This window comes from Triticum urartu, chromosome 7A (genome assembly GCF_056163025.1).
Source record: "Triticum urartu cultivar PI428250 chromosome 7A, HENAU_Tu73, whole genome shotgun sequence".
Lineage (NCBI taxonomy): Eukaryota > Viridiplantae > Streptophyta > Magnoliopsida > Poales > Poaceae > Triticum > Triticum urartu.
The window spans coordinates 557,236,813-557,380,991 of record NC_141879.1 but is presented as its reverse complement, the minus strand read 5'-3'; the positions used below and the strand labels follow the sequence as shown (position 1 = coordinate 557,380,991).

The following is a 144,179-nucleotide window of genomic DNA, read 5'->3' as shown; positions in this document are numbered from 1 at the left end:
CCTCGTCTAGTGGTGGGGGTGGCTTATATAGAGTGCGCCACCTCCCACCTCCTATGTTACAAAGTGGGGGCGTTAATGCCATAACTCAGCCTACTACTAAGATGATGCTTCATGTGCCTTGTCAACTGCTGGTCTTCACATATCCGAGTGAGATCAGGAGTTCCGAGTGGAATGAGTTGGTCGAGTGGAGTGCTATACTCCGAGTGGTTGTTGTCGTCTGAGTGACTTGATGGTCATCCGAGTGGATAGTATGTCTGTATGAAATTTATCTGGACCCACATGATGTGTGGACCTCATGCTTTATGATATTTTGACCCTTCATGGGCCTACCTGTTATGTGTATCCCCAACATGAGCCCCCAAATCGATTGCGATTTTGCAGAACGAGTTTGTTAAAGACACAATTTGGCCTGAGTGATTACGGAAATACTCGGTACCTGTCATCGTGCTTTCAGACAACCAAGGTTTGAACAAAATCTCAATGGATTCTGGTACTGTGCTTCCCGACTGATCTGGGGTAAGTGCCCGCGAGGAGCAACTTGGTGACATTCGATCATCTCTCGGAAGAGGTTAACTTGTGATCAGAGCATGGATGTGTCATTAAATCCGGGCAACAAGATTGACGCATGGACTGTTCTCTCGGAGAGATGCCATTCTTATCCCGAAGGAACGTCAATACGAGTCGGTTCTAGATCCAAACTTCTGAGTTTCATGCTTTGAGTCCTAGAAGAAGGCTCAAAACAGGTCCACGGAGGAGCGTTAAACTCACCTTATAGCAATTTTTTGGTAGCCGACGGGAGCCTTAGAACTTGTTTGTTTGTTGTTCTCCACTCGGACCGGTCAGCCGTACCGAGTGGAGATTACTCCAGTGGGGGCACGCTGAGTGCACCCACTGGGTGTAGTCCCCGAGACCGCCGTCGACTGCGGGCAGTCGGCGGGGGTCTGAGAGAACTAAAAATCTTCTTAGCTGGTACTGATAGAACTTGTTCCTCCCTGACTCGAAGGTCGAGTAGTACTTGAGGATCTGGTACTGGTCTAGCTTGCCCTTCTTCGACTCAGAGATCGAGTAGCACTTGAGTCATCCGGAGATGGTCTTGCATCGAGCAAAATGTTTCTTTCTGAGTTCTCTTCCAGTGGGGGCACGCTGAGTGCACTCACTGGGTGTAGTCCTCGAGCCTCTATCGGACAAGATGTTTCGGGCAGAGGGTTTAAGTCTCTTGGTAAACCTCCACGCAGTCGACACGGTAAATATCTTTTAGACTGAAATTGAGGCAATCGGATGCATCTTCGGATGCTTGACATGGTAAATAAGCTCAGCCTGGAGCTGAGTCAGTCGGACTGATCTTCGTGCACTCGACATGGAATAAATTTAGCCTGGAACTCGGTCAAGCGGGTGAATCTTTGTGCTCTCGGCATGGTGAATGAATTCGGTTTTGGAACTGCTGACTGTAGAAAAAAGCTGGCCACTCCAGGGAGTAATTGTTCCAGTAGTACTTCTTTTATTGATCGTTAGATTTTGCGTGGTATTTGTAAGAGTACATTGTATCTGTAGAGGAGCTTCATTTTCACCCTTTTGCATGAAAGGGGTATTTGTCCGAGTGGACGTGCTTCCTGACTGATCGGAGCATGTTGACTGCAAGGAAAAACTTGGTGGCACTTGTATGTCTCCCAGAGGAGATAGACTAGTGATCTGACATGGACGTGCCATGAAACCCGACTGAAGAGGCTAGTGCGTGGGCTGACTCTCCAGAGAGAGACCACCCATTATCCCGTGGGAACACCAGCACATGCCATCTCCGAGTCCAAGTTTGTGAAACTGACGCCTTGAAGCCTAGGATAGGGCCAAGTATATCCGTAGAGGAGCGTTGCTTTCACCCTTTTGCAATCTTGGAGATGACTTTAGGTAATGATTTGGGAGGTCGTCCAAGTGGACAGTACTACCCTTACGGATTTTCGGCAGGCCGAGCATGTATGGTCAGAAAGATATTCCTGATGTGATCAATGGGTTGATTGAATGGGCGTAACCCCTGAGGCCGGTATGGCCAACGGCTGTGCGTAGCCCCCCGAGTGATGCTCGAAAGAGGCAATTAGCTTGTTACAGAGTGTGATATGAGGTTTGATCATAAGAGTGACTTGGTCGTTCCCGTGTTGGGGGTGTAGAGGTAGAGTGACAAAGCGCGGGGCGGCCGAGTGGTGATGAGGTGACCAACCAATGGCGACGCACGGGGCAGTCGAGTGGTTATGAGGTGACCAACCGAGTGGCGATGTGCGAGGCGGCCGAGTGGTGAAGACGTGCACAACCGAGAGGCGACGCTCGGAGCGGCCGAGTGGTGAAGACGTGCACAACCGAGTGGCGCGGTGCGGCACAGCCGAGTGAGGATGCGCGAGCTGGCCGAATGATGAAGACGTGCACAACCGAGTGGTGCGGTGCGGGATGGCCGAGTGAGGATGCGCAAGGTGGCCGAATGATGAAGACATGCACAACTGAGTGGCAACGCGTGGGGCGGCCGAGTGGTGAAGACGTGCACAACCGAGAGGCAACGCACGGGGCGGCCGAGTGGTGAAGACGTGCACAACCGAGTGGCGCGGTGCGGGACGGCCGAGTGAGGATGCGCGAGGTGGCCGAGTGAAGAACTACATGTCCAGCCAAGTGGTGATGCGCGGGGCGGCCAAGTGGTGAAGACGTGCACAACCAAGTGGCGCGGTGCGGGACAACCGAGTGAGGATGCGCGAGGTGGCCGAGTGAGGATGCACGAGGTGGCCGAATGATGAAGACGTGCACAACCAAGTGGTGCGGTGCGGGATGGCCGAGTGAGGATGCGCGAGGTGGCCGAATGATGAAGACATGCACAACTGAGTGGCAACGCGTGGGGCGGCCGAGTGGTGAAGACGTGCACAACCGAGAGGCAACACACGGGACGGCCGAGTGGTGAAGACGTGCACAACCGAGTGGCGCGGTGCGGGACGACCGAGTGAGGATGCGCGAGGTGGCCGAGTGAGGATGCGCGAGGTGGCCGAGTGAAGGACTACGTGTCCAGCCAAGTGGTGATGCGCTGGGCGGCCAAGTGGTGAAGACGTGCACAACCGAGTGGCGCGGTGCGGGACGGCCGAGTGAGGATGCGCAACGTGGCCGAGTGAGGATGCGCGAGGCGGCCAAGTGGTGAAGACGTGTACAACCGAGTGGCGCGGTGCGGGACGGCCGAGTGAGGATGCGCGAGGTGGCCGAGTGAAGGACTACGTGTCCAGCCAAGTGGCTGAAATGGCCGTCGAAGGAGTTAGCCCGATGCTTTCGAAGCTAATGTAGCGACAAGGTCGGTGTAGTGTGGTTGCGACACAACAAGACCAGCGCGACAACTGAGTCTCAGTAAGAATGAAGATGGCGTGCAGAGCGTCTGTGTGATTATAAAACTTGTCAAAGTGGTGGATCGAATGCACTTGTTGAATTGAAGGATCTGACTGGTGATGAAGTACTCGACTACTCAGGAGAGTGTCATTCCAAATGAGATGCAGCCCTCGAGTGTGGCGTAGCCTCCGAGCGTACTACAGTCTTCGATAACGGAGATGTCGGAATACGAGAAATATAGTTTTGAATGGATGATTTGCAATTCATCGAGTCAGACTCGGGTAAAGATGAGGGGAAGCTTCGACTGATGCTCGAAAGAGGCAAACTCGCAAAAGAGTGAAGTGTGAAGTCTAGTCATAAAAGGGACTTATCTGTCTCATGCCTGACGAGGTCTATATCATTGATACGATGAAGAGGATTCCACAGAGGTGAAGAGGATTCCACAGAGGGGTTGGCCGGATGCGCTTGAAGTCAACAGAGTGACAAGGTCGGTGCTGTGGTGCGCTAGGACCGGTACGGTGGCCGAGTCCAAGCAGCGATGAAGTTGGCGCATAGGGTCGTCGACTGATCGCGTAACTTGTGTAAAAAAGGCACAAGCCAACGAAATAAATTTGGTGTGTGCTCAAATGATTTGTGTGAATAACACCCATAGACACCCGCTGGGAGTGCAAGGGGCTTGCTGGTTAACCAGCAAGAGTCTGAAAGAGCAAAGGATCCATTCGAACTTGTCGAAGCGATGGATCCGACTGAACTTATTGGAATATTGGCTCAAACAAAACGGAAGAGTAGTGTTTCGACTAAGTTGCAGCCCCGGAGGACCGATGCAAACTCAAAATGAAGAACGACACATGGTGTTCGTGAATGATGTATGCGAAAAAATGGAAGTTGGACTCGGGAGTCACATAACCAGTACTAAGCAAGTATGTGAAAATAAGGAGCCGAGCGTAGAGGTACACTCGGTGGCGTGGCCTCCGAGTGAATGTGATGTGTGAATTACGGGACACTCGGGAAGACGGAAATAACAGAATATAAAATGACTTAGCTGTCTGAAGGCGCGCGAGTGGCCAAGTGGTGACGAGGCGATGGTGACAGTCGACCTTCGTCTCGGTGTCCTTGCGGATAGGGATGGAGCGCTCATTATACTTGTGATGCAGCTCCTTGAGTTAGAGGTTTGCTCTTGTCTCAGTCGGATTTTGGCTACCTAGGCGAGTCCTTGGACTGCAGCTAAGCCTCCGAGTGGGAGGCTTGCTCTCCACTCGGTAGGATTTCAAACACTTTGGCGAGTACTGGACTGCAGCTAAGCCCCCGAGTGGGAGGCTTGCTCTCCACTCGGTAGGATTTTTTTTAAAACTTAGGCGAGTACTGGACTACAGCTAAGCCCCCGAGTGGGAGGTTTGCTCTCCACTTGGTAGGATTTTTCAAACTTAGGCGAGTACTGGACTACAGCTAAGCCCCCGAGTGGGAGGTTTGCTCTCCACTCGGTAGGATTTTTTCAAACTTAGGCGAGTACTGGACTGCAGCTAAGCCCCCAAGTGGGAGGTTTGCTCTCCACTCGGTAGGATTTTTCGAACTTAGGCGAAACAGATTCGTAGCTAAGCCCCCGAGTGAGAGGCTGACTCATCACTCGGTAGGATTTCTTGAACTTAGGCGAAAAAGATTTGCAGCTAAGTCACCCACTGGGGGGATGCCGAGTGGTGATGAGGTGACCAACCAAGTGGCGACGCGCGGGGCGGCCGAGTGGTGATGAGGTGACCAACCGATGGCGACGCGCGGGGCGGCCGAATAGTGATGAGGTGACCAACCGATGGCAACGCGCGGGGCGGCCGAATGGTGATGAGATGACCAACCGATGGCGATGCGCGAGGCGGCCGAGTGGTTATGACCTGACCAACCGATGGCGACGTGCGGAGTGGCCGAGTGGTTATGAGGTGACCAACCAATGGCGACGCACGGGGCGGCCGAGTGGTGATGAGGTGACCAACCGATTGGCAACGCGCGGAGCGGCCGAGTGGTTATGAGGTGACCAACCGATGGCGACGCACGGGGCGACCGAGTGGTGATGAGGTGACCAACTAATTGGCGACGCGCGGGGCGGCCGAGTGGTGATGAGGTGACCAACCACTGGTGACACACGGAGCGGCCGAGTGGTTATGAGGTGACCAACCGAGTGGCGACGCGCGGGGCCGCCGAGTGGTGATGAGGTGACCAACCGATGGCGAAGCACGGGACGGCCGAGTGGTTATGATGTGACCAACCGAGTGGCGACGCGCGGGGCGGCCTAGTGGTGATGAGGTGACCAATCGATGGCGACGCACGGGACGGCCGAGTGGTTATGAGGTAACCAACCGAGTGGCGACGCGCAGGGCGGCCGAGTGGTGATGAGGAGACCAACCGATGGTGACGCACGGGACGGCCGAGTGGTTATGAGGTGACCAACCGAGTGACGACGCGCGGGGCGGCTGAGTGGTGATGAGGTGACCAACTGATGGTGACGCACGGGACGGCCGAGTGGTTATGAGGTGACCAACCGATTGCGGCGATGCGCGGAGCGTCCGGTGATGTAGACGCGTGCCGCGGAGTGGCGGCGAGAGAGGCGTCTGAGTGACTTAGACGCGTCCCGTGGAGTGACGATGCGCGGAGCGTCCGATGATGTAGACGCGTGTCGTGGAGTGACGACGAGCGGGGCGTCCTAGTGACTTAGACGCGTGCCGCGGAGTGACGGCGAGCGAGAAATCTGAGTGAAGTAGACGCGTCCCGCGGAGTGGCGAGGCGCGGGGCGTCCGAGTGAAGTAGACGCGTCCCGCGGAGTGGCGAGGCGCGGGATGTCCGAGTGATTAAGACACGTCCCGCGGAGTGGCAGCGAGCGTGGCATTCGGGTGATGTAGACGCGTCCCGCGGAGTAGCGACGCGCGAGGTGTCCGAGTTATTAAGACGCGTCCCGTGGAGTGACGGCGAGCGTGGCATTCGAGTGATGTAGACGCGTCCCGCGAAGTAGCGATGCGCGGGGTGTCCGAGTAAAATAGACCCGGCCTGCGGAGTGGCGATGCACGGGACGTTCGAAAGAAATAGATGCTTTTCGCGGAGTGGCGATGCACGGGGTGTCTGAGTGGTGTTGACGCATCCCGCGGTGCGGCGACGCACGGGGCGGCCAAGTGATATAGATACGTGTCACGGAGTGACGATGTACGGGTCGTTCAAGTGATGTAGACGCATCCCGCGGCGCGGCGATAGGCGAGGCGTTGAGTGACGACGCGTGTGACCAAGTGATGCTGGCGCGACCAGTTGAGCGACGATCTGTGTGTCATCCTGTTATTCGTCTGAGCGAAATGTCCGCTCGAGTGAACTGCTGTCGGTGGACGACGACGGGACAAGTGACCCTGCAAGTTAGTAACAAGTATAGCTACGAATATTTGTTTGATGCACCAGCATTTTTCTGCACGTTAGTAACGGCATGCATGCATGCACTAATTAACCAGCGCTGAAGCAACGCACTTATGGCCGCACTAATTAACGGTAAATGATGTTGTAAATCCTCACCAATTGGCCGTTTAATGAGGCGATTATACCTGGACAAAGCGGAGCCAGCGGGGTTCCCTATTGGTGGGAGCCGTCCTTCCATTTCCTTTCCTGCATGGTGCATGCGGTTAAGGCTGGCCTTAGGCTAGTCATAGTGGGGAATAATATATATTAATATCATGCATATGATACTAGTGTATAATATTACATCCATAGCGCATAGTATCATAAAGTAATATCATACGTAGTTTTATTTATTGCCATGCATGACACATAGTAGCATAACATTTATTATGTTACGGTATCTATCTATGTTACTATGACCCTCTCTCTCTATAGTAACATAACTAGTATCATATACTTGAGACTCGCAAACATGTTTATCTGGCAAGAAATTAAAGAAGAGAAAGAGGGTCATAGTAACATAGGTAGATACCGTAACATAATAAATGTTATGCTACTATATATCATACATGCCAATTAATGAGACCACATATGATACTACTTTATGATACTATACACCAGTATCATATGCATGATACTAATATATGTTACTCCCCATTATGACTAGCCTAATAATCGAGGAGAGAGAAGGAGCTGCCCGATTGATTTTGCCGGAGAAAGAAACTGCCCGAGCGGAGGTGGGTGCGGCCGGCTGCCATCGGAGTAACCTTGCCTCCGTGGAGGCGGCTGCAGGTCCAGGCTCAATGGTATGAGTTCTCGACCCTGTTGCCGAGGCAACGACCTTTGGCATGGACTCCACAACCGCACCGGCACCGACGGCCTCTGCTAGTGTCGTCGTCGAGCCGCCCGTGTGTTGTGTCGGGCAGTTGATGGTGGAGGGGGACGCCGCTGCCCGCAATGTGTCGAGCAGTCGACATGGGAGGTAGCGGCCACCGCGTGTCCGTGCCGGTGCGCCGCGCTGAGCAATCGACTGTGGAGGGAGATGTCGGAGGGTGGAGCCTTGGTGCCTCTGCGCCGCCGCCGTGCAGCTGATGCCTCATCACTCGGCAAGCCGATCCATTTTGGATGACGCAGCTACAACGGGCTGCGCTGGGCTGCTGTGGAGTGGTCGTCTTCCATGACACGGAGAGGCCGGCTGAACGTCATCGTTGCGGATGCTGCGGAGGAGAACCTGTCCACGTGAGGTGACTGCCTGAACCGGCGTCTGTTGCCTTTTTGATTCTTGTACACGCTTGAATCGATCGGCATGAGTGCACGAACGTGTGGACATGCAAAAGAAATAGAAACCAATCAGCAGGTCATCGATTGATCGTTAGATCGTAAACGGATAGAACTCAGAAGAGAGAAGACTCCTGATCCATCCGTTAGTGATCCGTCGGGTGAAGATGTATCTTTTCCCTTCCTTTTTGTGATGCTTCAATTACTCGCTGCGGAGACAAACAATATGAACTGTAAGAACGGGAAACTAGACATAGATGAATAAATAAAAAACCATCTGCATCATGGCTTGATAGACGCCATGCCCCACGGTGGGCGCCAACTGTCGTAGGAACGATTCCGACAATAATAAGGTATAGGGTAACGGAGCATGATCTATCGAGATGCATATGGGTGACACGGTGGTTTTAGCGAGTTCGGATCTCTCACGGTGGAGATAACAACCCTACGTCTCGTGCTCCGGAGAGGTTTTGTTTTATCTGAGTATGTATCCGGAGATTACAATATGTGTTTGAGAGAGAGAGGGGAGAGCGGGTCTCCATGCCTGAGCTATGTCCTGAGACTAATGGTTAGAAAGAGAGAGAGAGGTGGCAGAAAAGAGCCCCCTCGTCTAGTGGTGGGGGTGGCTTATATAGAGTGTGCCACCTCCCACCTCCTATGTTACAAAGTGGGGGCGTTAATGCCATAACTCATCCTACCATTAAGATGATGCTTCGTGTGCCTTGTCAACTGCTGGTCTTCGCATATCCGAGTGAGATCAGGAGTTCCGAGTGGAATGAGTTGGTCGAGTGGAGTGCTATGCTCCGAGTGGTTGTTGTCCTCCGAGTGACTTGATGGTCATCCGAGTGGATAGTATGTCTGTATAAAATTTATCTGGACCCACATGCTATGTGGACCCCATGCTTTATGATATTTTGACCGTTCATGGGCCTACATGTTATGTGTATCCCCAACACCCCCAATGACTAGCCCAACTCAGTTGTCGCTGTTTAACCCTCGCAGTGATCCGAAGCACATGACACCTGATTTTGTGAGATGACAAGAAACCTTTTTTAGATTTCTCACCAGAACTACAGCCATGTACAACACAGCCTGCACGATATGTAGACGATAGCCAATCCAGGCATGTCTGTTGGAGTCTAGTCACATGCATGGACGAACTGATCTTCCGTGTCTTGCAGGGATCGCCAAGGTACCGACATATGTACTTCTATTAACTCACCCCCGACTTGCGGGGCCGGGGAGTGTGCCTATGGTCGGTTCTCAATTGCGGTCCCACATGTGTGTGCAAACGCAATATGACGTGCGTTCCATTCGGAGAGCGGCGTGCCACACCGACCGGCCGCCTGGGGTGCGACACGAAAGCGACAGGCGTGCTGTATACTCCGTACATATGTATCGCCGTTTTCTTGAGGCTTTGCTCCATGGCGCAATCCATGGATACAAAATTAGTATACTGTACTACTCCCTCCATTCCTAAATATTTGTCTTTCTAGATATTTTAACAAGTGACCACATATGGAGCAAAATGAGTGAATCTACACTCTAAAATATGTCTACATACATCCGTGTGTGGTAGTCCATTTGAAATGTCTAGAAAGAAAAATATTTAGGAACGGAGGAAGTATTTAAAAGTCGAGGGCGAGGCTTTTCCCACGCGGTAGGCGGGGCAGTTCCGCCTAGTTGGTTCGAAAGAGACGCGAGAAGATGAGGGAGTAGGCTGCTGCAAACGTAGGGCTGTGTGATTTGACAGTGAGTTACTGCTAGACAGGTGGGGCCCGGTGATTTGACTTTCCATTATCATTTTAACTACGGCGCTACGACCGGCTTGAGTCTCCCGATTCCTGACCACCTCCATATAGGTGCCTCTCCCGATGCTCCACCATGTAGAGGCTGGCTCTTGCTTGAGAGCCCACTCCTCCACTTTTTCCTTGCCTCTTTCCCCCACATATGCAAAAATGCCATGTAAAGTGAGCTTATAACCCACTATTGTACTTGATCCTATAGGTGCTAAGCCTGCCACATAGGCATAAAGTCTGATGTGGCAAGTTAATTAAGAAGAGAGAGACTAGTTTGGTGACCCCAGGAAGAAACGGTGATAAGCGTGTGTACCTAGATGAAGCGGACTTAGCAACAAAAAACTAAGCACCTATGCATTGGGGACTTGAGTTTCTAAGCCATTTAATGCCCATAGCACCTCATCTAAGCACCATTTCATTGGAAGAGGTCACTCCTTGGCAAATGCAATAAATACTACGAAGAAAGAGATAGAGAGAAGTAAACAAAAAATACTCTCATAGCCAACCTTACACCTAACCTTGTTGTATGTGTGACTAAGTGATGACTATGTATGACATGCCAATATCAGATAGCCTAACGCATCGTGTTAAATCTCCAAGGGCGCGACCACGCGAGCAAGGCGACGGTTGTGGTAGGCGCGACCATGATACGGGCTGCTGGCAGCCCTTGGATCTAAGATCGAACGATCGCATGCTAAGTTGCTGAAAATTTGCAGAATAACCCTCCAGGATAGGATATTCACCCATAGGTCTAGAATCACGCCATGCAACCGTTTGATCTCAGGTCCAAGGGCTCTCGGAAGCCCGTATCATGAGAGAATGGAAAGCTTCATATCACCTGTAATTTTCCCGACGCTTGACATGACATCGAAAGCCATTTAATTGGGCGTCGAGTAGACATGACATCTAATTGGGCCCCCATAGTACTGTAAATGAATCCATTTATCCACCAGGTAAGACACTACCCTGCCATTCGCACGTGACCCCACTCGACAATTTTACAATCAATAAACCGCTCCTAGTCGTCCTTTCCTTTCACATTATGGCAGTTCCACTAATCCTAACCCTCCTCCCAAATACATGGCGTCCCAAATCTCTATGATCGGCGGTGAGTACAAGGTTAGAACCATCACCGGTGATGAGTTCGACGTCATCTACACCCGTTCTTCCGCAACGGTGAAAGAATGCCTTGCTCGCTTCAAACGCATGTTCGAAAACTCAAATGATGAGTGGTTCGCTGGGCTAGATGTTGAGTACACCACAGTCCTGGGAAGCGAGAAGAAACTAAAGGAGGCAGAGAAGAAGAAGCCCGCTGTGATCCAGGTTTGCGTGCATGACTTATGCTTGGTCTATCACATATGCCATGCCGACGTTGAGTGCGAGGAATTTAAGAACTTCCTCAAGGGCCGCCAAGTCAAATTCGTTACTGTAGACTTTAGGAACGACAAGGAAATCCTGGGTCGGATAGGCCTCGTTGTAGGCGACCCCTTCGACCTCCAGAAGGAAGGGATGGTGCCCTCCCTTGATCAGCCTTTAATGCTGACCCTAACAGGAGCCATGGTTCATTCTATGTACGGTGAACTGAAGAAATCTCCGCACACGTTTCATCGTGCATGGCAGTGGACTGTACTAGATATAGACCACATCCACTACGCTGCAATGGATGACTACCTTTGTTTCAATATCTACAAGGGTTGATGAAGAGCAAGAGCCAAGTGTGCGGTTCAAGCAAAGAAGTATCACCCAAGAGGAAGAGGGACAAGGACGAAGTCGAGGACGTGGACGAGGACTCCGAGTAAGATGGCAGTGTCGTTGCTCATGGTGGTTCTAACGTAGTGTCTACCAGATTAGTTGCTTAGTTTAATTTCTGGTGTGCTTAGTTTTATTTGAGGGGTGTGTTGTGCTGAGCCCCCAGCAGAACTATGTTATATTTCTTCTTGTTATATTTCGTACATTTCATCTTTTAGTTGGTATAGTACTACCACTCGTTTCTTGACATTATATACGTACAATATGTATGGCCAACATCATATAGCCAGCAGTTTAGTTGTCAAAGAATTTCAGGGTGCTTAGTTTTGTCAAAGAATTCCAGGGTGCTTAGTTTTATTTGAGGGGTGTGTTGTGCTAGACACCATTAACTTATCATTGTGATAATTGGCTTATTTTTGTCATGTAACATGGTCAATGGGTTTGACGTGAAAATAACAATGTCTAATGGCATTTTTGAGCAAACATCTAACTTAACGATGGCATTTTTAGATATCTACTTGCATTTTTGAGCAGGCATCTCACTGATCGATGGCATTTTTGCTGTCCGATTTGGAAGGCGCACACATTAACAATCAACAAAGTCATTTTGGAACAAGTGCTGCCACGTTACAATCGGAAACACAAGTATTATTGAAACCGTGGGCGTTCTATTTACCATTTACGTGCCACCACGCGTCCCTTTTTTTTATTAGCTAGGAGGCGTCGTGTAGGGTAGCTATTTGAGTACGGGAGGCGTGCGATCACACCCCTGCGCGTGCTTATCGGGAGGAGAGCCCTTTGACCTCCATCTGCCGTCCACCTCTCTCCCAAGGTCTCCATTAATGGTGCCCGAGCCTCTGTTTAATGGTGTGGCAATGTCTCGTTCGACTGAGATTTAAGAGAGAAAAAAGGAAATCTAAAAAGGAAATTTTGCACGGATCTTGATGTAAGATTCGACGGACCTATATAGCATCTACTGCGACTTATAGCAAGACTGATGAATATATATAAGGACGACGAGAGTGGATAATAATTGTCTTACATAATTAGGAAGATAATTGAAAAAAGCCACATGCGGCTACGGCCGAAATACACAACGGCAAAAGAAGAAGGAAGACGCATACAACTATCTGGCTTGCTGATCTCTACTTTCTTTATGCGATGTAGGTCGTGGAGAATAGTTCTCGCGGCGGGCGGTGATCTCTTTCATCAGTTTCATGTCCATAATACATTGCTTGGCAGCATCCATGGATTCCTCCACCAGCCTGTTGTGCTTGATGCGGAGCATGGCATTCCCATCCATAAGTTTCTTGATGATGACGTCCGTCCTCTGCAACACGGCAACGGTCTCCTCCTCCTGCTTCGCCCTTCCGGCGATCTTCACCCTCAGCAGGTCGCGCTCGCCCCGGAGCTTCGCATTGCCCTCCCCCAGTTGCCGGATGACGCCGGTAACCTCATCCTGCATCCTCGCCCAGCCAGAGATCTGATCCATCTGACTATGGACTATCGCATGCATGCGCCTATAAGAGTCCTCGCCTGCCCGTGAGAAATTTTCCCAGGCCGCTGCGGCGCAGCGGGACCTCCCTGCTACTTCGGCGACACGGCGGGACATCTCTGCTGCTTCTGCGGCATGGTCGGACCAATCTGCTACATCGACGGCACGGCGGGACCTCCATGCTGCTTCGGCGGCGCGGCGGGGCCTCTGTGCTGCTACTGCTGCGCGGCTGGACATGTTGGCTGCTTTCGCGCCGAGGCGGGACATCTCTCGTGCTTCCTCTTCCATGCTCACCTCTCCCTGGTGGAAATCTCTCGACCCAGAACTCACGCTGGCTATGGCTTGATTGACTTGATTGTTTTTTGTGGATGAGGAGTTGAGGAGGAATGTGCAGTCATCTTAGCATAGTAGTATTTATAACCGAATAGGAGTACTACTAATACGCTCCTAAATGGGAAACCGTTTAGGTTGTGATCGGTGTGAACAGGTTTGCAATTAAATATAGCATGGTAGTAGTAGTAATTTGGAATGTGACGAGATGCACTCAAAATTTATTGACGGTTCTAGTTTCGAAGTGTGGCACTATTCCCGGATGGCGTAACGTCGGCACGTTTTCTCGGCCGTGGTGTAGCATATGCCATGGTACTAGTTCTTTTTCTACTGCTGTGTACATGCAAAAACTGGCACCGTCGGATACATATCTTACGCTTGGCGTTCGACAGGAATAGCCTCGTGGCGAGCTATAGACTAGTCTTTTTTCAGACGCATTGCACCTATCTCTCGGGACTTCTCACATGCACCATCACTGCTCCCTAGGTCGATGCCACCCACATACAGTTGTACTCTCTCACACACGCACGCACTCGTCTTCTCTCTCACACGCATCTGTAGCTACGAATTGTACTATTCTCAACCATCTGATTGGCTCTATCATAGGTTTCACGTTGGTCCTTGGCCTTGAGATTGAGATGTTTTAAACGCAGAGGCTAAGATGGAGGCGCGAGGTTTTGGTTAATGTGTGGGCCGCACACGGCACCAAAACGACACGAGCTTCGTCTGCCTGGTGCGCATGCGGTCGGGTGAGTTGTCCAAGTATAGACACAACCATGCCCTCATTGGTTTCCGCACCTCGACTTTAGCTGGTCATAGTGGAGAGTAACATAGACCAGTTACTAGTCTATGTTACTAATACCTTCATAGTGGGTAGTGTCATATAGTATATGCATAATTTGGCGACGAGCGCTCTCTATATGTACCACCTTTTTTCTTTAATTACATCTTGTTAGTTTTGCTCCATGGCGCTATCCATCGATACTACTACTATACAAATGTATACACTTTTTAAAAGGCTAGAGGGCGGGGCAGTCTAGCTTGGTCCTTTTCACGAGAGGCGAGGGCCTTTGTGATTTGACAGCTCATTACTGCTGGAAGGCTGGGCCTTGTGATTTGACTACTCGTATAAATGTGCTGACGACCTGAGGAGGAGCAAAGAACCGTGCGGTATACTCAAGTTTTCCACTTGAATATGACGGAGGAGCACGAAACACGGCAGCCCAGTGCCATATCCTCAACTCTCTACTCTTATTATATATTACTAGCAAGAGGCATTGTTCTATTGGCGATAAAGAATGATCTAATTTGCTAGTCATCTCATTTTTAGCATTGTTCTATTCATGCCTCACAGAGAAGGTGACACGTGCGGCCAAACACCCGAAGCAAAATAAGAAACACAGGAGCAAAAGAAGGAGGATTATCACCACCAAAAAACAAGGAAGACGCACACAAAAGTCTGGGGCACTGCTCCCACTACATGAAGGGTTGCTGGCCGCGGAGTCGTAACTGCTTCTTCATCGCCTCCACGACCTCCATCTCCTTGCGCATCTCCTCCGCCATCTTCATCATTGTGTCCATGACACGGGATTTCTCGACGTGATCCTTCATCATCTGTTCCACGGCCGCATTACGTACCTTGATAGCAGCCGGGTGCTCGATGCGGAGCTTCGCCAACTCCTCCTTCTGTTCCATGACGAGGGCCTGCAACATCTTCATCGAGGAACTACTATTCTCATGCAGCTTCTTCCAGTCGACGTTCTCCTCCTTCAGCAGGTCGAGCTCGTGGCAGAGCTTCGCCTTGTCCTCCTGAAGTTGCAGGATTTCGTTGGTCGCCTTCTTCTCCGAGGCAATGCTCTTCTTCAGCAGCATCACCAAGCCGGTGGTCAACTCCCCCTACTCATTGAGCTCAGCGGGCATGTCATCGAGGCTCTCCTTCAGCAGCTCCACCAAGCCGTGGATGAACTCCTTCTGCTTATTGAGGTGCTTATTGAACTGATCGGGCATGCCGTCGAGGGATAACGACTCCAGCGCCGCATGTTCGCCTCCGCGTCTAGGGCACTCCTGGGAGCCATCGCCTGCCCATGAGAGATCTTTCGAGGTCTTTGCGTGGCGGCGATCCCTCTTTTTTTTCCGCAGCCTTGGTTGCCGCTCCCTTGTTACGAGTAGTTCTCGACCTAGAGCTCTGCACACCGGCCATGGCAAGGACGGACGAACAAGGAGGACTTATGAGGAGAAAGGTAGAGTAATTTTCGGTTAGGTAGTTCCCCTTTTTATAACCTAAGTACTAGCACTAGTACTAAAACCTGCATAGTGGGAACACATTCAGGTTTGGTACGTACTGGTAGGTGTGAGCAGGCTTGCACATAATTGTAGCACTAGTACTGTCGAATGTGATGGGAACAAGGTAAAGATTAATTGATGGTTTTTGGTTTCGAGGCCCGAAACGGCTCACGATGAGTTTAGTGGAACATAAATTTCAAGTAGAATACACTACTCAGATGCGTAAATATTATGTTACTATCAAAAATTGGCACAAAATACGAAGGAAACCAATGGAAGTACTACTAGCAACCCATGATTTAACTACTCGCATGCGCGCAGTGGAGTAGTAATGTCTTTCTTCCGCCCTCACGTCCACTCAATTTGCATGCGCTATATTAATTGACCATCAATGAAGTGACGGACTTTACACGCGTCAAATTATCACATGGGGTGGATCTTGGTACAAAATTGCATCCGCCCGTGTACCCGCGTGTGCGTGCGAGGGAATAAGTGCGTGCGTGGCGTGCGTGCACATCTTCACTTCATGCATGTACCGCCAGTGCGGCTCAGGGAGGATGAGTACATTCTTCTGGAACCAACAACACGTCATTGTGATCAAACCACACAAGGATGTCGCAACAACGCCTCCACATGTGCCACATGGCTTCATGAACTATAAGAGAGACACTGTGTAGCGTGCCATTGTGTTTTGCACATACTCGAAGTACTAGTAAGGTACACGTGCATTGCACGTGTCAGATTTCGCAACCAAATTACGAATAAATACCACATTGTAGCATGTAAGCTTTGATTCATATATGTCTGATGTAGACCTTCGTTTAATTCTTATAGTTCATCTCATTCAAAATCAATTGGTTTTTATAAAAACCTAGGGCCTCTTTGATTCGTAGGATTTCCAAAACGCGAGAATAGGAAGAACATGGGATTAGAGTGGAATGTCGTCTTGAATCCTACAGGATGGTACGAGTGTTTGATTGTGCATAGAAAAAACGCAGAATTCTTTCAAAGAGGTTTGAGTGGATGGGATGTTTCCTATGAAATCTAGTGCAAATGAATCATATGGAACATTCCTATGGTTTACAATCCTACGAATCAAAAAACCAAGATAGGAAAAATTCCTAAGGATTAGAATCCTCCAAAATTCCTTCGAGAATCCTTTGAATCGAAGAAGCCCTTAATCTATTTTATGATTCATGGAATTGTGCGTTGTAAAGCATAAAGTAAAAAACAAATAATGGCAATTCAACTAGAAAAAAAGTTTGGGTAGTTATGATATGGAAGATTCTAGAACAAAGGAGAACCACTGTTGTTTTGAGATTTGTGCATTATGCTTAAGTTCAACCATGGAGTCTGCTAGATTGTACATGTGGCAAAATCCGGTGGGGGGCTAGAAGATGGTGCGAGGGGTCGAGTGGAGGGAGACTATGAAGGAGTGCACAACTGCGAGATCGATATTTAGAGAGAGGGGGCGAGAACGTGCGCTGTTGCGCGCAGTGGAGGAGCCATGAAAAATGTCCCATGAGCTAGGGGGCAAGCATTGCTAATCCTTTAGGAGGAGGGCCAATTCATCAACTTAAACCATTTTTACCAGCAATTGTCTAATGATCACATTCATATTAGCCTCAATATATAGTGATGTTAGGGGCAAGGCCCTTGCCGCCCCGTGTCTTCGCCATTGTGCGCGCGTCTGAGAGATGAAGCGGAAGGCATGGATGATGAGAGGGGGGCGTTGGATATATAATTAATGTGGGTGTATTAGATATATATGTAATCCTATATATAGAGGTATAGATTGATCGATATGGACGTGGGAAAGAGGGTGAGACCTCACTAGATATATAGATTGATCGGTTTATGTGGAAAACTATGAAAGACCTAGCTATACACACACACACACACACATAGAGGAACATCGATCGTTGCGCATGCACGTGAGAGATAAAGAATGCCCGATATGATGGAGAGGGGGATGTGTGTGTGTGTGCCTTCATGGGAGACCGACCTGAAGAAAAAGATTGCATGTGTGCGATGGATAATGCCGACTAGTAGTGTGTGTGCATGCATGCACGAGAGAAAGTTAGTGGTATAATTATAAAGAGAAGATCAATGTGTGGGTGTAAAAGACTAGGTGAGGTCACAATCAATGTAAAGTTGAATTCAAATATTTGAATAAGAGATCATGATGTTTGAAACCCATGCATGCATGAATATAACGGAGATCTGCGCGGTGTGGTTTGGAAACGAGCATGTTGCAATGTATACACATTGAACAAGGTCAGATTGGTTTGACTTTGAGATACCGATGGAAGACATCGTTTGGCCACATTGCATCCGTGCATGGACACACTATTCTAATTGGAGATGATGGGTGGCTTTCGCATCACATATCTATATCCATACCCCTATATATATATTATATTTTTTATTTTTTATATAGTGTGCGGATAACTTTAACTTTGAAAGATGGTCATTGGATGAGGCCAATCCGATGGTGCAGAGCTGGCAAATTTGAGCACTACTGGCCGTTGGATATCATCTAGATTCCAACAGATTTTGCCACATGTACAATCTAGAAGACTCTATGGTTGAACTTAAGCATAATGCACAAACCTCAAAACACAAGCACTTCTTCTTTGTTCTAGAATCTTCCGTATCAGAATTGCCCAAATGTTTTTCTACATATTTTTTTACTTTATGCCTTACAACGCATAATTCCATGAATCTTAAAATAGATTAGCTTTCTTATAAAAACTAGATGATTTTGAATGAAATGAACTATAAGAATTAAACGAACATCTACATCATGCATATATGACTCAAAGCTTACATGCTATAATGTGGTATTTATTCATAATTTGGATGCCAAATCTCATGCATGCAATGCACATGTACCTTACTAGTCTAAATGGTGTCTGTGTGTGTGTTGTGCGTGTTAAACACATTGTACATAGTATATCATACTAGTCTAAATTGTCTTTTTTTGGGTACACGTTAAGCTTGTTCTCCCGAAATTTCAAGCCGCGCCTTGTTATGCCGAAATTTCAAGCTAGCGTCTCTATCTATCGTGTTGCGAAACTCCCGCCTCTTCAACCCGCGCCTTGTTAGCCCGGGATATTTAAGATATATCTTTGTCTCGTTGTGCTCCGACAACTCCCTCCATCTCAACCCGCGCCTTGCTATTCCAAAATTACAACGCGCGCGAAAACTCCCACCTCCTGTGAATCCCGACACATGAAATGCCCGTGATACCCCTGAACTGAAAGAACTGCCTCAAATCGGTGGGGGTACTTTCGTAACTCACCCCACATTTCGGACAAGCGCGTCCCTAAGCCATGGTTCCCCACTCCCATCCCATCTGCCCACCCATTCGTACACCGAGGCCGGCAAAACCCGCGAAGCCCCACACCCTCGTCCGTCCGCCACCCAGCCGGAGCCTCTTCCCCGACGACGTCGTCCACAGCAACACCTCGACGTCCCTCATCCACCGTACCGGATGAGAATCCGTCGTCGATCTAGTTGTCCCGCCGGTTCAGCCACCCCGTCCTCCACATCCAAGGAGCGGCCCCGATGTTCCCCTCGTCTTTCGCGCCACCTCCATTCCCACACCGCCGTCTTCACCTGCACCACCGGAAGAGCATCATCATCACCGTTTCCTCGGATGAAGCTGCGGCCTAATCGGCGCCACCAAAGAGGTTGTACATTAATCATCGCATTTTCTTCTTGATTCGATCTCACGGTGCTGCCAGCGCTCGGTCCCGAGCCGACACGATGCGGCTCCATCCACGGCGGCGTCGCCGGCCACTTCCTCCACGGTGTCGCTCCCTCGGCGGCGACGTCCACATCAGTAGGAGCTGCTGCTGCTTTAGCTCTCGATCGCGCTGCTGCTCCGCTCTCGCTCTCGGTCCCCTGCGTGGTCTGCTCTTGCTCTTGCTTGCGACGCTGCTCCGATTTAGCTACACTTCAGTCAACTGAATCGACTTTTGGGTCAGTCGATTTTCAGGGGGTGGGAGGGCTCGCTGGAGTTAAGGAAGAACCAGACGCAGTGGGGAGGGGGGCTCACCGGTCACCGGAGAGGTACCCCACTATCTATCTTAGGGTTGAGGGTGGGGGCTATGGTGGGGAGGTGGCGCGGGGATCGTCGGAGAAAAAGCTCGGCACAGGGGGGGTACAGGGATGGCCGGAGCGGCGGTGGGGAGTGTTTTCAGGGAGGGCGGGGCGGCGCACTGCCGGCCGCGGGCGGCGGGGGCGGCTGTTTGACCGGTGGTGGCTGGCGGTTCAGGGGGGTGGAGGTTGAAGATGAACTGCAGGCCCTTGATTTCGTATCCAACGGCTGCAAAATCGACTAACCAGAGATGAAAAAGTCAGTCGACTAACTTGTAGCCTCACCTCTAGTGCGTTCAGTTTTGATAGTAAAATTCAGTTACGACAGCAAAATTCAGTTTTGATAGTTAAGTTCAGTTTTGACAGTTAAATTCAGTTTTGACAGTTAAGTTCAGAGATGATCGGCTAATGTATACATCTAACACTTTGTGGTTATGTATTTTACGTCATCTATTGGAGATGCTATTAGAATTCCACTCAGGTTAACGTTGTCTCTCTTGTCCTGCTTCAGCCTCGACGTCGTACAACTCACCGGAGCTGCTCCAACGACGAAACCCTCCATCACAGCGGAGCAGTACCTCGGGCTCCATATCCAGACGCCTAAGATCTTCTTCCCCTCCTCCGACAGCCAAGTCAGCCGAAGCATCCTCACCGGCCAACCCAATCACGCTGAGATCGACATGGCTTCGCCAAAGAGGTTGTGCACTTCTTGTGGTTTGACTTAATCTCACCATGCTTCTTTGCATCTTGTGATCTTCCAATTCTTGTGAACCAAACACCCAGATTGGCAGAAATCTTGTGTTTTTTAATTCTCTATTTTGCACGTGCATTCCTATCCTATTCCTGTCTATTTCCTATCCCTGCATTGTTAGAATCCTCAAATTCAAACAAGCCATTACAAAATTACTTCTGTTACAGATATGTGTCAAAGAAAACCTTGTGTGGTTTGTCCTGCTCCTGCGGTGCTGTGTTCCACCCCAGCTCAGCTGCTCCAATGACGGAAGGGTTCACCACAGCAAGGATCCGCTCTCCAGACTGTCTTTCGCCGCCTCAGATCTTCTTCCCCGCCGCCGGCAGCCACGACAACTGCATTACCATCATCAACTAAGCAGATGACCTTGAGGACTACACAGGTCCACAAGAGAGGTCGCACTCTTCCGTGTCTGCTTACGTTATGCATCGCTTAATATGATGACATGCTACTTTATCATCGTGTTCACCTATTAGACTCCGACTCAGGTCCAAACTTATGCTGAAACTTGAGTTTTTAAATGGTTGTGGGGTACATATTGGGGCAGCAATCAGTACTATCTTTCTACTATCTGGTTAATCTCGGGTGTCTACTATGAGTTTCATGTTGGGTGCAAACAAACATTAAAGGAGCCATTATCTGTATTTTTTAACTAAAGCTATTATCTGCCTGCTATCATTTGTTTTGGGTCTATCCACAGTTTGCTACCATCACTCTGGATTTGTGCATGCACTCCCTACATAATCTCACTATGTTTTATTCCTATGCATGTCAGTTATTGTACACAATGGAACTGAACATGTAGAGAAAAAGAGAAGAGCCTTGTGTGGCAATAAAATTTCATGCAGACGTCGCTCCATGGTGGGCACAAAGGCAGCCCCCTCCACCCATTTCAGATCGTAATCAAGAGGAAGATAGCTGTTCTGAGGGGGATTCAGAAGTAGAAGACCACTCCTATTTACCCCATGAGGTCTTCTCTCTAACTTGACATGCTGATGTTGGTAATATCATGCATATGGTTCCTTGCATTGCTTACTGTATACATTAAAGATGTCATCTGCTTAGTTTAGACATGCTTTGTGTCAATGCCATCTGTTTAGTTTCTTTATCGTATATGTGAATCATGCAATGCCATCTTGTTTAGCCAGGCATCATATATGTGAATTTTGCAATGCCACCCTGGTTAGCCAGTCATCTTATCTGTGAATTATATCATGACATCATTTTTTTATTACGTGTTAAATTTGTCAATAATTTTAGTAAATTCAATTACTCTTCCTGTGCATCAGCCATTCTGCACGGTCGTGGAAAATCTGGAGTGGAAACAAGGTCTTCAGAGCAGACAATGCTATCTGACGAAGCGCGTGTCTTGCTGGTTACAGATAGCTCCTCAGAGGAGGATTCAGAGACAGATGACCAATCCTATTCCCCCCCCCTCGAGGTGCATGCTCTAACTTGGTAGGGTTATGATGCTCATATCGTGCGTATGGTATCTTCCATTGCTATGTCATTTGCTTAGTTTAGACATGCTTTGTGTGAATGCCACCTGTTTAGTGTCTAATTACCATATATGTGAATTATGCAATGTCATCTTGTTGCAAGACATTATATATGTGAATTATGCAATGCTATCTTGTTGCAAGGCATTATATATGTGAATTATGCAATGCCATGCTGTTTAGCCAAGCGTCATATATGTGAATTATATCATGCCGTCCTTTTTTTGTATTTCTCATTGCTTTTGTTGACAATGTTTGTATATTCAACTGCTCTTCCTGTGCATCAGCCATTTGAATTGGTGATGGAGAAACCAGGAGTGAAAACAAGGTCTTCAGAGCAGACAATGCTACTTGGTGAAGCAGATATGTTACTGGTTATAGATAGCTCTTCAGAGGAGGATTCAGAGGCAGATGACCAGTCCTATTATCCCCCTGAGGTGTATTCTCAAACTTGGCAGGGTTATATTACTCATATCGTGCATATGTTGCATTGCAATGCTTAGTTTTTACATCATATACACAATATTGAATGCCATCTCCTTAGTTGACACACCATATATGCGATTGCCCTCTACTCACTTCCTTAGTATATAAATCATATATTTGAATTATATCATGCCATGATGTTTACATAGACAGCATGTATCTGAATTATGGCATGCCAACCCATTTTCTAAAGACATAATATAGTTATATCATCTCATCTTGTTCACATAGTCATCATATTTGTAATTATGTCATTCTATCCGTTAATTATATCATGCCATCATGTTTCCATCGACGGCATGTTTGTGATTTATGGCATGCCAACCACTTTAATAGACACATCGTATAGTTATATCATGTCATCATGTTTACATAGTCATCATATTTTGAAGTATGCCATTCTATCCTGTTTAGTTAGCCATCATACATGTGAAATTGTGTCATGCTATCCTGTTTAATTAGCCATCATATATGTGAAATTATGTCCTGCTATTCTGTTTGGTTAGACAACATAAATGTGAATTATTTCATGCCCTGTTTTCTTCCCTACTATCCATTGCACCTGTCTATATTACAATGTTTGTACATTCAATTATTTTTCTTGTTTATCACCCATTTCAATTGGAGGGGGTGATGGCAGTATCTGTGGGAGTAAAAACACGGTCTTCAGAAAAGATCGTGCTACCTGTCGATGGAGATAGAACCACGGTTGTACTTGCCCAAGAACCAGCCCCACCACACATAACCCGGACTCACGCAGATTGTACCCATACCCAGTTGGACAGAGAACCAGCTACACTCCTTCTAACCCCAACCCCAGCAGAGAGTAACCCAGTTCCCGTTGACACAGCACCGTCTCCACCACAGAGCACCCAAACATGAGCAGTTAGTAAGGCAACTGCAGTGCCCAAAGCACGAGGACCACCACTCTGAACCCCAAGTCAACGCTTAAAGCAGAAGAAGAAATGTTCTCAGGTCAGGTTCTGTAGCTATGATTCATACTACTTTGCTCTTGCATCACTTTATTTACTCATACCAACTAATTTCAAATTTGAAGGATGCAATTGAAACTCCAATGGCGCAACAGGTATGTTTTAAACCTGTTTCTTTAACGTGTTTGCTGTTGTAACTTGCTCTATGTTGATTTCAGTTTCAATTGAATAAACAGTTATATTCTCATGCCATGCACCTTACACGTGTTGTTATTGTTGTGTAGTTTCCCACACTTATATTCTGTCTAAGCTGCTTTGTCTTAAATAGATATGATTCGAACTGTATCTATCTTGATTTGGCAACATAAACTAGAATGATATAGACCATACAGTGACCATACTACATAGATATATGTTTGTTTCATGCTGTTATCCTGTTCACCTTACTACTGAACTGGTTTACCAAAATGAGTTTCATATACTACATTGTAAACCTGTGATGTGTTTGTTTGTTTCTCTTTTAGAATGCGGATAAAATATTGGAGAAGAGTACCCCGTTATGCAATGGTACAGGAAGTAATGCAGATAAGGTTCAAGATAGTGAGACATCCCTGTTGGTCTCCAAGAAAGCTCATAAAAACTATATTGAAGACACTGAGACAACCCCAAAGTCCTGTCTTGATGTAGTGTTCGAGTTAGTGGCTACTACTGTTGGCACCAGCTCTTCGAACTCGCTGCCTGAATCAGTTCGGCTTCTTGAGTCTCAACTTCAAGTTGAAAGACATCAATCAGATGTTATGCGATAGGAAGCCGAAGGACTGAGGAAGTCCCTACAGAATTCAGATGCATACTTTCTGGTGCAACAGCAAGTGCTGGAGGATTTAAGCGCCAAACAAGAGAAAGTTAATAAGCTTGCTAAGCATCTTGCCAGCATTATGGGTACCCAGGATATTGTTTCTTGAGCTCTTCTAAAGTGGTTTCAGTTCTGGACTTGTTTTGCTGCGGCGTTTATATGTTGCTTTGTTCCCTATATTTGCACTGGTGGCGAACTTTGATGCCCAGTGGATGTAATATGTGTAATAGTCGTGATAGCCTAGCGTAAGTTGCTTGCCTATTTATTTCCTTATTGTCTTGTTTATTTGTTTTCTTGTAGTCAGTCCAGTTCTTTTTCCGCGGTTTGCTAGTGGCCGCAATAGCCTATTTTTAAAAACTAGGCCACATTAACCATGGGCTACATATTTACTGTAGTTAACATGGGCCTCCTACGGACCGTAGAAACAATGGGCCTTCTAAGGGCCGTAGAAACAATGGGCCCTCTACGGGGCGTAGAAACAATGGGCCTTATACGGACCGTAGACACAATAGGCCTTCTATGGGATGTATCATCAATAGGCCTTCTACGGGCCGTGTGATCGGTTGGCCAAACATGGGCCAATAACAGACCACATTATGGCCGTAAATGGGCTAGAGTTGAAATCATCCGTTCATGGGCCGACCATAACGGGCCGTCGTTAATCGGCCGTATTTGATGACGCTATGAAAACGGCCCAACGTATTAACGGGCCACAAACGGGCCGACTGTAACCACGGGCTGAATTTCGCCCACAAGCAGAAAATGATAGTAATGGGCCGAAAGTAAACGAATGTTGGAAATGAGCCCAAGAATAAATGGGCCCTGAGAAGGCCGAAAGATAACATGGGTTGGAAACGGCCCAACGGAATAATGGGCCGTTAATGGGTATAAAGTGATACATTGTTCATTAGGGCCAGTTTTACCACGGGCCATTAATGGGTCGAGGGTTACTAAGGGCCTCATATGGGCCGAAAGATGTCATGGGCCGGAATTTAAAACGGGCTGGAATTATATTGGATGGCCCAGATGATGCTACTGGGCCTAATTCAGATAGGCCGTAAACGGGCCCTGGGTTAGCGTGCTGTAAATGGGCTATATGCGAATAGGCCATTAACAGGCTTGCCATGGGCTGGCCCGCCACCTTTTGACCAAGTCAAACAGGCCGGCCTTTTCACAAGAATGGGCCTCTGTTGGGCTGTGCCACGTGTCGATGTATCATAGGCGCTTTGGGTCCAATGAGTGGATGACATCTGTCCCAAAGGCGAGCCGACATGTGTTCCCTCCAGCCAATGATGATTTTACATGTGGAAAATCCCCATTGGACGGGCCTGTTAACGGGTTATCGGATCCAAAAACGGACCCAATAGCTTAACGATGTTACGTTACGGTGGATGCCACGTGTCGATCACCCTTGACGAAAGCACTTCTGTGACGCGCGATTTATCGTCATGGAAGTGGCTGTGACGCGCGATTTATCGTCATGGAAGTGGACACTTCCGTGATGATAATTTTGGTAATGTCATGGAACACTTCTACGATAGCACATGTATGACTATCTTGATTATGTCATAAATTTGTCATGGATGTACATGCATGACAGAAAACGTGACCTATTACGACTGATACGTCTCCAACGTATCTATAATTTTTGATTGCTCCATGCTATATTATCTACTGTTTTGGACATTATTGGGATTTATTATCCACTTTTATTATTTTTGGGACTGACCTACTAACCGGAGGCCCAGCCCAGAATTGATGTTTTTTTTGCCTATTTTAGGGTTTCGAAGAAAAGAAATATCAAATGGAGTCCAAACGGAATGAAACCTTCGAGAACGTGATTTTCTCAACGAACAAGACCCAGGAGACTTGGACCCCACGTCAAGACACAAGAGAGGAGGTCACGGCGTAGGGGAGCGCGCCTACCCCCCCCAGGCGCGCCCTCCACCCTCGTGGCCCCCCTGTTGCTCCACTGACGTACTCCTTCCTCCTATATATACCTATGTACCCCCAAATGACCAGGTACGGAGCCAAAACACTAATTCCACCACCGCAACTTTGTATCAACAAGATCCCATCTTGGGGCCTGTTCCGGAGCTCTGCCGGAGGAGGCATCGATCATGGAGGGCTTCTACATCATCACCATAGCCCCTCCGATGAAGTGTGAGTAGTTCACCTCAGACCTACGGGTCCATAGTTATTAGCTAGATGGCTTCTTCTCTCTTTTTGGATCTCAATACAATGTTCTCCCCCTCTCTTGTGGAGATCTATTTGATGTAATCTTCTTTTTGCGGTGTCTTTGTTGAGAATGATGAATTGTGGGTTTATGATCAAGTCTATCTATGAACAATATTCGAATCTTCTCTGAATTCTTTTATGTATGATTGGTTATCTTTGCAAGTCTCTTCGAATTATCAGTTTGGTTTGGCCTACTAGATTGATCTTTTTTGCAATGGGAGAAGTGCTTAGCTTTGGGTTCAATCTTGCGGTGTCCTTTCCCAGTGACAGTAGGGGCAACAAGGCATGTATTGTATTGTTGCCATCAAGGATAACAAGATGGGGTTTTCATCATATTGCATGAGTTTATCCCTCTACATCATGTCATCTTGCTTAAGGCGTTACTCTGTTTTCATTAACTTAATACTCTAGATGCATGCTGGATAGCGGTCGATGAGTGGAGTAATAGTAGTAGATGTAGGCAGGAGTCGGTCTACTTGTCTCGGACATGATGCCTATATACATGATCATGCCTAGATATTCCCATAACTATGCTCAATTCTTTCAATTGCTCAACAGTAATTCGTTCACCCACCGTAGAATACCTATGCTCTTGAGAGAAGCCACTAGTGAAACCTATGGCCCCCGGGTCTATCTTAATCATATTAATCTTCCAATACTTAGTAATTTCCTTTGCTTTTATTTTACTTTGCATCTTTATCATAAAAATATCAAAAATATTATCTTATCATATTTATCAGATCTCACTCTCGTAAGTGGCCGTGTAGGGATTGACAACCCCTTATCACGTTGGTTGCGAGGATTTATTTGTTTTGTGTAGGTACGAGGGACTCGGGCATAGCCTCTTACTGGATTGATACCTTGGTTCTCAAAAACTGAGGGAAATACTTATGCTACTTTGCTACATCATCCCTTCCTCTTCGGGGAAAAGCAACGCAGTGCTCAGGAGGTAGCAAGAAGGATTTCTGGCGCCGTTGCCGGGGAGTCTACGCAAAAGTCAATATACCAAGTACCCATCACAATCCCTATCTCCCGCATTACATTATTTGCCATTTGCCTCTCGTTTTCCTCTCCCCCGCTTCACCCTTGCCGTTTTATTCGCCCTCTCTCCCTATCCTCCCTCTATATTTGCCTCTTTTTGCCCCTTGCATCTTCTTCCGTTATGTCTTCAATTGGGGAAATTATTGTCAATATGGACAATAATAATATCATGAAAAATTCTGATGCTCCTGCTAAAGAACCACCCATCTTACATACAAAAAAATTCCGTGTTGGTAGTGGTAATTTATTGGAAAAGGAGTTATTCAAGATTTCTTTACTTGTGCTAGTGCTTTACCTTCTATGGATAGTTCTATCCTTCATAGAACTAGTAGTCTTGCGGACGCTATTTCCATGCTTGTAGTTTAACTTGAAAGACAATTCATGCACATGCACCCTTGCATACAAAGGATTTTCCTAGAATTTTCTAATCTTGAGCATTCTTCTGTTAAGCGTGTCGCTACTATCTTTTTGGCTCATGAGTTTAGATTCATAATAAAAGAGGCCAAAGAAATCTTTGCGCATTATAGGGTGGACGCTTGTCGTCCTCCCATAGAATCCATCCTGTTTGATCAAGAAGAAATAATGCGTTTTCAATCTCTAGACTATGTTGCCTTCAATGAAAATCTTAGAAAAAGGGTTCCTACCAATGTTTTAGTTGATAGAATTTCTGAACTTAATGATGATTTGGCTATACTAAATAATGAACTAGGATATTCTCTTGAATATAGGCTCACAAAGTTCTGTCAAAAGAATGCTTATAATGATGAATTGGTTGTGCAATACGAAGGACCAAAGGAGGAACCTATACCTCCCAAGGTTGATGTTGGGGACTTTTGCCCCATTAAATTTAGCCCTTTTGATTACTTTTTCTTGCCTCAAATAAAACTTGCTGCCGAACATAGAGAATATGAAATGAGTTTTAATGATCTATCTTACTATTATGGCAACACCTAGATCTATCCTTGCTTGTTATGCCTAGCTAGGGGCGTTAAACGATAGCGCTTGTTGGGAGGCAACCCAATTTTATTTTTATTCCTTGCTTTTTGCTCCTGTTTAGTAATTAATAATTTATTTAGCCTCTGTTTAGGTTGTGTTTTTTGTGTTTAATTAGTGTTCGTGCCAAGTAGAACCGTTGGGAAGACATGGGGAAAGTCTTGTTAATCTTGCTGTAGAAAACAGAAACTTTAGCGCTCACAAGAACTACTGCCATTTTTATTTGGAAAGTGATATTTAGTTAATTATTTTTGAATATGATTAATAGATAAATTATTCACGTCCAGCAATTTATTTTAGAATTTTTAGGGTTCCAGATCTTGCGCTAGCTTCAGATTACTACAGACTGTTCTGTTTTTGACAGATTCTGTTTTTCGTGTGTTGTTTGCTTATTTTGATGAATCTATGGCTAGTAAAATAGTTTATAAACCATAGAGAAGTTGGAATACAGTAGGTTTAACACCAATGTAAATAAAGAATGAGTTCATTACAGTACCTTGAAGTGGTCATTTGTTTTCTTTCGCTAACAGAGCTCACGAGATTTTCTACTTTGAGTTTTGTGTTGTGAAGTTTTCAAGTTTTGGGTAAAGATTTGATGGATTATGGAACAAGGAGTGGAAAGATACTAAGCTTGGGGATTCCCATGGCACCCCCAAGATAATATAAGGACACCTAAAAGCCAAAGATTGGGGATGCCCTGGAAGGCATCCCCTCTTTTCGTCTACTTCTATCGGTAACTTTACTTGGAGCTATATTTTTATTCACCACATGATATGTGTTTTGCTTGGAGCGTCTTGTATTATTTGAGTCTTTATTTGTTAGTTTACCACAATCATACTTGCTGTACACACCTTTTGAGAGAGCCATACATGATTTGAAATTTGTTAGAATACTCTATGTGCTTCGCTTATATCTTTTGAGTTATATAGTTTTGCTCTAGTACTTCACTTATATATCTTAGAGCACGGTGGTGGATTTGTTTTATAGAAACTATTGATCTCTCATGCTTCACTTAGATTATTTTGAGAGTCTTAAATGGCATGGCAATTTGCTCAAATAATCCTGATATGATAGGTGTTCAAGATGATTTATTTTTTCTTATGAGTGTTTTGAATACTAAGAGAAGTTTGATGCTTGATGATTGTTTTGAGATATGGAGGTAATAATATCAAAGTCATGCTAGTTGAGTAGTTGTGAATTTGATAAATGCTTGTGTTGAAGTTTGCAAGTCCCGTAGCATGCACGTATGGTAAACGTTGTGTAACAAATTCAAAACATGGGGTGTTCTTTGATTGTCTTCCTTATGAGTGGCGGTCGGGGACAAGCGATGGTCTTTTCCTACCAATCTATCCCCCTAGGAGCATGCGCGTAGTGCCGAGGTTTTTGATGACTTGTAGATTTTTGCAATAAGTATGTGAGTTCTTTATGACTAATGTTGAGTCCATGGATTATACGCACTCTCACCCTTCCATCATTGCTAGCCTCTTCGGTACCATGCATTGCCCTTTCTCACATTGAGAGTTGGTGCAAACTTCGCCGATGCATCCAAACCCCGTGATTTGATACGCTCTTTCACACATAAACCTCCTTATATCTTCCTCAAAACAGCCGCCATACCTACCTATTATGGCATTTCCATAGCCATTCCGAGATATATTGCCATGCAACTTTCCACCATTCCGTTCATCATGACACATTCATCATTGTCATATTGCGTAGCATGATCATGTAGTTGACATAGTATTTGTGGCAAAGCCACCGTTCATAATTCTTTCATACATGTCACTCTTGGTTCATTGCATATCCCGGTACACCGCCGGAGGCATTCATATAGAGTCATATCTTGTTCTAAGTATCGAGTTGTAATCATTGAGTTGTAAATAAATAAAAGTGTGATGATGATCATTCATAGAGCATTGTCCCAAAAAAAGAAAGGCCAAATAAAAAAGGAAGGCCAAATAAAAAAATATAATATAAAAAGAAGGGACAATGCTACTATCCTTTTTCCACACTTGTGCTTCAAAGTAGCACCATAATCTTCATGATAGAGAGTATTTTGTCTTGTCACTTTCATATACTAGTGGGAATTTTTCATTATAGAACTTGGCTTGTATATTCCAACAATGGGCCTCCTCAAGTGCCCTAGGTCTTCGTGAGAAAGCAAGTTGGATGCACACCCACTTAGTTTCTTTTGTTGAGCTTTCTTGCATTTATAGCTCTAGTGCATCCGTTGCATGGAAATCCCTACTCCTTGCATTAACATCAATCGATGGGCATCTCCATAGCCTGTTGATTAGCTCGTTGATGTGAGACTATCTCCTTTTTTGTATTCTCCACATAACCCCCATCATCATATTCTATTCCACCCATAGTGCTATATCCATGGCTCGCGCTCATGTATTGCGTGAAAGTTTATAGGTTTGAGATTACTAAAGTATGAAACAATTGCTTGGCTTGTCATCGGGGTTGTGCATGATGAGAGCATTCTTGTGTGACGAAAATGGAGCATGACTAAACTATATGATTTTGTAGGGATGAACTTTCTTTGGCCATGTTATTCTGAGAGGACATAATTGCTTAGTTAGTATGCTCGAAGTATTATTATTTTTTATATCAATATGAACCTTTGTCTTGAATCTGGATGCCTGATACGTCTCCAACGTATCTATAATTTTTGATTGCTACATGCTATATTATCTACTGTTTTGGACATTATTGGGCTTTATTATCCACTTTTATATTATTTTTAGGACTAACCTACTAACCGGAGGCCCAGCCCAGAATTGCTGTTTTTTTTGCCTATTTTAGGGTTTCGAAGAAAAGGAATATCAAACAGAGTCCAAACGGAATGAAACCTTCGGGAACGTGATTTTCTCAATGAACAAGACCCAGGAGACTTGGACCCCACGTCAAGACACAAGAGAGGAGGCCACGACGTAGGGGGCGCGCCTACCCCCCCTCCCAGGCGCGCCCTCCACCCTCGTGGCCCCCCTGTTGCTCCACTGACGTACTCCTTCCTCCTATATATACCTACGTACCCCCAAATGACCAGGTACGGAGCCAAAACACTAATTCCACCGCCGCAACTTTCTGTATCAACAAGATCCCATCTTGGGGCCTGTTCCGGAGCTCTGCCGGAGGAGGCATCGATCATGGAGGGCTTCTACATCATCACCATAGCCCCTCCGATGAAGTGTGAGTAGTTCACCTCAGACCTACGGGTCCATAGTTATTAGCTAGATGGCTTCTTCTCTCTTTTTGGATCTCAATACAATGTTCTCCCCCTCTCTTGTGGAGATCTATTCGATGTAATCTTCTTTTTGCGGTGTCTTTGTTGAGAATGATGAATTGTGGGTTTATGATCAAGTCTATCTATGAACAATATTCGAATCTTCTCTGAATTCTTTTATGTATGATTGGTTATCTTTGCAAGTCTCTTCGAATTATCAGTTTGATTTGGCCTACTAGATTGATCTTTTTTGCAATGGGAGAAGTGCTTAGCTTTGGGTTCAATCTTGCGGTGTCCTTTCCCAGTGACAGTAGGGGCAACAAGGCATGTATTGTATTGTTGCCATCAAGGATAACAAGATGGGGTTTTCATCATATTGCATGAGTTTATCCCTCTACATCATGTCATCTTGCTTAAGGCGTTACTCTGTTTTCATTAACTTAATACTCTAGATGCATGCTGGATAGCGGTCGATGAGTGGAGTAATAGTAGTAGATGTAGGCAGGAGTCGGTCTACTTGTCTCGGACGTGATGCCTATATACATGATCATGCCTAGATATTCTCATAACTATGCTCAATTCTTTCAATTGCTCAACAGTAATTCGTTCACCCACCGTAGAATACCTATGCTCTTGAGAGAAGCCACTAGTGAAACCTATGGCCCCCGGGTCTATCTTAATCATATTAATCTTCCAATACTTAGTAATTTCCTTTGCTTTTATTTTACTTTGCATCTTTATCATAAAAATGCCAAAAATATTATCTTATCATATTTATCAGATCTCACTCTCGTAAGTGGCCGTGTAGGGATTGACAACCCCTTATCGCATTGGTTGCGAGGATTTATTTGTTTTGTGCAGGTACGAGGGACTCGCACGTAGCCTCCTACTGGATTGATACCTTGGTTCTCAAAAACTGAGGGAAATACTTACGCTACTTTGCTGCATCATCCCTTCCTCTTTGGGGAAAACCAACGCAGTGCTCAAGAGGTAGCAATGACAAACACGTATCATCACGGAAGTGTATTTTTTGTAGTGTAAATTAAATGATATAGCCACCCTGTCTAATCATGATGAGAAAACTCGCTATTACTTTATCCTTAAGTTGTTTCCGTTCTCATTAAAGGGTGATGCTAAAACATGGTTTAATTCTCTTGATCCTGGTTGTGTGCGTAGTCCCTAGGATACGATTTATTACTTCTCTGCTAAGTATTTCCCCGCTCATAAGAAATAAGTTGCCTTAAGGGAAATATATAATTTGTGCAACTTGAAGAAGAGAGTCTCCCACAAGCTTGGGGGAGGCTTCTCCAATTACTTAATGCTTTGCCTGATCATGCTCTCAAGAAAAATGAAATACTTGATATCTTTTATAATGGACTAACTGATGCTTCCAGAGACCACCTGGATAGTTGTGTTGGTTGTGTTTTCAGGGAAAGAACTGTTGATCAAGTTGAATTGCTATTGAATAATATGTTGTGTAATGAAAATGATTGAACACTTCCTGAACCAACTCCTAAGCCAACTCTGAAGAAAAGGGGTATTCTATTTCTCAGTCCTGGAGATATGCAAGAGGCAAAGAAATCTATGAAAGAAAAGGGTATTAAAGTTGAGGATGTTAAGAATTTACCGCCTATTGAAGAAATACATGGTCTCGATAACCCGACACAGGTAGTGAAGGTAAATTCTCTCTATAGATTTGATGAAGGTGATATTCCTCGTTATAAGTCTGCTAGCCAATGCTTAGATGAGTTTGATAATTTTATTGTTAAACAAGAAAACTTCAATGCTTATGTTGGTAGACAATTGAAACGCAATGCTGATATGCTTGAACACTTGAGCGATTATATGTCTAGAGTTAAAGGTGAACTTAAACTTATTAGTAAACATGCTTCTATGGTTACCACTCAAGTAGAACAAGTACTTAAGGCTCAGAATGATTTGCTCGGTGAATTAAATAATAAGAAAAATGATAATGATGTTAGAGTTATGAATAGAGGGGGTAAAATGACTCAGGAACCTTTGTATCCTGAGGGCCATCCTAAGAGAATTGAGCAAGATTCTCAGAGAACTAATGTTGATGCACCTAGTCCTTCTAAGAAGAAGAAAAAGAAAAATGATAGGAATTTGCATGCTTCTAGTGAACCTGTTATTGACACACCTGAGAATCCCAATGATATTTCTATTTCTGATGCTGAAACACAATCTGGTAATGAACATGAACCTAGTGATAATGTTAATGATGATGTTCATGTTGATGCTCAACCTAGCAATAACAATGATGTAGAGATTGAACCTGTTGTTGATCTTGATAACCCACAATCAAAGAATCAACGTTATGATAAGAGAGACTTTGTTCCTAGGAAGCACGGTAAAGAAAGAGAACCATGGGTTCAGAAACCCATGCCTTTTCCTCCTAAACCATCCAAGAAAAAGGATGATGAGGATTTTTAGCGCTTTGCTGAAATGATTAGACCTATCTTTTTGCGTATGTGTTTGACTGATATGCTTAAAATGAACCCTTATGCTAAGTACATGAAGGATAGTTAATAAAACAAAGATACCGGAAGCTGAAATTTCCACCATGCCTGCTAATTACACTTTTAAGGGTGGAATACCAAAGAAACTTGGAGATCCAGGAGTACCAACTATACCATGCTCCATTAAAAGAAACTATGTTAAAACTGCTTTATGTGATCTCGGAGCCGGTGTTAGTGTTATGCCTCTCTCTTTATATCGTAGACTTGATTTGAATAAGTTGACACCTACTAAGATATCTTTGCAAATGGCCGATAAATCAACTGCTATACCTGTTGGTATTTGTGAGGATGTGCCTGTTGTGGTTGCAAACGTTACTATTTTAACAGACTTTGTTATTCTTGATATTCCTGAGGATGATAGTATGTCGATTATCCTTGGTAGACCCTTTTTGAATACTGCTGGGGCTGTTATTGATTGCAACAAAGGCAATTTCACTTTTCATGTTAATGGTAATGAGCATATGGTACACTTTTCGAGGAAACAACCTCAAGTCCACAGTATCAAATCTATTGGAATAACTTCAACGATTACTATTGGAGGTTTTGAATTTCCTCTTCCTACTGTCAAGAAGAAATACAATATTCTTATTGTTGGGGACGTGCATATCCCCATTGAGGTAACCTAGTGTATTCGAAATTTCTCCGGTTTCATGCGATTCGGAATGAGTTTGTTAGCAAGACTTGATCAACCTTGTTAGTGTATTCCTTTTGATGAGCATGAGATGGATGAAGTTAGAAAGTACAACCTTCTGTGCCCTTCTTTTACTTTCTATTATTTATCTTAAATAAAGTAAAAATAGTATTTTCCATCTGTTTTCTGAATTATCCTTGCAATAAAAAATACCCCAAAAATAAAAGTTCTCCAATTGCCCTGAAAATGAAATATGATTTTTTTCCAAAATATTTAAGAATTATTGGCACTGAGAACACATCAGGGGGACCCACCGTGTGCCCACGAGGGTGGAGGGCGCGCCCTACCCCCTGTGTGCGCCCCCCTGCCTCGTGGACCCCACGTGGGTCCCCTCCACTTATTCTTGCACCCACACACTTCGTCTTCCTCCAGAAAAAATCATCCACCAGCTCAAACCCGTGTTCTAGCTCATCTTGCTGCCATTTTCGATCTCCTTGCTCAAAGCTCCATTCACAAAACTGCTTTGGGGGATTGTTCTTCGGTATGTGAATCCTCCAATGGTCCAATTAGTTTTTGTTCTGGTGCTTTATTTATTGCAAAGTTTTGCTGCTTAGGTGACCCTGTTCTTGAGCTTGCATGTCAAATTTATGTGGTCAAAAGTAGTTTTAATGCATGATATGACCTCTAGGCACTTGTAGGAGTAGTTGCTATCAATTTTATTGAGTTTGGTTCACTTTTATTTTAAGTTACTAAAAATTTCAGAAATTTTCAGAAAAAGATGAAGAGATTCTTGAGGGGCTCATCGAGCCGAAGCTCTAAGTATAAGCAAAGTGAAGAAAATAAGAAGCCCAAGTATAATCTCCCTCGCACTGCGGAGGTTCGTGTAACACCCACGATGCGGCTATATCTCCCATGTGTGGGAGCACGACTTAGAGGCATAACCGCATAGTAGGCATGTCGCAAGAGGGGTAATCTTTACACATCCCATGTACTGAATAAGAAAGGGATAAAGAGTTGGCTTACAATCGCCACTTCACACAATACATAAATATAGCATTACATCATCCAGAATACAATCAAGGTCCGACTATAGAACCAACATAAATAAAGACAACCCCAAATGCTAGATCCCCGATCGCCCCAACTGGGCTCCACTACTGATCAACAGGAAACGAAACAACACAACGAACACGATCTTCATCGAGCTCCCACTTGAGCTCAGTTGTGTCACCTGCACTGGTATCATCGGCACCTGCAACTGTTTGGAAGTATCTGTGAGCCACAAGGACTCAGCAATCTCACACCCTCGCGATCAAAACTATTTAAGCTTAAGGGTAGGAAAGGTAGTGAGGTGGAGCTACAGCAAGCACTAGCATATATGGTGGCTAACTTACGCAAAAGAGAGCGAGAAGAGAAGCAAAGCACGGTCGAGAAGCTAATAATGATCTAGAAGTATTTCCTGAGGCTACTTACGTTCAAGCATAACACGAGACCGTGTTCTCTTCCCGGACTCCGTCGAAAAGAGACCATCACGGCTACAGACGCAGTTGATTCATTTTAATTAAGTTAAGTGTCAAGTTCTCTACAATCGGACATTAACAAATTCCCATCTGCCCATAACCGCGGGCACGGCTTTAGAAAGTTCAAACCCTGCAGGGGTGTCCCAACTTAGCCCATCACAAGCTCTCACGATCAACGAAGGATATTCCTTCTCCCAAGAAGACCCGATCAGACTCAGAATCCCGGTTACAAGCCATTTCGACAATGGTAAAACAAGACTAGCAATGCCGCCCGGATGTGCCGACAAATCCCGATAGGAGCTGCACATATCTCGTTCTCAGGGCACACCGGATGAGCCAAACGTCGGGTTGGCATAGACCCTAGTTGCCCAGGGGGCGCCGGACATTGCTCAGGTTGGACCAACACTTAGAGAAGTACTGGCCCGGGGGGTTAAATAAAGATGACCCTTGAGTCTGCAGAACCCAAGGGAAGGTGATAGGTTGTTAGGCAAATGGTAAAACCAAGGTTGGGCCTTACTGGAGGAGTTTTATTCAAAGCGAACTGTCAAGGGGTTCCCATAACACTCAACCGCGTAAGGAATGCAAAATCAAGGAACATAACACCGGTATGACGGAAACTAGGGCGGCAAGAGTGGAACAAAACACCAGGCATAAGGCCGAGCCTTCCACCCTTTACCAAGTATATGGATGCATTAAAGTAAATAAGATACAATAATGATATCCCAACAATATCCATGTTCCAACATGGAACAAACTTCAACTTCACCTACAACTAGCAACGCTATAAGAGGGGCTGAGCAGAAGCAGTAACATAGCCAAAAAGGATCAGAAGGTATGATGGCACCCATGTAAACATAGCAAGTTTCGTTAAGAGATTCAGACTTAACAAAAAACTAAGCATGGCAAAAACAGAATTATGAAGGCCTCTTTGTGAGCTCGATTCACTCACCACAAGGCATTGCATGACAAGAAAAGCATAGCATCAGCAAGAAGACATGTTTATTAAGCTAACCAAGTAAAGATAAAGTTATAGCATGCTTGGATCAACTACAACATCCATGGCAAAATTGATTAACATGTAAACAATCTGCCAGGAACATTTTATAGCAAAAGTAGAGCAAGATTAAGTCATGCTAGGGCACTCCATAATTGCAAACAGGGGCATGGATGGATAGAGCACAACCATATGTCCAAATCATCCTTACTGAAGATACTCAAACAAAGCATGGATCTCACTGTAGCAACATGAATACATGGCATAAAAATAACAGCAGAGCAATGACTTAGTGAAATTCTAAGTCTCTGAAATCAGCAATATCACGAGAGCTATTTTGCATGCTTGTGCTAGTCACCACAAAGATCACAAAAATACATGGCATACACCCCTATAAAGATGGCATGGCATAGATCAAAATACATGTAGAGCTCATGCCCATATGCAGCACACAACAATTGTAGCAAAAATGACAAATCATCATACTTTGATAAGAATCGGCACCTAACAATTTATAGCACTCTTGCATTAATGATTTGGGCATCAAGATGGACTCAAACAAGCATGGCACAATGGAACAAGATGAATAGAAACTCATGATGAACATTTTGATATAACATATGCATCAATCAGAGCTACGGTCATGAAGTTATGAAGCAATGAACAGGGCATAAAACTTAACAGGGAAAAGACTTAGAGGAATTTCAACCTCCGAGAACTTGGACGTGGTGATGCGGGATGGAGTGGATCCAGGACGGAGCAGGCCGTTTGGAAGGAGGGGCTAGTGGATTTGGTCCAGGCGGGTATCCGGGACACGGTCGCCGGATCTGGACGATGGCGGGGCGAGGCGGCGCTCTCCGGCGAGGTATGGCGGCGCCGGTGGCGAGGTTCGCCGGCGGGAGGAGCGGGGTGCGTCGGCGAGGCGCGCGGCGGGGACGGGCGGCGCGGCGGCGGCACGGAGCATCGGAGCGGCGCCGGCGAGGCGCAGTCCGGCAAGGAGGTCGCCGGCGATGGCGCGAAGGCGGAGGGCGGCGGAGCAAGGCCGGTGGCCTCGGGCACGGGATGCGGGCGGCGGGGTCGGGCCGCACGTGGGCTCGGCGGGCCGCGGTCACGGGGACGACGGCGGAGGACAAGTGGCACGATGTGATTGGTCCGACGCGGCGGCTGGACATGTCCAGACGGTGGAAGATTTCTCCGGTGGCGCGAGGTGGAAGGAGGTTAGGGTTTCATCCGCGAAATTTCGGAGGAGATCATATATATATATATAGGTACGGGAAGGTAGGAATGTCCAAATGAGGTGTAGTTTTCGACCACGCGATCGTGATCAAACGGCCGAGAGGATGGAGGGGGTTTGGATGGGTTATTGGGCCACTTTATAGGGGTGTTGGGCTGCAACACACACGAGGCCTTTATGGTTCCTCGGTTAACCGTTGGAGTATCAAACGGACTCCAAATGGCACGAAACTTGACAGGAGGTCTACCGGTGGTGTACCAAGGCCGCTTGGCAAATCTCTGTCCATTCCTATAAAGTTTAACACCCGCTCACGAAAAGAGACAAAAGGGGGCGTCGGAGGACATAGTAGTGTCGGATTGCAAAACAGACAACGGGGGAAATGCTCCGATGCATGAGACAAACACGTATGCAAATGAGATGCACATGATGATATGATATGAAATGCATGACATGGACAAAATACAAAATGAAGACAAAACCCAACCACGAGGGAATCTCATAACTTAGAGCCGAAAATGGCAATAGTCGGGGTATAAATATGGTAAGTTACATCGTGGATGTTACAGTTCGGCCATGTGAATGGCCTTGTGATGAGTTCTTGAGAGAAGCCGTTATTTATGAAGATTTTTATTATTTGGATGAGAATGCAGGCCTCACCGACTTCCTCCACGACCAGCGTGAACAGTATCTCTTACTCACCAATATTTTTGTGCAAAATTTTCATTTCCATGTTAGGAGATCGTCACCTTCGGTGGAATTTTATTTATATGATGAGCATAAGGAGATGTCACTTTATGATTTTTGTCAGGATTGTAGGATACTCTTTGAGGGCAGCATAGGGGAAGCACATTGTAATGATGTGGAGGGATTTATTGATATGATTGTTGTAGGGGAAACGAGGAAAGTTTTCGATGCAAGAATCACTAACACACATTTTCCTGTTCTACATTACTTTGCAATATTTGCTAGTAGGTGCTTAATTGGTCGCGGGAACTATGAAAATCTTAGTGCCCCTGATATTGTTATTTTGCGCCATGCTTTGTTTCGTGATACCACTTTCAGTTTAGGCGCTATTGTTGCTAAACGGTTAAATATGAACCGTACAAAGGCTCCCGTCTTGGGAGGCATCTTCGCCTCGCGCCTTGTTGCACACTTTAACATACCTATTATGCATTATGAGAAAGAGGAAAAGTTGCTGCCTCATATTTTTCTAGATTATAAGAGCATGGTAGCACATAATTTTATTGTTAAGAATAAGAAGAAGATGCTTAACTATAGACTGATATTTGATAAGAATCACTTTGAGACTATTACCTTGCCTGCTCCCCCTTTATTCAACATATTTTCAGGCATGTACCTTGTTTTGCCGGAGGCCGTTCAGGCATACCAGAGCCTGACATCAGCTCCAGAGCCGGAGCCACTATCTGATCCTCACTGTCAGTCTGTTTATTAGTGGGATCCGGAGGAGGTCGCCAACCAGTGGCACCCCGAAGACCCTCCTCAATACACCGGAGATGGCAATTTTGATCCATGGGCATAGACCAACTTAGGCCAAAAGCCTAAGCTTTGGGGAGTACGTATTTCTCACCGACATTACATTCATGTTCACACACTCATGCCAGTTGTCGGTGCTCATACTTTTTCATTGTATCATCCATGCTAGTTTATTTTATTTTTAAGCTTTCTTTTTGTGTGTTTGAAAAACCTTAAGAAAAACCAAAAAAAATAGTTGTAGCTTTTAGCTAGTTTACTTTCCATGCCTGTAGTAGTAATTAAAAAGAAAACCGAAAAAGATTTCTCGTTCTTCTTTTGCTTGTTGGGAGCTTTCCCGTGTAAATAGTTTTATTTCCTTTCTTTTCCTTGGGGGTCGAGAGGAGAAGACCATGATGAAAATGTTGAGTGGCTCTCATATGCATTATTGTTGATCTAACAAAGAGTCCGTATTACCTTGTCTTCTTCCTTGAATTGAATGCTTGCAGATTCTAGCTTAGTCCAATGCACGTGCACTATTATTATTATCCACACTATTCGGTTGTGCAAGTGAAATGCAATAATGACGATATATGATGGACTGATTGAGATGAGAGAAGCTGGTATGAACTCGACCTCTCTTGTTTTTGTAAATATGATTAGTTCATCGTTCCTGATTCAACCTATTATGTATGAAACACATTTGCAATGACAATTAGAGATTATAGTTGCTCATGCCATGTTTAATTTGCTAGGAGTTTATAATGGTTTACCTTGCGTGCCAACATGCTATTAAAATGGTTGTGATGTGGTATGATAGGTGGTATCCTCCTTTGAACAATTCGAGTGGCTTGACTTGGCACATGTTCACGCATGTAGTTGAAACAAAATCAACATAGCCTCTACGATATTTATGTTCATGGTGAATTATATCCCACTCATGCTTGCATTCAGTGTTGATGCATGTTCATGACTGTTGGCGCTCTCTAGCTGGTCGCTTCCCAGTCTCTTTCTAGCCTTCACTTGTACTAAGCGGGAATACTGCTTGTGCATCCAACTCCATAAACCCCAAAAGTTCTTCCATATGAGTCCACCATACCTTCCTATATGCGGTATCTACCTGCCATTCCAAGTAAATTTGTATGTGCCAAACTCTAAACCTTCAAATTAAAATTCTGTTTTTGTATGCTTGAATAGCTCATGTATCAACTAGGGTTGTCTGTATCTTCCATGCTAGGCGGGTTATTCTCAAGAGGAGTGTACTCCGCTCCTCACTCACGAGGAAATGGCTGGTCACCGGGATGCCCAGTCCCATGCTCAAATCAAATCAAAATAATTGCAAACAAAACTCCCTCGGGATTGTTGTTAGTTGGAGGCACCCGTTGTTTCGGGCAAGCCATGGATTGATGCTTGTTGGTGGTGGGGGAGTATAAACATTACCATTCTGCTTTGGAGCCTATAATGTGTGTAGCATGGAAGATATCGAGATCTCTCGGTTGTTATGTTGACAATGAAAGTATACCGCTCAAAATATTATTCATATCTATTTCAAAATCGAGCTCTGGCACCTCTACAAATCCATGCTTCCCTCTGCGAAGGGACTATCTATTTACTTTTATGTTGAGTCATCATCGTCTTATTAAAAATCACCAGTTGGAGAGCACCGCTGTCATTTGCATGTATTATTATTAGTTTACATTGAGTATGACTGTGACTGGATCTCTTTTACCATGAATTACAATTTCCAGTCAGCCCTTGATCTTCAGGGGTGCTCTGCATTTATGTTTTGCGGTCTCAGAAAGGGCTAGCGAGATACCATCTTGTTATATCATATTATGATTGTTTTGAGAAAGTGTTGTCATCCGAGATTTATTATTATTGCTCGCTAGTTGATTATGCCATTGATATGAGTAAACATGAGACCTAAATGTTATTGTGAATATGGTTAGTTCATAATCTTTGCTGAAAACTTGAATGCTGGCTTTACATATTTACAACAAGAAGAGCAAACAGAGTTTGTAAAAGTTTTTCTTTATCACTTTCAGTTTATCAACTGAATTGCTTGAGGATAAGCAAAGGTTTAATCTTGGTGAAGTTGATATGACTCCGTCGTATCTACTTTTCCAAACACTTTTGCCCTTGTTTTGGACTCTAACTTGCATGATTTGCATGGAACTAACCCGTACTGATGTTGTTTTCAGCAGAATTGCCATGGTGTTATTTTTGTGCAGAAATAAAATATCTTGGAATGACCAGAAAATCAACGGAGAATATTTTTGGAATATATTAAAAATACTGGCGAAAGAATCAAGGCCAGGGGGCCCACACCCTATCCACAAGGGTGGGGGCGCCCCTTACGCCCCTGGGCGCGCCCCCTGCCTCGTGCGCCCCCTAGTGCTCCACCGACCTCAACTCCAACTCCATATATTCACGTTCGGGGAGAAAAAAACCAGAGAGAAGGATTCATCGCGTTTTACGATACGGAGCCATCGCCAAGCCCTAATCTCTCTCGGGAGGGCTGATCTGGAGTCCGTTCGGGGCTTCGGAGAGGGGAATCCGTCGCCATCGTCATCATCAACCTTCCTCCATCACCAATTTCATGATGCTCACCGCCGTGCGTGAGTAATTCCATCGTAGGCTTGCTGGTCGGTGATGGGTTGGATGAGATTTATCATGTAATCGAGTTAGTTTTGTTAGGGTTTGATCCCTAGTATCCATTATGTTCTGAGATTGATGTTGCTATGACTTTTCTATGCTTAATGCTTGTCACTAGGGACCGAGTGCCATGATTTCATATCTGAACCTATTATGTTTTCATGAATATATGTGAGTTCTTGATCCTATCTTGCAAGTCTATAGTCACCTATTATGTGTTATGATCCGTTCACCCCGAAGTGACAATAATCGGGATACTTACCGGTGATGACCGTAGTTTGAGGAGTTCATGTATTCACTAAGTGTTAATGCTTTGGTTCAGTACTCTATTAAAAGGAGGCCTTAATATCCCTTAGTTTCCAATAGGACCCCGCTACCACGGGAGGGTAGGACAAAAGATGTCATGCAAGTTCTTTTCCATAAGCATGTATGACTATATTCGGAATACATGCCTACATTACATTGATGAACTGGAGCTAGTTCTGTGTCACCCTATGTTATAACTGTTGCATGAGGAATCGCATCTGACATAATTATCCATCACTGATCCATTGCCTACGAGCTTTTCACATATTGTTCTTCGCTTATTTACTTTTCCGTTGCTACTGTTACAATCACTATAAAACCAAAACTATTACTTTTGCTACCGTTACCGCTACTATCATATTACTTCACTACTAAATACTTTGCTGCAGATATTAAGTTTCCAGGTGTGGTTGAATTGACAACTCAGCTACTAATACTTGATAATATTCTTTGGCTCCCCTTGTGTCGAATCAATAAATTTGGGTTGAATACTCTACCCTCGAAAACTGTTGCGAACCCCTATACTTGTGGGTTATCAGAAGGCCAGCAAATTGATCTTTCATGACAAGATTCAGCAAAGCAGTATTAATTTCACAAGATTCAGCATCGGTAAGAGGAGCAATAGGAGTGCTAATAAAATCATCATTGTTGGTATTGGTAAAGTCACATAATTTAGTATTGTCTTGAGCCATTGTGACAAACAATCAACCCAACACACAATCACACAAGAGGCAAGCGAAAGAAGGCGAACGAAAAAAGGGAGAACGGAAAAGAGGCGAATAAAACGGCAAGGTTGGAGTGGGGGAGAGGAAAACGAGAGGCAAATGGCAAATAATGTAATGCGAGTGATAAGAGTTTGTGAAGGGTACTTGGTATGTCTTGGCTTGAGTGTAGATCTCCCCGGCAATGGCACCAGAAATCCTTCTTGCTACCTCTTGAGCATGTGTTGGTTTTTCCCTTAAAGAGGAAAGGGTGATGCAGCAAAGTAGCGTAAGTATTTCCCTCAGTTTTTGAGAACCAAGGTATCAATCCAGTAGGAGACTACACGCAAGTCGCCTAGTACCTGCACAAACAAATAAGAACCTTGCAACCGACGCGATAAAGGGGTTATCAATCCCTTCACGGCCACTTGCAAAAGTGAGATCTAGTAAAGATAATAAGATAAATATTTTTGGTATTTTTGTTGTATAGATTGGAAAATAAAGATTGCAAAATATATAGTAAACTAGAATTGTAGATCGGAAACTTATATGATGTAAAGTAGACCCGGGGGCCATAGGTTTCACTAGTGGCTTCTCTCAAGATAGCATATATTATGGTGGGTGAACAAATTACTGTCGAGCAATTGATAGAAAAGCATATAGTTATGAGAATATCTAAGCATGATCATGAACATAGGCATCACGTCCGTGTCAAGTAGACCGAAATGATTCTGCATCTACTACTATTACTCCACACATCGACCGCTATCTAGCATGCATCTAGAGTATTAAGTTCATAAGAACAGAGTAACGCATTAGGCAAGATGACATGATGTACAGGGATAAACTCAAGCAATATGATATAAATCCCATCTTTTTATCCTCGATGGCCACAATACAATACGTGCCTTGCTGCCCCTGCTGTCACTGGGAAAGGACACCACAAGATTGAACCCAAAGCTAAGCACTTCTCCCATTGCAAGAAAGATCAATCTAGTAGGCCAAACCAAACTGATAATTTGAAGAGACTTGCAAAGATATCAAATCATGCATATAAGAATTCAGAGAAGAATCAAATACTGTTCATAGATAATCTTAATCATAAACCCACAATTCATCGGATCTCGGCAAACACACCGCAAAAAGAATTACATCGAATAGATCTCCAAGAACATCGAGGTGAACTTTGTATTGAGATCCAAAGAGAGAGAAGAAGCCATCTAGCTAATAACTATGGACCTGAAGGTCTGTGGTAAACTACTCACACATCATCAGAGAGGCTGTGGTGTTGATGTAGAAGCCTTCCGTGATCGAATCCCCCTTTGGCAGATCGCCGGAAAAGGTCCCCAGATGGGATCTCACGGGTACAGAAGGTTGCGGCGGTGAAAAAGTGGTTTCATGGCTCCCCTGGATGTTTTCAGGGTATAAGAGTATATATAGGCGAAGGAAGTAGGTCGGTGGAGCTACGAGGGGCCCACGAGGGTGGGAGCGCGACTGGCCCCCTTGGGCGCGCCCGTTGCCGAAACTCCGCTGCGCCATGCCACCGGGATCCGTCGTCGGCCTTGCGGTATATGCAACACCACTCTTCCTCTTGTCCCCTCCAGCCAACACTTTCTCCAAAACAATGCCACCAAGAGGAAGAACGACACTGAAGGCACCGTCATCGTCTGATCCGGTAGACACAGATCTAGAGTTTCCCCCGGAATATCCCGATCGAGTTGACATGCCTAGCAACAACTATGCCTTGAGAAGGAAATGACGTCAGAGACGCCACCATTGTCCGCCAAAACCATAGTCAGGCGTGATTTTCACCGGAAGCCGCGTTGTCCCGATCTCGCGGTTGGCTGGAACCACACAGAGTTTCTCCATGAAGACATTTGCCGCCGCCGGTACTCCGGTGGAGATCCTCCATCCCCTCACTGAAGCCCTCATCGCAGCGCTGACTATCCAATCGATGACGAATCTGGGTGGGATCCAGATCCGCGGCCGCCGCCATGCCACCATCGCCAGCACCACCAGCCATGGGGTCGTCAGTTGCTGCCGCACGGCCAGGGAGCCGTCCTGGCCGCGGTGCGAAGCCCCCAGCCCGAGGTGCCCCAGCCGCCTCGAGTGGTTGCCGCCGCCGCCTCACGCTCAGCGCCTTGGCACTGAGCGTCGTCGCCGCCCCGGCCAACGCCAGCGGCAGCGGCAGCAGGATCTTTCTCTGTGGGGTTGGGGGCTGGCGGAGCTAGGATCTGATCCCCCTGCACCGCCTTGGGGTGGCAGCGCTAGGGGGTCGGGGGGGTCGTGCTGATGGAACGTGATGGGTGGTTCATAAGCATGCATCCATCCTAAAAAAGGGAGGGATTTTCACTTCCCGGACTCTGCACCAACTAGGGATACATATAACCATTTTAGTACGAGTACAAGATAAACATGATCCTTCGAATTTTTTTAATGAGATGTTTCACTATACACCAAGTTTGATCCTTAATAAATGCGGAAGAATCTCTGTGCATCACCTCTCAATTCTAGAAATTGAACTTGATTTGTTAGGCTGCACAACCGCATGCCCAACCACTGAGCCAAGACTCTTGCAAACTTCTGATGAGTTGATCATATGTTTTTTTCTTTAATTTTTTTTAGAAAAGGAGGAATCACCCCAGCCTCTGCATCTGGGAGATGCATGCGGACATATTATTTATTATTCACAATGACCTTACAAAGAAGTACAAGTAAGCCCGAGGCCAGCATCAAGATGACATATGTCGCTACTCCTATCCTCTTGATGAAGGGGTGCTGAATGTCCGGGCCAAATACCAAACAGACACCGCACAAAAGCCTAACATCTAACGTTGGATGCCCCATCCAAGCCACATAGGCGGGACTGGGTAACACTTCAGTCTGGCGCACTCTCAGTGAGTACCACGCGCACGTGCTGCAAAGGGCCGTCACCTCTGTCTTCCCTCGATCCATCCTCAAAGCATGTACTGACGCATTGACCTTGTCAGGCCTCTCTGCCATCGACGCCACCACGACGCCAGCCAACGTCGACCTCCTGCGTGTGTCCATCGCCACACATCTGATGCCAAGCCTCCACTGCTCCATGCCACCGAGAACCGCTGCCATGAATATGTAGAAATAAACACCGCTCCATCGAAGAACCCATCTACTGGTGCCTCGAGCCCGAGTGCCTCTCCAAGAATGCCGCCCCCAAGGGGGTAACGACACATGAATGCTGCCGTCATCCGATCAGCTAATCTAGGGTTTCCCCCAGAGGTATTGGGTGGGGTTGGAAGCTTCACCTTGATGAGGCCTTCATGAGGGAAACGATGATAAGGGCATCGTCATCACCGGCTCCGGCCAACGACCGAAGACCAAGTTTTCACCCGGATCCGTCCCAAGAAATCCACCCAACAACATGTGCACTATCTCGACCGCCTTCTAAGCCCCAGATCTAGCCGCCTAGATCTGGCGACTAACCGCAACAACAGAGCCACCGTAGGAGCCCTGGCCCACCGGCCACTTCCTGAGTGCGCCACCACTGGAGCCTGGGAGTAGGGCTCTCACCCCACCTCGCCAAACCGCGAGAGTCGCCGAGGTGATCCCGCACACTCATCACCGTCTCTGATCTGAACCAATCCACAGCAAAACCACGAGATCGGCGATGCATATCCGCCTTGGATAGAGACAGCACCATGCCATGCCGCCGCGGGAAGCCTGAGTTTCACCTGTCGCCACCTTCCAGGGCCGCCGCCGCCGACAGGCCGAGCCGCGGGCCACCGCGACCAAGGCCGCCATGACCCTGCGAGCCCATCGAACGACCGACGCCACCAAATCTTCCTCAGAGCCTAGCAGCTCCACCGCCCCTGCCCAACACCATGCCGCCATCTTGCACCGTCGCCTGGACGCGCCGCCGCGACCCAAATAGGGGGAGAGCGCCCCGGCGCCATGGGTGACCCGCCTCACCTGATCTGACATGAGAGGGAAGGGAGCCTCCACTACCGCCATCAGCCACCTGGGGCTTCGCCCGGTGACCTGCTCTAGCGGCGACGGAGGGGAGGGGGAGGATGGACTTGCCCGGCGGTGGGGGTAGGGTTTCTTGCCGCCTCTTCTTAAGGACTCGACCCCGCAGGCTGTCTCTGCTCCTCAGCTTCGACCAGTATCTTCTTGTAGGCCTCATAACACATGAATGAGATCCCTGCCACGGGAATAAGCTTGACGCAACTAGGTCCAAGCCCCTTGTAAAGGCCACCGATCCCTTCCTTCTGCATTATGCAGTAGAGAGACTAGTTACCAAGCCATGTTTAATTTATATAGTGGATGAGACTAGTTACCAATCCAAGTTTCTACTGTCAAATTGAATCAATGTTTTGTCATCTAAACATCAACTTGCCGGTTAGGCGAACCCAGACCCCTTTCCAGAAAGTGTGTGTACAAATTGCAAATTTTGATTTTCCCATTACATCTACTTAACTAATAGTAGCTTGCCTACTGTATAGCATTGACTAAAAAGTGATGCTATCACATTATTATTACAGTGCTCCCTCCACATGAAATTTGCTGCATTTACCAGCAAACTGAAAGTTATGTACTCCCTGATTCAAAGGACATTGTATAGAGGTTACGTCAATTAATTCAGATCGATGGAGTAAAATATTATTCTGAGTGTGCCCCACAATTAACATCAAATTGAACTGCAGAAGACCACACCACACCACATGATCACAGTAGGAAATGAAAGTTAACACTCTAGTGTTAATCAGAAGAGAACCCCGATAGCATCAGCAATACAACAGAGATTCGTTACATCAGATGATACATTTCAGTAGCATGGTCTCCTGGAAACTGCCAAGTAACATAAAGGAAAGTTACCGAGAAAGGTGCGGCTGCTCAATGGTGCACCTACACTCGGGTGAACAGTTTGCAAAAAATATAGAAAAATAGAAAAATCTGAAAGTTTTTGACATCAAACATATTAGGTGCTTGCAAAAATTTGTCTACTAATAACATTTGAGGAGCTCAAAACAAAAACAACAAAATTACTGCTCAAAAGTGTTCAAAACTATGACCACTGATTTTCTTTTTTGTGTCTATGGCTCCACAAATGATATTTGTGGACGAAATTTTGCAAGAACCTAATATGTTTGACCATGTTTCATGTCAGAAAAAAAATCAGTTTTGGTTTTTGTTCCTATTTTATATTTAAATTTGCAAGCACCTAAGTGAGCCATGTTTGACCATGGTTTTGTTTTGATACCAAGATTAGTGCTAACACAAGGAACCTTACACTTCTTGTGCGTGGACTCGGAATTTCGCCTGGCCTAAGGCGCAACGTTCTTCCCGTGGATTAGCGGATAGTGATGGTGTGGTTGTGTCCGCCCACTACTGATGGATGCAGCGACGGTGAGCAGGGCGGCAGGAGGAGACACGACACTTGTAGAAAGCTCCCCATGGGCCAACTTCTTGTTGCTTCCTTTTTTGTGTTTCCGGAAAGTCGAGTGCATCGCGGGTTAGAACAATATGCCGCTGTGATAGGAGTGCATTGCGAGACTGCTCAGAGAATTCTAAATAATTAAACATATGATCTCCTTTTTAAACACAATACAAATGCAAACGCTCGCATACACTCATCCATATGAATGCATGCACAGACATCATACACCTATGAGCATAGATTGAAATATAAATTGTTGATAGGATTACTCAACCCTCACCCCCCTCCTCCCTAGGCCTTATACTTCGCCCAACAGTTAATCTCAGATGGTGCTAAGGTCTAAAAACCAAAATCATCTGAACATAAGGGTAGACTCTCATAATAGGTGTGCACCAGAAAACTACCTTTTTCAACTATATATGGATTTTTTTGGCAAAAAAATAGGACGACGATAACTGCCACACATGTGGGTGTTAAGGAGTCTACCCACACGTCTTGTGTGATTTCTAAGAGGACCAGCCCACACGCCTACGTGTGGGCAAAACAACTAATGCCCACACACCTCTCTTTTTTCCTAGCGGTCCCTCTCACATGCCTACGTGTGGGCAAAATGCATAACGCCCACACGACCTCTCTCAGCCACCTACCTCACAATCCCTCACGCCCAGCGTGACAGTCACCACGCGTCCCCGTAGTTGCCATGGTCCGGACCCTCTTCAATATCCGTTTACCTGTAGTTGCCATGTCGCTGAACTACAGTTGCCATGGTTTCTCAACTGCAGTTGCCATCTCAGGTCAAGTGCCAGATGGCATTTTGGACAACTACAAATGTTGCCATGTATGGTCTGGTTTACTATAGTTGCCATGATTTGAAAACTTTAGAGGTTGCCACCTACTAACACTAAGCAGTTGCCATGTATGGTCTGGTTTACTACAGTTGTCGTGATTTGAAAACCTTAGGAGTTTCCACCTACTAACACTAGGCAGTTGCCATGTAGCACTACAAAGAGACATGACAAAACAACATGTTCGGGTAAAACAGAGAGTTGCCATCTGCTTACAAGCACACTAGGGCAGTTGCCGTGTACCCTGCAAAATATATGGCAACTGACATGTTCGGGTAAAAAAAAGAGAGAGTTGACATCTGCTTACAAGCACACTAGGGCACCATGTACACTGCAAAGCGCATGACAACTGACAGCTTGGATGTGGGAGAGGAGACGGGCGTGTGGGCAAGATGACAAATGCACACACACCAGTCTTTGTGCGTGAGTGAAAACTGGCGTGTGGGCGAACTGCTAAACGCCCACACACCGGCCCTTTCATGTGGTGAAACGGACGTGTGGGCGACCGGGTGAATGCCACACACCAGCCCAGTCCTATGTGGCACCACAAACATGCCAAGATTCGTGCACCCATAAACGAACGCGGATCCACGCGTGTGGGCGAGATGCAAACGCCCACACGTGTGGGCGTTAGTGTTTCCGAAAAACTATATATGGATTTGCCAAACATTAACCATTATTTTTTATTTCCAATAGCAGATTTTTTTTGGAAAAAAGATTGTTCCATTAACAATAAAGATTCTCCATTCACCCCACCCCCCCACCCCACACACACACACAGCACACACACAAAATTTATTCCTTCTTCACATATTCTCAAATAGTTATAACCTGGTTATTTTTCTAGCAAATGCAAGCTCTCCGCATTTCATTTTTGAACAGTTGCAAAACCTCCACATCACCATTCTTATTTTATTAGCAAGACATCATTTCACCGAGGTTATAAGGTGAAAAGACACTATAACGTGCATCCACCCTCCACGAACATGGTGAGAATGTGAAGTGTATTGCTCTCATATATTCCTTTTCTATTATTCATAAATCTATTGCTTCGAATTTCAACAGAAACACGTGAGGTATTATCTAGTTGAATATATAGACAATCTCAAAATATTGCAGTAGCACGTAAATCCTCGTACCCCAAGAAAAACTTAGGGTTCCTCGTATCCCGTTGGCGGTCCGCCTCGCCTCCGGTGGCCTTAGGGCCATGGCGATCCGGTGGACCCCGACCCTTACCGGCGGGAGGGCTCTGTTTTTAGGTGTTCCTGCGAGTCTTTTTAGGGTTTGTGTCCTGCTCAGGAAGACGAAATGGTAACGGCTCCCTGAAGATGGAATAAGGTTCTCCCCGCTTATCCCCCGTCCTAGTGGTGTGTCTAGCATCGTCTGTGGGTGTGTGGAGGTGTGTCTCCGATGGATCTGTCCTTTGTGGATTTGCTCGGATCTGGTCGTAGTTCATCTACCTTTGTGTTTCTTCAGGTTGGATCCTTTCGATCTATGCTATTATTCATCAGCAACGGTTGTTGTTCTAGTGTGCTGGTCCTTTGGGGTCTTAGCACGACGACTTTCCGACTGTCTACTACAACAAGTTTGCCGGCTCCGGCAAGGGAGGGGCGATGACGGCGGCGCGTCTTCGGCTCGCTTCAGTGCTTGTAGTCGTCACTAGGTGGTCTACGGATCTGGATGTAATTTTTATTATATCTGGTGTTCATTGTACTGACATGATTGAAGATGAATAGATTGGAAATTTTCTCACAAAAAAATCTGAAAATATTGCAAACTTGTCTACTATCAGTCTTTCCCACTCTCCTTCCAATTGGGACTTTGATCAATCGAAAACTCTCACAGCCTCAAGATCCCATTTGTTGATTTCCCGCAAAAAAAGATCCCCGCTCGCAATAAGAATAATACTATTGCGCACGTGCTTGGTTCTTCCCTGCTGAAAATTTCGTTCAGGCAGGATTTGATTGGCCCTCGACTTGTGTCATGGCATAATCTTTTATCCCGGCTGGTTTCGATTATCCTGACACAAGGTCGGTGTGACGCCCCCGATTCGACCGTACACTAATCATACACGCAAATGTGTACGATCAAGATCAGGGACTCACGGGAAGATATCACAACACAACTCTAGACACAAATAAAATAATACAAGCTTTACATTACAAGCCAGGGGCCTTGATACGTCTCCAACGTATCTATAATTTTTGATTGCTCCATGCTATATTATCTACTGTTTTGGACATTATTGGGCTTTATTATCCACTTTTTTATTATTTTTGGGACTAACCTACTAACCGGAGGCCCAACCCAGAATTGCTCCCATCTTGGGGCCTATTCCGGAGCTCCGCCGGAGGGGGCATCGATCGTGGAGGGCTTGTACATCAACACCATAGCCCCTCCGATGAAGTGTGAGTAGTTCGCCTCAGACCTACGAGTCCATAGTTAGTAGCTAGATGGCTTCTTCTCTCTTTTTGGATCTCAATACAATGTTCTCCCCCTCTCTTATGGAGAACTATTTGATGTAATCTTCTTTTTGCGGTGTGTTTGTTGAGACCGATGAATTGTGGGTTTATGATCAAGTCTATCTATGAATAATATTTGAATCTTCTCTGAATTCTTTTATGTTTGATTGGTTATCTTTGCAAGTCTCTTCGAATTATCAGTTTGTTTTGGCCTACTAGATTGATCTTTCTTGCAATGGGAGAAGTGGTTAGCTTTGGGCTCAATCTTGTGGTGTCCTTTCCCAGTGACAGTAGGGCAGCAAGGCACGTATTGTATTGTTGCCATCGAGGATAACAAGATGGGGTTTTCTTCATATTGCACAAGTCTATCCCTCTACATCATGTCATCTTGCTTAAGGCGTTACTCTGTTTTTAACTTAATACTCTAGATGCATGCTGGATAGCGGTCGATGAGTGGAGTAATAGTAGTAGATGCAGGCAGGAGTCGGTCTACTTGTCTCGGACGTGATGCCTATATAGATGATCGTACCTAGGTATTCTCATAATTATGCTCAATTTTGTCAATTGCTCAACAGTAATTTGTTCACCCACCGTAGAATACTTATGCTCTCGAGAGAAGCCACTAGTGAAACCTATGGCCCCCGGGTCTATCTTTATCATATTAATCTCCTACTACTTAGTTATTTCCTTTGCTATTTACTTTGCCTTTATTTTACTTTGCATCTTTATCATAAAAATACCAAAAATACTATCTTACCATATCTATCAGATCTCACTCTCGTAAGTGGCCTTATAGTAATTGACAACCCCTATTTGCGTTGGTTGCGAGGATATATTTGTTTTGTGCAGGTATGAGGGACTCGCGCGTAGCCTCCTACTGGATTGATACCTTGGTTCTCAAAAACTGAGGGAAATACTTACGCTACTTTGCTGCATCATCCCTTCCTCTTCGTGGAAAACCAACGCAGTGCTCAAGAGCTAGCAAGAAGGATTTTTGGCGCCGTTGCCGGGGAAGTCTACGCAAAAGTCAACATACCAAGTACCCATCACATACCCTTATCACCCGCATTACATTATTTTCCATTTGCCTCTCATTTTCCTCTCCCCCACTTCACCCTTGCCTTTTTATTCGCCCTCTCTCTCTCTCTATCCTCCCTCTCTTTCCTATTTGCCTCCTTTTGCCCGCTTGCTTTTTGTTTGCTTGTGTGTTAGTTTGCTTGCTTGTCACGACGGCTCAAGATAATACTAAATTGTGTTACTTCACCAATACCAACAACGATGATTTTATTAGCACTCCGATTGCTCCTCTTACCGATGCTGAATCTTGTGAAATTAATACTGCTTTGCTGAATCTTGTCATGAAAGATCCGTTTTCCGGCCTTCCTAGTGAAGATGTTGCTAGCCATCTAAATAGCTTCGTTGATTTGTGTGATATGCAAAAGAAGAAAGATGTGGATAATGATATTGTTAAATTGAAGCTATTTCCTTTTTCGCTTAGAGATCGTGGTAAAGCTTGGTTTTCGTCTTTGTCTAAAAATAGTATTGATTCATGGAACAAGTGCAAAGATGCTTTTATCGCTAAGTATTTTCCTCCCACTAAGATCATCTCTCTTAGAAACGATATTATGAATTTTAAGCAACTTGATCATGAACATGTTGCACAAGCTTGGGAGAGAATGAAATTAATGATACGTAATTGCCCTACTCATGGTTTAAATTTGTGGATGATTGTTCAGAATTTTTATGCCGGATTGAATTTTGCTTCTAGAAATCTTTTAGATTCGGCCGCGGCAGGAACTTTTATGGAAATCACTTTAGGAGAAGCTACTAAACTCCTAGATAATATTATGGTTAATTATTCTCAATGGCATACTGAAAGATCTACTAATAAAAAGGTGCATGCGATAGAAGAAATTAATGTTTTGAGTGGAAAGATGGATGAACTTATGAAATTATTTGCTAATAAGAGTGTTTCTTATGATCCTAATGATATGCCCTTGTCTACTTTGGTTGAGAATAATAATGAATCTATGGACGTGAATTTTGTTGGTAGGAACAATTTTGGTAACAACACGTATAGGGGAAATTTTAATCCTCGGCCTTATCCTAGTAATCCCTCTAATAATTATGGTAATTCCTACAACAATTCTTATGGAAATGATAATAAGATTCCCTCTTATTTTGAATCTAATATTAAAGAATTTATTACTTTGCAAAAGAATTTTAATGCTATGATTGAAGAAAAATTGCTTAAGATTGATGATTTGGCTAGGAACGTTGATAGAATTGCTCTTGATGTTGATTCTTTGAAACTTAGATCTATTCCACCTAAGCATGATATCAATGAGTCTCTCAAAGCCATGAGAATTTCCATTGATGAGTGCAAATAAAGAACCGCTAGGATGCGTGCTAAGAAAGATGCCTTTATAAGAGCGTGTTCTTCTAGTTCCTATGAAAATAAAGATGAAGATCTAAAAGTTATTGATGTGTCCCCTATTAAATCTTTGTTTTGCAATATGAATCTTGATAATGGGACTGAATATGATCCACCTTTACCTAGAAGGCGTTCCAAGAATTCGGAATTTGTTGATCTTGATGCTAAATTTGATAAAAGTGGGATTGAAGAAATTAAAACCCTAGATGTTGCTAAACCCACTATTATGGATTTCAAGGAATTTAACTATGAAAATTGCTCTTTGATTGATTTTATTTCCTTGTCGCAATCCGTGCTAAATTCTCCTCATGCTTATAGTCAAAATAAAGCGTTTACTAAACATATCGTTGATGCCTTGATGCAATCTTATGAAGAAAAACTTGAATTGGAAGTTTCTATCCCTAGAAAACTTTATGATGAGTGGGAACCAACTATTAAAATTAAAATTAAAGATCATGAAAGCTATGCTTTATGTGATTTGGGTGCTAGTGTTTCCATGATTCCAAAGGCTTTGTGTGATTTGTTAGGTTCCCGTGATTTAAATGATTGCTCTCTAAACTTGCACCTTGTGGATTCCACTATTAAGAAACCTATGGGAATAATTAATGATGTTTTTATTGTTGCAAATAGGAATTATGTGCCCGCAGATTTTATTGTTCTTCACATAGATTGCAATCCTTCATGTCCTATTATTCTTGGTAGACCTTTCCTTAGAACGATCGGTGCAATTATTGATATGAAGGAAGGAAATATTAGATTCCAATTTCCATTAAGGAAAGGCATGGAACACTTTCCTAGAAACAAAATTAAATTACCTTATGAATCTATTATGAGATCCACTTATGGGTTGCCTACCAAAGATGGCAATACCTAGATCTATTATTGCTTGTTATGCCTAGCTAGGGGCGTTAAACGATAGCGCTTGTTGAGAGGCAACCCAATTTTATTTTTATTACATGCTTTTTGCTCCTGTTTAGTAATAAATAATTAATTTAGAATCTATTTTGGTTATGTTTTTTGTGTTTAATTAGTGTTTGTGCCAAGTAGAACCGTTGGGAAGACTTGGGGAAAGTCTTGTTGAACTTGCTGTAAAAAACAGAAACTTTAGCGCTCACGAGAACTGCTGTCATTTTTATTTGGAACGTGATATTTAGTTAATTATTTTTGCATATGATTAATAGATAAATTCCTCACGTCCAGCCATTTATTTTAGAATTTTTGGGGTTCCAGATCTTGCGCTAGCTACAGATTAATACAGACTGTTCTGTTTTTGACAGATTCTGTTTCTCTTGTGTTGTTTGCTTATTTTGATGAATCTATGGCTAGTAAAATAGTTTATAAACCATAGAGAAGTTGTAATACAGTAGGTATAACACCAATATAAATAAAGAATGAGTTCATTACAGTACCTTGAAGTGGCCTTTTATTTTCTTTCGCTAACGGAGCTCACGAGATTTTCTACTTTAAGTTTTGTGTTGTGAAGTTTTCAAGTTTTGGGTAAAGATTTGATGGATTATGGAACAAGGAGTGGCAAGAACATAAGCTTGGGGATGCCCATGGCACCCCCAAGATAATCAAAGGACACTTAAAAGCCAAAGCTTGGGGATGCCCCGGAAGGCATCCCCTCTTTAGTCTACTTCTATCGGTAACTTTACTTGGAGCTATATTTTTATTCGCCACATGATATTTGTTTTGCTTGGGGCGTCTTGTATTATTTGAGTCTTTGCTTGTTATTTTACCACAATCATCCTTTCTGTACACTCCTTTTGAGAGAGCCATACATGATTTGGAATTTGTTAGAATACTCTATGTGCTTCGCTTATATCTTTTGAGTTATATAATTTTGCTCTAGTACTTCACTTATATCTTTTAGAACACGGTGGTGAATTTGTTTTAAAGAAACTATTGATCTCTCATGCTTCACTTAGATTATTTTGAGAGTCTTAAATAGCATGGTAATTTGCTTAAAATCCTAATGTGTTTGGTATACAAGATTAATAATAAAACTTTCTTATGAGTGTGTTGAATACTATGATAAGTTTGATACTTGATAATTGTTTTGAGATATGGAGATGGTGATATTAAAGTCATGCTAGTTGAGTAGTTGTGAATTTAAGAAATACTTGTGTTGAAGCTTGTGATTCCCGTAGCATGCACGTATGGTGAACCGTTATGTGATGAAGTCGGAGCATGATTTATTTATTGATTTTCTTCCTTATGAGTGGCGGTCGGGGACGAGCGATGGTCTTTTCCTACCAATCTATCCCCCTAGGAGCATGTGCGTAATACTTTGCTTTGATAACTTGTAGATTTTGGCAATAAGTATATGAGTTCTTTATGACTAATGTTGACTCCATGGATTATACGCACTCTCACCCTTCCACCTTTGCTAGCCTCTCTAATACCGCGCACCTTTCGCCGGTATCATACACCCACCATACCTACCTATTATGGCATTTCCATAGACATTCCGAGATATATTGCCATGCAACTTTCCACTGTTCTGTTATCGAGTTATAATTGTTGAGTTGTAAGAAAAATAAAAGTGTGATGATCATCATTATTAGAGCATTGTCCCAGTAAGGAAAGGGTGTTGGAGACTATGATTCCCCCATAAGTCGGGATAAGAGTCCGGACGAAAAATAAATAAAAGAGGCCAAAGAAGCCCAAATGAATAAAAAATGAGAGAAAAAGAGAGAAGGGACAATGTTACAATCCTTTTACCACACTTGTGCTTCAAAGTAGCACCATGATCTTCATAGTAGAGAGTCTCTCATGTTATCACTTTCATATACTAGTGGGAATCTTTCATTATAGAACTTGGCTTGTATATTCCAATGATGGGCTTCCTCAAATTGCCCTAGGTCTTCATGAGCAAGCAAGTTGGATGCACACCCACTTAGTTTCTTTTTGAGCTTTCATATACTTATAGCTCTAGTGCATCCATTGCATGGCAATCCCTACTCACTCACATTGATATCTATTGATGGTCATCTCCATAGCCCGTTGATACGCCTAGTTGATGTGAGACTATCTTCTCCTTTTTGCCTTCTCCACAACCACCACTCTATTCCACCTATAGTGCTATATCCATGGCTCACGCTCATGTATTGCGTGAAGATTGAAAAAGTTTTGAGAATGTCAAAAGTATGAAACAATTGCTTGGCTTGTCATCGGGGTTGTGCATGATTTAAATATTTTGTGTAGTGAAGATAGAGCATAGCCAGACTATATGATTTTGTAGGGATAACTTTCTTTAGCCATGTTATTTTGAGAAGACATAAAGTATGCTTGAAGTATTATTATTTTTATGTCAATATGAAATTTTGTCTTGAATCTTTCGGATCTGAATATTCATACCACAATTAAGAAGAATTACATTAAAATTATGCCAAGTAGCACTCCGCATCAAAAATTCTGTTTTTATCATTTACCTACTCGAGAAGGAGCAGGAATTAAGCTTGGGGATGCTTGATACGTCTCCAACGTATCTATAATTTTTGATTGCTCCATGCTATATTATCTACTGTTTTGGAAATTATTGGGCTTTATTATCCACTTTTATATTATTTTTGGGACTAACCTATTAACCGGAGGCCCAGCCCAGAATTGATGTTTTTTGCCTGTTTTAGGGTTTCGAAGAAAAGGAATATCAAACGGAGTCCAAACGGAATGAAACCTTCGGGAACGTGATTTTCTCAACGAACAAGACCAGGGAGACTTGGACCCTACGTCAAGAAAGAAAAGAGGAGGCCATGAGGTAGGGGGCGCGCCTACCCCCCTCCCCCCCCTCCAGGCGCACCCTCCACCCTCGTGGGCCCCTGTTGCTCCACGGACGTATTCCTTCCTCCTATATATACCTACTTACACCCAAACGATCAGATACAGAGCTAAAACCCTAATTCCAGCGCCTCAACTTTCTGTATCCACGAGATCCCATCTTGGGGCCTGTTCCGGAGCTCCGCCGGAGGGGGCATCGATCACGGAGGGCTTCTACATCAACACCATAGCCCCTCCGATGAAGTGTGAGTAGTTCCCCTCAGACCTACGGGTCCATAGTTAGTAGCTAGATGGCTTCTTCTCTCTTTTTGGATCTCAATACAATGTTCTCCCCCTCTCTTGTGGAGAACTATTCGATGTAATCTTCTTTTTGCGGTGTGTTTGTTGAGACCGATGAATTGTGGGTTTATGATCAAGTCTATCTATGAATAATATTTGAATCTTCTCTGAATTCTTTTATGTTTGATTGGTTATCTTTGCAAGTCTCTTCGAATTATCAGTTTGTTTTGGCCTACTAGATTGATCTTTCTTGCAATGGGAGAAGTGGTTAGCTTTGGGCTCAATCTTGTGGTGTCCTTTCCCAGTGACAGTAGGGCAGCAAGGCACGTATTGTATTGTTGCCATCGAGGATAACAAGATGGGGTTTTCTTCATATTGCACAAGTCTATCCCTCTACATCATGTCATCTTGCTTAAGGCGTTACTCTGTTTTTAACTTAATACTCTAGATGCATGCTGGATAGCGGTCGATGAGTGGAGTAATAGTAGTAGATGCAGGCAGGAGTCGGTCTACTTGTCTCGGACGTGATGCCTATATAGATGATCGTACCTAGATATTCTCATAATTATGCTCAATTTTGTCAATTGCTCAACAGTAATTTGTTCACCCACCATAGAATACTTATGCTCTCGAGAGAAGCCACTACTGAAACCTATGGCCCCGGGGTCTATCTTTATCATATTAATCTCCTACTACTTAGTTATTTCCTTTGCTATTTACTTTGCCTTTATTTTAGTTTGCATATTTATCATAAAAATACCAAAAATATTATCTTACCATATCTATCAGATCTCACTCTCGTAAGTGGCCTTATAGTAATTGACAACCCCTATTTGCGTTGGTTTCGAGGATTTATTTGTTTCGTGCAGGTACGAGGGACTCGCGCGTAGCCTCCTACTGGATTGATACCTTGGTTCTCAAAAACTGAGGGAAGTACTTACGCTACTTTGATGCATCATCCCTTCCTCTTCGAGGAAAACCAACGCAGTGCTCAAGAGCTAGCAAGAAGGATTTCTGGCGCCGTTGCCGGGGAGGTCTATGCAAAAGTCAACATACCAAGTACCCATCACATACCCTTATCTCCCGCATTACATTATTTGCCATTTGCCTCTCGTTTTCCTCTCCCCCACTTCACCCTTGCCGTTTTATTCGCCCTCTCTCTCTCTCTATCCTCCCTCTCTTTCCTATTTGCCTCCTTTTGCCCGCTTGCTTTTTGTTTGCTTGTGTGTTAGTTTTCTTGCTTGTCACAATGGCTCAAGATAATACTAAATTGTGTGATTTCACCAATACCAACACCAATGATTTTATTAGCACTCCGATTGCTCCTCTTACCGATGCTGAATCTTGTGAAATTAATACTGCTTTGCTGAATCTTGTCATGAAAGATCCGTTTTCCGGCCTTCCTAGTGAAGATGTTGCTAGCCATCTAAATAGCTTCGTTGATTTGTGTGATATGCAAAATAAGAAAGATGTGGATAATGATATTGTTAAATTGAAGCTATTTCCTTTTTCGCTTAGAGATCGTGGTAAAGCTTGGTTTTCGTCTTTGTCTAAAAATAGTATTGATTCATGGAACAAGTGCAAAGATGCTTTTATCGCTAAGTATTTTCCTCCCACTAAGATCATCTCTCTTAGAAACGATATTATGAATTTTAAGCAACTTGATCATGAACATGTTGCACAAGCTTGGGAGAGAATGAAATTAATGATACGTAATTGCCCTACTCATGGTTTAAATTTGTGGATGATTGTTCAGAATTTTTATGCCGGATTGAATTTTGCTTCTAGAAATCTTTTAGATTCGGCCGCGGCAGGAACTTTTATGGAAATCACTTTAGGAGAAGCTACTAAACTCCTAGATAATATTATGGTTAATTATTCTCAATGGCATACTGAAAGATCTACTAATAAAAAGGTGCATGCGATAGAAGAAATTAATGTTTTGAGTGGAAAGATGGATGAACTTATGAAATTATTTGCTAATAAGAGTGTTTCTTATGATCCTAATGATATTCCCTTGTCTACTTTGGTTGAGAATAATAATGAATCTATGGACGTGAATTTTGTTGGTAGGAACAATTTTGGTAACAACACGTATAGGGGAAATTTTAATCCTCGGCCTTATCCTAGTAATCCCTCTAATAATTATGGTAATTCCTACAACAATTCTTATGGAAATGATAATAAGATTCCCTCTTATTTTGAATCTAATATTAAAGAATTTATTACTTTGCAAAAGAATTTTAATGCTATGATTGAAGAAAAATTGCTTAAGATTGATGATTTGGCTAGGAACGTTGATAGAATTGCTCTTGATGTTGATTCTTTGAAACTTAGATCTATTCCACCTAAGCATGATATCAATGAGTCTCTCAAAGCCATGAGAATTTCCATTGATGAGTGCAAATAAAGAACCGCTAGGATGCGTGCTAAGAAAGATGCCTTTATAAGAGCGTGTTCTTCTAGTTCCTATGAAAATAAAGATGAAGATCTAAAAGTTATTGATGTGTCCCCTATTAAATCTTTGTTTTGCAATATGAATCTTGATAATGGGACTGAATATGATCCACCTTTACCTAGAAGGCGTTCCAAGAATTCGGAATTTGTTGATCTTGATGCTAAATTTGATAAAAGTGGGATTGAAGAAATTAAAACCCTAGATGTTGCTAAACCCACTATTATGGATTTCAAGGAATTTAACTATGAAAATTGCTCTTTGATTGATTTTATTTCCTTGTCGCAATCCGTGCTAAATTCTCCTCATGCTTATAGTCAAAATAAAGCGTTTACTAAACATATCGTTGATGCCTTGATGCAATCTTATGAAGAAAAACTTGAATTGGAAGTTTCTATCCCTAGAAAACTTTATGATGAGTGGGAACCAACTATTAAAATTAAAATTAAAGATCATGAAAGCTATGCTTTATGTGATTTGGGTGCTAGTGTTTCCATGATTCCAAAGGCTTTGTGTGATTTGTTAGGTTCCCGTGATTTAAATGATTGCTCTCTAAACTTGCACCTTGTGGATTCCACTATTAAGAAACCTATGGGAATAATTAATGATGTTTTTATTGTTGCAAATAGGAATTATGTGCCCGCAGATTTTATTGTTCTTCACATAGATTGCAATCCTTCATGTCCTATTATTCTTGGTAGACCTTTCCTTAGAACGATCGGTGCAATTATTGATATGAAGGAAGGAAATATTAGATTCCAATTTCCATTAAGGAAAGGCATGGAACACTTTCCTAGAAACAAAATTAAATTACCTTATGAATCTATTATGAGATCCACTTATGGGTTGCCTACCAAAGATGGCAATACCTAGATCTATTATTGCTTGTTATGCCTAGCTAGGGGCGTTAAACGATAGCGCTTGTTGAGAGGCAACCCAATTTTATTTTTATTACATGCTTTTTGCTCCTGTTTAGTAATAAATAATTAATTTAGAATCTATTTTGGTTATGTTTTTTGTGTTTAATTAGTGTTTGTGCCAAGTAGAACCGTTGGGAAGACTTGGGGAAAGTCTTGTTGAACTTGCTGTAAAAAACAGAAACTTTAGCGCTCACGAGAACTGCTGTCATTTTTATTTGGAACGTGATATTTAGTTAATTATTTTTGCATATGATTAATAGATAAATTCCTCACGTCCAGCCATTTATTTTAGAATTTTGGGGGTTCCAGATCTTGCGCTAGCTACAGATTAATACAGACTGTTCTGTTTTTGACAGATTCTGTTTCTCGTGTGTTGTTTGCTTATTTTGATGAATCTATGGCTAGTAAAATAGTTTATAAACCATAGAGAAGTTGGAATACAGTAGGTATAACACCAATATAAATAAAGAATGAGTTCATTACAGTACCTTGAAGTGGTCTTTTATTTTCTTTCGCTAACGGAGCTCACGAGATTTTCTACTTTAAGTTTTGTGTTGTGAAGTTTTCAAGTTTTGGGTAAAGATTTGATGGATTATGGAACAAGGAGTGGCAAGAACATAAGCTTGGGGATGCCCATGGCACCCCCAAGATAATCAAAGGACACCTAAAAGCCAAAGCTTGGGGATGCCCCGGAAGGCATCCCCTCTTTAGTCTACTTCTATCGGTAACTTTACTTGGAGCTATATTTTTATTCGCCACATGATATTTGTTTTGCTTGGGGCGTCTTGTATTATTTGAGTCTTTGCTTGTTATTTTACCACAATCATCCTTTCTGTACACTCCTTTTGAGAGAGCCATACATGATTTGGAATTTGTTAGAATACTCTATGTGCTTCGCTTATATCTTTTGAGTTATATAATTTTGCTCTAGTACTTCACTTATATCTTTTAGAGCACGGTCGTGAATTTGTTTTATAGAAACTATTGATCTCTCATGCTTCACTTAGATTATTTTTAGAGTCTTAAATAGCATGGTAATTTGCTTAAAATCCTAATATGCTTGGTATACAAGATTAATAATAAAACTTTCTTATGAGTGTGTTGAATACTATGATAAGTTTGATACTTGATAATTGTTTTGAGATATGGAGATGGTGATATTAAAGTCATGCTAATTGAGTAGTTGTGAATTTAAGAAATACTTGTGTTGAAGCTTGTGATTCCCGTAGCATGCACGTATGGTGAACCATTATGTGATGAAGTCGGAGCATGATTTATTTATTAATTGTCTTCCTTAAGAGTGGCGGTCGGGGACGAGCGATGGTCTTTTCCTACCAATCTATCCCCCTAGGAGCATGTGCGTAATACTTTGCTTTGATAACTTGTAGATTTTGGCAATAAGTATATGAGTTCTTTATGACTAATGTTGACTCCATGGATTATACGCACTCTCACCCTTCCACCTTTGCTAGCCTCTCTAATACCGCGCACCTTTCGCCGGTATCATACACCCACCATACCTACCTATTATGGAATTTCCATAGACATTTCGAGATATTGCTATGCAACTTTCCACTGTTCTGTTATCGAGTTGTAATTGTTGAGTTGTTAGAAAAATAAAAGTGTGATGATCATCATTATTAGAGCATTGTCCCAGTAAGGAAAGGATGATGGAGACTATGATTCCCCCACAAGTCGGGATGAGACTCCGGACGAAAAATAAATAAAAGAGGCCAAAGAAGCCCAAATGAATAAAAAATGAGAGAAAAAGAGAGAAGGACAATGTTACTATCCTTTGACCACACTTGTGCTTCAAAGTAGCACCATGATCTTCATAGTAGAGAGTCTCTCATGTTATCACTTTCATATACTAGTGAGAATCTTTCATTATAGAACTTGGCTTGTATATTCCAATGATGGGCTTCCTCTAATTGCCCTAGGTCTTCATGAGCAAGCAAGTTGGATGCACACCCACTTAGTTTCTTTTTGAGCTTTCATACACTTATAGCTCTAGTGCATCCGTTGCATGGCAATCCCTACTCACTCACATTGATATCTATTGATGGGCATCTCCATAGCCCGTTGGTACGCCTAGTTGATGTGAGACTATCTTCTCCTTTTTGTCTTCTCCATAACCACCACTCTATTCCACCTATAGTGCTATATCCATGGCTCACGCTCATGTATTGCGTGAAGATTGAAAAAGTTTTGAGAATGTCAAAAGTATGAAACAATTGCTGGGCTTGTCATCGGGTTTGTGCATGATTTAAATATTTTGTGTGGTGAAGATAGAGCATAGCCAGACTATATGATTTTGTAGGGATAACTTTCTTTAGCCATGTTATTTTGAGAAGACATAATTGCTTTGTTAGTATGCTTGAAGTATTATTATTTTTATGTCAATATGAACTTTTGTCTTGAATCTTTCGGATCTGAATATTCATACCACAATTAAGAAGAATTACATTAAAATTATGCCAAGTAGCACTCCGCATCAAAAATTCTGTTTTTATCATTTACCTACTCGAGGACGAGCAGGAATTAAGCTTGGGGATGCTTGATACGTCTCCAATGTATCTATAATTTTTGATTGCTCCATGCTATATTATCTACTGTTTTGGAAATTATTGGGCCTTATTATCCATTTTTATATTATTTTTGGGACTAACCTATTAACCGGAGGCCCAGCCCAGAATTGCTATTTTTTGCCTGTTTTAGGGTTTCGAAGAAAAGGAATATCAAACGGAGTCCAAACGGAATGAAACCTTCGGGAACGTGATTTTCTCAACGAACAAGACCAGGGAGACTTGGACCCTACGTCAAGAAAGAAAAGAGGAGGCCACGAGGTAGGGGGGCGAGCCTACCCCCCCCCCCAGGCGCGCCCTCCACCCTCGTGGTCCCCCTGTTGCTCCACCGACGTACTCCTTCCTCCTATAGTTAGTAGCTAGATGGCTTCTTCTCTCTTTTTGGATCTCAATACAATGTTTTCCCCCTCTCTTGTGGAGAACTATTCGATGTAATCTTATTTTTGCGGTGTGTTTGTTGAGACCGATGAATTATGGATTTATGATCAAGTCTATCTATGAATAATATTTAAATCTTCTCTGAATTCTTTTATGTATGATTGGTTATCTTTGCAAGTCTCTTCGAATTATCAGTTTGGTTTGGCCTACTAGATTGATCTTTCTTGCAATGGGAGAAGTGCTTAGCTTTGGGTTCAATCTTGCGGTGTCCTTTCCTAGTGACAGTAGGGGCAGCAAGGCACGTATTGTATTGTTGCCATCGAGGATAACAAGATGGGGTTTTCTTCATATTGCATGAGTCTATCCCTCTATATCATGTCATCTTGCTTAAGGCGTTACTCTGTTTTTAACTTAATACTCTAGATGCATGCTGGATAGCGGCCAATGAGTGGAGTAATAGTAGTAGATGCAGGCAGGAGTCGGTCTACTTGTCTCGGACGTGATGCCTATATACATGTTCATACCTAGATATTCTCATAATTATGCTCAACGATCAGTACTAATAGCAGTAGCAGTAGTAGTAGCAGTAGTAGTAGTAGCAGTAGTAGCAGTAGCAGCAGTAGCAGTAGCAGCAGTAGCAGTAGCAGTAGTAGCAGGAGTAGCAGTAGTAGCAGGAGCAGGAGTAGTAGCAGTAGTAGCAGTAGTAGTAGTAATAGTAGTAGTAGTAGTAGCAGCAGCAGTAGTAGCAGTAGCAGTAGCAGTAGCATTAGCAGTAGCAGCAGCAGTAGTAGTAGTAGCAGCAGTAGCAGCAGCAGCAGCAGTAGCAGTAGTAGCAGTAGTAGCAGTAGTAGTAGTAGAGAATGGAATGGACGATATCAGGATGATCAAAGGGGGGGCTTGCCTGGTTGCTCGGACGAGAAGGAGGGGTCGTCGGTGACGTAGTCGATCACAACGGCATCGGCAGCCATCACGGGGTCTACCGAAAAGAAGAGGAGGAAAAACAGTAAATACATAGCAAACAAGTGCATAACAGGACAACAGGCAGAGCTAGACGTGTTCTAACGTGGTGCTACACGTTACAGGCGAAGGGGATAACGGGAATGCTTTCTCGAAGTTTGGCATTTTCGGACAGATGAACCGGAGGGGAAAGGTTCGATGCTCGCTATGCTAGGGACGTGTGGCAGACGAACGGACTACGTATCCGGATTCGTCTCGTCATTCTGAGCAACTTTCATGTATAAAACTTTTTCATCCGAGCTACGGTTTATTTTATATTAATTACTAAAATTTTAGCAATATTCTGAAATTAATATTAATTTGAAAATAATGCTTAAATGCTAGATGCACCCAGCTCTGCGTGCACAGAAGTGTACCAGAGGCTGACAGGTGGACCAGGGGGTCCCGGTTGATCAGTCAACGTTTGACTGGTCAACAGGGGGTGGGGCCCCTTGTCATTGACTGTTTCATTAACTAACTGGTTAATTTAATCTAATTAGGTTATTAGGCTAATTAACTTTAATTAGTTTAATTAAACCTAATTAATTAAGTTGATTGATTAATTATATATTTTTATTTTTATATACTTTTTTGTAAATCTTTTTTAAGAGCCAGGGTGCTGGGGGCCGCTGGCAATGGCACACGGCCCGCGGGGCGAGGGTTATCGGGTGCGGGCGCCCGCGCACCCGCACAGGGGCGACAGAGAGCACCGACGGGGGCCGTGACCACGACGCGGCCTGGGGCCGACGGCGGTCGGCGATGGCGACCGGGGCAGCATGAACGGCGGCGAGGGGGTACAGGTGCGCCGGGGCCTAGGCGCGGCTAGCGCGTCGTGCGTGGGGCTGTCGGGGCTGCAGCAAACGAGCGGGCGCGTGGCCAGTGAGGGCGGGGACCGTGCGTGCGGAGAGCGGTCGCGGGATGGGCGCGGGCGAGCGATGGGTGAGGTGCGGTGGCGGCGGCAGTCAGCGGGGCAGCCGGCGTCGGTGGATGCAGTCGCGGGGGGAGGCAAGCAGTAGCAAGAAGGCGGGAGCAACGGCGAGCACGCACAGGAAGCGGCGAGCAACAGCGGTCGAGGCCGGGCGCAACAGGAAGCAGAGCAGCGCAGGAGGGCGCACAAAGCGCGGGCTGGGGCGCGTCGGCTAGGCCGACGCGGGGCTGGGCCGCAGCAGACGCACCCGGGGCGGCCAAGGGTGCGGCCGAGACGAGCAGGGTGTGGCCCGGGGGCGGGAAACGCGACCACGTTGTGGCGACCACGCGCTCGTGGGATGCGGGCGCGGTGCGGTGAGCGTTGTCTCGGACGGCGGCGAGACATGGCATCTATGACGAGGGGACGACGGGGGGAAACAGGGGGACAGATCTGGGGCTCACCGCGGAGCTCGGCGGCGTGCTTGGGGAGGCTGGGGCGGTGCCGGAGCTGCGGATCGACGACGATGCAGAGACGGCGGCCGACGGAGGCGAACGGCGATTGCGGCGGCTTGATGGCGTCCTGGCTCTAGCTCGATGGTGTGGATGATGTGGGAGACGGCGGCAATGCTTCTGGACAGGGAGGAACGGCCCCGTGGCCAAAGCTATGGCGGGGTGGCGACGATGGAGGGAGGTCCGACGAGGTGAGGCAGTGGCCTCGGGCGTCGGGGCGAGGAGGTGGCTCAGGTGTGGAGCTGATCTTGGCGAGGCGAGGGAAAGAATGGGGAAGGAGCGAGGGGCGGATGCGGGAGAAGTATCTGGGGGAGGCCTCGGTGGAGGCCTTATTCTTTCCAGGCGTCGCCATCGACGCGGTCCGGCGGGGCCAGCCCCTCGGTCGGTCGAACAGGAGAAGCCGACGGTGAGAGGGGGAGTAGGCGGGGCTGCCGGGCCCGCCACTTCGGCCTAAGGCCCAGGGCAGTGAGGGGGTCTTTATTTTCTTTAAACTTTGTTTTTAAATTTGAATTTGGACCGGATTCGAACAAACACAAGTTTAACAACAGTAATCATGATGACGTGGCATCATTAGCAGAGATTTACTGTAGCTTAATTATCCGGGCATCACATTTGGGATGTGTTTTGCTGGAACCTTACTATATCAGGGTCTTTCACAGTAGACTCTATGTACCGTGCACTCTCGCATTCTGAGGTATCAACGAGTAATAATAAGAAAATTTGGAAGTCTAAGATTTCACTAGAAGTGAAAATCTTCATGTGGTATCTTCGTAGGGGAGTTGTGTTAACTAAAGACAACCTCACACGGCGTAACTGGCAAGGGAGTGAGAAGTGTTCTTTTTGTACTCATGACGAGACAATCAAACACCTCCTTTTTCAATGCAAGTTTGCACGTTTTAAGTGGCCAGTCATCCAAATAACGTCAAATTTGTATCTGCCCACAAGTGTTGCCAATATTTTTGATCCTTGGTTGGACGGTATTACAAATAGGTTCAAAACGCTAATAAGGGTGGGAGCGTATGCCTTAATTTGATCGCTTTGACTATGTAGAAATGATTTGGTTTTTAATGACAAAAATGTTTTTTCTATACAGGTTATTTTTCGGTGTACGCACTCGCTACATATGTGGTCTATGCTACAACGGCCAAAGTACCAACCGCTGTTCATGGCGGTGTGTACGTGATTGGAGCAGGTGGTTACGGAGGGTTTTTTCAACATAGGTGGCAGCATAACCTACAGATCGATCCACCACCCCTTCAACATAGGCATAGTGTCGGTCTAAAGGACTCTATTGTTGCCGATTTGTCAATTTTTATTTCATGATTTTTTATCATACTTATAGATTTGGCTGTGTGCATCTTAGTTATACAATGGCCGGGTGTTACGCTTTGTATCCGTTTGGTGCTACATCTTGAGATAATAAAGTTGTCCTTTATCGAAAAAATGAGGTGGTTTGATGCATGACGTTTGATTCAAAGCAAGGGGCTAACACATGGAGCACTACAGTTTCAACTCTTATAGTATATATATTTTTTAATGTCAACTTTGTGTAATTTCTAATGTTTAGCATGGGATTCACTGATTGCAAACAAACATCTTTAACATTGCATCTACGAAATATAAATTCATTCTCAAGTGGAAAAACAATAGATAGGGCAGTGAATAAGCCCCAGCTACCAAAATAGTAAGTTATTAAATTTATGTAAGGATGAATTAAATATCAAATAAGTTAGAATGAGATTAACAATGCACCTTTATGATCAAATACACTGAGGCCAGGGATGGTTCCCTCGCCCCCCTTGCCTCACTTCCACCTCCACCGAGGTTCAGCAGATCATATCTGCCCACAGCAATTTAAATCACTTACAGGCCAGGGTTTAAATGTAACTTATAATTACTATGGACTCCAAACTGGAAAAAAAACCAAGAAACAGTGAAAAAAGGCACAGATCACAAGCTCACAATAAGCAACCATGTTCTTTTTAGGATGCAAAGTATTTTTGATGTTTTCTAACATATTATGATTCCTGAAAAAACATAGTCTAAAATAATACAACTGTTATGGTGATTGACGATTTTAGGAGCCGTCCATCCACCTTGATCTGACGGTGGCAAAATACAAGTTACGAGGAGTTGCGAGATTAAAATTGCGAGAAATTACATTTAATTGTGGGACCGTTACAAAATTTAGGTGGGACCAATTAATTTGTGAAAGGATAGATCTGTCATCAGGGCACTAGGCATCAGCTATCCCGGAGGATAGAAAGCAAGATTAACTGGATCTGAAGTTTAAGGCCGCCCAAGATTAGCTCCTTCCGTTGGCTAATTGAGTGCGTACAATGGGATAATACAACGAGGGCATGGTAGGCAGTTCGCATGCAGGTCCACCCCCACAAATTACGCCAGGTTTAACAGCTTTTTGTGCTTCCTCTATATTCTTTGGTTTCTATTCCAAATCTTAAAAAACATGCACCGGAAGCGTGCATGATACTGACCATGGGGAAGCGCCACTACGACCATGCCCGGGGGTTCGCCTCCAGGACCTCGCGGCGGCGGCGCCGTCTCCCAGGTCCTCGCGGCGGCGCCTTCCTCTCGTGAGATGGGTTGGACGAGATCAGCGGCGGACCCAGGACAAAAATAACCCGGGGTCTCATCTCTATCACATATATGTCGATATCAAGCAATTATATAGATAAAAGTAACACACTTATAATAATACAATATACCAAGAATACAATATAACGTTGAATATGCTTACCAGAGATCCAAAATAAAGAGTTTCACTTGAAATATTAGTTGATAGTAGGAAATTGAACATTGAAGAAGAACCAAAGTGTCCAAATTATGAATAAAGTATGACCGATGACCACAAGAAAATGCAACACTAGATCTTGATTGCCTACAAATCAAAAGAAACAAAACCACTTAGTAGCATATTAATAACAGTTGTGCAATAAAAAGTCCGATAAACCAAGGGATAGACAATATGTTTTCTTGTCTCCATTTTTTGAGAGAGCTCACAAATATTACTTAAACCAGAGGAGCGATCATCTGCTTGGGCACAACAATGTCAAGATGAAGGTTTTGTCTAAGGTCCCTAAGTTCTCCATCATCAAAATCTTTTGGATAAAATTTAGCAAGACTCATCAAATGCACTATGTTGAAATCACGAAATAATTCATTTGGGCTCAAAGTCGCCGAGCAAACAAGCAGTTCAGAATTTTTCTCCGTGAAGCTATTATCAAGTTCTTGAAGCAACTAATCAATAGCATCATTAAAACAATCCACTTAAGAATAAGTACGAGGTTGAAAGGCCCATTGGCCAAATATTTCCTTCTTACCAAATCTTGCTGATTTGGATGGTACTCATAAATGCTTCTCCTTTTACCTCGATCAAATCTAGTTTCTTCTTCCCAATTGATCTCTTCTTCAGCTTGAAATGAACTCCTTGTATTATTGGCAGAACTCCATATCTGGAGGCATCATTTTGTCCATGTGGTGATGGTGGGGCCGGGACATCAATCTGTTCATGCGGTGAGGCATTACTTTGTCCTTCTGATGGTGGCGGGACAGAGACATCATTCTGATTATGTTCGTGTGACGGACCAACATTTTCATCTTGCACTGAGGTTCTCCTCTTTTTTAGAAACTTTCCATAAACCGAGCTTCACCTGAAATTTATTCAGATAATTATAAAATTTGTAATTTATTCAGATAATTATAAAATTTGCAAGGAAGAAAATAACCATGAATCATGTGTACACAGAATACTTGAATGTAACATAAAAATTACTTGATATTGTGCTGGCGTCCTAGAGTGTTGCAATATTGGTCTCCACTCGGTGCACAATTATTTAAAGCAGTCCAATTATCCAATACAATCAAAATCTCTAGTCTTATTCAGTAGCCCTAATTCCCTAGGGTTAGAGAAAAAAATCAATAATTAGAACTGGATATGCAATCGAGGCTGAGGCACGCCGCATTGGGTTTGGGGACTGATGCAGCCTACCTGTTCCTTCTTTTCTTCACTGGTTCGATGACTTGCCGTGATATGGTGATAGGCGGCGAGTACGGCATACGGGGGGATACGGACGAAAGCGAAAGGTCAAGGCCTCGAGGGCACAAAGCGCAGCGTGGAGCAGACGAACAGGAAGGCACGCATCGATCAATTGATCAATCAATCTACTGCATGCATCGATCTACAAGTTGGACTGGGCCTTCGTCACGCGCCAGGCTGCACTTGCGTTGTGCTGGATGGAGCCTCGTTGTACGGGTGTCCCCCTAGAAAAATTAGGGGTGTCCCAGTGTACGTGGGCTCTATAGTTATAAGGTAAGACATTTTTTTACCCGGTGTCCTGTGCTACCTGCTGGCACGACGTGGGCTCGCCCTGATGCAAAGTATTTTTGAAGTTTTCTAACATATTATGATTCCTGAAAAAACATAGTTTAAAATAATACAACTGTTATGATGATTGACGATTTTAGGAGCCGTCCATCCACCCTGATCTGACGGTGGAAAAAATACAAGTTACGAGGAGTTGCGAGATTAAAATTGCGAGAAATTACATTTAATTGTCGGACCGTTACAATTTAGGTGGGACCAATTAATTTGTGAAAGGATAGATATGTCATCAGGGCACTAGGCATCAGCTATCCCGTGGGATAGAAAGCAAGATCAACTGGATCTGAAGTTTAAGGCCGCCCAAGATTAGCTCCTTCCGTTGGCTAATTGAGTGCGTACAATGGGATAATACAACAAGGGCATGGTAGGCAGTTCGCATGCAGTTCCACCCCCACAAATTACGCCAGGTTTAACAGCTTTTTGTGCTTCCTCCATATTCTTTGGTTTCTATTCCAAATCTAAAAAAACATGCATCGGAAGCATGCATGAAACTGACCATGGGGAAGCGCCACTACGACCATGCTCGGGGGTTCGCCTCCAGGACCTCGCGGCGGCGGCGCCGTCTCCCAAGTCCTCGCGGCGGCGCCTTCCTCTCGTGAGATGGGTTGGACGAGATGTGAGGGATTGGTGAAGCGAATTGACAAAGTTTCAGAAAAAAAAACCAGGACTATAATGCCCTTGTTGATTAAACATAATATTTTTAATTAACATGTTAAAATCAAGGGTGGAAAATAATCAAAGGGAGAGTTACATGAAATTACATATTATAACTCGCAAATCACCGTAAAAGAGCTTGCTTACAAGAAATACCAGCTCAAGGCACACTTTCACTCTGTAAGCCATGGTATTCTCAATTCTGTGGTTCTTTTTGGAGTATTAAAAAATCCACCTCCTCGTCAATTCCATCTACGTCTGGTTGATCTGGACTGGACACGGGTGCCCCTATACCCTCAATGAACAGTAGATTCAAAACAAATTCAAAAAAAAAATCTGAAACTTTAGGACATTGAACATCATGAAACTTTTGATAATCTTGTAAAGTTTTAGCTAAAAATAACATTTGAAGAGCACTCAAATAAAAAAACAAAACTGTGTTTCAAAGTTTATGTACATTTTTTAGCAGTGATTTTTTATGAGGGCTCCACGAAGGTTATTTGTTGCTAAAACTTTGCAGGAACATCAAACCTTTGATAATCTTTGAGCCCTGAAAGTTTCAGATTTTTTTGATTTTTTTAATTTTATATGAATTTACTGTTTATGAGGGTGTAGGGGCATTCGGGAGCTGTTCTATAATAAGTACAATAATTTCTAATTTGGGTGTAATCCAGATAGTTTTTACTAGTATCTACTCCCTCTGTTTCTAAATATTTGTCTTTTTAGAGATTTAAATGAACTATCACATGTGAATGTATATAGACATATTTTAAAGTGTAGATTCACTCATTTTACTTCGTATGTAGTCACTTGTTGAAATCTACAAAGACAAATATTTTTAGAGGAAAGGCATCGGCCGAGCCCGAGACAAGGCTTGAACCTAGCCCGGCTTTGAATTAACAAAGCCATCAACCGACCAGGATTACATCGATCAACCACATACATGCAACATGAAAAAGAAAAAAAAAAGGAAGACACTGAGGCAGAACAACCTCAGGCGGTCGATACAAGGTGCAAAACAGGACAGTGCACAAACCTAAGACTACACAAGCAGCTACCAAGATGAAACTGAAGAACTAAGCTTGATCAGTCAAGGTCTTCGTCCACCGAAGCAACCAGCACTGGACAAACATCGAACTTGTGGAAAGCAACAATGTGAAAGGAGAAGGCCCAAGTCCACTCCAGCATGATGAACAACCTGGGCATAATGAAATCCGTCTTCGTCGCCGTAGGAGGCCACAACCTTCTCGTCGTCGGCAGGCGAAATGGTTCCTCAAAAACCCGAATTCACAAACGGCAACCAGGTGTACCATGGGAGGGTCTGCAACAGATCATATTGTGCTCCACAAGAAACTTCAGTTGCCATGGCACAGCCACGGAGGAGACGCGCACTGCAGGATAGGAACGCGAACCAAATCGACACGGCGAGAGGTTGATGAAGAGCAATGCCGCCACTGCAGCCACCAATACATCCAAATTCGACATCCACCCCGCAGTCCAAGGACGACGCCTTCAGGAAGGGGAACGGTGCCGTAGCGCCGCCGTTGTCCCGAAGCAGGACCAAGGTTTTCACCTAGATGCAGGGGCGGATGGGTGGGGGGTGGGATACCTCAACGAAGCCTCCAAGAAGTAGTTCGACGCCGCGGCATCGTCGTCGTTGTGGCCGTCGCCGGCGGCCAAGGGTTTCCCCTGGTCCCAGGAGCCCCACCGCCAAAACACCGCCAACCACCGGATCCGGCGAGCAGGGCCGCACCGGAGCTGAGATCGAACGGGAGAAGGAGAGGAGGGTGGAGTTGGAGCTGGTCGATTCAGATCTGGAGGCCGACCGACGAAGGAAATCCGGCCACCGTGAGCTCCATCCACCGGGGCCTCGCCGCCCAAGCAAGCCGAGGATCCCAGCCGAGCACCCGCAGCCGCCGTCCGCCGCAGGGAACAGCGCTGCCCACCTTGACCGGGGGCCGCCACCCCGGCACACCATGCCCTCCGCGCGAGGCGAGAGCGGCAAACCTCGCCGCCACCTTCCCCGGCGCCGCGCCACCTTCCCCGCGCGAGGCGAGGGAGCGACGCGGGGGCGGGTGAGGGAGAGACCAGCACCTGCATTCATGAGAAAGACAAATATTTGAAAACGGAGGGAGTAATATGTAAATCAGCATGTAATTTCCCTAATGCATCCAATAATTCTATGCAGTACAATACAAGCCATAATTTTACATAACTAAATCATCAATCGTGCTAAGCCTGCAACTTAAGAGCTAACTTCCTGCTCCATAAGAGCAACTCCAATGGGACGACCCATTTCGTCCGCCGCCGTTCATTTGGATCGGCGCGGACAGAAAAATCGGCCCAACGCGCCGACCCAAACGAACGCGCGTCCGCTTTCGTCCGCGAGCGACCCATTTCCGGTCCATTTTTTAGGCGGATTTGCGTCTGCGCGGACACACGACGGATGCGTGCATGCTCGCCTTTTCCTCTTCCCGGACCCGCTGGTCGGTGGCTCATTGGCCTCCCTTCACTCCCCAGCCAACAGCAACCCTCGCCTGCCTCCTTCGTCGCCGACGCCGCCACCCTTTTTTGCTAGCGACTCTGCCAGCTGCCGCTGCCTCCATATCCGTCCAGCTACACCGCTCACTCCCCCCGTCGCCCCGCCACCGCCGTCTTGCCGCCGGGAAGCAAATTGTTTTCCACCGCCGCTCGCACAACCGCACAGCCGCCCGCGACCAAGAGGCTGCCTCGCCGCCCCGGCCAGATCCTCACCGGCACGCTCGTCGGACGCCGGCCCACTCATCGGACGTCAACAGGGCAGCTAGCTAGTCTGTGCGCGCCGCGACTCCCCTCGCCGGCCGTCTCCTTCTTCGACGCCCGCAAATTGTTCGACAGTTTGCCAAGGTACGAAAATGGACTCCGCCGATGAGCTCTTTTTCCACAATTTCCTTTGCGACTTCGACGATTCGTCGTCCGACGACGAGGAGGAGATATTGGCTGCCGTGTTGACCCATCACCACCTCAACATCCAGCGGCCGTTGTTTCGTGGCTCTATTCTTGGCCGCCTTCCGGCGTTGAATCACAACCGAGAGAGCGGGCATCGCCTACCATTGCAAAATTATGTGAAACATTTTTATTTGTATCCGGCTTGTAAAACTATAATATTTTTATTCGGTAAAACTATGTTATTTGACAATATGTTTGAATGCAAATCAATGTAAATATTGGGCGACCGGCATATATGGGTCGGCGCGTTGAGCGCTGCCGATCCAAATCTAAAAAAAGACTGACGCAGGGCGGGCGGCCGACCCAAACGGACAGAAAACTGACGAAATTGCCGTTCGTTTGGGTCGGCCCGTTGGAGTTGCTCTAACTTTCACAAGGGATCCATCGTGGCTCTTCTCACTTTGGGAGTTGCTCTAACTTCCACAAGGGATCCATCGTGGCTCTTCTCATTTTGGCACAGCTCTTCCAATGGTTTCACCAGACCACATTCTTCCTGAAACAGGTACGGCAGAAGCATTGGGTCATACTCCTCCTCATGCTGCTCTTCTTCTTCTTCTGAAGTCCTTGCTGTACCATTCATCCGATGAACAGCCTCCTTCATTTCTTTGCGTAGATCTCTATGTTTTTTGCTGTCCTCCCTTCTCCTCCGCAGGCGCTCCAGCTTCTCCCCCTCTTGCTCATGTCTTTGGAGCATGAACTCCTCTGGGCTGCACACCAGCTCCTCACTCCCCTGGTGATCATGTTTCTCACGCTCAATATTTTTGTCTTGCTCCTCCTGTAAATACAGCTGGTAAAGTTTGTTGATCAGATTCTTGACGGGGACATTGATGTCTATGAAATCAAGACCAGCCGGGGCGTACAGTGGAATCTCCTCGAAGTTTTCAGAGACATGGAAGTACTGCTCGGTAAATCTCAGGGGCATTGCGGCAGACGGCCGGGACGTGCAACACAAAGAGGATGTCATCAAGCTTAACACCAAGTCCATGAACATAGGACATGACAGAAATCCCCTCACCACCAGGCAACCTCTTGATAGCAGCGACATCCCTGAGAGGCACAGAAGAGCCTTCCTCGAAGATACCCTCCTTGGGCCGCGGCCACCCACTGTATGTGGCATCCATGAAGTAGGAGAGGGCACCTGGCTGCCCGCCTTCCCCTGCCTGCTCTACATGAAATCCCTGAGTTCCTGTGCCCAGGCGTGCGACACGTAAAGCATCGTGCATCGCTCGCTCCCGGGGGAAGCGGGGATGCTTCTTCATCGACCACGATATCTGCGCCGTCTTGGCCGACACCTTCACATTGATGAGAAAGAAGGGGCATTTGGGGTCCTGTCTTCGACCGCCTCTCTTCTCGGTGACAGAATATTGGGGTTTGGGGGGGCACTCCCACTCCCTCAGCTGGGTGTCCTCCAATGGATTAGCGAAGGAGGCGAGTAGCTGCTCCAGCAGGGTAGCATACACCTTCTCTCTTGCCATTAGCCATGTTTTCATGGCCGCCTCGAGAACAGCGTCGGCTGGTATCCTGTTCTGCATGAGGACATGGCAGGCCAAATCGGCGTTGTTGTTCACATAGTTTGTGGCGAAGGAGAGGATCTGCTCGACCTCCATCTCCATGCCGGCCTTTGTCCCGCTCCGAACGGCGAGAGAGATGGCCTCCATCTTCTCCTCGTCTGTTTTTTTTTTTTTTGATAAAAGAGAGCTTCCTCTCCGATTTTCATTAAAAGAAATCACCAAGTTATACAACTAGCAGAAATTTGAGCAAGGAAACAAAGTTGTCTCCTCCCTGGGTCCCTGTCAGCACTGTATTGAGGTAGGAGGAAAGCCATCCCTTCCTCTGCCCACAAGTCCTCAAAACAGTGCAGAACTCCCCAAAGGGGAAACCTAAGGCCTGGGCTCAAATCTGGTCCCAGCACCAGCATTACAAAGTTTTAAAAGTCTAGAACAGAAACTAAGAAGCGATAACAGAGCAGTCTCATACACAGGTCTTCTCCGAAGGACCAAAACAAAAAGCGGAAAAACAGTGTGGGGCTTGAAGCGGTAGAGTTCTTCGCAGCGTCACCGGTCCAGAGAGACTTCTGAAGCTTTCACCCCATGATCCTTCTAGTCTCCAGTCGCCCCCCGTGTGCTGCTCGAAACACTTCTTCAGCCACTACAACGATCTGCCTTAGTCCAGCCTCCATTATTTTATTTCTTACGGGGTTTTTTTGCAAAAAAATTCCAATCATGTAAGTTTTTAAGTAACAAGTTGACAGGCACACAGGGATCATTTACCCTTTTATTATCAAAAACAACATTGTTTCTCAATTTCCAGATAGTCCAACAAATAGCTGAAATACCTATCCAAACTAAACCCCTTTCCTCCTTTTCAAAAGTTTTAGCCCAATCCCTCATTACCATATCTAGATCTCGCTCTTCTCCTCGTCTGTTGGATCGGCGTTCATGGGGATGGGGGCGAAGCACAAGCCGGCGTGGGGCCTGGCCTTGCTCTGCGCGACGTGTTCGTCCATGTCTCTGGCGACAGGAGCTTCGCCGCCGAGGAGCGTGAAATAAAGATCGGGGCAATTTTCCGGCTGCGAGTCTGCGACGGGTAGAGAGACGAAGGATAATCGGGCACGTTTATGTCTCGCCTCCTGCGAGGCGGAGGCGGACCGGGCGCTCGCCCACGTCGTGTGGGATGGGCCGGCCTATTACGAAATAGCAAAGTCCAATGCTATTGCCCACGTATCGAGCAACACGACGACGTTAAACAGTTGAGTTCAACACAGCACTGCCTCTCCGCTCTGCTGCCTCCTCCAAGTCCAATGCATCCATTAGGAGAAGAGCGAGTTAAAAGGGCGAAATACGTACTGGTCTAAACCATGCTATTGCATGGATTGCTTGTTTCAGGCGGAATGAGTGGTTGACTAGTCTAGGAAACAACGTACGCTTGAGTAGATACTTAGGATGCAGATTGAGATTTGTGCTCATCTCATTCTCATTCTCATGCTTGGCCTTTAAGATTCGTGATGCCGACTTTTGACTTCTACGTGTGATCACCCCTACACGCTCTGATGAAGCAGCTTCTGTTTATATTAGATGCCGACTTTAGCTTTTAATTATGAAACAGTCGCACATGCCGGGATACCAGCTTGAGATCGTCAGCTTACAAAACAAGCCAGGCCAAGCGTCGCTTCTTGGTTGGTCAGGTCATTCTCTTCATCAGGCGGCATCGCCCAAGGCGCCTTAGAAACAAAGGGAATACACATTGCATTAGCTATTCCCGCAAAAAAAAAAACCCTCCTATCCAAATTAGTTGACGCGGTTTTAATACAACTTTGTAGTAATTCGTAGAGAGAAATTGGAAAGCTGTATCAGCATTTCCTTTTTGAAGTTACACATGCATCCCTGGTTCTTCCATCGCTATCCCAATTACACATGCTCTCTTCGTCCCAAAATAAGTGACTCAACTTTATACTAACTCTAGTACAAAGTTAGTATAAAGTTGAGTCACTTAATTTGTGATGAAGGGAGTACATCGCTTAAGGCTGCACGCTGGTTAACTTGATGCTTACAGTACTTTTCGGTTAAGTAAGAAAAACCAATACATTGCTGACCCTGCCCGCGTTCTCCGACGCGCCATTAGTTTGCCCAAACATGCTGGCCTCCAGCTTATAAATGAAAACGACCCAGCGCAGGTCGTAACATCAACTGAAACTAGCAACACCGGCCCAGACCCAGTGCAGGTCCTTCCACAAGTTGGCAGCAATGGCGCGGTGGCCGGCTGCCGCGGCGTGCGCACTCGGGGCGGCGCTCCTGGGCATGCTGGCGGTCTCGGCCTCCGGGCAGTCGCCGGTGGCCGCCGCGGACCGGGAAGGCGGCAACAGCAGGTTCACGTGCACGGACACGGAGAAGAAGCGGCCCGGGTGCACGGGCACCTGCCCCGACCGGTGCCCCCGGAGCTGCGTCGCTCTCTGCCCCTCCTGCCAGACATATTGCCGTACGTAGTGTACACATCAGTTTGGTCAAATTTTACGGCCGCCATTTCATGAACTACTGCTAGTGTTTCTCAGCCTTTGATGTGCAGCTGACCAAGTGCAGCCGGTGCGGCCGGCGTTGTTTGTGTTCGGAGACGGGTCTCTGGACGTCGGCAACAACAACTACATAGAGCCCAACGAGGTGGGAGACCCTTGGAGGGCCAATCACTCTTACTACGGCATAGACTTCCCCAAGTCCGAGCCCACCGGAAGGTTCAGCAACGGGTTCAACATGGCTGACTTCATCGGTATGCTACTTTTGGTCCCATCATGCCATGCATTCCTATTTCTCATAGTTTGATAACTACTCTCTATTGATGTCGAAATATAGTGCATATTAGTTTTGCCTGAAGTTTAACCTCATAAAGTTTGACTATGTTTATAGGAAACTTTATCAACATCTACAATATCATATCAATACAATTAGATTCACCCCACAAAAAAATACAATTAGATTCATTATGAAATATACTTTCACATCGTATACATTTGGTATTGTAAATATTCCTATTCTTTTACAAAATTTACCGAAAAAGGCTTTCGCCCCGCTTTATAAATAAAGCAAACCGCCACGAGCACATACAAGGTCTAGTCCAGAAACACACACCCAAGAAACACAGCAAATAAGATCAGAGGTACTGCTGAGGGCACAGCTCAACAAGCCCAAAACACACACGACACACAAGAAAAGCTCATCCGGGGCTAAGGCCGGAGAGCAAAAAGACGACTAATCAGGCTCCGGTGGGGGCGGCGGTGGTGGCGGCGACAGGCGGACGGCCATCGAGCGGAGATCGGCGATGAAGGCGGAGATGGCGTCCCGGTCCCGAGGATGGCTAAGCGGCCGCCAGAGCTGCAAGTAACCAGAAAGTTTGAAGAGAGCGTCAGTAGATCGTCGAAGAGGGGAGCGCTGAATCACGAGCTTATTGCGAATATTCCAAAGCGTCCATGCGAGGACCCCAATCTCAAGCCACCTAATGTGGCGAGAGGGCGCCGGCGAGGCCTGAAGCTCGGCGAAGAGGTCGGGGAAGTTGGAGTGGCACCAATCCCCACCAACCGCCTCACGGAAGCAGCTCCAAACAAATTGAGCAGATATGCAGGAGAAGAGAATGTGGTTCGAGTCTTCGGGGGTATCACATAGGGGGCAGAGGCCGGAGCCAGGACCATTGCGCTTGCGAACCTCAACTCCCGACGGCAGCCGGCCACGGATCCATTGCCACATGAAGATGCGGATTTTGAGGGGCAGACGAATGGACCAGATCGCTAGGAGGGGCGGTGGAGCGGAGGAAGGGGCGATAGCCGCGTAGAGGGACTTAGTGGAGAATTGTCCCGAGGGCTCGAGGCGCCACCGAACCTCATCCGGGTCCGAGTCCACCAACGGTTCATGGAGAGCAATACAATCAAGAAGTTCATGCCAAGCGGCCACTTCCAGAGGCCCAAATGGCCTCTGGAACGCGAGGCGCCCTAAGTTAATAAGGGCCTGTTGAACTGAGATTGTAGGAACGACGGCGATGGAGAAGAGGTCCGGAAAGCGGGCAGCGAACGGAGCATCACCCGCCCATCGGTCAAACCAGAACAGGGTCGCCGAGCCCGAGCCGACCGAGTTGGAGGTCCCAATGCGGAGGACGGGAAGCAGTTGGATGACCGACTGCCAGAACTGGGACCCACCCGAATGCTGGCAGAAGGCCAGAGGCTGGCCACGCAAGTATTTATGCCGGATGATGTCCAACCAAAGACCACCATGTCCCTGGGAGATACGCCAGAGCCAGCGGGATAGAAGGGCAATGTTCATGCGCTTCAAGCACATGATGCCAAGGCCTCCCTGCTCCCGGGGCTTGCAGATGTCGGGCCAGCTAACCATATGATACTTTTGTCTGTTGTTGTCCCCAGCCCAATAGAAGCGCGACTGGATCTTCGCGATCTCGTGATGGAGAGTCTCGTGGAGGCTGTAGAAGCTCATAAGGAATAGGAGGAGACTAGAGAGCGAGGAGTTGATGAGAATCGTCTGAGCCGCCTTCGAGAGCCACCGACCTTGCCAAGGCTCAATGCGCGTTTGCAACTTGGTCACTGTAGGACGAAGGTCCGCCACAGTAAGCCTAGAGTCACTAATGGGCGTTCCCAGGTAAGTCGTTGGGAAGGCACCCAAGCGGCAATTGAGGCGGTTGGCGATGTCAAGGGCCTCAGCTGGAGAATATCCCATCACCATCACATCACTCTTGTCGAAGTTAATCTTAAGGCCAGACATTTGTTGGAAGCAGAGGAGGAGGAATTTGAGGCTAGCGATGTCCGTATCCGAGCCTTCGACCATGATAATGGTGTCGTCGGCGTACTGGAGCAGGGAGATGCCGACACCCCCAGTCAAGTGGGGGTGATGCCTCTAATATGGCCCGCAGCTTTGGCCTTATCCAGAATGGCCGCAAGAGCATCAACCACCATGTTAAACAGGAAGGGGGAGAATGGGTCACCCTGTCTCACCCCATAGAACGTGGGGAAGTAGGGACCGATCTCCCCATTGATGTTGACGGCGGTGCGCCCACACGAGACCATCTGCATAACCCGCGTGACCCAGCGGTCATCAAAACCTTTTCGCAGGAGGACTTCCCGAAGGAAGGGCCAGCTAACCGTATCATAGGCTTTATGGAAGTCAATCTTCAGGAAGACCGCCTTAAGGTGTTTGGATCGCACCTCATGGAGGACCTCGTGAAGAACCAGCACCCCATCCAGAATATAGCGGCCTTGGATGAAAGCCGATTGGTTGGGGTGGGTGATCTGATCCGCTAGCAGGGTCACCCTATTGGCGTACCCTTTAGCCAGAATCCGGAAAATCACGTTGATCACCGTGATGGGGCGGAACTGCCGGATGTCCGAAGCGCCAGGGACCTTTGGAATGAGCGAGATCGTCCCATAATTAAGGCGACCGAGGTCGATGGACCCGACATAGAACTCGTCGAAGATGGCCATGACCTCCGACTTGATCACATTCCAGAAGCTTTGGAAGAACTTGACTGGAAGGCCATCCGGGCCAGGGGCCGAGGTCGGATTCATGCCTTTGATGGCAGCCCAAACCTCGTCCTCAGAGAAGGGGGCCAACAGGGCCGCGTTCTCAAGGTCAGACACAAGTTGGCGACCAGACCAGCAGTCGAATGCCAAAGATAAGCCGCTCCGAGGAGCGGCTGTGAACAGGGCCCTATAGAAGCCGTCGACATGGGACCTAATGTCCCGGGGGGACTGCAAAAGGTTTGCACCGTCCCAAAGGAGAGGGATGGTGTTACGCCTACGCCGGCCGTTAGCGATAGCTTGGAAATAGGCCGTATTCGCGTCGCCCTTCAACACCCATTTCTGAGCACCACGTAACCGCCAGTAGGCCTCTTCATCAGTGTAGATGACAGAGAGCTGATCTTCCAAGTCATAGCGAGAGAGCCACTCCTCGGAAGAAAGGCCGGAAGCATCAGCGCGTAGGTCCAGGGTTTGGATTGCCGACAGCAGGGCCTTCTTACGCTCGCGGAGGTCGCCCCCCAGGTTGGCACCCCACCCCTTCATAAACTGCCGACCACGTTTGGCGCAGGCATGCCAAGAGTCGATAGCGGAGGGAGGGCGGGGCAGAGACTGTGAGAGGGCGCGAGTCTCCACCCAGCACGCACAGACCGCGTCAATGAAGCCCGCTTGGGACAACCAAAATGTCTCAAAACGGAATCGCGGCGGGATCGGGGGACGCTCATCGGCGGAGGAGAGGAGGAGGGGGACGTGGTCCGAGCCAATCCGAGTGATGGCCCGGAGAGAGGCAAGGGGGCAACGAAGGTCCCATTCCAGAGAAACTAGGACCCGGTCCAAGACGGACTGGGTCGGGGCTACCTGGCGGTTGGTCCAGGTGAACCTGGCACCAACCCGGTCAATCTCACGGAGGCCAAGATCGGCGATGCAATTGTTGACAATTGCATCAGGGCAAAGTTGACGTTTGCATTGCTCTTGTCCTCCGCGCACCTAAGGAGATTAAAGTCACCCCCCACCACCACCGGCAGAGAGGCAGCCGACACCTTCCTGTTGAGCTCCTCGAGGAAGGAGGCGGAACGGCTGTGGTCGGCGGCGCCGTACACAATAATGACCTCCCACTTGAAGTTGATGGAACGCTCGAAAATCTCCATGCTAACAAAGAACTGTCCCCGGTCCATACTACCCACCTCGAAGGTGGCATCCTTCACACCTAGCAGGATGCCACCGGAATGGCCCGCAGTCCCACTAGAAGGGAGCCAATGCCAGGCGAAGAGGTGGGAGCTAAGGCGGTCAAGCTCAGGAAGGGAGAACTCCGTGCGCATGGTCTCCTGAATAGCCACAATGTCGATGTGTTCGTCGCGAATGTACTCGATGAGTTGGCGGCGGCGGCCGTCATGGCCGAAACCGCGGATGTTCCAGAAAAGAGCACGCATCATGCAACCATTGAGGGGCTGCTTGACCCCAGGACACGAGAGGCGCTTTGGGTGCGGAGAGTGGCAGTACGAGAGCGGGTACGACTCCGCAGCTCGGAGGCGTCCAGGGGTGGGATTCCGCCAATCCTCCAAGGAGGGGGTGGTATGGGGTCTGCCGGCTCAGAGGGAGTGCCAGGGGGCAAGAGAAGAACTGCTCTAGCCTCAGCCAGCTTCCCATCAAGGATCTCGCGCGCCCTAATGGCCGCGATCTGGGATAACGGGGGGCCAACCTCCCCCCTAAAGATAATCGCGGAATCAGTCGCGATCTTCACCAGGTTTCCAAGAGTGATCGATTCGAGAGCCGAAAAAGAACAAGTCGCTGCTGAGGGAGGGACTGAAGGTGTACCTGGCTCCAGGTTCCGTGCCGCAGCACGAAGCTCCGCCCGCTCGCGGATGGGAAGCGCTGGGCTCCCTTCCGGGTGCGCCGCGTCCAGCCGAGCGCTCCGGCGCGAGGCAGTAGCTGGAGAGGAGACCAAACGGGCACGCCGGGAGAAGGCCACCACACGAGGAGGCGGAGGCGGGGCAGCCAAGGGGGTGGTCACCTGAGACTCCCCCTCCAGGCCTGAGATCGCAGCGGGTAGAGACTGAAGAGCCGGGATCGGAGAGGAGGACGGCAGCTTTGTCGGGGAAGACGGCGGTGGAGCAGAGGCCTCGACAAGCACCACCCGGACCGCGGCCGGAGACGGCAAGGGAGCCGACGGGGCGGCGGCGGGGGAGGGGTCGGGGGAGGCCTCGGTTCCCCCAGCGAGCGGCGAAGGTGGGTCCAGGGTCACCGGTCCCGAGGGAAGGAGAACCAGGTCCAGACCCGGCTCGCCTGGAGCAATGAAGACGGGGGAGCGCGGGGAGTATGCGGGGCAGACGACCAAGCCCACACTGGAGGCGTCGCTGACAGCAGGGGACTCGGCCCCCGGGGCGAGGGTAGCCAGGGTCGGGGGAACCAGCGTGACCTGGCGCCTGCGGCCACCATCGGCCAGAGAAGAGGGGGAGCGGGACGCCAACCGAGAGGGCGAGTCGTCCGAGCCCTCCCCGTCCTCCAACCGGCGGGGGCGAGGGTGGTGGCGGCCGTGGTAGTCTCCCCCGGCGCCCGGGTTGCCGTCAGGAGGGCCATCGTCGGTGAAGCAAGGGCGGCCGACGTGGTTGGGAGGCTCGGGGGCAATGCGAAGGTCGTAGCCCTGGTCGTTGAAGAAGACACGGACGGTGACATGAAGCTTGGAGGAGTCTAAGCACTTGACCTTGACCCGGACCTCCACCTCCTTACGGAGGGAGAGCTCATCCACCACCACCACCTTGCGCAAGATCCTGGATATCTGGCGGATGACGAGCTCGGATCGGGGGATGTCTGGGAGACCACCCACAAGGAGCCAGGCGGTATCCAGCACAGCCACCGCTGGGGCGTCGAGGATCGGCTCAGTGATGTCGACGACAAGCTGGTTGAGGGCGAGGGTGATCCGGCCACTGCGGGTGGCGTACCCGTAACTGACGGAGTCAGGGAAGACCACGGTGAAGATGTGACCGGCAGTAGGGGTAGCCAGCCAGTCCCATTGGCAGCGGTAGAGGTGGTTGAGCTCGGCCTCAATCATCTCCGGAGAGGCCACCCCATCAACCACAGTAACGACCGCCTGAAGGGAGGGGTGGGTGGGGGGAGATCGGGGACCTCGAGGTGAAAGAAGCCCAGCCCCTCGATCCTGTGCCCATACATCATGAGCTCCGACGTCACCGGGCGAGCAGGACAAAGCAGGGCAGGATGGCCAGGGTCCTGGCAGATGTAGCAACACTGGGGGTTGACGCAGTTGACTTGCGAGTGCCCCGCCACCCCGCAATTGAAGCACGGGGGACGAGGAAGGTTGGAGACCGAGCCCGGAAGAGGGGCAGAGCCCGGAGCCACCGGGGGAAGCGAGGCGGGGGCGCCCCGTCCCTGCCCGCACCGTTTCTTCTTCTTGGCCAGGCCCTGACGACCGCGGGATGGGCCCGAACCCAGGGCGGCCGAGGGAGCCGGCACCGACGACGACGCGGCGTGGGGCGGTACATACTTGCGCGGCGCCGTGGAGGAAGCCGGGACCTGGGGACGGGAAGCCGCGGGGATCGACGAGCGCGGAGGGGACGGGGAGCGGCCACGACGGGGCGGGAGGGAAGGCGACCGGCGGCGGGACCGCCAGTCACCCGACGCGGCGGCACGGGGAGACCGCGACCGGCCATGGTCATCCCTTCGGGCCGGCGAGCGGCGGTCATCACGCCGGCCGTCGCGGAGCTCGCACAGCTCACGGCGGAGCTCTTCCTCACGACGCAGGGAGTCCGGCGAAGGACGACGAGGCTCGCGGCGGTCATCCTGTCCCTGCTTCGGGCGTGGCTCGCCGTCGTGCCAGTTGCGCATGGCCGACGGTAGCGGCGGGAGGGGGCGCGAGGACGGGCCTGTAGCGAGGGGCGGCGGGGAAGGGAGTGGGGGAGGAGGAGGATTCGGTCGAGGGGAGGACTCGAGAGTGGCGGCGGGAGGAGGAAGGGGAGCGATTGGATACCCGCGAGGGAACCAGATCGATCCAGGCGGGGCTCTGGGCCTAGGGCACCGGGGCAGCCCAGTCGGCGCGGGCAGGCCCAGGTGGGGCGGAAGAGGCCCAGCAGGCGCGGCCGACAGATGGGCCGGGCCGCGGCCCAAGAGGCCCGGGCTGGACAGATCGAGGCCCAGCACTCGACGGGAACGGCCGAACCGTAGGGTTTCCCCTTCAGCGGCGGGCGCCGCCGCCGCAGCTTGCACCAGCGCCTCGCCGCCGGTGGAGACCGGCGCGGGGCGATGCATGGGGAGGGAAACACGGACGCGGAAGGAAGAGGAGCCGAACGAAGCGATGAATGGACGAAAGGGGGAAGCATGGGCCACCGGAGCCATGGTCACCGAAACATGTCTCGACGGCGACAGCGCCGGAGCAAGCACCGGCCGAGCCAACGGCGGATAGCGCCAGGAAGAGCGGGCGGCGCCGCGTTCCGAGTGGCCAGCCACACCCCATGAGCGAGCACGGCGACGACGACCGCTCCCATCCCGCAAGCCCCGGCCTTGCGTCCCCGGTGCCCGAGACTGGCTCGAGGGCAGCTGCGGCGACCGCACCTGTCGTGAGCCGGCGGCAGAACCCCTCGCATGGGGGGCTGAGCCACCGGCCCGGCCGGGCTGGGCGGCGCGACGGGGAGCGACGGGCGAGGGAGGGAACGGCACGTCGTCCGTGCAGTCGGCCCACCGAAAGCGGGGGGCGGCCGCGGGAGCGTGCGAGGGGGGCGGCAGGACGGGTGACTCCGCCGGAGCTGACGACGGGGAAGGAGGAGAGGGGGGAGCGGGGACGACGGGGCCGGCGAGGGGCGCGGCGGAGGGCAGCCCCGCAGCCGGGGGCGCGTCGCCGCAGGCGTCGCAGGAGCGCACCGCGACCTCCATCCTGCAAGATCTTTTCCCTGCTCTGTTTCAAAACTCCTTGATTAACATGTTGGGCAGGACAAGTGAGGGTAGAATGTTGGACTTAAGAAAAATCAAATGTGCACTATATTTTGGTATGGAGTGAGCACTGAATACCATCTCCATTTCAAATTACAAGGCGTATAACTTTTCTCATCTTATTTCATATGATAGGATACGCATATGAATTTATCGATGTTTCTCCTCATTCACTCCTACTAATCACAGATTTTACTCTTGTATTTGTATGCATATAAGCCTGGCTACTTTCTCTTTTATTTGTTTTGGTTTCATTAGCATTTTAAATTTTATGACAACTCAAAATATGCATTATAGTCTGAAATCAAGAATAAGAACAATACCTTTAGAATGCATCAATATACTAGCTAAGTTATCCAGCTTTTCCAAAGAACATTGGTCAACCGGTGGGTATATCGTCTTTGATTAATATGCAGCAAAGGCTATGGGATTCAAGATGAGCCCTCCTGCTTATATGTCTCTTAATAGTCCTGCAAAACTTGATGCCGGTTTCGCTGGAGTCAACTATGCTTCCGCGACCGCTGGGATCTGGAGGGACAGCGTAAGTGGACACCTTCATATATATGCATGCATATGTGTATTGAATTTACGTGCATATTTTTCAGGAATGCATGTACTTTTATTGTCTACTTATCTTCGGTTATTGTATGCCTTACGTCGATAGGTAGGGTACTCTTTCAGGAATGTGTAAGCACAAAATAATTTATATGCAATATATTTGTATGTACAACATACAAGGACCATTGCAACAACATCATAAGCTTTGTACACATCAATTGTCGCAATCCAGAGTGTTTGATAGATTAAACTCCTAGCCTATTATTGCAAACAAGCTAGGCATAAGGGCCCCTAAAAAACTAGAGATTTTTTACGGTGTATCATACTACCTTTGGGACCGGGTAGTATTGAATTATCTTGACCGTTGATTAGCTAGATAGATTGGTCATTTGTTTGTCTCGTAATTTGTAAAATCTCTAGTCTGAGAGCACCCTCGTCAGGCACTCAGGCCTCGCCGTTGCCGCCGTCGGTCATCTGCGGTGACTGTCCAACAATCAATCACAATTCAGAGCTCACGCTATCTGTTGGCCCTAATGGCATTGACGTTGGAGCTGCCGTCATTCTGGACACCATTGTCGCCGCCGCCGGTGACGACAACGAGCACCTATGTTCCGCTTAGTCCGCGACGTCACTGACGCTTCTCGTCATGGGCCATGTGTGAGCGTACCTCTTTGCCGAGGTACGTTGTACGTCGAGTCTTCCGCCTAGGCAAGTGTATCGTGAGACGATAGTTCACGTTTGCAAGGAGTTATACTTCCTGTATGGGCAACTAAGCATCACTGGGACGCTCAACGCTTGTGACAACGGGATCATCTAACGTGTTCCGGCGAAATTAGATCGACGTCCTTGCCCGCTTTTGTGCAGCGGCTGCAGCTGCCGGTTTGATTGTCGGAAAACTATCGGCCGATCATGTATTCGTACTGGTGTATCTGGACATGATCAATCAACAAAGGAGGATAGCTTGGCTAGCTTTGTATATGGTGATTTCCTCGGTGCAAAAAATATTGTCGGGCAAGGTCGATCAACTACCTACGCCGGAAACGGATGAATGGTGTCCGGATAGAAACTTAGAATAGGAGAAGAAAACATATATAGGAGCTTCTGCAAGTAGATTTTGGTATTTGTTTTGTGTGTCTTCCAATTTTACCCCTTGAACAAAAAATACTTCTGATTTTGTCTGATAGTATTGGTTGATCTAGACCATTGAATGGTCGGAAATGAATGGCTCACATTATTTGGATGTACTGTAAAATGTCTCAAAAACTAGGCATAAGGGGTTGTTGGACATCGACTACAATTAATCAGAAAATGATGTTTACAGGATGACGGACTGAACATTCCATTGATGGACCAAGTAAAGTACTTCGCGGCCATGATAGAGAAGATGGAGGCCAACCGTAGCCGGCAAGAGTTGAGCAAGATGTTGTCAAACTCCCTCTTTCTCATCAGCGTCGGTGCTAGTGATCTATACTATATCTACAACATCATGACCAGATCGGAGCCGGATAACAAAACTGATGTCTCACACCTCTTATCCTCCTACGGGGACAACATTACGGCCTTGTACAACTTGGGTGCGAGGAAGTTCGCGATAATCAATGTCCCGACCTTGTGCACGCCGGTGGTGAGCCATACCTGCGACGACCTAATGACCAGCCTTCCCAAGGACTTCAACGACGGCATCAAGCCACTCATGGCCAGCCTCGCCTCCAACCTTGATGGCCTCCGCTACTCCATCGCTGACTTCTACGCCTTCTCAGATGTAGTCAGCGCAAATCCGTCGGCATATGGTAAAATCCATTAAGAATATCAAATATTCCTACAGGGCCACAAATTCGTCAACTATATTTATGTTGTTTATGGCCTGTTGATGGATGCACAGGATTTGTGAACACCGGGGCCTCATGCTGCGAAGGCCCATGTGCAACTAACTATAGGCCACCATGTGCCAACCGCATGGAGTATTGGTATTGGGACCAGGAGAACCTGACGGAGCAGGCTGCTAAGCTGGCCACAACAACATTTCTCAATGGCACAACGCAATTCACAGCACCGGTGAACTTCGAGACGCTGATCAATCAAAAGTGATTTATGTTTATGTTTTAAGCTTGTAGTATCCACAATAAAAGCGATCTGATCAACCAAAAGCGACTCATCTGTGTGAACCATATATATATATATATATATATATATATATATATATATATGTGTGTGTGTGTGTGTGTGTGTGTGTGTGTGTGTGTGTGTGTGTGTGTGTGTGTGTGTGTGTGTGTGTGTGTGTGTGTGTATTTCCATTTGCCCTGAATTCTAATGTGTGGCACTGTGTTGATCATAGCTTTCAATGGTGTCATGGCACGTTGAGTGCAGGGTTGAGTCATGAACGCTACTGAGAGTTGGTGGTGCGCAATAACCGGCTTTAGAATTGAGGGTTCTACCCTAACCGAAGTAGTAAGTTTAGTGTTGAAAAATGGACTTCTTTCATCCTTGGATCATTACAATCATGGTTTACAAGAAAGAAACAAAGAGATCACTCTGTTTTATAATCTTACCATTTTACAACATATATCTAGGAGCTACGACTAACAAATTCTAAACTCTAAGCTTTATCACTTAATATCCTCCCTCAATATCAGCGAGTCCAACTTGAGATTATTCTTGAAGGCCTTTGTAACGCCTCGGGCACATTCACCGATTCCTGGTTGTTACACCTGGCGGGATCTAGACTAGCTTCATAGACCAACACTAGTTTGTCCTGCGCACTTTGTCCTCACTCTTGCGCACTCGGCATCAACTTCCCAGTCAGTCACCCATCCTTAAATCTCTTCAAGCCAAGCACGGTTAACTTTGTTGTTCTTTGCGAATGGGCTCCCAAAAAAAGAATGAATCACTTGTTTATATGAGTAGTCTATCATTTCTTTTAAGTCAGGCTCTCACATACACCCCCACTCAAAGGAACTAACGTCCTCGTCGGCGGACGTTCCCTGTTGGCACACTATGTACGTCCAGTCTGGCACATGTGTCATGTCGTGTGCCACGACGGGCCACATACCCGCGCACCTGACTCACACATGCCTGTGTAGCTGTGAGGATCAGCTTTGATGCCAATTGTAACGCCCCACCACGTCCGTCGGTTCCTGGCTGTTATGCTTGGCGAGATCTAAACTGACCCCATAGATCAACACTAGTCTCTCCTGCGCACTTTGTCCTCACTCATTCGCACCCGGGATCAACTTCTGGGGGTCGGTCACTCATCCTTAAATCACTCCAAACCAAGCATGCTTAACTTTTAAGTTCCTTGCAAACGGGCTTCTGAAAAAGAAGGAATTCCTTATTGATATGAGTAGTTTATCATTCCTATTAAGCCAGACTCTCATAGCCTTAGATTATCAAACTTAACAATGGATTTATGAAGCAATATGTCCAATAGCTTATGAGAAACTATTTCTGTAAAAAAAATGGAAGTCAATTTCTATATGTTTTGTTCTGGCATGGAAAACAGGATTGGCTGAAAGATATGTTACTCCAATATTACCACACCAAAGATATGATGTTTGACACGTCTTCAATGTATCTATAATTTTTGATTGTTTCATGTTATTATATTATCTATTTTAGATGTTTTATATGCATTATTATGCTATTTTATATGATTTTTGGGACTAACCTATTAATCTAGAGCCCAGTGTCAATTCTTGTTTTTCCCTGTTTTAGAGTTTCGTAGAAAACGAATATCAAACGGAGTCTAAACGGAATGAAGCTTTCACAATGATGGACCAAATGCAGCCGGTGCGGCCGGCGTTGTTTGTGTTCGGAGACGGGTCTTTGGACATCGGCAACAACAACTACATAGAGCCCAACAAGGTGGGAGACCCTTGGAGAGCCAACCACTCTCTACGGCATAGATTTCCCCAGTCCCGAGCCCACCGGAAGGTTCAGCAATGGGTTCAACATGGCTGACTTCATCGGTATGCTATTTTGGTCCCATCATGCCAGCTATTTTTTAAAATAATACACTTTTTTATTAATTTACAGAAATATATGCTGATTTTTTTAAATAATACATAGCAGCTGACTCGCCCGGGACTAATTGGCTAATCGGCTTAGGGGAAGCCAATTAGTCAGAAACCCAATCAGCTTCCCTGTAGCCGACAGGAGCTTCAGCTGCCACCTGGCCGACTATGTATTATTTAAAAAAGTATTAATTGGCGTATTATTTTTGTAAATTAATAAAAATGTATTATTTTAAAAAATTAGCATCATGTCATATGCCTATTTTTCATGATTTACTTAATTACAGCTCAAGACATTGGCCTGACCAATTATGCACAAGGTGGATCTACTTGTTCTAAACACTGATATGAAGCTTTTCTCAACCATTGTTTGCCAACAGTCTTCGATTTGATATATTCTTATTTTCTCATGTATAGTCTTAATTCATTTGTTTTACTTTACCCATAGCAATTGAAAAATAATACTAAAAGATAACACCATATATGCTATCAGCTGCAAAGAAATGTAATTAAGATATGAAGTTCAATAAGCTAGTTATATGGGATAAAAATACTATTATGGTTTGACAACTACTCCCTATCTATGTTGAAATATAGTGCTTATTAATTTTTCTCTAAAGTCTAACCTCGTAACCTTTGACTATGTTTATAGGAAATTTTATCAACGCGTCTACAATACCAAATATATACTATTACATTCATTATGAAATATACTTTCATATTGTATACATTTGGTACTGGAAAATATTCCTATTCTTTTACAAAATTTAGAATGTTGGACTTAAGAAAAATCTAATATGCACTATATTTTGGCATGGAGTGAGCACCGAATACCATCTCCATTTCAAATTACAAGGCGTATAACTTTTCTCATCTTATTTCATATGATAGGATACGCATGTAAATTTATCGATGTTTCTCCTTGTTCACTCCTACTAATTGCAAATTTTACTCTTGTATTTATATGCATATAAGCCTGGTTCTCACATACACCCTCACTCAAAGGAACTAACGTCCTCGTCAGCCCACGGAAACGTTCTCTGTTGGCACACTCTGTGCGTTCAATATGGCACATGTGTCATGTCGTGTGCCACGACGGGCCACATGCCGCGCACCTGACCCGCACAAGACTGTGTAGCCGTGAGGGTCAACTTTGATACCAATTGCAACGCCCCAACCACATCCATTGGTTCCTAGCTATTATGCCCAGCGGGATCTAAACTGACCCCATAGATCAACACTAGTCTCTCCTGCGCACTTTGTCCTCACTCGTGCGCACCCAAGATCAACTTCTGGGTGATCACCTATCCTTAAATCACTCCAAGCCAAGCACGCTTAACTTTGGAGTTCCTTGCGATTGGGCAGCTGAAAAAGAAGGAATTCCTTATTAATATGAGTAGTTTGTCATTCTTATTAAGCCCGACTCTCATAGCCTTAGATTTGACAAACTTACAATGGATTTATGAAGCCATATGTCCAATAGCTTATGAGAAACTATTTCTCTCAAAAAATTGAAGTCAATTTTTATATGTTTTGTTCTGGCATGGAAAACCGGGTTGGCTGGAAGATATGTTGCTCCAATATTACCACACCAAAGACAGGATCCCCTATTGAGATTTATGTTTTGTTCTGGAAGATATGGCAAGCGAGACATAGTCGCGCCCATATCCGAATCCCCTATTCAGATTTATTTTTGTCACAAAGTTTCGAGCATTCGGTTCTTTTTCCAGCCATGGTGTTGTTCAGTATTGCTGATTGTTTCTGGAAGACTGATGGAATATCTATTCTGAAAAAAAAAGATCTTACAAGTTACAAACGTTGACACTTTTTTTATGTGTGCAGGGAACTGCTATCGTCGTGTTAAAATCTCATACCTTGGGTGCCACTTGTTTTATTTTTCTGAGACGGCGGCGTCACTTGTTAGGCAGTCAAGTAAAGTGACAGGCAAAGCAGAAAGTCCCACGTTGAAAATTGACACGGCGAGACCCGTCCTTTGTCATGTACGCACCAGAGGAACAGCATCTCGACTGAAATGCTTGTCATGTACTCTCTTCGTCCAAAAAAACTTGTTTCTTAAATGGATGTATCTAGCATCAAGTGCTAGATACATCCATTTGAGAGACAAATTTTTTGTGCTAGATACATCTATTTGAGAGATAAGTTTTTTCGGACGGAGGGAGTATGTTGCTGACCACTCCGCTCTCCAGCGCGACGATGCTAACAATGGTCTGGTTTTGATTTCTGAAGAAAAAGAAACAATGGGTAGACCATTACGTGCGCACACTGACTGAACCATGTCGTGTTGCAGCGCATGCGGCCATAAACCCTTGTTTTCCTGTATGTATGAATCAACATTCAACGCTTACATTTTCTTGTAATTTTTTTTACTGGTCCCATGTCATTTTCTTGTAATTTCAGGACTATACACCAGCCAGCTGAAAGCCTGAAACCTGAAAGACAGAGACCACACAGGATAGTTCAACTGTTGCTGACTGAATACAACAAGTTACCACCAAAGGAAATGACGAGAGAAGGCCATGTCCATGCTGCAAAGCCGGCCATTTTTGTCCCGAGAAGGAAATTTGGACCCGGCAGCCTTTGTATACTAATGAAAGAAATACATCACAGCTTGAGGATGAAGACTTCACAACTAAAACTATTCATGGAACTGACCAGAACCTAACACTTCCGTCTTCATCATTAAACTACAGCAGTAAACCGCTTCCTCTGGAGGGCGCACTGCCGGTGGATTCCTATAACAGCATTCACCTGTGATCATTCCAAGGAAAGATCAACCTGAGTGCCTCCAGCCTGCAACCAACATGGGCGCACGCTCCACCTCCCTGCTTCTACTGACTTCGATGATCCATCTGCTCTCGCGCGCCTCGGCCCGCGAGTTCCTCTCGCCAGGCTCCTCGCTCTCCACCAAGGACGGCTCCGGCATGCTCCATTCGCCAAACGGCGCCTTCACCTGCGGCTTCCACAACATCTCCCCAAACGCCTCCGTCTTCTCCGTCTGGTTCGCCGGCACGGCCGAGAAGACCGTCGTCTGGAGCGCAAACCATCTCCGCCCCGTCTACTCCCGGGGATCCCGGGCCGTGTTGCACGCTGACGGCAGCATGGTTGTGGAAGACTACGACGGCGAGCCCGCGTGGGCAAACAACGTCAGCTCCTCATCAAAGGCCGAGCAAGCCCGGCTGCTGGACACGGGCAACCTCGTCGTCAGCGGCCAAGGTGATGTCATTCTGTGGCAAAGCTTTGATTCTCCTACTGATACGCTGCTGCCCAATCAGAGCATCACTGCGGCTACGAAGTTGGTGTCCGCTCATAGGTTACTTGCTCCTGGGCGCTACAGTTTCCATTTCGACGACGCGCATTTGCTCTCGCTGTTTGATGATGAGCAGGACATCTCTTTTATCTACTGGCCAAAGCCTGATCTTGCTACCTGGGCAAGGCAAAGAAACCCATTTAGTACCACCACCGTTGGGGTCCTTGATAGCTGGGGGTATTTCCTTGGGAGTGATGATTTGACTTTCAAGTCTGCTGACTGGGGTCCTGGGGTTATGAGGAGGCTAACATTGGATTATGATGGCAACCTCAGATTATACAGTCTAGAAAACCGGAAATGGTCGGTCACATGGATAGCATTTCAGACCTGCTTCGTACACGGTCAGTGTGGTATGAATGGAATATGTGTGTATACACCTAGGCCTGCTTGCGCATGCGCCCCTGGACACGAGGTCATCGACCCAAGTGACCGGAGCAAAGGCTGCCGGCCGAGGTTCAACCTCAGTTGTGATGGGCAGGAGATGAAATTTGTGAAGCTACCCTCCACTGACTTCATAGCTTATGATCAAAGTAAGCGCAGCTTAGTTTCCTTTGATACTTGCAAGCAGATATGCATGGATGACTGCAGTTGCAAAGGTTTCTCATACTGGCAAGGAGGTGGATCCTGCTACCCAAAGTCATCCCTTGTTGGTGGGGTAACCAGCCCAGGTTTACCTGGTTCTATCTATCTCAAGCTTCCAAAGACAGTACAGGTCTCAGGGTCCTCAATTCCTCAATCGCAGCCTTTTGGTCCCACATATGCTCCGAACTGTAGTGCAAAGAACAAATATTTCACTGCAGATTTTCCGGATATACCCAAGAGCAATCAGAGTGGATCAAAGTATTTGTACTTCTATGGGTTCTTATCAGCAATATTCTGTGTGGAGGTAATATTTGTGGCATTAGGATGCTGGTTTATGGTGAGATTGGAGGGCAAGCAGTTAACAGGAGTATGGCCAGCTGAGGTTGGCTATGAGATGATAACCAACCACTTCCGGAGATATACTTACAAGGAGTTGCAGAGAGCAACTCGGAAGTTCAAGTGTCAGATTGGGAGGGGCGCATCTGGTCTTGTGTACAAGGGGATCTTGAAAGACAAGAGGGCAGTAGCAGTGAAAAGGTTGGCAGACATAAACCAAGGCGAAGAAGAGTTCCAACATGAACTGAGTGTGATTGGAAAGATCTACCATATGAATCTGGTGAGGGTTTGGGGATTCTGTTCTGATGGTCCACACAGGATATTGGTTTTAGAGTACGTTGAAAATGGTTCTTTGGACAAAACCCTGTTTAGTGGAAAGGCCTCACAGATATTACTTGGATGGAATGAAAGATTTAAGATTGCTCTAGGGGTGGCAAAAGGATTGGCTTATCTTCATCATGAGTGCCTGGAATGGGTTATCCACTGCGACCTCAAGCCTGAGAACATACTGTTGGATGAGAACTTGGAGCCAAAGATCACCGACTTTGGCCTCGCAAAACTTCTGAATAGGGGTGGATCCAACAAAAGTGTATCGCGGATCCATGGAACTAGAGGTTATATAGCTCCTGAGTGGGTTTCTAGCCTCCCAATAACAGCAAAGGTTGATGTCTACAGCTTTGGAGTGGTTCTCCTAGAACTACTGAAGGGGGCTCGTGTTTCAGACTGGGCGCCAAATGCTGATGAAGAAGTGGAAATGGTCCTTCGAAGGGTCGTTAGGATGCTTGCAGAAAATCTGATGCTGGAGGGTAGCAAACAGTTATGGATCGATGACTTCATTGACTCCAGGTTAAACCGCCAGTTCAATGACATGCAAGCAAGAACAATGATCAAGCTGGCTGTTTCATGCGTAGAGGAAGACAGTAGAAAAAGACCCACAATGGAAAATGCTGTGCAGATGCTCCTTTCAGTTGATGAAGCCAGTGGCATAATGCAGCAGTATTCTACCAACTGAACAAAGAGCTTGGTGTTTGATATAGCATACACCATCGATTATTATCACTGGATCCAAAACAAGATATCTATGAAATGTGTCCATGTAAATCAGGAACTGCATGAGCCACTTGTATGCCAATTTTCAGTTTTGACCACACTATACAAGATTATGTAGTCTCATAATACTAATATTTGTGGGATCGTTATGCTAGTTTGTGTTGTAACAGATTAAGATTTCGTGTGACCATGTGGTTTACCATGAATGCACAATATTTTCACGTTTGTGGTATTTCCTTTTTGAGAATACATGTTCATGGGTGTTGCGATTTTGGTTGAAACAACTGTACAAATATTCAGATCTAGTGAATCTTAGGACTACCTGTTTGCAAGCAAATTCCGTTGACACCTGTTTTGGTTATATCCAGGAGGCAAGGTCAATTGTTCAAGACAAATTATGTCACCTGTCTAACTAACAATACATAGTTCAGTCCTTTCTCCCGAAAAGGAAGTTCAGAGTCAGAATAATATTTAGCTCAATTTATCCTAAGGATTTCTTAAGCACAAATCAGATTCGTCATTCTTTCACCTTGACTTTTCCATTGTTGATAGAGTAATATGCGTCTACATAAACATTTGGGGAAAGTAAAGAACCTTGCTGAGCCCTCAGTTGTGTCTGTTGAATCAAAGAACTGTGCCAAAATAGCAATTATAAACTTGCCTATTTATCTCCCAAGTTGGTTCCAATTCATGCTCTAGCAATTAGCTTGTACTTTTAGCGATTTTGAGAAACGGGCAAAGAAATAACACAGGGACCAACAATTAAATTATTTCTTGCTTATATAGTTATCAAGTGAGATTTTATCTACAAGTTAGACAAATGATCATATCATGTTTCGGAAGCATGAGGACTGCGCTGCGTCTCTTTAAATTTGCAATTTTAGCTACCTACATTTTGACCCAAACCAGCAGGAGCTCTGCTTTTGCATTATAGAAGGGGGGAAACGAGACGCAGGTTGAGCTTGCTTGCCTTCAAAAACTCTACAATCTCTTTGCTCCCACAAGTGTCAAGTTGTGTAAGCAGCATACGAAACTTCAGCCCTCCTGGTCTCCTTGCAAACCCCTCTGTTTAACTTGCGCCGCCACATTTGACTGTTTGAGATCCCAGAGCAACGTCAGCCATCCTCTGATGAAAATGCAGCAGAAGGTGCAGAGGCCGTTTCAGGCTCCCGGTCACACAAAAAGCACGCATTGTTGTGCAGTCAGTTGCGCGCCCCTAACCTGTCCGCCGTCCAGTTTCTGCTCTGAAGAAGCAACCAAACATAGAACTTTACTTTTACCTCTGCCTTGATCTTCCAAAGCTGCTCCAGAAGCGGCTGCTGCATTCTGCCAATCAATTGAACTTTTTTTTTAATTTTAATGAATTGAAACTCTATGAGATCATCCTGATCCGAGAGCACTGAACCAACTGAATTTTTTTTCAAAAGCTGTGGTAGAATTTTTCATAGTTTTCAAACAAAATTTAAATTTTATGTAAATTCAAAAAACTATTTACATAAAGTTAAGTTTATGTATTTTTCTAAAATATAGCAAATAATGAAACCTACAAAGTTCAAACCATTTTCCATACAATACCATAAAAACATAGAACAGTAAAAAAAACACTAAAAACAAAATACCTAACTATTATAGCAGTGGTGGGGCGAGCTAGGAGAAGGACTGTCCCACGGCTAATCTGAACCAGACTACTAGTGGTGAGTGCACTTTACCAAAAAAGGGTTTTCCCCCGCTTTGTATACAAAGCAACCAGCCGAACCATACAGGGATAGGTGCTGGGGCAGAAGCAGCACAGTCACGCCCAAAAGAAACGACAAAGAGAGAGCAAAAGAAACAAATGCCGACAACGGCGGATCAACAAAAACGAAGAAGCCTCACGATCGCTGCGCCCACCGGGATCTTCCACTAGGCTCCAAGACTCCGAAGCGCCGACACCTATCAACACCTCCAAGAAGGATCACGACGATGACGACGCTGCTGCCAAGGGTTTCCCCCGGTACACGATGAGGCGAGAGGAAGGGTAGCCCCCGACGCCCTCCCGGAAGGTCAGGTGGCACCCACAGGCGCCGCCGCGCCGGTGTCGGCCACGCCGACAGGGGTTTCACCTGATCCCAACCCGCACCTCGGGCGGTCCGGATCCAGCCACCAAACCAACCACCACCCTGCGCCAACGCGGTCATGAGGCCCCCACGCCGTCTCACCACGGCACCGCGAAATGAGGACAGCGCGGCGAAGGATCAGAGTCGGGACTACGGCATCAGCACCGTCAGCAGGGGAGAGGAAGAGGGGACGGAGCTGAGAGCCTAAGCGCGGGGGCCGCCCCAGCCGCCTCCTGGGGAGGCGGCGCGAGGGCGGAAGGAGGGCGGGAAAGGAAGGGCGGGGGAAGGGGGCGGATCCGGGCCGCGCGCCGGCGAGGGCGGCCGGATCCCGCCGGAGACGGGCAGGGGAAGGTGGTGGCGGCGAGGGTTTCGGGGCCGGGAGCGGGTCCGCCTCTTCAGCAAAGTGGTAGTTGTCCCTAAATTACCGTAATTGTCGTGAGTGCACTTTGTCGCCCGCCACATGTATCTGGCCAGATTAACAATGGAGTGCCATCACATGCCCGCCATTACGGAGAGCCCACCTATAAGCAGTTTCCAGTAGTGTCTGTTGATGTGATTTGTGCCGGCAGAGGGCGTGTAGAGCCGTGTCTCCAGCGAGTCTTCCGGAATCCGGACGGTTTATTTGCGCCAGTGGAGAGCGTGTGGAGCCGTGTCTCCGGTGAGTCTTCCGGGATCCGACCAGTTTATGTTTACGGTGCATCTGCCCGGGTTTGGCCGGCTTTCATGGTCCTTAGGATTTCGACATATCCTTATTGGAGTTTTCCCCTAGGGCGACGGTTTGTTTTGCATATTACGGTTGTCGACGTCTCCTGGTCTGCATCGACTACTTCTCGGACGCTACTTCTGCAAGCTCCTGAGTTTCAATACTTTGCTCGCCGAGGCGACATCGAGCTATGCTCACGATGCGCCGCTTGTGGATGCAGGAGAAAGAAGAGTTCGACACCCACAAGATTTTAAATGTAATTTTATTTTTTGTAAAGGCGTATTTGTAAGAACTTGTGATACTTAATATATGCCCTTGTACCTTTCTTAAAGAACTAGGATAATGCTAGTGCGCTGCAACAGGATATAAATATTTTAGTATGTTAGCTCGTGATTTATCTATCCATATTAGTATGATTGTGTAAATAAATATTTATCAAATTATGCGCCCGGTTTACTTTATAGTTTGATGAGAAGTTTGGTAAGTAAATTAAGGTAAAATTGGTGCGGAAGGTAAGTAAACTAAGGTGATTGATTAACCTACAGGGAAGGTGCAAAAAATGATGTGGTGGGACTGAAAACGGGTTGGACGAAAAAAAATTGGTGAAGAGACGTGGTGGGAGGGAGGAGAACCGGTTGACGAAACGTTCTGCTGGCAGAAAAAGGACCACTACTTTTTTAAAGTATAAAAATAGAGAAAAAGGTATCATCCGAAGAACTGCAGCGACAAATATTGCTAGCACTAAGGAGGTGACTTGGACATGCTCCGTCCAAAATTCATGAAACGGACGCGAGGCGACAGTATACTACCATTTTACCCATCGCATCTGCCATCTGCCATCTGCAGAAATGCGCCTACGCGTCTCTGTCCGGGCCGGCCACCAGCCAAGACTGGTTCCATCCATGAGTTGAAAAGCCCGACTCCACCATTCACCCATCGCCGGCTGACTGACCTTTCGCCTGATCGGAAAACAAAGTCCACCTCCTGCTTATCTCTTGCCTACTTGCTTTAGATGACTCTGTCTAAGAGCTTCAACAAAGTTGTGCCCCTGCCCAGCTTTGCTACATTCTGCAGTCGTACTTTGATCGGCGGCTTGTCGATTTACCCGGGCAAGGTACTGTGCTACTCCCTGCTTTTAGCTTGTCATTGGCATGAACTGGAACTAAGCATGATTTCCTTGAGTTAATATTGACTATAAACATGCTGTTCAAAACCTATAGGCCGCATAAATTGCTGGAGTCCTATAGCTCCAGTATGTTGTTTGGTCGAAATCTAGTAAATATCTCTGACTCCAGTATGTTGTTTGTTGGAAATCTAGCAAATATCTCTGACTCCAGTATGTGTTGATGTTGTTTGTTATCGAAGCTTGCCTAGTCCTAACACATGTTATGCATGCTTTGCCAGGCTGCCGGATAAGCCGCGTCCTGTATTTCGGTGGAATTGTCTCTTCGGGTTGGTCAGATGGCAAGCATACTAGATTATCTTGTCAAATCATGTGCCAAGAAGTTGGAAGCTATCATTACGGATGAGGCACTTCTGATTCTAGGAGTACAAGAAGACCTCAAACAAATGCAGCGAACAATGACCCAGATACAATGCTTTCTCGATGATGCCGAACAAAGGGGAACACAAGAGTCAGCAGTTAATAACTGGCTTGGTGAGCTGAGAGGTGCTATGTATTGTGCCGACGATATTGTCGACTTGGCGAGATCTGAAGGCGGAAAGCTTCTACTGGAACGGGATCCTTCATCGTCATCAAGAAAGGCAACTACATGCAGTGGCCTTCCGTTTCTCAATTGCATCTCTCCTATTCAGAAGCGTCACAAGATTGGTGTTCAAATCCGGGACTTCAATGCTCAACTTGACAAGATTTCAAACTTGGGTGAAAGATTTCTCAAGCTTGCAAATATGCAGCCTAAACCACAAGTTCTGACTGTGAAGCATATAAGAACTAGCCACCTTGTGGAGCCTAATCTTGTGGGAAAGGAAACTTTACACGCTTGCAAAAGTTTGGTTGAACTGGTTATTGCACACAAGGGAAAGAAGCCATACAAGGTTGGTATTGTTGGAACAGGAGGGATTGGGAAGACAACTCTAGCCCAAAAAGTATATAATGACCGGGAATTAAAAGGAACCTTTATCAACCAAGCATGGATATGTGTTTCTCAGGAGTACTCTGAAATATCTCTTTTGAAGGAAGTCCTGCGGAATTTTGGGGTACCCCATGAGCAAGATGAAACTGTGGGAGAGCTCAGCAGCAAGCTTGCAGTCGCCATCACAGATAAAAGTTTCTTCATTGTGTTGGACGATGTTTGGCAGCCTGCGGTCTGGACCAATTTACTGAGAACTCCATTACATGCTGCTGCAACAGGAGTAATTCTAGTGACCACTCGGCATGATACAGTTGCACATGCAATTGGCGTAGAAGATGTGCATCGAGTTGAATTGATGTCAGCAGATATAGGGTGGGAGCTGCTTTGGAAGAGTATGAACATTGATGAAGAAAGAGATGTGGAAAGCCTTCGGAATATAGGGGTAGAAATTGTCCATAAATGTGGCAGACTTCCCCTCGCAATCAAGGTTACTGCTAGTGTTCTAGCAACTAAAGAGAAAAGTGAGAGAGAATGGAGAAAGGTTGCAAAAAGAAGTGCTTGGTCTAGGGGTAATCTTCCTACTGAGCTCAGAGGTGCCCTGTATTTGAGTTATGATGATCTACCACGGCATCTGAAGCAATGTTTCCTCTATGTAGCCTCATATCCAGAAGATTGCCGCATGAGTCGTGATGATCTTATCAGGTTCTGGGTAGCTGAAGGTTATGTGGAGGAGCATGAAGAACAACTTCAAGAAGATACAGCCGAAGAATATTACTATGAGTTGATACATAGGAACCTCCTACAACCAGACCATTTCTATGCAGACCGTAGTTGGTGCAAGATGCATGATCTTTTAAGGCAGCTTGCTCAACATATATCTGGAGAAGAAAGTTTTTGTGGAGATCCACAATCACTGGGGCCTACAACTTTGTCCAAGCTAAGACATGTTTCAGTCGTCACTAACAAGGATTATGTAGCACTGCCCAATATGGACAAAGTGATGATTAGAGCAAGGACACTGTTGATTTTTTCCATCAAGAGATCAAGTGTTGAGAATACAATTTTCAGGAGACTTTCATGCATTCGTGTTTTAGATCTGACTAATTCATCGATTCAAAGCATTCCAGATAGCATTGGAAGTTTGATCCATCTAAGACTGCTTGATATTAATGATACAAACACATCTTATCTTTCGGAGTCCATCGGTTCCCTCATGAACCTTCAGACACTGAACCTGGAAAGGTGCAAAGCTCTGCACAGTCTTCCTTTGGCGATCACTGAATTGTGCAATCTAAGGCGCCTTGGTCTGACTAGTACTCCAATAAATCAGGTTCCAAAAGGTATTGGCAGATTAGAGTTCCTCAATGATTTAGGAGGATTTCCTATTAGTGGTGGAAGTGACAATGGAAAAACACAAGATGGATGGAAGTTGGAAGAGTTGGAACATCTCTCACAGCTAAGGCAGCTTGCTATGATTAACTTGGAAAGAGCAACTCCTCGTACTAGACATTCATTGCTAGCAGACAAGAAATACCTCAAACGTTTGAGACTATATTGCAGAGTTACATATGAACCAGATACAGAAGATGTTGAAAATATTGAGAAGGTCTTTGAGCAGCTAAGCCCTTCACACAACCTAGAATATCTAGTCATTGATGGATTCTTTGGCCGGCGGTATCCCACATGGCTTGGTACCACCCATGTGTCGTCACTTGTATACTTGACACTCAGAGATTGCAATTCATGTGTACATCTTCCATCAATCGGGCAGCTGCCCAGCTTGAGATATCTGAAAATTCATGGAGCAGCAGCAGTTACAAAGATTGGACCCGAATTTGTTAGCTGCAGGGGGGCTAATCCCACATCCACGGATGCAGTTGTTGCTTTCCCCAAGCTTGAAACATTGAGAATTCAGGATATGCCCAGCTGGGAGGAATGGTCCTTTGTTGAAGAAGGGGAAGAGGATGGATATGTTGAGATGCGAAAGGGGGGAGCCTTGTCTCCAAAGATGCAGATGCTGCCATGCTTAAAATTGCTGATACTTGAAGGCTGCCCCAAGCTGAGAGCTCTCCCGCAACAGCTTGGACAGGAGGCAACCAGCTTGAAATCCCTCCATTTAAAAGGAGCAAGCTGCTTGAAGGTGTTGGAGGACTTCCCGTTCCTCTCTGAGATGCTTGTGATCGCTGGATGCCAAGTCCTGGAGAGGGTTTCAAACCTTACTAAACTGAGAGAGCTCCGTGTGACAGGTTCTCCAAACTTGAACCTAAAGTTTGTTGAGGGATTGCGTTTGCAGCAGCTGTGGCTGGATGCACAACATCTCTACCCCGTTGGCGCCGGGGCTTCAAGAGCAGCAGAGGAAACTTAACGGCGAGGACATGGATGTCTGCCTACACTACACCTAATTAATACTCCCTGTGTTAACAAATATAAGACGTTCAAACTTTTTTGTGAATCGGATGTATATAGACACGTTTTAGTGTATTTGTTCACTCATTTCAGTCCGTATGTAATCCATATTGAAATATGCAAAACATCTTATATTTGTGAACGGATGGAGTAGATGGCAGCGGAGACGCAAGGTACGAGCACTGGTTAGACATCTAATCTTCTTATTTGGTCTGTGTTCTCCCCTGTTAGATCGTGCATCTAGTGCTCTGCTCAGGCTATGTGTACTATTTTCTTACATAAGTACAAATTCATGACCCTCTAAGGTTGAAATTGAATTTGCGTACCTTCCATAATATAGTGCAGTCAATCAAGATAAATGCAGAGATTATTCTTCAACTATAATACCTTGTACTCTTTGGTGTTCCTACTACTGGTACTGACCGACAGCATATATATATATATCGATGGGGTTGCTAAAAAACTAGCAATGCACACAAAACTACAAAGCTCGTGTTACGGTCCTAATGAATATTGATGCTGCAAATCCTATTGTGATGTTGAAGTCTGATGTGCTTCACTAATGTACATATCCATATCCAAAAGTAGCTTACCATTTAGATGAGATCGGTAGCAACTCAGAAGTTCAAGTATCAGATTGGGAGGGGGGCATCAGGTCTTGAAGGACAAGAGGGCAGTAGCGGTGAAAAGGTTGGCAGACATAAACCAAGACGAAGAAGAGTTCCAACATGAACTGAGTGTGATTGGAAAGATTTACCATATGAATCTGGTGTGGGTTTGGGGATTCTGTTCTGACGGTCCACACAAGATATTGGTTTTAGAGTATATTGAGAATGGTTCCTTGGATAAAACTCTGTTTAGTAGGAAGGGCTCACAGATATTACTTGAATGGAATGAAAGATTTAAGATTGCTCTAGGGGTGGCAAAAGGATTGGCTTATCTTCATCATGAATGCCTGGAAGGGCTCACCGACTTTGGCCTTGCAAAACTTCTGAATAGGGGTGGATTGATGCGGAGCATTCTACGATCATCCCCATGTACACTCGAACATACGTCATTGGACACAAGGTGAACTCGCTCCTTTCTGAATCTTCTCTTTCCACATGTAAGACATGGATGCTACTTCAAGCGCGGACCTTGTGCATACTCAGGTACACCCGAGGAGACCATAAAGAGCCCAAGGACCAAGGCCAAACGTGCACGGAAGTGAAGGAAGGAGAAGGAAGAAGGGCCAGCTGCTACAGCGGCCGAACATCCGGCCCCAGCCCCGGAAATCCGGCATCGGCCATCCAGGGAGCACCGCAAAGGTCCAGCGCCGCCCGGACATCCGGCCATCATCCCGGACATCCGGCTCCTCCCGAAGCCTCGGACTTCCGGCCCCTTCGCCCGGAAATCCGGCCCCTCCATCACCGAATGCGTCTGGAAGACCCAGGCCAGCCCGGACATCCGGCCACCCAGCCCGGACATCCGGCCCGTCACGAAGCCCCGGACATCCGGCCCCCAGCCCGGACATCCGGCGCCTGTCTGCGCACAGTGAACGGGCCAAGGGCCCATGTATCCCTCTTTCCCACTTACCCCTTCGTGGCTTAGACTATATATACTCCCCCACCTCCTAGTTAGGGTTAGCGTTGGTTTAGCTCATACTTAGAGATAGAGCTTCGCTCATCTACATCGGATCTACTCCTCGTGAGAGACCGCGGCCTCTTCGAAGAAGATCCCTCTGGATTCAAGACCTCCTCACGGAGAAGACCGGCTACCCTTGTATCGTCCTTAGTTGTCCGTGGATTCGTGTATCGTTCTATGTATCCGAGGATCTAGCACATGTGTGACTTGTTCTTGTTAGTTTGAGTGTTCCTCTTGTGTTTCCCCTTGTGTTTTCCCTTGTTTTCCCTCGTTTCCCTCTTTGTGTTCCTCGTGTTCTTCGCGGGATCCGCTCCTTTCGTGAAAGATCGGGCGATTAGGATTCTATCCTACATCATCTTGGTATCAGAGCAAGATTGATCACGAATTTGGAGCCCCCACCCCTCTTTTTCTAGCCTTCTTTTGCTTGATTTCGTCCTAAATTCGAAAATCCCCACAAAAATAGCCCCCAATTTTTTTGCCCTTGGAATCATCAATTTCCACCCCCAATTCGAAAATTTCCGCCCTAAACGAGATCTGGATTCGTCGGGCCGGACATCCGGGTCCCTGGCCGGACATCCGGCTCCTGGAATGCAAAATCCGCACGGTTCTGGACATACGCCCCCGGAAATCCGGCCCGAGCCCCGGATGTCCGCCCTTGTACATTTCAGCTTTCTCGTTTCACCGTTTTGTCCATAACTAATTCATCCGGAGTCCGATTTTCGCGTTCTTTAGCTCGTTGAAAAGCTCTTGACATCCCCCTTCCAAAAAAAATACTACCATAACCACTTGACTCCATCAAATTTTTGGAACTTTGGCATCTTTGCCTCGGGCTTCCACCACAACCTCCGCATAACCACCACCGACTTCCGCAACCTAACCAATTTTGTTTCCCATCGCATTAGTGGTTGCTTGAGGAGTGATTTGAGTCTCCTAAGGTGTTTAGGCTACTTAGGGACGATTGCTTCTTCATCAACCACCACCACCACCATAACTTCCGCATAGGCTTGTCCACCATACACTTCCACCACCCCAACTTAACCCAATTTTGTTAGTGTTGTGAGTTGTGTCTCCTAAAGTGTTTTGGCTATTTAGAGACCGTGCTTTCAACTCCGACACCGTGTATAGTACACCACCTTACCCTCCACTTCCGCTTTGCCTACTCGCAAAATCCATCATTGCATTTCCGCAATCCCATTGAGCTTCCGCAACCACCACCGCATTCCCGCTACCACCATTTGACATTTGAGATTTTGAGTTCGCGGTATTTCCGTTTCCTAAGGTGTTTCGGCTACTTAGGGACGAGTCCCCATCATCTTGGTATCTCCATCAAGATCACCGCCACTCATCATCGACACGGACGGTAACCTCCATATCATCTTGGTATCGTGGTATCCCTCCATTGTACATTTCCTTGCCATTGCATTGATAACCCCTAGCCCATTTTGCGTTACTTGCCTATCGAGACTAGCCATTTGAGTATTGCCGGCAACGTTACTTGTGCACATTAGTGATCTACACCATACATTGCATACATACCATACCATACCGGTATCATATCATCTCGTGTGCCTCAAGTTTGTTCCCACATATACACAATTGCTATCTTGGTTTGTGCATTTCGCAAAGTGGCCATACAAAAAAAAGAGAATAAAGCTTTTAAGTAAAAGAGAAAAAGCAAAGAAGCTTGTAAGCAAGTGCCATAGCATCATACCACATTGCATATAAGATTGTCATATCCGATCATCTTGGATCATACCACCGGAACATCATACATATATAGCATACTTGGGATAGAAAGTCGATACATTTTGCATCTTATAGGTTGTGCACAAGTGTCTTATCCGCCTATAGAGCAATCGTACTAGCGTCTCTCTTGAGTTGTGCAACACGAGCGTTTTCCGTGGATTTCACATTTTGTGCTCATTCCTTGGTTGCACGACCCCATTTATCTATCCGTGTGTGTGTTTCCGTGTGCCATTCATTGCTATTGGTCTACTTGTTACACTTGCGAATTTGTGAATCTCTTTCAACATTATTGACTCTTGCTAACATTTTGCATTAAATTTTTGTGCCACTATCCTCACCGAGCTCCACCATAAGCCTTATTTGTGTAGGTGTGAGAAACCAACAAGAATTGGTACCAATTGTGCTATTTCCTTGTCCACATTGGAGTGGTCATTGATCCACTTTCAACTTCGGTCAAGGTACATTTGGTATTCGTTCTTCTCTTTCTACCACTCACATTTTTATCTTGGAGTGATGGATAGGCAAGGCATTTCATCTCCGGTCTCCCACAACAACGACGGTGTGAACAACTACATCACCAAAGCGTCAATCCTCGATCTACAACGACAAATGCAAGGCGCACAATCAAGATTGCGAGAGCGCATCGAGAACCTCTCCATTGACATTCGCCACTCCGAAGCAAGGAAAAGGGACTACATCGACAACAAGCTTTCCGCACAAAAGGAGCAAGATGCAAGGATGGAGGAGATTCGGACCTTGTTGATCAACCGTTCTTCCCCTTCATCATCCTCAAGGCGGCGACGTTCAAGTCACAAGTCTTCGGAGCGCAAAAATGATGCAAGCGCAAGTCGTCCACGTCCACATCTCCATGGCGACCACCATCACGTTCGTGATCCACATTGTCATGAAGGGCAAGTCACCTCCAAACATCATGTGCACGACGACGACGAGCCCCGTCGAGCTCAAGCGCGACAACGACACCATCATCATGAAGATGCTCGCCAAGCGCAAATGCACAAGTCCCAACAAGCCCTACTTCATGCCAAGTCCACGCTTCATGAGCACAAGAGAAGACCGCGAGACGAGCACCACCAAGATGGCGCTACGGCTACTACCACCACCACTTTGGCATCTTCGCCAAGTGCTATCAAGGCATCTTCGCCTTTGGACGTACGGCATTTTCGCCTACTTCCCGTGAGTTCGCCTACATCGACGTCATCAAGTACAAGGCGACCACCTACGAGCGAGGGCGACACTTCCATCTTCGGAAGCCCCTCAAGGAAAATGGCCGAGTATGGGAAATTCCCTTCGGTCATAGAGACGAGCTACGAGGTGCCACATCATATGGGCCTCCAACAACAAGGCGGTGACAAGAAGGTCGATCTAGGACCATCCCCTTCGACCACGGCGACGAGCATGAACCTCTTCAACAACATGAAGACGGCGCCCATATTGGACTCATACTCCGAGTCAAGCTACGAGACCGCACATAAGACCTTATCTTTGGTCTTAAAGGAGAGTGATGATGTGCCATCTTCGGCCTTCATCCACGGCTACGACCACGACATGATTGAGCATGGAGACATTTGCACCTACATCTCTTCGACACCCACATATGAAGAGATGCCCCAATTCCCATGTGAGGAGAGCCACCACCACATGAGTGACATGAGTGACTCCACCATATCTGACATTGAGTGCATTTCCTATGAGAGGATGAGTGTGACCACCACTAGCCCCACACTTGAGAGCATGCCACACATCCTATGTGAGGTTGAGCGCCATTTGAGTGACTCCACCAACCATATGAGTGAGAGCATCCAAGAGGGAGTGAGTGAGCCACAACACTTAGTGTAGTTGAGACGGCATGTGAGGCCATTTTGATTTCTAACAACTTAACCTCTACCCCGAGTGTGTTTTCTTTGGTGCTAGGTCTCCTACATGACGACACGCCTATCCTCGACGAGTCCATACCTCCAACGGAGACGATGATGGCCATGGTGGAAGAAGATGCACCCCCCACATGGTTCCATCAAGATGAAGATGACCAAGACTTGGTCTTCGACACCTCACCTACAACACATGAGCGATGCTCCAAAGGTAACATAGGTGATGGTGCTTCTCTTGTCCCACTAGTGGACTATTTCACGAATGATTGCTTGCATGATGTTGACACACCTATTCCCATGCTTCATGCTAGTGCGACTTCCTCATGTCATGACTTACCTATTTATGATAAATATGATGATGAGCATGTTGAGTTGCCTAGTTGTGATGCTATGCTCCATAGGATATCATGTGAAAACTCTTTTGGTCACATCATGTTTGACAATCCATTAACCTTGTCATATGCTATGAGTGAGATATCCAATATTGCATCTTTTCAATCTCAACATAGTAACTATGCATGCCCCATTAAAATCAATCCCATTTGCACTTATGGCATAGATGACGAGATGATGGTCATTGGTTTTTGTTTTTAATGTGATGATATTGCCATGCTTCCTTTACACGATTTGCGCAATTCATCTACTATGCCATGCCATGATCACATTGCTCCAAATATGCATTGTTTTGAATGTTGTCAATATTCTCCATGTGATGTTTCCATTAATGCTCATGAGGAGACCCCCATAGTTTCCTCATACATATTAGGAGATTTTGATGCATTCCATACTTTGCATGATTCTCATAATTGCTTGCACCATATGCATTCCATGAATAACAATGCTCTACATATATATCATGATGCATTGCCCAATTTGAGTCTCCATTATGCTATACATAACAACAAACCTATCATGATGGATGACATGTTTCTATATCACGCATCTCATTTGTTTGAGCATTGGATATTTTATGCTAACCAACACAAGCACGTGCGCATCATGATGGATGATGTGTACATCTACCACGCACACACAATTTTCCCTTTGTCTTTGTTTTGTGTAGGTACTCATGTATACTCGTCAACCTCTCAATCCCAAGAGTTGACGAAACGAGCTCTTGAGAGCAAAGATGACTTGGGATCCCGTGAACTATCCTTACCACCGTTCCTTTCGCGCAACGACTACGCGCATCTCTCTCACTTGGCTCTCACACGGCTATGGGCTATATACCGCTCTCTTGCTCATTTTACCATGTTCACTTTGCATGTTATGCTTGCTTCTATGCCTTTCCCATGCAATTGTAACCCTTGCTTGCATCTACCCATGATTCACAATTATGTTACTCCTATGTGTATTTGCATGCTTGGTGGAGATCGTTGTTGCTATTGCCATGTTTATCATGTGCCTCATGATATTGATGCTATTTTGCTCATATCCTCCTTTCATGCTTGTGATATGTCTTGTGCATTATTCATGCCCACCATTTGCACACATGACATACTTGACATGATTCTTTCTAGTACGTTGCATCTTCGCAATACTAGCTTGCTTGCCTTGATTCACATGATTGCTTGCTTTGTCGCATCACCCATGTTCCATTCTTCCTTGCTTTCTTAGGTTGATGACGTATATGTTCATGCCTCTCACATGATATATTTTGTTCATTGTCGCTTGCCTCCAATTGTTGCATCTATGCTTATTGATCGTGGAGACTTGGACACTTTACTTGTGATGCATGCTTGCTTGATTGAGCCTATTGTATTTGGTTGTCCTTGCATCATCATATGCCTCCATACTATGAAATGCTCCCTTGTACTTTCTTATGATGAGCATGATGCATCCACTTGTTGGGTATTTTACCACACGAATGATAGGTTTTGCATCTCCGCTAACCTCATTTGTTTTTCCGAGTGTTTGTCATGTTCTTTCATGTTGAAGGATTCACAAGGCGATACCGTCATGAGACAATTTGGTCATGTGAAGGCATACACGATGTGCAACACCAACATTTGCGAGAATCTCCGAAAGGTGAACTCCTTCCCTTTGAGCCATCCTCAAATATGCATATTGGATGGGTCACTCTTTCATTGTTGTTTCCTTCTTCTTGTCTACATGTTACATCTATTGGATGGAGGACCAACATTGGAGATGGAACCCATGAACCTTCAAGTTGAGGAGCGCTCGGACTTATTGGAAGCACCTTCGAACCTCCACTCACGCCACGACATTGAGCATTGGTACACCAACACCTCCATACTTGTTGATTGTGCCCACACATGTCATGCTCGATGGACATATCATACACATGACAAATTTGCATCTTATGCATGGATTGACTCATATTACGATTACCTTGTTGCATCTTGTCTTTCTATGTCATCCATGATATATGAGCTTGTGCATTTCATTAGCAAATTTGTTGTGATATACCTTGATGGCATATTCATACATCATGATCTTATTGCCTACCATCAATTCCATGATCACATCACATTGAGCATCCATTACCATATTCATGCTATTGATAAACCGTCTCACTATGACATCATTTTGCACCGTGGTTGCATTGATCATATTCACAACACATTTGTGTGCATAATGAATGTTTTTGCTCCCATGAATGCTTTGCATACCATTCCATATCTTTTGGATAAGCTTCATGCACCTTGTCATGCTCAATCTTGTCGCACGGACTCATTCTTACATGATGGACACTTTGTGTGCGCTAACCATTGTATTTCCGAGTGTCGTTTGTGTTTGCTCTTTTTGCATGTGTACCACTCCGGAGACACCTTGGAGTACTTGGATTGCGCCATGTCTTCCACTTCGTCCAACTACAAGTCCGTCCACGACAACCGTTTCCATGGTGATGAGGATCATGATCCGAGGTCGGATCTTTCCCAAGGGAGGGGAGATGATGCGGAGCATCCTACGATCATCCCCATGTACACTCAAGCATACGCCATTGGACACAATGTGAACTCGCTCCTTTCTGAATCTTCCCTTTCCGCATGTAAGACATGGATGCTACTTCAAGCGCGGACCTTGTGCATACTCAGGTACACCCGAGGAGACCATGGAGAGCCCAAGGACCAAGGCCAAGCGTGCACGGAAGTGAAGGAAGGAGAAGGAAGAAGGGCCAGCTGCTACAACGGCCGGACATCCGGCCCCAGCCCGGACATCCGGCCCGAGCCCCGGAAATCCGGCATCGGCCATCCAGGGAGCACCGCAAAGGTCCAGCGCCGCCCGGACATCCGGCCATCACCCCGGACATCCGGCTTCTCCCGAAGCCCCGGACTTCCGGCCCCTTCGCCCGGAAATCCGGCCCCTCCATCACCGAATGCGTCTGGAAGACCCAGGCCAGCCCGGACATCCGGCCTCCCAGCCCGACATCCGGCCCGTCGCGAAGCCCCGGACATCCGGTGCCTGTCTGCGCACAGTGAACGGGCCAAGGGCCCATGTATCCCTCTTTCCCACTTACCCCTTCGTGGCTTAGACTATATATACTCCCCCACCTCCTTCTAGTTAGGGTTAGCGTTGGTTTAGCTCATACTTAGAGATAGAGCTTCGCTCATCCACATCGGATCTACTCCTCGTGAGAGACCGCGGCCTCTTCGGAGAAGATCCCTTTGGATTTAAGACCTCCTTTCAGAGAAGAACTTCAAGACCTCCTCACGGAGAAGACCGGCTACCCTTGTATCGTCCTTAGTTGTCCGTGGATTCGTGTATCGTTCTATGTATCCGAGGATCTAGCACATGTGTGACTTGTTCTTGTTAGTTTGAGTGTTCCTCTTGTGTTTCCCCTTGTGTTTTCCCTCGTTTTCCCTCGTTTCCCTCTTTGTGTTCCTCGTGTTCTTCGCGGGATCCGCACCTTTCGTGAAAGATCGGGCGATTAGGGTTCTACCCTACATCATGGATCCAACAAAAATGTATCGTGGATCCATGGAACTAGAGGTTATATAGCTCCTGAGTGGGTTTCTAGCCTCCCAATAACAGCAAAGGTTGATGAAGAAGTGGAAATGTTGATGAAGAAGTGGAAATGGTCCTTCGAAGGGTCATTAGGATGCTTGCAGAAAATCTGATGCTGGATGGTAGCAAACAGTTATGGATCGATGACTTCATTTACTCCAGGTTGAACCGCCAGTTCAATAACCTGCAAGCAAGAACAATGGTCAAGCTGGCTGTCTCATGCGTAGAAGAAGATAGTAGAAAAAGACCCACGATGGAAAATGCTGTGCAGATGCTTCTTTCAGTTGATGAAGCCAGTGGAATAATGCAGTAGTATTCTACCAACTGGACAGAGAGTTTGGTATTTGATACAGCATTGATGATGGTTATTGGATCCAAAACAAGATATCTATGAAGTGTGTCCATGTAAATCAGGAACTGCATGAGCCACTTGTATGCTTATTCTTGGATCCAACACACGATGTCTATGATGTGTATCCATGTAATCAAGAACTGCATGAGCTTCTTGTATACCTATACTGAATTTCATATTCTACCACACTATTGCCAGATTATGTAGTGTCATAATCCATAATACAATCATTTGTGCAAAAGCCATGCTAGTCTGCATCGTAAGAACTTATCATCAATGCACGATTGTTGACGGTGTGGCTTTTTCTTTCTGAGAATACGCGTTCATTGATGTTTCTGTCTTGGTTGAACCTACTATGTTGATATTCCTGTTTTGCTTATATCCAGGAAGCAAGTTAAACAAAATTTATGTTTTGCTTATATACATAGTTCAGTCATTTTCGCAGCAAAGGGAAGTTCAGATTCAGACCAACTTCATAAAATGCCAATGACCTCCATGTCATTTCAAAAAGGAGACAAGGAGTGGAGCCTGATGGGAGCAAGTACTGTACCCCCAATAGCAAAACACAAATAGTATCAATGGGTAATATGTGCATGAAGTTTTAAGTGATCAGTTCTCCGCCCAGAACATTTTCAGCCTTCAATCTGCAGCCCAACCCATATGCCACTTCCCCACCAATTTGTAACGCAATTGGCTCGATTCGCAGTAACACGAATATGGCAATTCCTGCAGGTCCAAAACGCTACAAACATGCCCAAATCAATCTCCGATTCTACTCCCTCCGTTCCTAAATGTAAGTCTTTTTAGAGATTCCAACAAGTGACTACATACGAAGCAAAATAAGTGAATCTACACTCTAAAATATGTCTACATACATCCGGAATTACCCCAAGGAGAGATTGGCGGAACTCACTGTGAAAGTAATGCGGCACGGCGATTCAAGCAGGGGAGAGCGAGTGGCCTGAGGAGCGGAAGCGGAGCGCTGGTTCTGCCGTCGTCGCCGCGGGATCCGGCGGCAACTTCGCCGGCACGGTGCGCAGGTCGGGTGGGGTGGGGACTCGTCGAGAAGGAGGCGACGAGGGGAACGGGGAGGGGCAGAGGGCCTGGGGTGGCGGTGACTGGGCCTAGCGGGTCGCGACAGCGGCTGAGATGGGCTGTATGATGGGCTGCCACTGAAAATAAAAGGCCTATCGCTTGAATTGAGTTGCGCGCCACGCCGTTGGATGCTACGTAGGGCTGGACCAAAAGCTCGTAGTTCGCGAACTTAAGGAACGTTCGATAGTTCAGTTGTTAAGCTCGTAGCTCGCTCCTTAACGAACAGAGTCAATCATTGAGTTTAGCTTGTTAAGCTTAACGAGCGAGCTAACGAGTTTTACGAGTAGCTTGTTAAGCTCGTTAGTAACAACACAACACATATTTTCATCTTACGTGACAAATTTTTTGTAGCACCCCAGCGCATCTATTCAATCTAATCGACATGTGAGGCAACAAGCTACTGTAATTTTTTTGTAGTTACCATATTTCATATTGAAAACCACACATACACATTCATCATGTATATCGTAACACATCATAATCTGTTAACGAGCGATCGCGAGCGCTTACGAGCTTAACGAGCTTCAAACGAGCCGAGCCGAGTAGGATTTTCTGCTCGTTAATATTAACGAGCTTAACGAGCCGAGCCTTAACGAGCACGAGCTTAACGAGTCGAGCTGCTCGTTAGTCCACCCCTAGCTACGGGGTGGGCACGGGAGAAAAGCTAATCTCCCATGCAAGGGAGCTACCGCGCATGCATGAGGCGTTGGTTTGCTTAGAGATCCGATGCCATGCATTTATACTGCTGGCAGTTAGTTAGTTCTTTCTCTCATCACATGCAAGTACATTGTTCCACCTATGCTCCACCATCCCATGTTTTTTCATTTTATTTCCAAGTTCAAATCTAATTTGTTTTTTGAACCAAAAGCAATTTATGATCCGTTTTTATATTTGTGTTTTTGACGACGAGACTTTTGAAATGAGACCACTTTTGAATATATTTCAATAAATTTTAAAATTAAAATTCTAAAACATAGTGAAACACTATAAAAGTACACATAGCTATGCCATGTTTTGTTAAACACTAGATAAGGTCAAAGTTTTGTTGCAATAAAATATATTAATATTTACAAACTTTTAGATTACTAAGAATCAGTTTGATACACATTGACACACAATGTATCGTTATGAAATGCAACGGAACATGGGGAGCCATAGTGAAACAATAAGATAATTTTTTTATGAAATACATTATTAAATTTTCCACATGGAATTAATAAATATGTATGGAACAAGTTCGAAGCATGGTGATTTAGTTGTCAAAATTTAATTTCTGAAAATATATTCAGTATTAGTCTTGTTTTAAAGACTTTGTAATAAAACACAATTGTGCAAACAGAATGTAAAACAAACTTTTATTTCAACATGCATTAGGCATTTATTTATTTGAATGAAACTTAGTCAGTACAGATTAACATGTGAATGTTTGTTAGGCGAGAGAAAATACTATAAGAATGGTCCCACACATCAATGAAAAATGTGATGGATGCATGCACGAGAGGTCCCGTGCATGGTAGAAAATCCACTCTCATGGGCACAGCTCTTCTGCATCCACAAGTGAAAGGTCAGATTGGTTACCGGGAGAAATGCTGGGTCAGATAAACACGAGTCCCTGAGAAAACTAGGACTGCAAGAGAAGCTCGAGGCTCGTGAGTCGCTCAAGATCGACTCGTAATTTGGCTCGACTCGAGGTCGACTCGAAAAGAAATGAGCTGAGTATGAACACTTTATGTAGCTCAACCGAGAAACAAGTTGATCTTGAGCTAGCATTGGCTCGCTCGATTTTAACTCGATAGCTCGATATCATATAAGTATATTAAATAATCTTCATGTCTATTACAAGGACTTAGATCATGATCTATTGCCATATATGTTGTGTATGATTTTATTCTCCATTTACCTACTAGCAAACAAGGAAATTAAACATGGAAAATTTAGGCCAAAATTTGAGAGCAGACTCACCTTCATTTTCTTCTCTTCCTAGCTCATCATGATCTCTTGCGTTATTAAATACTAGTCTTCAGTTAAGATAGAATAAGTTATATTTTAGTTTTTTTTCTATGTTGTGGCTTATCCTGTTGTAAAATTTTCCTTAAATTGTTTATAAACTCATCTTATTTAGCTCAAAACTAGCTCAAGATCGACTCGAGATCGTTACAAACTAGCTCACCCTTGAGCTTCGTTCATTTTGAGCTCGCTTGAATTTTAGTATGAATTGAGCTGAGCCTAGTCCAACTCATTCGAACTCGACTCATTTGCGGCCCTAATTCCAATGAGGGAGTACATACAAAGCAAAATAAGTGAATCTACACTCTAAAATACGCATGTATACATCCATACGTAGTTTGTATTGAAATTTCTAAAAAGACATTTAAAAAGGAAGGGAGTATCTGTTAATTCCTGGTCACCAAAAGAGATCGCCGCCTAATCTGATGCCAACAATACACAGCTCAAAGTTTTGCCAACAGAGCACAGCTCTATCTCTAACGGCGTCCCAGAGCAGAAACAGATGTGGCAGCCGACAGAAACTGGGTGCGAACTACAGAACGCTGCACACAGTTGATGCCCAGAATCAAACTGCAAACTTTTTCAACACCGACCTCTTCAACAAAGGGACACCACAAGCAAAGTTTAAAACAATGACAATGTAGGCGAACTAGACATAACCGCAACACACAACATTCTTACCATGCGAAATGCCAGTGATCAGAAAAAGACTCCAGCCACAAGAAGACACAGAGCGACGTCGATCTTAAAACCATCCTTCAAAAGCAAACCGGCAGTGTTGCGTGCCACTTACAGTAATATAGCCAACAAGTTTTAAGCACCAAGTGGAGTCTGATCAGCACCACCACATCCATGTGAAATCCCATTTTCCCAGCAAAACATTTGCATCCCTACCCCCTCTGTGCACCATCAACAAGGCAAAAGGACGAGCAGGCACCGAGCTCAGATCAATTGTGCCACGCGCGATTTGGTTCCGCTACGTATATAATTTAGATAGTGATGATATATACGGTGTGCGCACCGCCGAGAAGTGAGGGTGCTACGCGGCTAGTCCCAGCCAGAGGCGCTGATGTTTGACGTGCCCATGGGGTGGGATGGGTAGTAGCGTGGAGGTGGATCGCTTGCCCTTGAGGAGCCCCCGCCACTGGAGTATCTGCCACCACCACCACCACCGGAGTAGCTCTTGCCACCGCCGCCGGAGTAGCTGTCACCACCAGAGTAGCTCCTATCTCCGCCACCGCCCGAGTAGCTGTCACCGCCACCACCAGCACCAGAGAAGCTCCTGCCACCGCCGCCGCCGCCGGAGTAACGGTCACCACCACCACGGGAGTAGCGGTCACCACCACCACCACCGGAGTAGCGGTCACCACCGCCACCGGAGTAGCGGTCACCACCGCCGCCACCGGAGTAGCGGTCACCACCACCGCCACCGGAGTAACAGTCACCACCACCGCCACCGGAATAGCGGTCACCACCACCACCACCAGAGTAGCTCCTGCCGCCGGAGTAGCGGTCACCACCCCCGCCGCCACCAGAATAGCGGTCACCACCGCTGCCACTGGAGTAGCGGTCACCACCAACACCAGAGTAGCTCCTGCCACCGCCACCACCGCCAGAGTAGCCAGAATAGTCGCTGCCACCGCGATAATCTCTGCCACCAGAGCTGCTGCCACCATCGCCATTGGACCTTCGACCTCTTCCGCCGAAGCTTGACCCTCCATAGAATGGCTTCCCTGCATAGTCCTCTAGCCAGGTAGGAACATTCTGTTTTGCCTCGGTCATCAGTTCCAGTAATCCCTTTGCTATGGGGTGGTTGGATTCAGTGAAGAAGGCGGTGGCACTGCCAGCATTTCCAGCTCTCCCAGTTCTTCCAATCCTGTGGACGTAATCCTCTATGCTCTTGGGAAGATCGTAGTTGATGACATGAGCAACATTTGGGACATCCAGGCCTCGCGCGACAACATCAGTGGCGACCATGACAGGGGTCAAGCCAGACTTGAAGGATCTCAGTGCGCTTTCCCTCTCCTTCAGAAAACATGCATATGCATATAAGTCGATAGCAAATCATACATAAAATGTGCAACATATTTACTGGTATAGACTGATCAAGCAACTGTCAAGAGAATTCCAAAAAAGGGCCATGTAACAGATGATCTATTTGCATGGACAGCAATCTGTTAGCACATGTCTTGGTTACAATTTTTCTTTCTTAATATACTCCCTCTGTCTAGCCTACCCCAACTTGTTTGGGACTAAAGGCTTTGTGTTATGTTGTGTTGAATATGCTCCCTCTGTCCCAAAATAAATGTCGTTGATTTAGTACAACTTTGTACTAAATCAGCTAAACTTATTTTTGGACGGAGGGAGTACAAAGCAAAGCTTTTGCAGCGTCCGGAAAATGTGAATCACATGACTGGAGCAACTACATACAGTCATCATAGATACTGTAATCATGAATACATACGACTTGTTCTTTAACCCGCAAAAATAGAGAATACATACGACTTGTTCTTTAACCCGCAAAAAAAGAGAATACATACGACTTGTTCTTTAACCCGCAAAAAAAGAGAATACATACGACTTGTTCTTTAATTTAGCTAAAGGAAACAAATGAACACAAGACAAGAGGTAGATAAAACTAGCTAAAATATTGACCAGATACTCCAAGCAGAGCCATAAGCATGACCAGAAGCATACATATGCTTGAGTTAGATATATCCTTAATACTTATGAAATTTGTAACTAATGCAAGAATATAGCATTGCAGATACTTTCAACTAAAATATTAGTTATAATATGCAGCCACTACAGTTTTATATTGCTGCTAACGAACAAGTTAGGCAACGACAGTAGAGTTCAGACATATGTATATACCTCTTGTGTTCTGTCACCATGGATCGCAGTTGCAGGGAAACCTTTGTTGTATAGCCAATACCTCAATGAATCAGCTTCTCGTTTTGTCTCCACAAAAACCAATGTTAGAGGCTGCTGAGGCTATACAAACAAGAAAACTAGCATGAGAACAAGTCTGACAGAATAAATAGTGAGAAAATCCAATTGTTACATCCCCAAGATGGCAGAAAATTATACCTTGCCATCAGATGAAGTGAAAGATTGCTTCTGTAAGAGATCTATCAGGTAGGTCCTTTTCTCGTCGTGAGTGACAAACTCAACTTGCTGTGTAATTAGGTCAGTACTTGAACCCACCCTCCCAACAGTGATAAATATGTACTTTGACAAAAAGTCTGAAGCCAGTCTCTGGAAACAAAAGCAAAGTAAAGCAAGTTGGATACTAGCCAAATATACCCAAGGCAGACATAATCAAGTGTATATCAGTTCAAATATTTCCAAATGGAGAGGATTAATAAATCAACGAATTAAATGATTTATCATATAAAACCTCATATACTATTTATCATATAAATCAATGAATTAAATGCTATCTACTTCCTCTGTTCCAAATTATAAGATGTTCTGGTAGGCTAAAATAGCCTAACAAAACGTATTATAATTTGGGATGAAGGTAGTATTTGCTACTTTGCTATGTTCTAGTAACATTTTAGTAACTTAGTAGTTAGCATCCTGCTATTGTGGAAAACAGAAACATGAAAACATTCAGTTATTCCACTCTTAATCCTACTTTACATGATATGGTGAAAATAAATACTAGTACTACATTACCTGTATTTCTGGTGGGAAGGTTGCACTGAACAGCATAGTTTGTCTCACAGACTTTCGTGGCATACCCATCCCATCAACAATCTTCCTTATCTGAGGCTCAAACCCCATATCCAGCATCCTGTCAGCCTCGTCCATTATCAGGTACTTAATTGCCTCAAGAGAGATCTTTCCTCTTTCAATCATGTCCACAAGGCGCCCGGGTGTAGCAACAAGAATATCTGCGCCTTTCTCTATATCACGTAGCTGCTAAACAAAAAGGCACAGAAACAGTATGCTATATGAGTGATGCTAACATTTTCTAATAAAAAGATGAGCAATGGAAAAAGGCAGATGAGATAAGCATCCATCAATGTAATACTACATACGCAAGCAACAAAAGACCCATATAACCTTTGAGCGCTACATCAAGTATGTCAAAGTATTGTGGCATATAACTTCTCAATTATCTTTCTAATCCTACACATTTAAACTAATTTCTGCACACCTGAGCTACTTGAAAGCTAGAGAAGCCATCACAGATGGGGGAAAAGGCAGTGTGGAAAAAGAGAAGCATACAATCAACAATCACCTGTTGAACAATTGAAGTTCCTCCATAGGCCACCTTAACTTTGAGTCCAGTTTTGTGAGCGAACTTCTTTGCCTCCTCATTAATCTAAAACAAGATATCATTAGCGATGAAGTCCTACCACATGTAGCAGTAACATAAATGAATCAAGGTTCCATCATCTCACACACCCTCACAAAACATAGCAAGTAACACAACATTCAACAGAATAGGGGGGAAATCGAAGATGCATAAGTATTTCAGAAATATATGATGCACTACAGTAAAGTGAGTCGGTAAGTAGTAAAACCACAGGTTTTGTTCACATGATTAGAACATAAAAGCCAACTTCTCCTCAAACTCGTTTCAAGAAACAAAATTAAATGCAACCATGTTTAGTTGTTATTTAATGACAGAATTGCAGAATTATATCTCAACTGAAAATCATTCCAAAACCAAACACGCCCACATAAACAAATAACAGCTTTGGGATAAGCATCTATGATTACAAAAGAAAAATTGCTTTCTGGCCAAAAGAGAAGCTAGTCCATGGAACACAAAGGAAGCTCCATATATCTGAAACTAATGCATATTTGTTTTCAATATACACAACTAATCCATACTAGTACCACCACACACAAACTGTATAGATACATTTTGAATCAAGAATGGGCAACATCACAAAACAGCTGCTAATTAACTTACATTTATTCCACATCGGCCAAAAAATGTGGATATGCAAGTTTTACATCTCATTGAAATAAGAAAACCCACCCTTACCATGTTAATTCATAACCTTAACTGAGAAAGGAAATGTTAAGATATATGTAGCTACCAGATCACAAATAAAGTACATACATATGAGGCAAGCAAGAACTTAATAGTTGTCCAGATGAAGGCAAGCAAAAACATGAAGTTGTATGTAAACCAGATCAACACAAATCCACTCACGGACACAATGAGGAACAATAGAGTGCAATGCGTTGAGATTAATTACCAAACTTTGCCAATTGTGTAAGATGATAATTAATGGAATATACAAGCACACTGAGGATACTGAAATTAATGAATGGGCATACAGATTTACTGCATAACACACTAAATGCTACTGATACAATGTGCAAAGGGTAAGTAAATGAATAAACAGAAAGAGGTAAACTGTTACGAAGTTCTACGAACGTCATAATCTTAACAAATTTTGGCATAATAAAACAGGGTAAAGAGAAAATAAAGAGACAGTTATGCACTCCAGAGACCATAGGCAAACAACACACAAAATCTATGAGCAGAGCTCAAGCCCAACACATTTCATAAGAAAAAAATCTACCAAAACGAGATCAGCCATGCAAAACCCCAAGTACGATGGTGCTTAGACATGCTTCCGGCACTTTGAACGCTCCGCTGCACAGCGAAACACAGACGGGTATGCCCTAGACCCAGAGGTCGCACAATGCGTTCACAGAGAGACATGAACAAGGGGGCGCACTTGCCACCCTCGTATGGGCACGCTCGCAAAGGCGAAACCACGAACACAGGGGCGCACGCACAGGCGAAACCACGAACACAGGCGCGCACACGTCGCCTACGTCTATGGCGCGCGCACGGGCAAAGCAACACAGGAGCCAGCACCGGCAAGGTGACATCTATACGAACTCTAGCGCGCGCGAACGGCAACGGGCATCTGTGAGACGTCGACACGGCGAAACGGGCACAACAACGAACAATGCATCTTCAAAAACAGAGCGTCCGCGAGATCGCGCACAAGCATGACAGAGAGAGAGAGGGAGGGAGGGAGACGGCGAGTCCCGTACCTGTGCTGCGAGCTCACGAGTGGGCGCGAGCACGAGAGCGAGCGGCCTCGCCGTGCGGCGGTAGTCGTAGTCGTACGCATCCCTGTCGCCGCGACCCCCTTCGCCTCCTGGCCCTCCCTCCGCCGCCGCCGCCGCCACCAGCCCGCTGACCACCGGGAGGCAGAACGCGGCGGTCTTCCCGGACCCGGTCTGCGCGCACGCCATGAGGTCCCTCCCGGACAGCACTATCGGGATCGAGTAGCGCTGCACGGGCGTGGGGTGGTCGTAGCCGCACCTCGCGACGTTCCGCAGCACGGCCTCCGCGAGCCCGGCCTGCTCGAACCCGTCCGCCGGCGCGGGCGCGCCGTCGCCGCTCACCTCCACCGGTATGTCGTACTTGTCCAGCCTCCCGGCCCGGCCCCCGCCGCCCTCGACGTCGAGCCCCGCCAGCCCCTCGCCGACCTCGCCCACCGTCGGCGCGGCCGGCTTGGGGGGCCGGGGAGCGGCCCGCTTGGCGTTGGGGGAGCGCCCGGCCGCGCCGGCGTGGCTGGGCCGGCCGGAGCGGGTGACGGTGGTCCACTCCCCGCCGGCCGCGTCGTCGCCCCAGTCGTCGGACGACGCCATCCGGAGACCTCTCCTCCTGCCGCGGCCGCTAAACCCTACGAAGAAGGGGAGAGGGGAGAAGGTGGAAGGGATCAACGAGACGAAGGAAGGAAGAGAAGAGGCCAGGGTGGTGGCCTGGTGGGATTTGTACGCCCGCCCCCCCGCCCGTCCGTCTCTCCTCTGTTGTGCCCCTCTGTCGGGCGTGGTGCCGCGGGGTGCGGGTGGGGAGAGCAGTTGGAAAGGTCGCTGCGCTCGGCCCATGAACCGGGTAGTGACACGAGCCGTAAGATCGCCTCGGGATGCTCGCGATGTGAGCTGTACAGAGAAGGCGGAGCGGCGAGGTGGATTGGGTGCATGGAACGGAGGGCATTCCTGGCCGTCGGATCGGGGGTGGAGGGGCGCGATTGCGGTGGCGGCGCGGGGGTTTTTGGTGGACGCGGCGCGGGGGCTTCCCGCGCGGGGCGTGGTGTGGGAGCCCACCGCTGCTTTTCTGACACCGCAGAAGCGAGGGCTACGGGTACGCGGCGGCTGCCTACCCTCCAATCAGAGCCCGCCGTCTGGGGTGCAGCTACAGAGCGGGGTAGATGGGCAGGTACGCGTAACAAAACAGGTTTGGTGAGCCTGGGGTTTCGCTCCGCTTTATTAACAGCTGTGGCGAGTCGGTAAATGCTTCAGCGGTTGATTGATCGACGCTTCAGCTGTTGAGTTTTCAAAAATGCTTCTGCTACTGCTGCCAAATTAATTGAACCGTATTCGGTGTAGATGGAAGCTGGGGTTTTTCTTCCTACTACTACATCATTTTTCTAATAAGTCTTTTGATCAGCGTGATGGGCATGGGAGTGTCTATTCCTAGGTTACGTGAAATGTTTATGCATCTCTGCCATTTTTCTAACTCTTTTTAATTAACATCCCACCATTATCATCACGTCTAACTCGCAAGGCGACGGTTCTGGATCCAAGCATTCATCACTGGACATGGCACGAGGGCATGCACGTCTCCTGGTGTGCAACTGTGAACAGATATTGTCACGCTTTCCGCTCACGCGGCGGAAGCGCACGGTGGCCCGGCGAGCTGCTTCGTGGAAACAAGCGCCGGGGTGCCATCTCTGGTCGTGGGAGACTACGGGTGAGGCGCTCGTGCCCGGAACGGTGCTGTCTCTGGCAACCGTGCCCGTCCGGCGAAGTCCTGCCGAGCTATTCCGGGTAAAACGCGGTTGCCGTGCCGCGCTAGCTAGGTCCCGTCGCGGAGGCCTACGTGCTTCACCCGTGACGTGGGTCACCGGCTTCTTTTACGGAAAGTAGGATGCACAACCAGAGCTAAAACTGCCATTGCCAGACAACGAATGGACTAAAGTTACTGCCACGTATACCAGGCTATGCTACGTACTGTACGCGGCATTCTTGTTCTTCTTTTCCTTCCCGTTGGGCCTGCTACTACACACGGTCTACGCTCAAATTAAGCAAAAATAAGCCCAAATGATAAGTGTCACAAGTGTGACACGAAACCCTCCGGCCCTAACATTTTTTATAACTAAAATTGTCGTCCTAAACAAAAATAAACAAAAAAAACTAAAACTTGCCATCCAAAATAAATAAGGCTGTTGCTAGCCGTAACCCGGCTGAGGGATGCGACTTGTAAACCGCCTTGACAACCGTCAGATTGAAGGCCGTGCATCCGTCTGATCATGTGACAGCTGGAGCATGGTCACACTCTCCTCGGACTTGTAGCCGTTGCAGCAGGCGTCGTTGCACCATGAAAACATACCTAACCCACAAAGAACCCTCACTAAACCATAGGTTAGTACACAAAGCGTAATAGACAATGCTAACAATACCATGGATCACTTGATCCCACTCGGTACATCTTTTACGCTTTGTGTGTTGATCAACTTGAATCATTCTTTGACTTAATCTTGATCAACATTGAATCTTATATTCTCTCTTCATTAAGATGACGTCTTGAAGGTAAAATGAATGTTCACACAATCTTCTTCATCAAAACATGCTTGTAATAGGTTCATCGTTCTTGATTCAACCTATTATAAATGAAACATGTTTGCCATGACAATTAGAGATCATAGTTATTTATACCATGCTTAATTAGCTAGGAGTGGATAATAGTTTATCTTGTGTGTCAACATGCATTTAAAGTGGTTATGATGTAGTATGATAGCATGGCATCCCCCTCTTAATGATTCGAGTGGCTTGACTTGAGACATGTTCACGCATGTAGTTGAATCGAAACCAACAAAGCCTCCACGATATTTATGTTCATGATGTTTTATATCCGACTCATACTTGCACCAAATGTTAATTAATCTCAATGCATATTTATGATCGTGATGCCTATATAATGATCATTGCATGGATATTGTCATGATTATTTGAAGTTCTATCAATTGTCTAACAGTAATTTGTTTACCCGCCGTTTGCTATTTTTCTCGAAAGAAGACACTAGTGAAATCTACGCCCCCGGGTCTCTTTTTTATTATATTTGCGTTCGCGGTTTATTTTTATTTGTTTTTATTTTCAAATCTATTAAACCAAAAATACGAAAATACCTTGCTACAATTTATTCTTATTTATTTTATCTCGCGTTCCCGTGAGACCTATTTATCCAATCTATCATATTTTTATCACGTCTACTTGCCAACGTCTGGCGCCGTTACCCGAAAGGGATTGACAACCCTTTTAATACGTCAGTTTGCGAGTATTTGTTATTTGTGTGCAGGTGCCGTTCACATAGTGTTGTGTGGTTCTCCTACTGGTTCGATAACCTTGGTCTCATCACTAAGAGAAATACCTATAGTTGTTGTGCTGCATCATCCCTTCCTCTTTGGGGAAATACCGATGTAGTTCAAGCAAACATCAAAAGAAATTTCTGGTGCCGTTGCCGGGGAGACATCATCAACATCCACCAGGTTCCTAATCACAAATCTCATCTCCTTGCAATTTACATTATTTGTCATTTGCCTCTCGTTTTCGTTTGCCGTTTTCTTGTCAGATCTCATGTTTGCTCGTGTTGCCATGTGTCTTCTATTTGCTTGCATCTTCGCTTGCTAAAAATCAATTGATATGGATGCTCATCCACTTGCTAATCTTTTTAATAGATCCAATTATGATGAACCCATTGCTAGTGAATTTAGTTCACTAGATTATCTTTATAAAGTTTTGCTTGAGATTCATGAATCTGAAAATTGTGATGAAGTGTTAAAAGAAGGAAATTATAATGTGATTCATGATAGCTCCTTAGATGAAAAGCATGGTTGCAATGATGTTATTATAAATTCTATTAATGTCAATTGTGCTAATAATATGCAAACCCCAAGTTTGGGGATGTTTGCTTTGTTATGTTCGCTACTTATTGGAATGATCATGATTGGGGTGATGGTGATTCTTATGATCTTGATAGTTTATTTAAGCCTCATGATGAATATGTTTGCAATAATATTGAAAGTGGGTTTGGAAGAGTGTCAACTCTAGGTAAAAATAATCCCACATATTTGGATAGTGTTCAGTCTTATGAAATTTTTGATAAAAATGGGTTCGGAGAGGTCATGACTTTAGTTAATGTTAATCCCACTATTTTGAAAGATTATAAAACTTTTATGCATGTGGATCATGAAGAGAATATTTTATATGATAGCTATATTGTTGAATTTGATTATGATCCTACATGTAATTATTTTAACAGAGGGAAATATAGTTGTACAAATTTTCATATTACTAAATTACCTCTCGTTATGTTGAGATTGTTATTGTTTCTTCATTCTTCCTTGCATATGCTAGATATTTCTTGCCTTGATGATTTGTTTGCTTATAAAATTCTGATGCATAGGACGTATGTTAGACTTAAAAATGTTTGTCATATGTTTCATGATGCTCTCTTTGTGTTTTAATTCTTATTTTTTGTGTGAGCATCATTGAAATCTTATGCCTAGCTAGGGGCATAAAACAATAGCGCTTGTTAGGAGGCAATCGATGAATAAAATTTATTTTTGTCTTTTTCTTTCTGTTCTTGAGTGTTTGCACACTTATGCTACTGTTATGATTGTATTTTTTTGTGTTTTAATTAGTGTTTATGCCAAGCAAAGCCTTTAGGATCATGTTGGGTGATAGTTGATTTGATCTCATGGAGGATATCTTCAATCGGAGGGTGTTCAACATCTTTATTATAGAAAGCAAAAATATCCCTAGCTCCTTGTATTATAAAATCAAATTCTCGCATAAGGATGATGGTGGCAATCTTTTTAGCCATAGGATGATTAATATTGGGAAATTCGTAAAACACCTTTTGCAAAGCAGGATGGATGTGCACAAATTTTCTTTCTAATTTCTGAACGAGCATAACAATGACATCCGCATAACAATTTGTATCGAGAAGAATAGATCTTTTACCCATAGGCATAGATCCCGTACAATCAAAGAATTCTTGAATAACACTTTTTCCAATAATACTACCATCCCCCACACGAAAAGTTTTTGATTTATAATTAGGAGTTCCAGTTTCACGATCCAAAGAACAAGATCCAAGTTTTTCCTCAAGATTTTCAACGATAACCTCCCCAGATTCAGACATAGTGACAACAAACCGATCTAATAAATGGGCAAACAAAAAGCAAACGAAAAGACAAATGGAAGAAGGGCGAAAGAAAAGGAAAATCTTTTCGAAAATCGTTTTAGAAGTGGGGGAGAGGAAAACGAGAGGCAAATGGCGAATAATGTAATGCGAGATATGATAGTTTATGATGGGTACTTGGTAGGCTTGATGTAGATCTTGACTTGGCGTAGATATCCTCGGCAACGGCGCCAAAAATTCTTCCTGCTACTTCTTGAGCTTGCATTGGTTTTTTCCTTGAAGAGGAAAGGGTGATGCAGCATAATAGAGATAAGTACTTCCCTCATTTAAAAACCAAGGTATCAAGCCAGTAGGAGAACAGTTGCACCCAACGCAATAAAGGGGTTGTCAATCCCTTCACGGTCGCTTGCAAAGGTGAGATCTGATAGAGATAGATAAATAAAACTAAATAAAAGATAAAAAAAATTTGGGTTTTTTTGGTTTATAGATCTGAAAGTAAAAGATTACAAAATAGTATATCGGAAATATGATGGAAAATAGACCCGGGGGCCATAGGTTTCACTAGAGGCTTCTCTCTTGAAGGCAAATAATTCGGTGGGTGAACAAATTACTGTCGAGCAATTGATAGAAAAGCGCAAAGTTATGACGATATCCAAGGCAATGATTATGAAATATAGGCATCACGTCCGTGTCAAGTAGACTGACTCCTGCCTGCATCTACTACTATTACTCCACACATCGATCGCTATCCAACATGCATCTAGAGTATTAAGTTCACAAAGAACGAAGTAACGTCTTAAGTAAGATTACATGATGTAGAGGGATAAACTCATGAAATATGATGTAAAGACCATCTTTTTATCCTCGATGGCAACAATTGAATACGTGTCTCGCTACCACTATTTTGTCATTGGGTGAAATTGTTGGGGAACGCAGTAATTTCAAAAAAATCCTTCGAACACGCAAGATCTATCTAGGTGATGTATAGCAATGAGAGGGGAGAGTGTTGTCCATGTACCCTCATAAACTGATACGTCTCCAACGTATCTATAATTTTTTATTGTTCCATGCTATTATATTATCTGGAGGGAATTGCACGAACCACCACTTATTGGGGCTAGTGTTGCACAAAACACCTACTATACAGGTTTGTTGCAGAAAGCACCACATATTGGTGTAATACATTGCAGATAGGTCTAATCTAGTGTTTAGCTATATTAACATAATTTCAGACAAATGGATCCCGCTTGTAAGTCAATTCTAACCGGCTGATGCAAAGGAACGTGATTTTTATCCGTTTGGGTCGGCCGAGCAGACATGCATGTCCGGGTTTTTTGGGTCGGCTGGTGCACCCACCGTGGCCGACGCATTTGTCCGCGTGGTCTTAGAAAAACTAAATAGGCACAAAAAATATTTAAATTTAAAACATGAATATTAATAATACATGATTAGACATTAAAACCGCTAGCCAAAGTCCCCTTCAAACATAACTAAATATAATAAAACATAATAAAAACAAAAAGCCTCACAGCAGTTCTCGCCCACAGCCGTAAGCGTCATCCTCATCGTTGGAGCAGGTAAAGTCAAAGAACTTTGGCGGCTGTGCCCAGGGAAACGCTGTCTGGTAGGCCGCGAGCGCGGCCTCCTTCGACGTCTGCTACTACGCCATGGCTGCCTGGCGCCGCTTGCCTCCTCCTGCTTCCGCCGCTCCTTCTCCTCCTCGCGCGGCTAGTGCTATCGGTGCTCCTCCTCTCCGCGCTCGTGTCACATGCGGTGCTCCGGCCAGTCCACTTCTCCTCTAGCGTGTGGCAGCGCCGCTGCTCAAGGTAGGCCGCCTCCTCCTCCGATGCACCGAGCCACACCAGTGGTGTGCCGACCCTCCCGCACGATGCACTGCCACTGCGTATGTCTCGGTGACTGTGGGCGGTGCCGGCGTGGGTGTATGTGGTGCTGGTAGCGATGGCGGCGGCAGTGGCGGGTAGATGCAATTGCCGGCCACAGAGAGCTGGAGCGCCTCCTCCAGACCAAGTATGCAAGACTAGTCATATTATTTTGTGATGGTTGTATTGGCCACATGACAACTAGTTTGCTGTAGTGGCCATATAGCAAATACTTGGATGCTAAAATCTAATGGCAACAATATATACCATGTTTTTGGTGCTAGTGATCACATGCCGAACTTGTTTCATTTAAATTTTGGTTCAAATTTTAACAATTTCAGAAAATATGAAAAATTCCAGTGAATTTCACATGTCTACAGTACCATTCTGGGAAAGTTTTACCCCATTTGGATCAATGGGTTGAAGATAATGGAAGTTTTGGTTAGCCCGTACAATTTTTTGGTTCAATTTTTGACATTTTTCAGAAAAATGAGAAACAATTCCAGTAAATACTACATGTATTCAATACTAATTTGAGAAAGTTTCGGCTCAATTGGACCACAAGTTTGGGAGATAATGACGATCTAATATGTTGGCTGATGTGACCGGTTTTTATTGCCACATGTGCACTTACAAGTGGGACCCATCTGTATAAAATTATGTCAATGTATCCAAACACTAGATTAGATCTAGTTGTAATGTATTACACCAATATGTGGTGTTTTCTGCAACAAACCCGTATAGTAGGTGTTCTGTGCAACACTAGCCCCAATAAGTGGTGGATTATGCAATTCCCTCATATTATCTGTTTTGGATGTTTAATGGGCTTTACTATGCACTTTTATATTATGTTTGGGACTAACCTATTAACCGAAGGCCCAGTGCAAATTGCTGTTTTTTTTGCCTATTTCAGTGTTTCGCAGAAAAGGAATATCAAATGGAATCCAAACGGAACGAAACCTTCACGAGGATCTTTTTTGGAACAGATGCAATCAAGGAGACTTGGAGTGGACCAAGGAAGCAACAAGGAAGCCACGATGCAGGAGGGCGCGCCCAGGGGGGCGAGGCGCCCCCCCCACCCTCGTGGGCCCATCGCAGCTCCACCGACCTACTTCTTTCACCTATATATACTCTTATGCCCTGAAACCATCGGGGAGAGCCACGAAACACCTTTTCCACCGCCGCAACCTTTTGTACACGTGAGATCCCATCTTGGGGCCTTTCCCGGTGATCTGCCGGAGGGGGATTCGACCACGGAGGGCTTCTACATCAACACCATAGCCTCTCCGATGATGTATGAGTAGTTTACCACAGACCTTCGGGTCCGTAGTTATTAGCTAGATGGCTTCTTCCCTTTCTTTGGATCTCAATACAAAGTTCTCATCGATCTTCTTGGAGATCTATTCGATGTAATTCTTTTTGCGGTGTGTTTGTCGAGATCCGATGAATTGTGGATTTATGATCAAGATTATCTATGAACAATATTTGATTTTTCTTCGAATTCTTATATGTGTGATTTAATATCTTTGCAAGTCTCTTCGAATTATCAGTTTGGTTTGGCCTACTAGATTGATATTTCTTGCAATGGGAGAAGTGCTTAGCTTTGGGTTCAATCTTGCGGTGTCCTTTCCTAGTGACAGCAGGGGCAGCAAGGCACGTATTGTATTGTTGCCATCGAGGATAAAAAGATGGGGTTTATATCGTATTGCTTGAGTTCATCCCTCTACATCATGTCATCTTGCCTAATGCGTTACTCTGTTCTTATGAACTTAATACTCTAGATGCATGCTGGATAGCGGTCGATGTGTGGAGTAATAGTAGTAGATGCAGAATCGTTTTGGTCTACTTGTCACGGACGTGATGCCTATGTTTATGATCATGCCTAGATATTCTCCTAACTATGCGCTTTTCTATTAATTGCTTGACAGTAATTTGTTCACCCACCGTAATATTTGCTATCTTGAGAGAAGCCACTAGTGAAACCTATGGCCCCCGGGTCTATTTTACATCATATTAGTCTCCCGTCAACTAGCTATTTCTGTCGCCGTTTACTTTGCAATCTTTACTTTCCAATCTATACAACAAAAATACCAAAAAATATTTATCTTATTATCTTTATCAGATCTCACTTTTGCAAGTGGCCGTGAAGGGATTGACAACCCCTTTATCACGTTGGTTGCAAGGTTGTTGATTGTTTGTGCAGGTACTAGGCGACTTGCATGTAGTCTCCTACTGGATTGATACCTTGGTTCTCAAAAACTGAGGGAAATATTTATGCTACTTTGCTGCATCACCCTTTCCTCTTCAAGGGAAAACCAACGTAGGCTCAAGAGGTAGCAAGAAGGATTTCTGGCGCCGTTGCCGGGGATATCTACGCCAAGTCAAGACATACCAAGTACCCATCACAAACTCTTATCCCTCACATTACATTATTTGCCATTCGCCTCTCGTTTTCCTCACCCCCACTTCTAAACCGATTTTTGAAAACCTTTGCCTTTTCTTCGCCTTTTCCCGTATGTATCTTTGTTTGTGTTTCCATGTGCCTTCTATTTGCTTGCATCTTTGCTTGCTAAAAATCTATTGATATGGATCCACTTAAAGTGTTCTACTTGGATCATCTTCGATCCTTATGCGCTCGTGCTGAAACCCCAACTAGCCTAGTTGATGGGAAATCTTTAGATGAGCATGCTCATTGTGTGCATCACCGTTTGTCTGAAAATGGGAGACTCTTATGGGATTAAATAAACAGATTGTTGTGTTATGCTTGGAATCTTTGTGAAATTTATGATTTTACTTGTTGCTCTAAGAACCCTAAAAAACACCTCCCCTACCTATGTGAGATTAATGATAATGAAATCTTATCTTCTTATGCAAAGGGTGTTTATAGTTACTATGATATCGAACAAATTGAAGAATTTGTTGCTTTTAAGGGTGCTTATGAAGTTGCTTCTTTGATTGAAAAGTATGATATTACTCTCTGTGAAATTGAAAATCTTGACATACTTAAAATATTGCTAATTATGCTCATAGTGTCTATGTCAAAGAATTTATTGAAAGAATGACGGCTGCTTTGGAAGAAAAAATAATGATACGCATGAATCTATAGATAATTATGATTCTGATGATTTGATTGAAATATCCCTTGATGAACATGATGCTTGCTACTCTTGTGGCCATGATGCCAACATTTATGAAGATGAATTTGCTATAGTTCCTTATGTTAAACATGAGATCGTTGTTATTGCACCCATACTTGATAGTTCCTTCGATGAAAAGCATGATTGCAATGATGTTATTATAAATTCTCTTAATGATAATTGTGTTCATGATATGCAAAACCTCAAGCTTGGGGATGCTAGTTTTGCTATGACTACTATTTGCTGCAATGATCATGATTGGGGTGATTCTTCTTATGATCTTGAAAATTTATTTAGGCCCCATGATGAATATGAGATTGATAATAATGTTTGCAATACTATTGAAAGTGGGTTTGGAAGAGTGTCAACTTTAGATTCCACATATTTGGAGAATGTTCAATCTTATGAAGTTTTTGATAAAAGTGGGTTTGGAGAGGTCATAACTTTTGTTAATGTTAATCCCACTATTTTGGAAGAGTGTCAACTTTGCATGCATGTGGATCGTGTTGAAAATATTTTATGTGATAGCTATTTTGTTGAGTTTGCTTATGATCCCACATCTAATTATTATAAGATAGGAAAATGTGATTGTAGAAATTTTCATGTTACTAAATTACCTCTCGTTATGTTGAGATTGCTATTGTTTCTTTCCGCTTCCTTGCATATGCTAGTTTTTGCTTGCTATGATAATTTGTTTGCCTATAAGATGCCTATGCATAGGAAGTATGTTAGACTTATATGTGTTTGTCACGTGTTTCATGATGCTCTCTTTGTGCTTCAATTCTTGTCTTTCATGTGAGCATCATTGAAATTATCAATGCCTAGCTAGGGGCGTTAACGATAGCGCTTGTTGGGAGGCAACCCAATTTTATTTTTGTTTCTTGTTTTTTGTTCCTGTTTAGCAATAAATAATTCATCATGCTACTGCTATGATTGTGTTTTTTGTGTTTTAGTTAGTGTTTGTGCCAAGTAAAGCCTTTAGGATCTTCTTGGATGATTGTTGTTTGATCTTCCTGAAAAAAACAGAAAGTATGCGTTTACGAGAATAATTTTAAATTTTTACCAGAGAGCGATAAAATTCCAATTCCAACTGCAGTAGATTAATATACAAATTACCCTGGTCGTCCTAATTTGGTAGAATTTTTGGAGTTACAGAAGTATACGTTTGATACAGATTACTACAGACTGTTTTGTTTTTGACAGATTCTATTTTTCGTGTGTTGTTTGCTTATTTTGATGAATCTATGGCTAGTATCGGGGGTATGAACCATAGAGAATTTGGAATACATTAGGTTTAACACCAATATAAATAAAGAATGAGTTCATTACAATATCTTAAAGTGGTGATTTGTTTTTTTATACTAACGGAGTACATGAGATTTTCTGTTGAGTTTTGTGTTGTGAAGTTTTCAAGTTTTTGGGTAAAGATTTGATGGATTTTGGAATAAGGAGTGGCAAGAGCCTAAGCTTGGGGATGACCCGGAAGGCATCCCCTCTTTCATCTTCGTCCATCGGTAACTTTACTTGAGGCTATATTTTTATTCCCACATGATATGTGTTTTGCTTGGAGCGTCTTGTATGATTTGAGTCTTTGCTTTTTAGTTTACCACAATCATCCTTGTTGTACACACCTTTTGGAGAGACACATATGAATCAGAATTTATTAGAATACTCTATGCGCTTCACTTATATCTTTTGATCTAGATAATTTTGCTCTAGTGCTTCACTTATATCTTTTAGAGCACGGTGGTGGTTTTATTTTATAGAAATTATTGATCTCTCATGCTTCACTTATATTATTTTGAGAGTCCCCTAGAACAGCATGGTAATTTGCTTTGGCTATAAATTTAGTCTTAATATGATAGGCATCCAAGATGGGTATAATAAAAACTTTCATATAGAGTGCATTGAATACTATGAGAAGTTTGATACTTGATGATTGTTTTGAGATATGAAGATGGTAATATTAGAGTCATGCTAGTTGAGTAGTTGTGAATTTGAGAAATACTTGTGTTAGAGTTTGCAAGTCCCGTAGCATGCACGTATGGTAAACGTTGTGTGACAAATTTGAAGCATGAGGTGTTTCTTTGATTATCCTCTTTATGAGTGGCGGCCGGGGACGAGCGGTGGTCTTTTCCTACCAATCTATCCACCTAGGAGCATGCGCGTAATGCTTGGTTTTTGATGAATTGTAGATTTTTGCAATAATTATGTGAGTTCTTTATGACTAATGTCGAGTCCATGGATTATACGCACTCTCACATTCCCATCATTGCTAGCCTCTTCGGTACTGTGCATTGCCCTTTCTCGCCTTGAGAGTTGGTGCAAACTTCGCCGGTGCATCCAACCCTCGTGATATGATACGCTCTATCACACATAAACCTCCTTATATCTTCCTCAAAACAACCACCATACCTACCTATTGTGGCATTTCAATAGCCATTCCGAGATATATTGCCATGCAACTTTCCACCGTTACGTTTATTGTGACACTCTTCATCATTGTCATATTGCCTTGCATGATCATGTAGTTGACATCCTGTTTGTGGCAAAGCCACCATGCATAATTTCATACATGTTACTCTTGATTCATTGCCCATCCCGGTACACCGCTGGAGGCATTCATATAGAGTCATACTTTGTTCTAGTATCGAGTTGTAATCTTTGAGTTGTAAATAAATAGAAGTGTGATGATCATTATTAATAGAGCATTTTCCCAAAAAGAAAAAAAGGGGAAGGCCAAATGAAAAAAAGAAAGGCTAAATAAAAAAAATAAAAGGGACAATGCTACTATCCTTTTTCCACACTTGTGCTTCAAAGTAGCACCATGATCTTCATGATAGAGAGTCTCTTATATTGTCACTTTCATATACTAGTGGGAATTTTTCATTATAGAACTCGGCTTGTATATTCCAACAATGGGCTTCCTGAAATTCCCTAGGTCTTCGTGAGCAAGCAAGTTGGATGCACACCCACTTAGTTTCCTTTGTTGAGCTTTCATACATTTATAGCTCTAGTGCATCCGTTGCATGGCAATCCCTACTCCTCGTATTAACATCAATTGATGGGCATCTCCATAGCCCGTTGATTAGCCGCGTCAATGTGATACTTTCTCTTTTTTTGTCTTCTCCAAACAACCCCCATCATTATATTCTATTCCACCCATAGTTCTATGTCCATGGCTCACACTCATGTATTGCGTGAAAGTTGAAAAAAGTTTGAGATTACTAAAGTATGAAACAATTGCTTGGCTTGTCATCAGGGTTGTGCATGATGAGAGCATTTCTGTGTGACGAAAATGAAACATAGCCAAACTATATGATTTGGTATAGGGATAAGCTTTCTTTGGCCATGTTATTTTGAGATGACATAATTGCTTAGTTAGTATGCTTGAAGTATTATTATTTTTATGTCAATATTAAACTTTTGTCTCGAATCTTTCGGATATGAACATTCATGCCACAATAAAGAAAATTACATTGAAAATTATGTTAGGTAGCATTCCACATCAAAAATTCCGTTTTTATCATTTACCTACTCGAGGACGAGCATGAATTAAGCTTGGGGATGCTTGATACATCTCCAACGTATCTATAATTTTTGATTGTTCCATGCTATTATATTATCTGTTTTGGATGTTTAATGGGCTTTACTATGCACTTTTATATTATTTTCGGGACTAACCTATTGACCGAAGGCCCAGTGCAAATTGTTGTTTTTTTTGCCTATTTCAGTGTTTCGCAGAAAAGGAATATCAAACGGAATCCAAACGGAACGAAACCTTCGCGAGGATCTTTTTTGGAACAAATGTAATCCAAGAGACTTGGAGTAGACGTCAGGGAAGCAGCGAGGAAGCCATGAGGCAGGAGGGCGCGCCCAGGGGGCCAGGCGCACCCCCACCCTCGTGGGCCCCTCGTAGCTCCACCGACCTACTTCTTTCGCCTATATATGCTCTTATACCCTGAAACCATCGGGGAGAGCCACAAAACACCTTTTCCACCACCGCAACCTTCTGTACCCATGAGATCTCATCTTGGGGCCTTTTCCGGTGATCTGTCGAAGTGGGATTCGATCAAGGAGGGCTTGTACATCAACACCATAGCTCTCCGATGATGTGTGATTAGTTTACCACAGACTTACGGGTCCATAGTTATTAGCTAGATGGCTTCTTCTCTCTCTTTGGATCTCAATACAAAGTTCTCCTCGATCTTCTTGGAGATCTATTCGATGTAATTATTTTTCGGTGTGTTTTTCAAGATCCGATGAATTTTGGATTTATGATCAAGATTATCTACGAACAATATTTGATTCTTCTCTGAATTCTTATATGGATGATTTAATATCTTTGCAAGTCTCTTCGAATTATCAGTTTGGTTTGACCTACTAGATTGATCTTTCTTGCAATGGGAGAAGTGCTTAGCTTTGGGTTCAATCTTGCAGTGTCCTTTCCCAGTGACAGCAGGGGCAGCAAGGCACGTATTGTATTGTTACCATCGAGGATAAAAAAGATGGGGTTTATATCATATTGTTTGAGTTTATCCCTCTACATCATGTCATCTTGCCTAATGCGTTACTCTGTTCTTATGAACTTAATACTCTAGATGCATGCTGGATAGCGGTCGATGTGTGGAGTAATAGTAGTAGATGCAGAATCGTTTCGGTCTACTTGTCACGGACGTGATGCCTATGTTTATGATCATGCCTAGATATTCTCATAACTATGCGCTTTTGTATCAATTGCTCGACAGTAATTTGTTCACCCACCGTAATATTTGCTATCTTGAGAGAATCCACTAGTGAAACCTATGGCCCCCGGGTCTATTTTACATCATATTAGTCTCCCGTCAACTAGCTATTTTTGTCGCCGTTTACTTTGCAATCTTTACTTTCCAATCTATACAACAAAAATACCAAAAATATTTATCTTATTATCTTTATCAGATCTCACTTTTTCAAGTGACAACCCCTTTTTCGCATTGGTTGCAAGGTTCTTGATTGTTTGTGCAGGTGCTAGGCGACTTCTGTGTAGTCTCCTACTGGATTGATACCTTGGTTCTCAAAAACTGAGGGAAATACTTACGCTACTTTGCTGCATCACCCTTTCCTCTTCAAGGGAAAACCAACGCATGCACAAGAGGTAGCATAGACCGAAAGCAGGAGCGTTATGACAACGCGGTTGATGTAGTCGTACGTCTTCACGATCGGACCGATCCTAGCACCGAAGGTACGGCACCTCCGCGATCTGCACATGTTCATCTCGGTGACATCTCACAAACTCTAGATCCAACTGAGGTCGAGGGAGAGTTTCGTCAGCACGACAGCGTGATGACAGTGATGATGAAGTTACCGACGCAGGGCTTCACCTAAGCACTACAAACGACCGAGGTGGAAACCTGTGGAGGGGGAATCGCACACGGCTAAAACAATCAACTTGTTTGTTCTATGGTGCCCCCTACCCCCGTATATAAAGGAGCAAGGGGGAGGCCGGCCGGCCCTAAAGGGGCGCACCCCAAGTAGGATTCCTACTAGGAATAGGAATCCTATTCCTAGCAGGTTTCCAACAAGGAAGAGAGGGGGAAGGAAGGAGAGGGAGAGAGGGAGAAGGAAAGGGGGCGCCCCCCTTCCCTAGTCCAATTCAGACCCAAGGGGGAGGGGGCGCGCGGCCTGCCCTAGCCGCCCCTCTCTCTCTCCACTAAGGCCCATGAGGCCCATTTGTTCCTCGGGGGAGCTGCTATCTCTTGAGCATGCGTTGGTTTTCCCTTGAAGATGAAAGGGTGATGCAGCAAAGTAGCGTAAGTATTTCCCTTAGTTTTTGAGAACCAAGGTATCAATCCAGTAGGAGACTACACGCAAATCACCTAGTACCTGCACAAACAAACAAGAACCTCGCAACCAACGCGATAAAGGGGTTGTCAATCCCTTCACGGTCATTTACGAAAGTGAGATCTGATAGAGATAATAAGATAAATATTTTTGGTATTTTTGTTTTATAGATTGAAAAGTAAAGATTGCAAAATAAATAGTAAACTAGAATTGTAGATCGGAAACTTATATGATGTAAAGTAGACCCGGGGCCATAGGTTTCACTAGTGGCTTCTCTCAAGATAACATATATTACGGTGGGTGACCAAATTACTGCCGAGTAATTGATACAAAAGCGCATAGTTATGATGATATCCAAGCATGATCATGAACATAGGCATCACGTCCGTGTCAAGTAGACCGAAACGATTTTGCATCTACTACTATTACTCCACACATTCACCGCTATCCAGCATGCATCTAGAGTATTAAGTTCAAAAGAACAGAGTAACTCATTAGGCAAGATGACATGATGTAGAGGGATAAACTCAAGCAATATGATATAAACCCCATCTTTTTATCCTCGATGGCAACAATACAATACGTGCCTTGCTGCCCCTGCTGTCACTGGGAAAGGACACCGCAAGATTGAACCCAAAGCTAAGCACTTCTCCCATTGCAAGAAAGATCAATCTAGTAGGCCAAACCAAAATGATAATTCGAAGAGACTTGCAAAGATATCAAATCATACATATAAGAATTCAGAGAAGAACCAAATATTGTTCATAGATAATCTTTAATCATAAACCCACAATTCATCGGATCTCGGCAAACACACCGCAAAAAGAATTACATCGAATAGATCTCCAAGAACATCAAGAAGAACTTTGTATTGAGATCCAAAGAGAGAGAAGAAGCCATCTAGCTAATAACTATGGACCCGAAGGTCTGTGGTAAACTACTCACACATCATCGCAGAGGCTATGGTGTTGATGCAGAAGCCCTCTGTGATCGAATCCCCCTCCGCAGATCGCCGGAAAAGGTCCCTAGATGGGATCTCACGGGTACAGAAGGTTGTGGCAGTAGAAAAGTGGTTTCATGGCTCTCCTGGATGTTTTTAGGGTATAAGAGTATATATATGTGAAAGAAGTAGGTCGGCGGAGCTGCAAGGGGCCCACGAGGGTGGGGGCGCGCCGCCCTACCTCGTGGCTGCCTGGCTGCTTCCTTGACGTCCACTCCAAGTCTCATGGATTGCGTTTGTTCCAAAAAAGATCCTCATGAAGGTTTCATTCCGTTTGGATTCAGTTTGATATTCCTTTTCCGCGAAACACTCAAATAGGCAAAAAAAATAGCAATTTGCACTGGGTTTTCGGTTAATAGGTTAGTCCCCAAAATAATATAAAAGTGCATAATAAAGCCCATAAACATCCAAAACAGATAATATAATAGCATGGAACAATAAAAAATTATAGATACGTTGGAGACATATCAAGCATCCCCAAGCTTAATTCCTGCTCGTCCTCGAGTAGGTAAATGATAAAAACAGAATTTTTGATGTGGAATGCTACCTAACATATTTTTCAATGTATTTATCTTTATTGCGGCATGAATGTTTAGATCTGAAAGATTCTAGACAGAAGTTTAATATTGACATAAAAATAATAATACTTCAAGCATGCTAACCAAGCAATCATGTCTTATCAAAATAACATAGCCAAAGAAAGCTTATCCCTACAAAATCATGTAGTTTGGCCATGCTTCATCTTCATCACACAAAATGCTCCTATCATGCACAACCCTGATGACAAGCCAAGCAATTGTTTCATACTTTAGTCTTTTCAAACTTTTTCAACTTTCATGCAATATATGAGCGCGAGCCATGGATATAGCACTATGGGTGGAATAGAATATGATGATGGAGGTTGTGTGAGAAGACAAAAAGGGTGAAAGTCTCACATTGACGCGGCTAATCAACGGGCTATGGAGATGCCCATCAATTGATGTCAATGCAAGGAGTAGGGATTGCCATGCAACAGATGCACTAGAGCTATAAATATATGAAAGCTCAACAAAAGAAACTAAGAGGGTGTGCATCCAACTTGCTTGCTCACGAAGACCTAGGGAATTTTGAGGAAGCCCATTATTGGAATATACAAGCCAAGTTCTATAATAAAAAAATTCCCACTAGTATATGAAAGTGACAACATAAGAGACTCTCTATCATGAAGATCATGGTGCTACTTTGAAGCACATGTGTGGAAAAAGGATAGTAACATTGCCCCCTCTCTCCTTTTCTCTCATTTTTTTATTGTTGGGCCTCTCTTGTTTTTTATGGCCTTTCTCTCTTTTTTTCGAAGAACTTTCCTCACATGGAACAATGCTCTAATAATGAAAATCATCACACTTTTATTTACTTACAACTCAAGAATTACAACTCGACACTTAGAACAAAATATGACTCTATGTGAATGCCCCCGGTGGTGTACCGGGATATGCAATGAATCAAGAGTGACATGTATGAAAGAATTATGAAGGTGGCTTTGCCACAAATACGATGTCAACTACATGATCATGTGAGGCAATATGACAATGATGGAGCGTGTCATAATGAAAGGAACGGTAGAAAGTTGCATGGCAATATATCTCGGAATGGCTATGGAAATGCCATAATAGGTAGGTATGGTAGCTGTTTTGAGGAAGATATAAGGAGGTTTATGTGTGATAGAGCGTATCATATCACGGGGTTTGGATGCACCGGCGAAATTTGCACCAACTCTCGAGGTGAGAAAGGGCAATGCACGGTACCGAAGAGGCTAGCAATGATGGAAGGGTGAGAGTGTGTATAATCCATGGACTCAACATTAGTCATAAGAACTCACATACTTATTGCGAAAATATACAAGTCATCAAAACCAGCACTACGCGCATGCTCCTAGGGGGATACTCCCTCCGTTCCTAAATATAAGTCTTTGTAGAGATTTCACTAGGTGGACTACATACGGAGCAAAATGAATGGATCTACATTTAAAATGCATCTATATACATTCGTATGTAGTTGATAGTGGAATCTATACAAAGACCTACATTTCGGAATGGAGGGGGTAGATTGGTAGGAAAATACCATCGCTCGTCCCTGACCGCAACTCATAAGGAAAGCAATCAAAGAACACCCCATGCTTCAAATTTGTCACACAACGTTTACCATACGTGCATGCTACAGTACTTACCAACTTTAACACAAGTATTTCTCAATTCCATAATTAGTCAACTAGCACAACTCTAATATTACCACCTTTATATCTCAAAACAACTATCAAGGATCAAACTTCTCATAACATTTAATGCACCATATATGATTTTTTTATTATACCCATCTTGGATGCCTATCATATTAGGACTAATTTCATAACCAAAGCAAATTACCATGTTGTTCTAAAAGACTCTCAAAATAATATAAGTGAAGCATGAGAGATCAATAATTTCTATAAAATAAAACCACCACCGTGCTCTAAAAAAGTATAAGTGAAGCACTAGAGCAAAATTATCTAGCTCAAAAGATATAAGTGAAGCACATAGAGTATTATAATAAATTACGATTCATGTGTCTCTCTCCCAAAAGGTGTGTACATCAAGGATGATTGTGGTAAAATAAAAAGCAAAGACTCAAATCATACAAGACGCTCCAAGCAAAACACATATCATGTGGTGAATAAAAATATAGCCTCAAGTAAAGTTACCGATAGATGAAGACGAAAGAGGGGATGCCTTCCGGGGCATCCCCAAGCTTAGGATTTTGGTTGTCCTTGAATTTTACCTTGGGGTGCCTTGGGCATCCCCAAGCTTAGGCTCTTTCCACTCCTTGTTCCAAAATCCATCAAATCTTTACCCAAAAACTTGAAAACTTCACAACACAAAACTCAACAGAAAATCTAATGAACTCCGTTAGTATAAGAAAACAAATCACCACCTTAAGGTACTGTAATAAACTCATTCTTTATTTATATTGGTGTTAAACCTAATGTATTCCAAATTCTCTATGGTTCATACCCCCCGATACTAGCCATAGATTCATCAAAATAAGCAAACAACACACGAAAAACAGAATCTGTCAAAAACAGAACAGTCTGTAGTAATCTGTAGGTTTCGAATACTTCTGTAACTCCAAAAATCCTTAGAAATTAGGAAATCCTAAACAATTTGTATATTCATCCACTTCAGTTGGAATTAATATTTTATCTCTCTCTGGTTAAAAATTAAAATTATTCTCGTGAGCGCATACTTTCTGTTTTTTTCAGCAAGATCAAATAACTATCATCCAAGAAGATCCTAAAAGATTTACTTGGCACAAACACTAATTAAAACATAAAAAACACAATCATAACATAGGATAGATGATTTATTTATTACTAAATAGGAACAAAAAACAAGAAACAAAAAGTAAAATTGGGTTTCCTCCCAACAAGCGCTATCATTTAACGCCCCTAGCTAGGCATAAAAAC

The 144,179-nt window shown here is 45.2% G+C and overlaps 4 protein-coding genes, 1 long non-coding RNA gene and 2 pseudogenes across 6 annotated transcripts; 3 read left to right on the top strand and 4 right to left on the bottom strand.

Annotated features, from left to right (window-relative positions):
* Positions 1-48,587: 48,587 nt before the first annotated feature.
* Positions 48,588-68,134, bottom strand: LOC147960435 (uncharacterized). Its single transcript, XR_015611095.1, has 3 exons — positions 67,789-68,134; positions 66,326-66,400; positions 48,588-49,378 (listed from the first exon to the last, which is right to left on the bottom strand). It is a non-coding gene; the product is annotated as an uncharacterized LOC147960435 (long non-coding RNA).
* Positions 68,135-76,250: 8,116 nt separating this feature from the next.
* LOC147960434 (uncharacterized) lies at positions 76,251-77,493 on the bottom strand (annotated as a pseudogene).
* A 2,062-nt stretch (positions 77,494-79,555) lies between these two features.
* LOC125525805 (GDSL esterase/lipase At5g55050) lies at positions 79,556-90,810 on the top strand. Its single transcript, XM_048690810.2, has 5 exons — positions 79,556-79,855; positions 79,943-80,140; positions 88,238-88,362; positions 89,701-90,169; positions 90,262-90,810. Exons 1-5 carry the CDS (start codon positions 79,624-79,626, stop codon positions 90,465-90,467), a joined length of 1,230 nt encoding a protein of 409 aa, XP_048546767.2. The 5' UTR covers positions 79,556-79,623; the 3' UTR covers positions 90,468-90,810.
* LOC147960433 (uncharacterized) lies at positions 83,661-87,764 on the bottom strand (annotated as a pseudogene).
* Positions 90,811-95,007: 4,197 nt separating the features above from the next.
* LOC125522491 (putative receptor protein kinase ZmPK1) lies at positions 95,008-97,910 on the top strand. Its single transcript, XM_048687552.2, has one exon. The coding sequence runs from the start codon at positions 95,212-95,214 to the stop codon at positions 97,645-97,647; it is 2,436 nt and encodes an 811-aa protein (XP_048543509.1). The 5' UTR covers positions 95,008-95,211; the 3' UTR covers positions 97,648-97,910.
* A 2,159-nt stretch (positions 97,911-100,069) lies between these two features.
* LOC125524035 (putative disease resistance protein RGA4) lies at positions 100,070-105,685 on the top strand. Its single transcript, XM_048689113.2, has 2 exons — positions 100,070-101,598; positions 101,889-105,685. Exon 2 carries the CDS (start codon positions 101,946-101,948, stop codon positions 104,940-104,942), a length of 2,997 nt encoding a protein of 998 aa, XP_048545070.2. The 5' UTR covers positions 100,070-101,598; positions 101,889-101,945; the 3' UTR covers positions 104,943-105,685.
* Positions 105,686-118,403: 12,718 nt separating this feature from the next.
* On the bottom strand, positions 118,404-124,426 carry LOC125520941 (DEAD-box ATP-dependent RNA helicase 52A-like). 2 transcript variants are annotated; one of them, XM_048685980.2, is made up of 6 exons: positions 123,701-124,426; positions 121,914-121,997; positions 121,346-121,591; positions 120,755-120,922; positions 120,539-120,658; positions 118,404-119,689 (listed from the first exon to the last, which is right to left on the bottom strand). In XM_048685980.2, exons 1-6 carry the CDS (start codon positions 124,301-124,303, stop codon positions 118,712-118,714), a joined length of 2,199 nt encoding a protein of 732 aa, XP_048541937.1. In that variant the 5' UTR covers positions 124,304-124,426; the 3' UTR covers positions 118,404-118,711. The 2 variants fall into 2 exon arrangements, with proteins under 2 accessions (XP_048541937.1, XP_048541938.1); XM_048685981.2 differs by having other exon boundaries at positions 121,346-121,588.
* Positions 124,427-144,179: the final 19,753 nt, after the last annotated feature.

Excerpts from the sequence above, each read along its gene's own strand:
- LOC125525805 (XM_048690810.2), top strand. The coding sequence starts at position 79,624 with ATGGCGCGGTGGCCGGCTGCCGCGGCGTGCGCACTCGGGGCGGCGCTC. Across the intron at positions 79,856-79,942 it reads CTCCTGCCAGACATATTGCC|CTGACCAAGTGCAGCCGGTG; the intron begins GTACGTAGTGTA and ends TTTGATGTGCAG. Across the intron at positions 80,141-88,237 it reads CAACATGGCTGACTTCATCG|CAAAGGCTATGGGATTCAAG; the intron begins GTATGCTACTTT and ends ATTAATATGCAG.
- LOC125522491 (XM_048687552.2), top strand. The coding sequence starts at position 95,212 with ATGGGCGCACGCTCCACCTCCCTGCTTCTACTGACTTCGATGATCCAT.
- LOC125524035 (XM_048689113.2), top strand. The coding sequence starts at position 101,946 with ATGGCAAGCATACTAGATTATCTTGTCAAATCATGTGCCAAGAAGTTG.
- LOC125520941 (XM_048685980.2), bottom strand. The coding sequence starts at position 124,303 with ATGGCGTCGTCCGACGACTGGGGCGACGACGCGGCCGGCGGGGAGTGG. Across the intron at positions 120,659-120,754 it reads TCACTTCATCTGATGGCAAG|CCTCAGCAGCCTCTAACATT; the intron begins GTATAATTTTCT and ends TTGTTTGTATAG. Across the intron at positions 119,690-120,538 it reads ATGGTGACAGAACACAAGAG|GAGAGGGAAAGCGCACTGAG; the intron begins GTATATACATAT and ends TGTTTTCTGAAG.